A 140,649-nucleotide genomic window follows, 5' to 3' on the forward strand; every position below is an offset into this window, starting at 1 on the left:
CCTTAACACATATATAATAAAAGATCACCGAGGAGAAATTCTCAAAGGCAGGTTTTATGAAGAAGAGCTCAGCAAAACTAAACAGCCTGACACATATCTCATAGAAAAAATCATCCGCAGAAAAGGCAACAAGTTACTTGTCAAATGGCTAGGACTCCCAGAACACAGCTGGATCGAGGCAGACAAAGTGATACTATGAACACCTGGGATGTTATAAAGAGGCTGCCAGAGCCTGAACAGCAGATTAAGAGAAATGGCAAGCTGTTGCCTGATAATATTAGATGTCTTATTGTTGGGCCATCGGCTTGTGGTAAAACTACACTAATGGTTGATAATTTTTTATTGGCACCCAACTGGTTAGACTGGAAAAACAGGCACTTGTATGTCTTCTCTAAGAGCTAGGAACAATTAAAATATCAGCAGCTGATGAAGCTATATGATGGATTGGATATAGCCACTTTTGAACCAGATGTTAAGCCACTCCATGAATGTCTCGATAATTCTGTTGTTGTGTTTGATGACATTATACTGGATAATCAAAACAAGGTTAGAAATTTCTTTACACAGGGCCGGCACAAAAATATTGATTGCTTCTACCTGGCACAGACTTTTTCTAAAATTCCGAAGCAGCTGATCCGAGACAACAGCAATTTTATATGTGTGTTTCATCAAGATCATACCAACCTCAAACACATACATGATGAATATGTAGGTGGGGACTTGAGCTACAATGATTTTTCCAAGATTCGCAGTAGGTGCTGGAACCAGGACAGTTATGGGTTTGTCAATTGATATGACAAGAAAACCCAATAGTGGTAAATATAGAAATAAAATCAACAATTTTCTAGACATTGAAACATAAATAAATAACCATGAAAAGGCCAATCATTGATGATCTTAAATTAAGAGATTATCTTGTAAAAAGATTTAAGGGATGGAAATCAGAGAACCGAGGTTTTTATGAGCAGCACAAGCGCACAGAACAGCCTATTATTGATGCTATTGGTGAATTAGGTAAAAATATCAAAACTGTTACAGAGCAAAATCAAAATTTTGATCACAGAGCTTGTACCTGTAGCTGCAAGAAACATATTAGATTATCCATTCACCCCACTTTCTAGTATTCATACACCTAGTCCTGTTGGTCCTCGAAGAATTGAAGCTACTCAGGATCCTATTGAATTGGGTCTTCTTGCTCAAAAATATTTAACCACACCTAAAGACAACAAAGATGAGGTCTTTGGCTTATATGCTGACACAGAGCGTGATGGTAGCATCATACATAGAATTGGCAATTTCAGAGTAACATTTATGGGAGATGATCTGATTGTATATTCAGAATCTCATCTTGGAGAAAAAGGTGCTTTTGTTAAGTATCCTGGAACACCTGGATTGTGGGAACTGATGACTAGGAAGAGACCTGGCAGCTATACAGATCAAGATTATGAGTATTACAAAGAAATATTAATAAAATCAGATGCTCTATACCAGAACAATGATCCCACACAAAAAAGAGTCAAGTCTAGCAGTGGAGCAAAATACAACAACTTAATCAAGCCCATATGGTCTAAGATCAAGACAGGTAGTGGAATCAAACAATACAACACCCTGCCTAAAGAATTTGTCTGGGTTGATGATGTCAGGAAACTTGTAGATAGGTTGCTGGTCATAGCTGGGGAGGAAAATGCTGGCAACCACAATTTTTACAATGAAAAGGTTGGAATTATGGACATGATAAGCACAAAATTGTCTAATTTTATAGTGAATGACACTAAGGGGATTGGATATCTTATAAAAATAATTAATACTCTACCACCTAAATTTTGGAATATTTCTGAGGGTCGGGGGCTGGTTAATGACATTATAAACAAGCTGCCATTTGAACTACACATTCCAGGCTATCAGTATAGTGGCCCCGGTACAAAATTGGACCATAGATTAAACAGAGGGGACCCTGGTGTTAATCCCCTAGATGCTGCTTGTAGAGACCATGACATAGCATAGAACACACATTCTGATGTTGACAAGAGACATGTTGCAGACAAGAAATTAGAAGAGGCTGCATTTGGTAGATTTGTAAGCAAAGATGCTTCTTTAAGTGAAAAAATAACAGCATTGGGGACCACCATAGCTATGAATACCAAACAAAAACTGGGGTGGGGGTTGTGAATATATATATAATAAACCTAGGATGAAGGCCAAGGGTGTTATGTATCAAATACCTTATGCAGGTCTTAAATCTCTTGGGCCTATTAATAATCTTCTAACCAAAAAGCAGCGCAAGAAAAAAAATTCTTGTCTTGCCAAGGGCCATGGTATGAAATTGTTACTTAGCACCCCTCAATTAAAAAAAATTACAGCAATCTAGAAAAAAATCACATGTGGGGGGATTTATATTTACTATCCCTGCCATCTTAGCTGCTCTCGGGGCTGTGGGGAGCTTGGCTGGGGGATCAGCTGCCATAGCAAAAACAGTAATAGATGCCAAAAAAAATAAGGCAGAATTAGATGAGCAGAGGCGCCATAACCTGGCCATGGAGAAACAAGGCAAGGGTGTTAAGAGAGCCATGAATAAGTTTAAAAAAAACAAGAGCCGCTTACAAACCAAGATATTGAAGCTTTAATCAAGCCACTGGGCATCAAAAATTTTAGAGGTGTGTACATGTCTGATTCTTTACCAGAACAACCACTCAACAAAGAGTGTGGCATTGTTAATTTGGATAAGTACAAAAATCAGGGCACTCACTGGATCTGTTATCTTAAATATTTAAAAGATGAGGCATTTGTGTTTGATTCATTTGGAGGTGTTCCACCTGAAAATTTAGTAAAATATCTAAAATCAACTAATCTTTATTACAATAATGCTCGTGTTCAAAATTTCAAAGATGTTAATTGTGGACATTTGTGTTTATCTGTTCTTAGATATATGTCTCAAATAAATAAACCTTCAATTGAAAATTTTCAAAAAGCCCTGTGGTATTTAAAACATCATGGGGGTATTCCATCTCACCAGCCAAAATTCAATATTGAAACTCAAATTACATGATGATATAGTGTATCCCAAAACAATAGCTCTCAGAGCATTTTATGGCATGTACTTGATCCCTAATATTACACACCACAACAACACAATTGCAGTAGGGGATCAAAAAATTGTCATCACTCCAGGGCAATATAATCTATCTACTCTAAATGCTCAGTTACCCAGAGGTATAGTATTAAGTCAAAATTCTGTCACTCACAGAGTAGAGATTGCATCTGCTACAGAAACAGTGGATCTGGGGACTATAGGAGAGCTGTTAGGATTTGAGAACAACACAAAACTTGAACCAGCCATCAAACACACTGCTATGAATATACCTAAATTCTTAGCCATAGAATATTCACTGTAATGTGGCCGAGGGTATGATCACCAAATCAAATGGCATAGGCACTCACAAACAAACTGGCATCATTGCAACATTCAAACCTAACTCTGAATTTATGGAGCCGATCATCTACAATCCATCCCCAACATTATATTTTCCTGTGTGTCATAATAGAATAGATAACATTGAATTGATGGTCACTAATGAAAAAGAAGAATTAGTTGATTTTGCTGGAGCCACAACAACTGCTATCATAGAAATTAATATTTAAATAAAAATACATACAAAAAAATGGAAAATATTGAGAGTTATGAGCTACAATCATTCCCTCCAAACAGGAGGACCTTTGCAAATTTAAATCAACCCAACACAGAGATTGAGGTTGATCTTGATGTAGGGGATGGCTTTATACACCCCCACAGAGCAGATCTATACATCAAATTTGATGTTGTAAAACTCGATGGTACAGATTATCCGGCAAATTCAAATATAAGATTGGTAGATAATTTTGTGCCACATCTGTTCTCTGAAATTGATATCAGAAAACATGGTGTTGTTATAAACAGAATAGATTATCCGGGTATTACCTCCACAGCTTTGGCCACATTAAAATTATCCAAAACCGAGGCTTCTTACTACAAAATAGGTGGATTTGAGGCTGGTGATAAGATATTATCTAAAAGCCACACAGTGCTGTTCCCCATGCGCCTGTTGCCAGGATTCTTCTCAGATTACAAAGATATTATCTGGAAGGGTGGTTTAAGAATTACATTTAGAAGAGCTGCCAATGATAATAATGCTTTGATGAGGTACAGTACATTAAACTCTACCGGGGAAGCTCTGCCTAATACCCTACCTGATGAAGGCAAATGCATTATTCAGACTATGGAGCTAAGAATCCCGGTTGTTGAATATGAGGCCAGTTATGCTCTTAAATACAAAGCAGATATCCTAAAAAATCCACAGATTCCTTTACAATTTTATACATATCAATGTGTACAGAAGCCTGCATCTGGTACCTATTATGAGTTTGATGCCACAAATTCATTCTCCAGTATACAATATGACATGCCAGATTTTGTGGTGGTACTGTTTCAGACTGGAAGAAACAATAATCAGGAAAAAAATTCAAGTAAATTTGATAACTGCAACATCAAGAACATATATCTTAAAAATGGCAGAAATGAGGTATTTCCTAGAGAAAATTATAATTTAGACATGTCCAAGGATGATTTCCTTAAATTATATGAAGCATTTACAGCATACAAAAGGGTCACTACTGGCAATACTGACATGTATTACACACCAGATGAATTCAAAGCACAGAGACCCATGTTTGTCATCAACACTTCAAAAAGGAAACAAGTTGTGGTTAATGACAGGACAAACATTAAAATTATCTGTGAATTCCACGATACACTCCCCGATGACACCATATGTAGTGCTATTCTCATAGGTGAAAAATCATATGTTTATGATGTAAGAAATGAGAGAGTCACAGAGCAATTCTAGAAGTCCGACTCAAACCCAGAAGCCTCTTGATTACAAGGCAATAATACCAACACTTTGCCCTCAGGGAGGCCCACACACTCTACCAGGTTTCAAACCTGGGGGCCTCTTGATTGTAAAGCATATAAGCCATGGAACTATGTCCACATTCTATTGAGCATCAGAACCCAGGAGTTATGAGTTCTATATCAGCTAAATACAATTCAAAGTTGGACTTTGAACTGTGCAATAAATATTCTGTAAGTCCCACTCGGGTATATATTATCAGAAGAAGACAAAACCTGAATTGGGCTCGGGCATGCAAGAGTGAAGTTTTATGCTCTTCCAGTAAATTGTAGTTAATAGCATGATGGCATGGCAATTTTCCCTGGAAGAGCACAGTGTAGATTATATCTCATGCATGCCAGCATATAAAATCTCCCAGGCGTGCATAATTTATTGCTGGCCGGGACATGGAACTGATCAAAAGATTAGAAAGAACATGAAACAGCCTGCCCTTGTCCTATTGTATTGATCTGTAAGTTGTAGAGCAAGAATTGTAGAATTCAAGATTCTTGGGATTTTGACAGAAAAACACACTGTAAACAATAAAATCATATGGGAACTTGGCATAGTTTTAAGTGTAGGCAAATCTGTCTGTTGAGGGTTCTTCTTTTCTACGCTAGGATTCAAAATTCTTGGGATTGAAAGCATATCACACTTGAAGAATTGGGGTATAAGCCCCTCTTGGCATTGTTTTAAGTGTAGGCAAATCGGGCTGTTCAATCAAATAACCTCTTCATTTGTACGCTATAAGTGAGCCAATAATATCATCAATCCCACTTTAATCAGTTGCATATGCATAAATTAGTATAAACTGATTTATAGCATATTTCGCATACTACATAGAATTCATTATCACCACAGTCGGGGAAATTAGTTAAAGAGAAAATTGAAAATAGAGGAATATCTATCGCTCTTCTCGTTTTACTATTTCTTATAAAATAAGAAACATTTCACACCACTGTCACAATCTAGAGCCGCTATTGAATGCAGAAACAGCAATACTTGAAACTTTGAAATCGACACCGAGGGTGATACTTTTGTTATTCCACGTCACTGTTCTACCACTCTCGGATAATCGCAATGATGAAGGTTGAAGATGTGATAGATGGAAGTGGGATGCAGACGATGACACATCCTCATCTTACTTCGAAGCGCGAGCGCCTAACCAATTAGCCACGGGGTTGGCTTTTTTGTGTTTGTCAGTTCACCAAATTAATTTATTCGTCATTCAAGTTCAGAGCTATAAAAGCAACGTAAAATAAAAAAAACAGAAAAAATACCATTCACTTATCATCACCCAACAATTTCATGCTGACCAAATCCACACAGGAACCTCTTTTGGCATTCGTTTTGCAGAATGGCCTTGGGGATTAAACATCGCCCATTTACTGGTTCAGCTCGAGACAATCCAGGTGACCATCGAAGCTCATCTTCAATCCTTCACACAACTTCGCTATTTTCTTCTTACAGGTTTATCGTCTTAACAGAACTTCTATCGAACATCGCTCATGGAGTATATTTTACTATCAGCTCTTAATTAACCTTCTAATTTTCACATATATTTTTATTTTTATTTAGCGTCGTTTTTCTTCCACTTTTGGGCAATCACGACGACGAAGATGAGTGAAGATAAAATAAAACATTCAGAAACAATACCAATGACCAGACCGGTATTCGAAAATAGGATCCCTGACGTAAAATCGTCTAGTGCTACCATTTAGTCAATTTTCACATAGAAACTTGCACTTACACACCTGTTCCTTACATATGTGTTTTGTTTTGCCTGCTGCAACTCTCTTATGGTGAACACTAACCACTCATTTCTGGTTTATCTAATATTTATAGCTATCGCTTTGTAGTGGATGATAATCCTATTACGCCATGTGAATCTTACTAAAAAAAAAAACCTGTTAGAGGATGGAAACGTTACGTGGGTAGTGTTGTTACGGTAAAAGTCTGCTTTGGTTAGCCTTTTTAGTGTATTGAATGAAGATTGCATTTTCATTTCGTGTTGAGGCATATTTTCGTCACCTACATTTTGCATTTAAATTAAGTAGGTCCAGTATATATTAGTCATAGTGAATTCGAGTCAATTAAAACATTTTGCGTTGTTGAGAAGATTATCTATTAGGCATAATGACTAAGTAGAGAAAATGCAATATGTATATCAAAATTGCAATGTCCAACTGATCTCCGAAAGTATTGTTTAGCACATCACATTTCAAGTATAGTCCATGATTGTATCTAGTATATGAACGAGATGTGTTACTCCTCTCAAACAATAGGCTACGTGGCTTGTCTCCACCGAACGAAGTGTGTCACTTAAAGCAGGTATTAGTCATGAACAGAACCAAAAATACTCCTGAGCAATTACAAATTTCATAATCTAGTTCATGGCCGGGAGTTATTGACGGTCTTCCCCACCCTATCCGCTTTAGGTTCCGGGTTCGAGTCCTGGTATGGCAATCTCTTCATCAATTTAATCTCATTATCATCCATCTTCATTGTTTCGATTAGTTTTAAAAGTGACATAAAAGCAAAGGAAAATAAGAACAAATAAAAATAATTGTAAAATGAGTACAATGTCAGAACTACATTTGAAACATAAAATGCGAGCAGAAAGTTAATCTTCAAACAGGCATTTGGGGAGAATTGTGTATACAGACAGCATGCTCCCGAAAGTTGCCAATCCGCGTGTAGCATGACCTTCGATACTGGGGTTGTGCTTTTCAGGAAAGTTTGCTCGACGCTCCTCAAGCGTCTTATGATGAATGCCTCGGTGTTCGCAGCATTGCCAACTAATTTCTCGTCGAGAAAATAATTTTTCTTCTATTTAATTTGCTGTTGATTGTACAATAAAATGTGACTGCCTCAAAATATCTCTGAATTCTACAGTCTTCTTTCCCCACATCGCCCTACGATGCCAGGGGTCCCAGGTTCGAATCGTGGCCTGGGCATGGATGTTTGTGAATGTCCATTCATCGATTTCATCATATTATCATCATTCATCCCCATCTTCGCAAAGTAGCCATAAGTGGCACAAGAGGGGAAGTAAAATAAAGCGAATCAATCAAACCAAATGAGTTATTTCCATTATTTTTATCTAATTAATAATTATTAATTTAGTCAATCAAATCATATGTATTAGCTTACTTTCATTATCTATAATAATAAATCATACCGCTTTCAAACATCAAATAAATTTAATGAAGAAACCCCGGCTTCAAAACGTAATTTATCTCAATGTGTCATTCTTCTAGCAAGGTTTTTTTAGTAAACTATGAGAGAAAATTAATCCTTTGGTACGGAACCGTCTTACTGCTGGGGGATAAGATGTACATTTTGTATTTGATTTTTTTAATTTAGCGTTGCTTTTCTTCCACTTTTGGCTAATCCCGATGATGAGAATGAGTGATCGTCATATGAAGGGACACTCACAAATAACACCCATGCCGGGATTCGAGCCAGGGAACTTCGGTGATGAGTCTGAAAGTCGGCCACCAAAAAAGTCTTTTTATTTATTTATTTTTTTTTTTTTACATACATTCAATAACTTTTAACAGGTCATCAGTGATACACTGCTTATTCCGCATCTGTTGACAAATGGAATGTTTTTACACCTTGTAGGCTATGTGGATTATTTTTTTTCATAAGTTTGCAACACTGTTAGGGTACACGTGCTTTTGTTTACAGAAGGTCTTAAGTTCTATGATTCTCACTTTAGTGTGTTCAGCTTCCGTGCCGTGGGGATCGTTTACCTTCGCGCGTGGTCGGAAATACTCGGCGTCAGATAGTAAAGGGTGAGAACCATGATGCATTGGGGGTAGGTGACGTAAACAAACGTCCAGCCACGGTGAAAGATTTTTTCAGTGTTACTTTTGGAAACGTTGATTTCGGGAGAAAGAAGTGTTCCTTTATGTTAATATAAATAATTTAAATAGCTCCAAAGCATGGTAAGTTGGAGGGAACAGCCTGTTCCCTCTGTTCCATGGAGGGACCGCCACTGCTCTCTTCAGAAGCATCAATGTTGGGTACTTCTGAGGCATAGCATCATGGATCCGCTGCAGTTGTACAGTGTAAAGGTTCCCACTGAGTGCACAACCGTCTTGTACGAGTTCCCAGAACACTGGACCATCGTTGTTCCACCATATGCACAACATGACCTTCATTTCAAACAGTCCCCTTTGAACAAGTGGCATTGCTTCTTGTCATGGCCTTAACCATTGCTTACCACCGGTAGAATATTGTAGAAAGATCCATTTTTCATCACCTGTAACAATTCGACACCATGTCCTGTTGTCTTGTGAATTTTGAAGCAATTGTTGACAGATGGAGATTCGTCGTTCAGCCTATTGTGGTGTCAACTGGTGGGGAAGAAGTCGAGGCCATCGAGAGACAAAACCCATTTCGAGAGGAGAGCAAACCACCGTGCTTTAGGACGATCCAACCTTTGGTGCAGTTGCCATGTACTGTTACATGATGTAACAGGCCATCTGCATCTATAGCACCTGGTCTCTCACATCGGGGCTTGTCTGCCACACTCACGTTCCCAGACAGAGGGCTGCACAACGGCCAGAACCGCTTACTAGGCCCGCCTGGTTGGTCGGGCGGGCGAGTAAAACTATATACCTGGGTTTTGACCCGTCAAGCATCGAAAGCCCACGGGTAACTGGAAGGCCTTGCAAGACGAAGCTCGCTTATCTTCAGCGAACGCTGATTCCGGTTTTGCACCGTCTCCAGATACATGAGTCACGCAGTCACCGTTGCCAACTTTTAGATTCTAAACTGTTCTAGGAGCACTTAAAATGTTCATCACTTTTATCAATTTGAAATTGCAGACATTTATTCCTTGCTAGAAAACATTTGTATCGCTCACACCCAGTGGCGGCGATTGGGTTCCAAAACTAGAGGGCCAAAGTGCAAATGTACGGGGGGGGGGGGAGCAAGGATAATTAATTTCCCTTGGTACATGAGGTTAGCGTGGTGCAAAAGTAGCAAAAAGTGGGGGGGGGGCAACTGCACTCTCTCGGCCCCGCCCCTAATTGCTGCCACTGCTGACACCTGTACAGGAGTACGAACCAAGTTTCGCAAAAAGTGCCATCGTAAATACTTTGGAACTTTGTGTGACTGGTGGTTGTTCTACATTATACATTTTTGGGGGTGCTCCCCTATGGCGCAGTGGTAGTGTCGTCGCCTTGTAATCAAAGGGTACCAGGTTCGATACCCGGTGGAAGCACATGATGGTTCAGATCCCACTTTAAACTATAGGTCCAGTCCCGATTAGCCTTATTGTGCATAAATTGACCAAATAAATGAATCAATCAATCAAACAGATTTTCTCTCTGGTGTAATTTTGCCAATTCAATATCCGAATTAGTTGCTCAAGATCCCCCCCCCCTGAACACTAAGGCACGATGGTCCATAAAATGGAACATGAAATCAGAATTTGCATTATAAAAGGTTTTTGAATATTGTCATCTCTTTCAACAAATCGTCGTTCGCTAGTGTTTTTGCTAGTTATCTTGTTCTCAGACCGCATTGATAGTAATACGATACAAAATATAATTGTTAGCTTGTATTTTCACACGGGTGCAAATAACAGGCAATGCTATTTACACATTTCAACAAACAAACAACGTAAAAATGAAACCGACAGAAGATTTACGATTTCAAGACCAGAAAGGTGACATAAAATGAACAAGAGACACAAACCTATTTCAAGACCATCGAAACAAATTTAGAAAATATGTGGTAGTTGGTTTGACATAATAATGACACTAATTTGAGAAGTTACAAAATCTTAGGTGCAGTGGCTTAGCAACATATCGCGAGGTCCTGGGCGAGATTTGAATGCAAGGCCCCATCGTTCTTTAAGTTTGAAATATCAATGTAAATCGATACACAGTCATCAAGGAAACGTCAGCAAATTATCATATTTATATAATAGCCTACAATAATAATTAATTTCTGACGAAAATTATATTTAATAGTACGCGACAGAGAAATTTACACTTGGCAGAGCTACAGTAACACGCTGCTGGAATTTTCATTAACCAAAGTAGTAGTAATAGTACGTTTTTTAAGATGTTCTTTAGGCAGTAAGATAACTGAAATATCCTTAAGTGTGCTAAACTTTTTTTTAAAAAAAATCAGAAATACAAAGTAAGAATCTTGAAATATAACCTATATATTATTTAATGAGTCGTTCTTTGTTTCCTCATTTCGAAGTTTGTAGGATGTAAATGTCACAAACCATGGCTTAAGTAGAAAATATGGAAGGACGCACATAAAATGTCAGTGCTTGATAGAGCGGGGGGAAGGGAGTGCGCTAAATCACAATCCTGTCTAGGGGCCCAATGTATCTACCTACAAGCTCTTCTACACAATCGGTTTCAACATCAGCAAATCTTAAAACGATAGTCATTTGCACAATAAATGTGAAATGTTTGGTGTAATCAACTGATACAGCTAATTTGACTTTTTTTTAAATTAGCAATTTTGACTTTTTTTAATTAGCAATTTTGACTTTGTTGCACATAAATTGTACCAGTTAACTTTGAATTTTAGGACTTAGATGATAATAATAACTGTGAATCTCATTTTGTTGTTACGTCTTAATGTTCTTGTAATATTAAATATTTGACGCAGTGGCGTAATAAAATCGTAAAGTACGCGTCCGCAAGAAATAAACTTGGGTCCCTCAAGTACAGTCAGCTTCTTCCAGGAAATTTACGTAATTACTTAGAATGGCTGGTTGTGGCTGCACTTACATTAATAACTATACAAATCGATGCTCTAACTCTGAATTTTCACATATTACAACATATCTTTCTTTGACATTTATGTATTCAAAAGAAGAAAATACAAATACTTACTTATCCCTTCCCCCAAACAGAAGGCGGTACAGGATACAGAGAACACTGGAAGCTAGTGTAGAGCTATCAAGGAGAAGAAACTTTCCTAAAGCACTTGATTTCAGATTTAAGCACATTCCTGAAACATAGAACTTGATCAGGAAATTCGGAAGATAAATCATCTTCGCGCCCGTTACAGAGGGCAATAGCTGCGTCTGAAGTTGTAGGAACGAAGGAAGAACTGCTAATATTATCCATACCTTTCTCGAGTTTAAAATACCAGAAGCATTTAAATGCCCCATACTTTGCTCCGTGGCAGTTTGAGGTGCTTTACCATTAACATATTAAAATCGGGTAGGCTATGCAAGGTCACGACACAGAAGAAAAATGGATAAAATTGTCCAAGCAATTTTTGCGTTGATGTTTCACATGAGAAATTAGAATTATTTTGACTTTTTCGGGGCCCCTTAGGCTTAGAGCTCCCGCCCGCCTCTGATTTGACGTATTCATTCAAATTATAACGTTAAACTAGAATATAAAGCCAGTTAAAAATGTCTTAATTTTATTGCCCACAAAAATTAGCCTTTTCTATCTTTCTCACTTCCATTTATTACGTTTTTCGTATCAACCTCATAGGACGCGAGGCCCAGGGTGGTCGCCCACTTCGCTCACCCCTTGCTACGCCAATGATTCTACAACCTCAAGGCACCTGCGCCTAGCAGAAATTCAAATATTTCCATGCGTAGTGAAATATAATGGCCGTTGGCAACACTGACAGTAGTGCTCGCCGTCTACCTGCAAGAACTACATCGAGTCTCACGGGTCTTCTTAAGACCCGGGTAATAGAAAAACCTGGCAGGCATCGAAGCCTGTGCAACACTGTGACGTGAAGCTCGCTTGCGCGATGTCGAACACCTGGGCTTGATGTGCGTGTTGCATATTATTGTAGGCGCGCCTCCTCGCAGACGGGTTTTCTCCGGGTCTTGTGCAGGCCTCTGTTCCCAGACGAGAAAAGCTTGAACCATTTCTGTGCTGTCCCGATGTTCACTATGCCCTCACCTTCCACCACACAAATTTTCTTCGCAGCTTTCGCCCCTTTTTTCCAAAAATGTCGTAACAATATATGCGAGGTCGATTTGTCAACCTTCATTTTCGACTGCCATAATTGCACTGTACCTTGTCGAAATGCGTTGTACCTGTGTGAATGTATGTTTCAGGGTTATTCCATGTCAGATTGACCAGAGCCTCCAGGTCATGGTTATTTGATTTGGATTAAATTTGGCATGAAGGTTCGAGAATACGAGAATGAAATACATAGTAGGCAATACGACGCAGGAACTGTTTTGAACCCTCACGTCTTGGCGTTGCCTGCGTGGGACCCAACGAAATTGAAACTTTGTAAAGAAAAAATGAGATTATTAATTTTCATCTTCTTCTTCTTCTATTTGGCTACTGCAAATTGGATCTTTTCAACAAATGGGGTTATTCCTAAAAAATAATCGATCAGGCAATTCGATTATAGATGACGGGGAAAGAACTTCCGGTTTGGGCAATTTTCCAATGTAAACAAGTGGAATAGAGATCGTCACTGAGCTTATTTTCTTATAAAAGATAAGATACAAAATGGATCACTTGAAATTTAAGAGTGATATGGGTACTATTCACCGGATGTTTACATTTCTGTGCTTCCGTGCCGCTGTCGGGGACTGCACTTCCGGTTTTGAAAATAATAACATTGAATTCAATGGTGTAAAGGCAGTGTCTTCTGAAAAGGCGACAATGTTTGTGTGGATTTTGGTTTCAACATGAGATAGGAAAAAACAATTGTTCTCAGGTATCTACGCATCGTTTTCAAACAGACCCGGTATTGAAAGATCAATGGATTTAGGCAGTAAAGCGAAAATATTGGACACAAACACGAGGAAGTAGGCTCTGCAGTCGGCACTTCATCAAATCAAATGAAAATTATTATTGTCTAACGGACATGCGTTGACTACATTTAAAAGTTGGGACTATTTATAATCATATTATAACGCATTTGCCTTTTGGGTGTTGATAACCGCTCTCTCCATGAGCGTCGGTAGGTCAGTCGACCCCTCCTCTCCCTCCTCTGGAAATTGGTATATTTCATTTCAAGTTTCAAAAAAGCAGGAAATTCGTTATTTTTATTGTTAATGACAGAAATAAATTTAACTTGGTTAGTATTCGAACAGAGTAATCAAAGTGAAATATGCATTAGATCGAAAAATACAGGAGCCAGGATATTTTTTTTCATATTCTACCATTTAATTCAAAGAATAAATGGTTCCATAGTTGTCAGAATTCGAGAAATTATAATTTTAGACGAAGTCACATGATATAAACTTTGTGAGTATTTTTTCTAACTTCTAAAGTCCTTTCTTGAACGACACTTGCAAAAGTTAATAACAAAATACAATAACTGTGCATTTCAGTATTGTAACTATGAAATGTATAAGTATTAATGGGAAATAGTTGTGCTGGATATTCACTCGGCTTGTGCATCGAATTGTATGATAATAATAAACAACAATAATAATGAAATTCGAATAAATATATTATTATTATTTCTTTTACTGTTGTTATCGAAGTATTTCAATGTTTATAAATAATGTAAGCTTCATTTCAACCTGGAGAAGTCTTTTCAAAAACGAAGCTCACGGTAGATCAACATTGCCTTGGAAAATATTAGTATTGTCCCTTATATCTGCATCCAAACGATCCGGGAAATTGCCAATCTTTTCTAGGTACCTTTGTTTCCTTACATCACTCAAAATTTCAAATAATCCATTTTGTTTCCGATCTTTTATAAGACAATGAGCTCGGTGACGATCTGTATTCTACTTGTTCACATTGGAAAATTCGCCAAACCGGAAGTTCTTTCCCCGCCATCAATAATCGAATTGTCTGATCGATTATTTTTTTGTTTACTCAGGAATAACCCTTATTAAGAAACAAAGGTACCTAGAAAAGATTGGTAATTCCCCGGATCCTTCGAATGAGAATTTACGGAAAAATAGTAGTCCTTTCCAAGACAATGCTGATCTTCTACCAACAGTTTCATGCTAAGACTTCTGCAGGTTGAAGTAAAGCTTACATAAATTATAAACATTGAAGTACTTCAATTGTACAACCTGTTTCTTCTCTTTATTCGTAGATTAAGTTGAGTATTCTTGTAATTCAAACGTCCTCAATGCAATACTGGCACCCAGATGGCTGAGTTTTTTCATGAATACAATTCTGGTTTGAACATGTGTGCGTCAAAGGGGGTGTTGTTTTGAACGAGCCACTGAATCACAATGTTTTCGGGAGGAGGAAGAAGGCGCAGGATTTATTTGTACGTTATGGCATCAGGCGTTGTCAACAACAACCACACTGTTTCGTGTTGCGATCAACTTCTCCTCGGACCCTGTGGCTGAGTGGGTAGCACATCGCGCTGCGACGCCAAGGGTCCCGGGTTCGAATCCCGCTCGGTCATGGTTGTTTGTAAATGTCCATTCATCAATTTCATCACTCGTCCCCATCTTCGCAAATTAGCCAAGAGGCACAAAACGCGAAGTAAAATAAAATATATCAAATAAAAAAAAAAATCAAAAGTTTGGGCATTCATATCATGGTGGTAATCGCCAAAAGATTTTCCAGATTTGAACATTAACCGCCAGCATGTACAACAATTACACGTTGCCTTTTAGACGCCGGTGCTTTGACGGCAGCGGCGGTTCCATCCACCCAAGCTTCTTTCTTTGTTGTCGAGCTGTGAAAATAAGTCCGTCAACGTAAACAATGGGTCGTCTTTGTCGACGAAAGATTTTTATGGCTTTGAGGTACGATGAACGTAAACTTCTTATTTCGTCCTTTTCTATAAGCAATTGTCTATTATTTTCTGCTTTTTCCCCCACTTAAACTCTAGGTCACGTATTATCTTACGCACACACCAGACAATGCCTTGGAACTCTATTCTTTGTTTCAAAACCCTTCGGATACCTTCCTCGTCCGTAAGGTGAAATTCGTGCACAACACGCCTAACAACACACTTATCGAACTCGTCTATATGACTTTTGATTTTTCGGCGAGGTCGTGTTTTATGGGGCGTATGAAAGTTTTTCTTCAACGTAGTGCATGCTTTACTTTCTATTAGTACAATTCTTCTCACACTGTTGAATGAAACACCACATGCGCGAGCCACCCTCCTTTGCAACTGGTTTTCGTTCACACGAACTCCCACCTCGTCTTTCATAAATGCTAACTAAACTAACTAACTTTCTAGCCTTCTTAAACCCGAAGGTTCATGGGTGCAGCAACACAGGCCTTCCATCTGTCCGTATCTTGAGCAAGATCTGTATACTCTTTTCCATCTGGACACGAATACAAATTATATAGTTCTAAATTATGTAACCTTCTCCACTCACCTGTCTCCTCATCTCTTTTAGGTCCAAATATTTTCCTAAGGATCTTATTTTCAAATACTCTCAATTTATGTTCCTCTTTCAATGTAAGGGACCAAGTTTCACACCATATAATACTACAGGCAAAATTACTGTTTGTATATTTTAACTTTTAGTTTCTTAGATATTAAACGACAGGACAAAAGTTTATGAAGAGAGATGTAACATGCATTTCCTGTATTAAGTCTACTTTTTATTTCCTCTTTAATATAATTTTCATTTGTTAATATTACTCCTAAGTATTTGAATTTGGAAACTGGTTCAAACAAGTTGTTATCAATAATTAGTTTCGGCTTGTAAGCATATATTTAGTATTCTCTTTGTTAACTTCCAAACTTATCTCTTTAGCAGTTTTGAAAAATATTTTAGCATTATTCTTAATTGTATTTATATCATCCCCTAATAAGTCTACATCATCTGCATATGCTAACAACTGAGTCACACCATTTAATTTTAGTCCTTCTTTAGTTTCTTTTACCTTCCTAACAGCATATTCTAAGGCAAAATTAAAGAGCAATGGAGATAATGCATCTCCTTGTTTTAACCCATCATGAATTGTAAATTTGTCAGACACATTAATACCCACACGAATTTTACTTTCTGTTTCACTGGTGCATACTTTTATCATAATAACAAGCTTCTTAGGTATTCCAAAATCTACTAATATATTATATAATTTATCTCTTTTGACCGAATCATATGCTTTTTTGAAATTAATGAATAGCTGATGGACATTTTGATTATATTCCAACTTTTTTCAAGTGTCTGTCTGATGTGAAAAATTTGATCTGTTACGTTTAAATCCACATTGATAATCACCTATAATTTCATTAGCATATGGGGTTAGTCTTGTTAAAATAATGTTAGATAATATTTTATATGTTGTTGAGAGTAGAGAAATTCCACGGTAATTATTGCAGTTCATTTTATCACCTTTTTTAAAAACAGGAACAATTATGGATTCTTTCCACTGTTGAGGGATTTCTTCTTTATTCCATATTAAACAAATTAATTTATGAATTTGACGTATTGATGAATTTCCACCTTATTTAATTAACTCAGCTGGTATTAAATCAATGCCAGGTGCTTTGTTATTCTTTAGCCTTTTAATAGCATCTTTAACTTCAGTCAAGTTAAAAAAAAGAAAGGTTCTGCTGTGTGTACTTCATTTACTTCTGATTTATCTCCTACATGAACATTTAAAAGGTCATTAAAGTAGTTCTTCCATCTATTTAGAATATCGCTTGGGTCAGCTAGAAAATCACCATCTTTATCTTTTATCAAGTTTACTTTAGATTGCCACCCCTTTCTAAATTCATTTACATCTTTATATAAATCTCTGATATTTTTATTTTTGCTGTTTGTTTCAATTTCGTTAATTTTGCTTTTCAAGTAATCTTCTTTTTTACTTCTAAACGTGCGGTTAACTTCTCGCTTAATTCTATTATAATTACTTAGATTTGTATCATCAGAATTATTTAACCACCTAAGTCTAGCCTGATTTCTCATTTCTATTAGAGTATGACATTCATTATCAAACCATGGCTTACTTTTTCTTGGTTCATAAATGCATTGACATTATATACAATTTCTCGCGCTTGGCTGTGGATTACTTTCCGTCCACCGAGTTTACTTGCTTTCTCTGAACTGCAAGCTTCCATGCTAGCAAGTACACTGCACACAAAACAAACACACACTTTAAATAAAGCCAGGCAAGTCGATCGCGTTGTTTCTCGGTGCTCACACATCATTTATGGCGTTCGGCAACCCTGCCTGTGTGCACGATAAGGGCAGTTCGCGCATGCGCTTACCGCATTTCCGACCCAGCACATCGGTGGGAGAGTTTCTTGTCTCACATCTTGTACTGTACATACAAGTATCTCATGTACAAGCACGACGAACTCAAAACGTACAAAAGTTTAGATATATTCAATTATTTTGTAAATGGAAAAGTTAGGGAAAGATAATTCTATTAAACTAGTGATATTATTATACAGGTTGGAGCATTTTCGACTACACAGTTTGAGGTTGGCAACACTGCAAAACAGATGCATTGGGAGGGCGGTTTCCTCCTGCCTCGTGTACACTGTGACTTTGGATTTCAGTAGGAATGGAACGTTGGCCTCTACAGCAACGTATATTTTGTGTGGAGCAGTTCGTGTTGACGAAGTCAATTGTAGCGGTGCAGCTTGCATTCCGCAGGTAGTATGGTGATCAACAATGCCGTGGACGAATTCCTAACAGGAAAGCAATCAATGAATGGTGGAAACAATGGCGTGAAGGGAAGAGTTCAAAATAAACCACATGGGAGAAAAAGAACAGTCCGAACACCAGAGAACATGAGTCATGCGTAGCTTTCAAGACCGTCTTGCACAATGTGTTGCCTGCCAGGGACTTCATTTGAAAGATGTTATTTTCAAAAAATAATTGTGTGCACATTGTTCATGTATACATTTTCTGTAATCCAAAGGTGCGATGTTTGTTCTAGATATGAATAATGAGAGTAAATGTAATCAGCAAATCATCTGTCTTCATTATAAAATAGGTAGTCGAAAATGCTCCATCCTGTATTATAAAGTATGCTTAAGTGAATCTTTGCCAACAAATCTGCAGCGGTAATGAAATGACACATAACAAATGCTAGTAAATATATGTGCTTTCAAAGTCGCCTTTCCGCCTGAGGGATTTAGGGAAAACCTATGATATGGCATGCCACTTTCACTTGCACCAATTTAATTCAAACAACAAGGGAGTTTTCAGACTGAAGCGATAAGCGATATCGGGATTTCGCAGAGAAGCATTAGATCTAAAGCAAACCATTCACCAGTCACGCTTGCAAAAATAACAGGCCGGGGCAACACAATGCACGGTATTGATAAAACGGCCCATTCCGAGCGACACCTGCAATTTGTCGTGTCTCTTTAATTCGGAAGGTGTTGTTTATTTTTTAATGTTGGTTTCCAAGAGACACGTATCGCTGCAGTCTGAAAGCTTCCTTTCGAACCAATTCACCACGAGAATATGCAAGTGTCGCTTGGACTGGACTGTTGTTTTCTGAGTACCGTGCATCGTGTCACCTCGGTCTGTTGTACTCGTATGCAAGGTGAATTGCTTCCTTTAGAGTAAAGGGGCTCCGGCTCTTGCTTGTCGCTTCGGTGTGTAATCTCCGTGTCACTTAAAAGTGAATTCTCAGTGATCAATGAATTTTTCGAAGCAACATGACAAGCTCCACGTGTCGCTCAGATTTCCAATGGCGTGTATTGTCCCGCCTGAGACTTGGTTTCCCATGAGCGGTAAATGCTTATTTACAGCGTGTAACAAAAGTCCGGGAACACTTTAAAGAAATTATTGTAGCCAAACGAGTAGCATTACAAAGTAACAAAGTACACCATTTCAAAGAGTAAAGTTGTAAGTTTTTTCCAACAACTCTCACTTTACAAACACTCTATGTGGGAAAAATGTGTGACCCGACAAATGTCGACGCGATAATCAAACTCTTGCCACACACGGCCCAACATATCTTCCGAGACTGTGGCTGTTACTTGTTCAATTCTCCTTTTGAGTTCCACAACATCACGTGGAAGAGGAGGGACATATACATGGTCCTTTACATAACCTCATTAAAAAAAAAACACTCTTTTTTTCGTCAAATTCTAGCACGCACAAAGCCTTCTCAGCTCCAGAAAGCGCCATCTTCATTATGACACCACCTAGCGACGATATATGGAACTACACGTAACACCTGCAATGAGAAAAAAATCTTACAACTTTACCCTTTGAAATGATGTACTTTGTTATTTTGTAATGCTACTCGTTTGGCTACAATAATTTCTTTAAAGTGTTCCCGGACTTTTGTTACACGCTGTATAAACTAAATGGGCCTGTGTCGCTTGTCACTTCGGTACGAACCACTGCTGTCACGTGTCGCTTCGGTTTGAAACCTCACTAAGGAGCGTGCTTTTCACCACAACACAATACACAGATAAACGTGTTTGTAACAAAATGCAAGTCGCACAAATCCTATCCGGTACCAATCCTTTCTTCGTTCTGCTTGTATCAACAGGTTTCGTCTCTCTACGTCCTAAAGGAAACCTACGAAGTGATACTTGACTCAATAAATTTGTTCCCGATCGAACTGTACAACCATATGCTACACAGCTGACACCCTATTTCCTTGTAAAAGAATCTCCACTTTGCCCTTTCATATTAACGTCCATAGCATCGTAAGCGTAACCGGATGTTCGAGGGGGACCAGACGAGTACGCATGCTCCGCCTTTAACACCGTCTATAATTTTCGACATTGTGCAATCAAACACAGCCCCTTTAATTTTATCATATGGCTTAGAGAGAACGTCGTCAGAAATTTTTGTAGGGGGTAAAGGCCAGTAATAAAAGTAGAATAGTAGAAATAATAATAATTACAACTGTTATAAATGTTATACAAAAAAGAATTACTGAACTAATGAAATAACAAAGTTTATTCGAAATTTATTATTATTATTATTTATTTATTAATGCTATTCGAGTACATATCCAGCATAACAGTTACAATACTGAAATGCATAGTCATTGTATTTTATTATTTACTTTTGCAAGTGTCGTTCAAAAAATATTTTATTTTACTAATAAAGTTTACATTAATTACATTAAATTTAAAAATATATTTTTTGGAATTCTGGATGATTATAAACAATTTCAATTTTTAAATATAGTCAACACATGTGCGATAGAATATTATGATTTTCGAAACACGTAAAACATTTTCATTTGAATTAATCAGGTGATGTAGTGTCGACTATAGAGCCTATTCCTCGTGTTTGTGCCCAGTCTTTTCGCTTTACTGCCTGAATTCACTGATTTTTCCATATCGGATCTGCCTGAAAACTAAGCCAAGCGTCAAGTCAACTTTGCAGCAGGTTTTCGCATATGTAGATCCAAACGTGCGCGCAGAATATAGTACTGAGACGGGTTCTATTCAGACACAACTGCATACTAGCAAGAAAAGAGATATGTAATTTGTAATATACAGACAAAATAATACATCCATTCGCAGATATAGACTTGATCGGTTGCAATCACTGTGCAGGCGAACTAGGATCCGCAGATTCGCCAACTGGCGAAATACCATTCGGTATTTCCCGACTGTTCGGGATCCCGAAAATTCTGGAAGTAATTTCCCCAAGTCGGGATCGGGACTGGAAATTTTTTTCCGATCCCGGCTCCGACGTTTCATGATCCCGCAAACCCCTACAAAAGTTTACTGTACTTACAATGCATCAAACATTTAGAATTAACCAATTTTAAATATGACCATTTGGAATTTCCCAGGAAGTAATTTCCGAAGTCGGGTTCCTGTGTCGAATTTTACTAGGGGTGTACGGGATACCGAAAAGTAGGGACGGGTGATGTAGTGTCGACCATAGAGCCTATTCCTCGTGTTTGTGCCCAGTCTTTTCGCTTTACTGCCTGAATTCACTGATTTTTCCATATCGGATCTGCCTGAAAACTAAGCCAAGCGTCAAGTCAACTTTGCAGCAGGTTTTCGCATATGTAGATCCAAACGTGCGCGCAGAATATAGTACTGAGACGGGTTCTATTCAGACACAACTGCATACTAGCAAGAAAAGAGATATGTAATTTGTAATATACAGACAAAATAATACATCCATTCGCAGATATAGACTTGATCGGTTGCAATCACTGTGCAGGCGAACTAGGATCCGCAGATTCGCCAACTGGCGAAATACCATTCGGTATTTCCCGACTGTTCGGGATCCCGAAAATTCTGGAAGTAATTTCCCCAAGTCGGGATCGGGACTGGAAATTTTTTTCCGATCCCGGCTCCGACGTTTCATGATCCCGCAAACCCCTACAAAAGTTTACTGTACTTACAATGCATCAAACATTTAGAATTAACCAATTTTAAATATGACCATTTGGAATTTCCCAGGAAGTAATTTCCGAAGTCGGGTTCCTGTGTCGAATTTTACTAGGGGTGTACGGGATACCGAAAAGTAGGGACGGGTGAAAAAAATACCCGTCCCGATCCCAACTTCGGGAAATTACTTCCCGACTTTTCGGTATCCCGAGTAGTCGGGAAATACGGAATGGTCATTTTATAAAGCCGTTAATTCTCGACGTTTTCTGCATTACAAGTGTCTGGAACATACGTAAATTGTTAATTTTTATCGCAGAAATGCAAAAATAATCACTTTACGTGAAAATGATATGTAGAATTCGAGATTTTCTGATCTTCGGGAAATTTCGAACATTTAATGTCGGGAAATTGCGAATTTTTCCAGTCCCGAATGCCGGGATTTAAAAAATTTCCCGCTCACCCCTACAGCTAAAGGGATATCGAAAAGACACTTCGAGATAGAGTGGAAACAGCATGCATATTTACCAGAGTTGCCGCATTATGACTTATGAGTAAAGTAAATCTATGTGGCAACACTGTATCGGTATTTGGAATGTCGTGCTCCGTCGCAAAGCGGCACAATGGCTGAAATGTTGTGGAATTTTCTTACAATGTTTGTGTTTGGTGGCGAAAGTTTCTACATGTTTTTCAGTTTGAAGTAAAGCTATTGAGAGTATCCAAAAGTAATTGCATCTTTGTACTGTGAAAGCTGATGGTGCGAGAACACCGAATTTCTGTACTTTATTGGATAATGTAGGGTGAGTGAGTGTTACTTACATTTGTATACTTATACTTATTTTGACAACTTTATTTAGCCTCAGTTCAATATATTTTTTTATTTTTACTGGAGCTCATAATTTTGATATTTCTGTCATTTGTAAAATACATTAATGGCGACTTAATTTCTCTTAGTGCTAAGTGTATGCATTTAATTTTTGTTTCACCGATATATTTATACCATGATAGTTTTAAGAATGTTCGACATTCAACACCGATATTAGGTGTTCGATGGGAAGTATTGGTGATAAGTGAAGTAAGTTTAAAGTCAAAATTATAAGAGGCACATGATTTATTTAATTGAAAAACTAACATTTCGAAAATATTTTGAAGAAACCGGTATGCTAGGGGGATGGGCTGGAAGTTGTGAATGCATGCACGTCGGTGAATGAGTAGCTACTATACAGTATAGTACTAGTAGGGCCAATACACGTGAAATCACCCAATCGAAAGAGACAAAGTTCGGCCCAAGTTTCTTTTGTTTTATTGCGATTTCATCATGCTGTGAAAGCAATTTTAACATGGTTAGATTTCGATTTGCTTCCGTTAACACATACTGCAGAGTTTTAGCGATTACTTAAGATTTTGTTCATTGTATGCTTTTGTAGTTAGGTTAGGCCGGCCAGGTTTGGTTATGTTAGCATTAAAGTAAAGTGCCTAATTGCATGCTACTAAGGTTTCGATTTACATTTACATTAATTCCCACTAGTCTTCGATACTTACAGTCACTTGTCAAAGGAAATTACATTGTCCATGTGAAGCACGCATGCTTGCGTAAGGTGATATTTAAGTTGATCTTTTTTCTACGCAAGTAACTTTTTTTGTAATCCAAACAATGCTCATTTACTTTGAGGATGGTTCAAAAAACGTTGCCGGTGAATCGACAAACTCACCATAGAGACAAAATATGCCATATCTCGGAAACTATGTGGAGTACTGTGATGATTTAGCGGTAACGATTAGATAAACCGGAAACACATTTTATGAAATTTACAGGAGAAAAGACGAGAAAGTACATGGATCAATTTTCGCTTAAAAACCTTTTGTGAATAGTTTGTGCGGCATTTATCGGTTCATAAGTTTGGAAACACTGCACATCAGCTGACGATAGACAACGTGAGTCAAGATTTGCCCGCCGAATTAGCAACGACCAATAAATAATTATAATGTTAAAAATAACGCTTTTTTCATAGAAAAAAAGTGATCCAAAGTTGAAAAATGTTCCGCTATGCATATGAGGTAAGCAGAAATGATTTTTATTTGAAAATAAACAAGTTAGATGTGGCTCTGGCATATCTAACTGGTACTTAGCTTTGGTTGGAGAGAAAACTGATGGTCCTAACAGGAAATAACAGTGTTATCACTCTTACCTGCTCAGAAATCTTTTAAAAAAGTAATTAGATGTGATGAAAAAGACCCTCCACTTCAGGTAATTGTTTGATAGGGAAACCTACGTTTTACCAATATGAAAATTATTTCACAGCATAATGTTATAATATCAGAAAGGTATGCATCATACAAAATCACAGGTTTCAGTGTTCAATGTATGAACCATTGCTTCCACTGGTACAGTTATATTTTTGAGAAATGGTCCTAAAACACTGACAAATTACCACTAATACGAGTCCACTTGATATTGTTAGAAATGTTGAAGACATGGGATAAGCATTACTATGATGAAGAAGTTTTCTCAGGATTTCCGGATAGACTTCCAGAAATCACCTGGCTGATATCCTGGGAAATGTTCTTCATCATTCGCTGCCAGGAAAGCTTCAAGAATTACTCCATTACTATGATGTTTGTCTACTTTTAGCTCACAGAAATTGTATGAAGATCAGAGTTTTTGTCCAGGATGCATGTGGATCAGTCTATTCCGAATGGTGGAGCACTGATTGCTTAAACATTTTTTAAAATTTTCATATTTTTACTGTTCTAACTCGTATATAATGGGGTAGTTCAAAGCAGGCTTTATTTATCTAAAACTTGACTTTGTTTAAAAATAGTGGCCATTTTTTGTTTTACGACTTCTGGTATTTTTGACCTTTGCAGTAAGTTAATTACGATAACTCATCCAGTGTTGCAACCTTGTTTACCGAAGAATACCTACTTTCGTGCCTGGATTTTTTCACGAAAAAAGTTCAATGTTTGACATAAAGAGTAATTATTAAACCATTGACGTTAGCCCCACGAACCATCACGGGGACAAGGTATGCCTATGATGTTTGGTTCGGCCTGTTATTTTAGGTTCCATTAGCGCTCATTTCATTCAATGTAGCATATACGGACAACATCGTATACAGCATTACACTTCTTTATTCACGATTCCGTGTTGAATTAAAAATTCAACGGCATCATCTTCACCTGGCAACAACTTCATGGCGCATCAACACGTCATCTTCCAGCGATTAACACGGCGTGGTTTGAAACACTAACTACGAGGTTTACGTCATCTAACACACGGGTCATTCCTTGTCAAATCAACCAATTTTTTAAAAATAGAAAAATTTCATTTTTAGTACATGCGTTTGTACATGTTTCTAGATATCAAAACTAATGTTAAAAAAATATTGTCTTTAGTTCTTCTGGGGCAGCCGTATTTCCAACATGGCGCTTGGCTTTTTTTGCTTATGTAGCAGTATATAGAAACCTTAATTTCTCAAAAACCATTAAAGCTAGAGACCTGAAACAAAATTCATTTTGTAGCTAATGAAGTATACTTCCTATGATATTCAGGTATGTTTTGCTTGAAATTGCACCGTAAGTACGAAAAGTATGGTGGAAAATGGGGTAACGATAGTTAAAAAATTGTATTTTTAAGCCCGATTTTTTTTAATGAAGGGGTTTAGTCTAAGCCTTGATTTTTTTTTCATGCATAGACGTACCTGCAGGGTGTCCGTAAATAAAATATCAGTGCCTAGAAATTCACCCCTTTTTTACAGCATGGGCTGAAACATGGCCATTCATTGAATTTTGACAGTTTTTGGGCTTAAATATCTCAGATGGGTCCCCTTTAAAAATTCTGAAATTTGGCACATAGGAAGCCCTTCATGAACCTAACTCACAGTAAAAATCTCAACTTTTAGATTCAACTCATTTTGGTCAATATCAGGTAACTTACGACACCTAATTTCTGACGTTGCAAAGTAAGGTTAAACTACATTCCATACTTAGAATAATGAAGTCTTTTCTTTTTCATTTTTAAATTTGGGTAACATAAAGCCTCAGAAAATATAGTAACATAAGGTTTTAATACTTGACTTACCATAAATTGAAATTACAAGGTATGACAATTGAAAATCTGCGAAATTTCATTGCAAAAGGTTTGATTTATTAGGTACCCAGGACCAGTTGGTATTGTCAGCTCCAAAACCGAGCTTCCCCCATATTTTTATCAATGTAGCAGTACATGCAGCTTAAGATAGGCAGTGGCATGCCCAGGAATTTCAAAAGGGAGGGGGTTACATATACTGTTTTAGTATACAGCCCTGTTTTTGCCACATTATCCTGACTTTGACGTAATTGTTTATGGAATACTAGGCCAAAGGTATTGTGTTATGACCTCCACCAACCCCTCTTTGGGCACTCCATGGTAAGTAGGCTATTTTGGAGTGTCAAAGCTGGTAGAATATATTATCTTTTGTTTCCTTTATTTTCCACTTTTTTTTCTTCCAAGAAAAGACATTCGTTGAAATAGATGTGAGTCATGCACAGCAGAAGATTCAGAGACATGTTTTGATAGGATGTGAGACAAGTCTGGAATTGTTCTGTGCATGTACAATATCTGCTGTCATTCTTCCTTTGCCTAATGGGCCGAGAGTAGTGCCTTGTGTGTTCGTTATCTGTGACAGGAAATGGAGTGTTCTGTAATATTTTTAACTGGAGAGGACTGTCATAAATACCCTTTTGGTAAGGTTCCCAAAGACCTAACTAATCTTAACAAAGTCAGTGAAAATGATAACACTTCTTAGGTCAAGACTACAGGTGTATGGCTTAGAGACAATATGCAAATACCATTAAATATAGCTTTTTATATGGTAAAGTATGTTGTGATTTTCAGAAGTATCACTTAAAGAAAAGGTTAAGTAAGGTAAGGCAGAAAAAAGTGTCAGCCTTATACCAGTTAATCAATATGCCTGATATGTTGGAGTAAAAGTTTCATATGTGGAGAAAGTGACTCACTTAAATGCCAGAATTGAAATCATGTCTTTGTTCCAAACCAAAGAAAACTAAATGAAATTCATGAAGTCTGTTCTGTTTTTTATGCATATCCTGTTTCAAAACTGAGGAGGCTGATTGCAGAAAAACAATAAAGTGATTCTGCTCGAAAAACTATTCACATCCTACAAGGAGTGCAAAGGAAACTGGAAAGTTGCTTTTCACTAAGTATTAAAACTGAAGAAAAGAAAAGCAAGTGTGACAATCCTTTGCGTGCCCAGTACAATCATATAATTGAAATTATAAGAAGAAAAATGTAAATGAGCAAAAAACTAATGTTGAAAAGGTCAGAATCATCAGTTTGATTGATACGACTTGGTCAAGAAAAAATATGTGATGGACTGAATTTTTCTGATAATTTACTTAGGAACTTAGTGAAAGAACAAAGAATCCTGCCTGATTTAACAAAGGGAATGAATAGGAAACTGAAGCTTACAATACCAACTAGTCGTGGGTACTTAATAAATTAAACCTTTTGCAATGTAATTTCGCAGATTTTCAATTGTCATACCTTGTAATTTCAATTTATGGTAAGTCAAGTATTAAAACCTTATGTTACTATATTTTCTGAGGCTTTATTTAACCCAAATTTAAAAATGAAAAAGAAAAGACTTCATTATTCTAAGTATGGAATGTAGTTTAACCTTACTTTGCAACGTCAGAAATTAGGTGACATACGTTACCTCATATTGACCAAAACGAGTTGAATCTAAAAGTTGAGATTTTTACTGTGAGTTAGGTTCATGAAGGGCTTCCTATGTGCCAAATTTCAGAATTTTTAAAGGGGACCCATCTGAGATATTTAAGCCCGAAAACTGTCAAAATTCAATGAATGGCCATGTTTGAGCCCATGCTGTAAAAAACGGGTGCATTTCTAGGCACTGATATTTTATTTACAGACACCCCTTCATTAAAAAAATCGGGCTTAAAAATACAATTTTTTAACTAAACCCCATTTTCCACCATAATTTTCGTGCTTACGATGCAATTTCAAGCAAAACATACCTGAATATCATAGGAACTTTACTTCATTAGCTTCAAAATGAATTTTGTTTCAGGTCTCTAGCTTTAATGGTTTTTGAGAAATTAAGGTTTCTGTATACTGCTACATGAGCAAAAAAAGCCATGCGCCGTGTTTGAAAAATGGCTGCCCCAGAAGAACTAAAGACAATAATTTTTTTTGAACATTGGTTTTGATATCGTATGTACTAAAAATGAAATTTTTCTAAAATGGTCATGCAACCACAATTGGATGGTTTGGCATGGAATGACCCACACGGAACATTGTGCTCTCATGAAGAAAGCAAATGGCGGCAACAGCAACTGCGTGTCGGACATAGATTTTCGCAGAAAACCACATGCATTCGCATTAAAATGGATCAAAACTACATTCACGAACTTCCACAACGCTACAGAAAATGATTCGCGTTAGTACTTTCTCCTGTAAAAAGTAAGAAATCCGTCTCGCCTACATGAAAGTGTTACCAAATACTGCATACCCACAGATGATAGAAAACGCTAGTCAAGATTTGCCCGCCATATTGCGTGTAACAGAAGCGAAATAGCAACGAACAATAAATACTCGTAATGTGAAAAATTACAATTATTTCACTGAAGAAAGCAAAATCCCACCTGAAATAATGTTTCACAATGCATAATAGGTAAGTACGAATATAAAAAAAGACTAAATGGACGAGTGAAATGTGTTTTCCCTATAACAGATTGGTACCTGGAAAAGTAGCTATTAATGTTGAAAAGGAAACCTTTAATAATGTCTAATGCAAGCATGTGCGATAGACATGTGATTTTCCATTTATAAAAGTAACAGTAAGTATCTGAAAGTAGTAGGAATGAATGTGAATGTAATTTCAGGCCACACAAGCCTGCATTTGATTTGTCGCTTTGTTGTGAATTTTCCCTTAATGGTATAAATATGTTGTGATGGTTGCTTTACATATCTTACTGGTATCAAATCATTGTTTCTGATTTTCTTATCCTGTTCTTGAATTTTCAGCTCTACATTGTTGAGTTGATGAGTACACCAACCTGCTGCCATTTTCTGTGAGGAATACTGCCAACACTTGATGTCCAGTGCCCCAGGAAGGGGGAGAGGTAACAACATTAATATATTAACTAACTATATGCAATGGTTAAATAGGTGGTACCTATTTTTGTAAATAGTTCCACTTATTGTAAAGACTGAGTAGGATGGTAAATCGATGTTACATAATAATTTATTCTTCATGTACATATTCACTATTTCGTTATAAGAAAAATATAATTTTCTATTTGGAAATAGTTTTTGTAAAGATTGTCCTATTTCTGTGCAAAATCATGATTTCCACTGATGTTTTTCCTGCCAGGTAACATAAAAGCAAGAGTGAAGTTGCTGTTCTGGCTTCAAACTATTCTTTTATTTACTTTTAAGTAGTAAAGGGAGGTTCCTGACATTTTGTTTGTTCAGCATTTGTAATTTAACAGGTACATATTTTGATATTAGTAAAAAAAAAAAAAAAAGAATTCATATTCACATAAGTTATGTGAGGTTTGATTTGTTGATAGGTAAACACAACAGTCTTTCATGGTATACTTTCACCTTTAGCAGACCGAGCCTCAAATGCTGTATTCTCATTGAAACCAGTGGGTTTTCAAGCATGCGGTTTTCAAAATTGCCGCGAAGTAGAAAAAACTCATAGCTCGACAACTAATTGTTGTAGAGAGATGAAATTTGTTTTTTTTTTTCTTTCTTTAAAACAGTACTTTAAGTGAAGGTAAAATTTATAGATTGCGCCTCCTAATAATTAGTGTTAAAGGAAGAAGATGGAAGTTGATTTTCTTTTAAATTGCCATATGGCCACTGTGTACATTCGCTCAACCGTGCAAAATTTCATTGAAATCAGACTGAGTAGTACTTCTTGAGTAAAAAAATAATAACATTATATGAAATGCTTCGGACAATGTCGGGAGTGTTGCTTCTACCATCAGTCCACGGGTGCTGGACAGGATTGGCCCGGGTGGGCACAGCACAGTTTTCCCCACATTTTTTTTTTTTCCAGAAATTGGTGTAAATTATCGCCTCAAATGCTTGTGAGGTTCTACGGCTGTCAAATTTTTTTGGAAGACTTGAAAGAAGAGGCTTAGCAGAGCTTGTAATATTAAAAATAAAAAAATAATGGATGTAGAACAAGTCATAGTGGTTTTTTTTCAGGCTATTTTCCTCAAATCAAGCTAGAAATGGAATTTTAACAGAAACAAGTTTGCATTCATTGATGCAGCACTTTGGTTATCAGGGGAAATCATATTGGCACATCATAGTGTCAACTGTGATGATCAGTTGATACAATAATTTTTTGCATGATTAAGCATTACAGGGGAGAATTGAATACATGTTATTGAAATGTCGTTAATTGTGGCATAATTAAATGGAAACACACTTTAAATAATTTTTGTCATCATAATGGGTTGCTGGCCTATGCAATGTTATTGATGTCTGGTTAGGAGCTCGATACCCATGTAAGTAATGCACCTTCATGATCTACCAGAATTATTTTTTTTTGTATTTTTTCTTCCTTCTTTTCAGGGTGTAGAGTACTCAAGTAAATACAGTGCAAATGAATACTTTCATATTTTGATCATTTTTGACATTTTCAAACCTTTGAATAGACTATAGTTCTGACCTTTGTTCATGAAACTTACAAGAGGATTATGTCCTTGCACTATAATTTGACAGTAAAATTATCAAAATATGATGCATGATTTAGGAGGAGCATGGGTGGATGGGCAGAGAGCGATAAGTCATCTATTTAGTGGCCATGATAACTGTTGTAATTTAGAATCATTTATGTAAAATTATTTCTGCAGCTAGAAAACTTGTGAGCAAAATAGGACAATGTGTTTCGAGATGATGGATGAAAAACTGATTTTCCCAGTGTTGCAGACTCTATGCTAGCCCTAAATTTTCGGAGGAAAAGGAATTAAACTGAGTCATTGTAGAGATTTCATTGGTCCGCAATTTTGCAATAAAACTTTTAAAATAATATTTCATATCTTAGGAGAAGAATGCAGTAAAATCACAAACCGTGTATTTATGATAAAATTTTTGAGAATTTTTATAGTTGCAAGATAACATGAAGGATTGGTCACATTGTATTTGAGAAAAATTAGTCATCATGCTTAAAGATAGTAGATAATGCACATATTTGACTAGGTTATATTTTCGTAGCCTCAGCAATGTTATGGCATCACTTGAGCTTTAAGTTTTTAATAAAAACTAATATAGTGTGTGTTTTAGGAAGGGTGGTATAAGTTGCTAATTTTGGGACCATGGTAACTGCGGCAAATTTAGATGTTTTTAGCTAAAATTTATCACAACTAGATACACCTCGGGAATGATTTTGTTTTGCATTTGCATTTGTTCAAATCATTTCAAGATTGTAGATGAAAACTGGATTTTTCACATGCTGCGGTAGATTCCAAATTCTGCTGACACTTTCAAATGCCTAAACTACATTTTTGAGAAACAGTTTCAAGAATTTTAGGGCATCACTTAAGCTATAGTTTGACAATAAATGTTTTGAAATATAGTTGCATGTTTGGGGAGCGTTGAGGACCTAATTTGGGGTCGGTCATTAATGTTTTGACCATGGGAACTGCCATTTTCACAACAGCCAGATATTTTAGAGGATATATAAGGTATTCCTTTTGGACAAAATCAGACAGACAATTAAATATGGCAAATTTATAATTTGTGTTCATCATAACAACTACTCAAAATTGTGTTATGTTCACAAACGATGATGCATTGAAATATATTTTTGACTGGGGTATTTCCGTACCAGGGTTCCCTATCTCATTTTGTTGCGTTTGTTCCCTTCCATCATCCCTGCAAGTCTGTAACACTGTCACAGAAACACCCTGCATATATACACACACATGTGCATTTCTCTTGTTTGATTGATTCATTTGGTGTATTTTACTTCCCTTTTCTGCCACATTTGGCTAATCACGAAGATGAGTATCAGTGATGATATGATGAAATTGATCAAGGGACATAACAAAGAATACCCATGCTTAGGCCGGTATTCGAATCCGGGGCCTCCCTCTGGCATCGTAGGCATTTCTCTTGTTAAAATAGAATATTATTAGTCCTCACCTATAATAAGGTTCCAGTATAGAGCACCGTTGTTGACTGCCAGAAAAAAAAAGCACTGGTTATAACTATTTTGTAACCCCCCCACCTGGTAGTATGAGTGTTGGAGACACCAAAGTATGTCTCTCCTCATGGAATGCAACCCTGAAAACTGATCACAAAGCAACAACATTAACTATTTCGCCCTCCTGGATTAGTAGGATCAAACTATTGGACAAATATTTTACAAGAGAATATGTTAACAGAAATATTAAATAGTTTTAGTTTTTGAGTTAGTCAACTATACCCTGACCCAGTTATCTCTGGAGCAAGTCTGCGCATAATATTAGAGAAGGGGAGGAAATTGAGTGAGCAGAATGAAGCAGTACACACTCCTGCAAAGGCTGTAGCTGTAGTTGCTTATCCCCCCCCCCTTTCCATGCAATCCAGTTTTCTCTCACATGCTCACTGGTGGGGCTGTTTCGCATCACTTCTCGTGCAGACTTAATTCTCGTTCGCCTGCTCCAGATATAGATGGGACAGGGTATAAAGCAATACAGATTGAATGTTAACAATACATTACTACCAGGGGAAAATGTATTTAATTTTTAAAATACATATTTTTAAAAATAACCTGAAATAAACAGTTTTGCCTGGAAATAAAACTGAAATTACTGCGTTCGGAAATTTTGCATAATTACAGAAAATATCGAACTTTGGGCTTTTGCCCCACTGGACCCTTAATTGTCGGATGTTGCTTTTTAATCATTCGTATGTTTAGAATTTAAATTTTTCCAATGGATCCAACAGTTTAGAAGTTTTATAAATCTTTCCTATAATAATATGGGGCATGGAAGAGAAAATGACTTTTTCAAACTTTGCTTGTCAATGAGAGTAACAATGTTGTGTAATTCAAGTATGTCATACCTTCATATGTATACAGGACTGAAGAATGTTAATTTTCAAAGATTGGCATGTTAATTGCTGACGTGTGCTGATGGTCGAACATAGTTCCAAAATCTACCCTCACATTAAAGGTTAGTGCATTTTTGGTTCTTCACACATGCTCTACATACAGTCCTAACAAACAGTTATTTTGTAACATGCAAAAAACATGGAAGCACTTCATTCATTTATAATTGCATAGATGGACAATAGAAAGCTATGGATGACCTCAGAAGGCAACCTGGTAACTACAAACTATGCAAATGGCAGGTTATTAAGACAATTACATGATCTGTTCATATGAACAAATGCAAATTCTGCTCCGCACCATAATTGTCATATATTTAACCCTACACTGGTCTCCAATTCTATATTAACTGATGATGAGAGGAATGTATGCGCTCGAAACGTTCAAAGCCAACATAGACTTAACCTGGCTGGTAACCCGAGAACACTCGTTAGAATCACGTTGCCAGGAAAGGTACAATTTCCAACCTGTGTGTTGTTCGTATGAACAGATCATATAATTGTGTTAATGACCTGCCAACTTTCTTCCACTTGTTTTATTTTCGCATCAAACTACAGTGGAACCTTGATTTTACGTTTCTCAGGAGACCAACCTGTAAAACTTAAAATGCAGGAAAATGTAAAATCGAGGAACATTTCTTAACATTTTGCTGTGTTGGGACCAAGAAGATTGTGCAAAAATGTAAAATCTGGGTTTCAGTGTGTTTTGGGAATTTTGTGGCAAGTTTTTATGTTATTTCATGTTAGAATGACATGGTAAAGGACAACAATATCATGAAACCTTGCTCTTCATCATCTGATTATGACATCCACTTCATCATTCAAACTTATCTTCATAATTAACCCAAAAAATAGAAATGCAACATAAAATATCAAAAGTGGAAATATAGGACCTTTTTGTAATGCGTGTGCATTGAAAATTGAGTCTTCAAAAGTGCAGCCAGTGCATTGTTTTGAGAATGCATGGATGTTATGTTGATACCCTCATGACTTTATGGTACGGGGATTGGCTTTACCCTTGTCTCATTTACTTTTTTATTCTTCTTTTTTGTGTAAAGATAGATAGAAGTAGTTGCTATCTACAAATATTTTGTTTAATAATTTTTTATTTTATCTTGAAACCATTTTTGTCCCCCGTTTCCATTCCTTTCATGGATGATCCTGCCACTAATGAAACAGATCATGTTATACCACTATTTGTTTGCAGGATGTATATCTTCCAAAGTTATTCATTCTCCTCCTGTTTGGCTTTTGTTTTCTATTTCTGATCTGATGTAAGACAATTTCCCAATTTCATAACAAGCATTCATTATATTTTCGTACAAATATAGAGTTGATAGTTGCAAAAATTTGCACTCACTTTGTCTCCTAGTTTATGCATCTTTTTTAACTTGACTTGAATCTGTGTTTAACTTTTTGGATATACAAATGTACAGCCTAAAATCTTATCTACTGTAGGTGTTCCAACAGGGTGGCCAGAAAGTCCCCTTACACTAAATTTGAATTATGTGTAGATGTACACAGTTTGCCTCCTATGGATACAAAATGTCCGTGTTGGATCCTCCATGTTTGTAGCATAGCCTTATGTGTCTCCATGTTCGATTGTTCATCCACAGCAGCATATCATGGGAAACTGCACCTTTCACATGCTCATTGTCGGAGTATCGGCATTTCTGAATCTCTTCTTTCACAAGATCCCAGAGTGCATTGTCAGGTGTTCTGACATCAGGGCTTCTTGCAGGTCAAGGCAATGGAGCCGGAGATTCTGCTGACCCACGTCCGATCCAGCAATTTAGGAACATTTCGTCCAGGCATCTGCGGATAATCAAAGCGAAATGCACTCATGTGTTGCTGTTTTGAAACCAAACTGTGTCAATGATTCCTTTTCCCATCACCACCACCACTCATTGGTTATTCTCAGATAACAGAGCCAGCAAGGTAAGAAGGACCAAGCAGGTATTCCGCTGTCATCTCTGCCCAAACCATAACATGAGGTGGATTGTGCTCAATTTCCTTAAAACATAATGATGTTCCTTCACAGAGAAAACGACAATCTGGTTGTGTGAGCTGCGATAAATCACACACTCCTCGTTCATGATTTCTCCATTGTTTTTCCGGTGATTCGACGTTATTGGACCTACACGCTCGTCGACAGTGAAAGCACTTGTCTGCCATCATGACACCTGGAATGTTCCCGGTTTTTTTATGCCACGGGAAGCATGGTAGTCAGTGGTGCCAGTCTCTCGTTGAAGAGGATCTTTTATATTCGTGGCAAACATATTTGTACAATCGGGTAAAGTAGAGTGTGACGGGACTTTCCGGCCACACTAGAATGTGCCATCAATCTTAAATAATACAAGGTATCGTGCCCAGTCTGCTATCCTCCTATTAACTTTATCCTTCTCTTCCTAAAGGTCCAGGACGACCTCCCAAAAATAGATCATCATGTACGTGGTGTGCAGAGAATAAGCAGTTGTTGAAGTATGTTCTACCCACTCAACACGGGAAGAAGGAATTTTGTTCGGAGACTTGTCTATCAGAATTTCGCAAAGCATACATGAAGGTAAGTGTAAGCTGTTTTATGATATTGTACCTGTGTAAAATTTATGCTAAGTAAAAAGACAAGAACATGAACCAACAAAGAACATGTTCTACATGAAGGATTACACCTGATTCCATTGAAAATCCAGCAATAATATTAGATTGGTAAATCCTTTAAGTAATTTTTAAATGTCTTTCTGTGAATATTTTGCCACCTGTCGTGTAACTTTGTTGGACGAAGGTACCAAACAGGTGGCAAAATTGATTGCAAATAAAAACTGTACAGAGAAAAAATTATTATCTTTAGATACAATGTAAATCACCGACATGTTCTTCATCCCTGCTGTCATCTTCCTCATTACTAGGGCTCGGAAGTTGATGACCTAAAAATTATTTTTATCTTCAAATGAAAGTGACTTTGTCATACGTTACAAGAGAGTAGGTGAATAATTTGATAAAACCCATTGTTTGGTGGTTTAAACTACCTATGTATTTTTGCTTCAAGGTTACATAAAATACACCACAAGGTTTTTCCATATGTCATTCACCTCCTTTCAGAGTGGGCCCTGCACGATACAGTAGCACAGCATCTGGAAATACAGTTGTGTTTTTATATTTTTTTTATGTTGTGACTAATTGTACTTAACCCTTTCGAGGCGGATGACAAAATATTCGTCATGCATGGAAATTCCCCAAGGACGGGCCTAATTTAAAGCAAAATGTAACATTTTGGAAAATGTTTTTTTAAAATAGTTGTAATAACACAATAAATGCTAATGAGGGCTCGTTTTATTCAGAATTTCCAAGGCTTTCATTCGGTAAGGTCAACATGTCGATGTGTACCCATTTTTGGAAGCAACAGACAGAGAACTACTTCTTCTTCTTCTTCTTTTTTTTTTTTTTTTCAAAGTTTGGCTAGCTCCCATCCGGTAGCACTCATCGATCTGGGCAAACCACCACTTGTCGCTGATTGCCCCAAGTTATGTAATGGCGAATACATAGTATCAAAACGATAATACAAATAGTATTTTTTTTAAAAAAAGAAGAAAACTCAAGGTCAAGGAGAAGTTTATCACAACTGACCAGAAACTCCATCAGAAATTTGCCCATCGATCTGGACAAACGCCCACTGATACCAGATTGTCCCAAGTTATATAAAGGCGAATACGTAGTATCAAAACGATAATACAAATAGTATATTTTAAAAAAAAGAAAGAACTCAAAATCAAGGAGAATTTTCATCACAACTGGCCGCAGTGACGTCATCAGATATGCACTCATCGATCAAGTCAAAAAAACTGCCACTATACGGTGATTGGCCCAAGTTATATAAAGGCGAATACATAGTATCAAAACGATAATACAAATAGTATATTTAAGAAATAGAAAAAGAAAGAACTCAAAATCAAGGAGAATTTTCATCACAACTGGTTGCAGTGAAATGCGCCCATCGATCAAGGCAATCCACCACTATACGGTGATTGCCCCAAGTTATATAAAGGCGAATGCGATAGAACAAATAGTAAATTTTATAAAAGAAAGAAAGAACTCAAAATCGAAACACTCACCAGATGCAGAAAAAACTTCAAATTTTCGTGACGATATGTCACTACTTCAAGAGTAGAGAGAGATGTATGTATGTGTGCGTGTAATTATTATTTACATTTTATACGTATGCATTTCTGACGTCGGGGTGATGAATAAATGAACCCACCAACGATGCATCTCAACTTCACAGTCTTTTTTTAGATAAGTGAAAATCGATCAGATGTTTCAAATATGAGAGAAATATTAAGTGCAGCTAAGAGTGAGGCAATCGTGGCGTCATCCTTCCCCAACCTCCTCTTAAGGGATACTATTCCAAAACTAACACTTAAATCATCCGTGAACACAAGAATAATTGGCGATTTATCAGCCCCGGACACAACGTCTAAAACTAACAGTAAAGCTGTAATGTGAAACCAATCTCATCTCTCTTTTGTCCTTTATCAAAAAGAATAAAAATTAGTAAACGAAATTTAAGGAGAGAATGAACTTACCAGTCTCTTGATTCTATATCAGGCGATCGATTTAAGGCGAAGAGGGACAATTACGCACTAGGCATGCATTTATTCCAATATCGTCGGAATGAGCAATGCTACTAAAAAGATCTCCGCCAGAAATGAAGAGTATGAATTTCTCCCCATGTGGTAAGTGGAAGCGGTTTCCTAAGTTGATTATTAAGCCTTATACGATTTTTGAAAAATATGATGAATTAGTATTTATCGAATCCCATGTATTCCTTATGGGACATCAACTTCAAGTTACGGCTCATCAAATGGGAGTTTCGACTTTTCCTACTACTATGACATAGTTCAACGTGTCCTTTTTCCGTCCATGTACTCTTCTACGTCATCGGATGTTTGATATTCCCGAGAGAACGAATAAAATAATGGTCCCATAAGCCTAGTGCATTTCTCCTTGCCTCCTACGGCCATCCTGGCAGTGTTGCCAAACCTGATGTACATAATAGAGCTAAATTTCACCATTAATATAGCTAAAGAGGACTTTCAAGGAGCTAGATTAACGAAGGCTGCATAAAGTGCCTACTAGGGTAATTTTAGTTGTCAGAGGGGTGGGGGTGCTGCTATTACCGTTAGCTTTAAAGTGATGGCAATTTATTCTTAGTTTTTCACTGTCTAGATTTGGCGGCATCACCCATCTCAATAATCCAATGAAGTTAATATAAAATCGAAAATAAAGGGTTCCCGGATAACAAAATTGTCATCTTCATCTTAGCCACAGCGCTATATATAAAAATACATGGGGAGGAAAGAAGAGGTGGGAGATGCAGCCTATAGCTATACAAATATCACATCACGTGCAAAATGTACACTCATGGCAAAAGTTTGGGCGGGAGCCAGTGGTGGCATCATAGTGGGGCAGAGGGCGGGTGCCACAGTTCACAGTCAAACGAGCGCACGAAAGAGCCAGATCTGGCTCCAAAAAAGCGAAGTTGGCAACAGTGATCAGCAGCTGCCCCAGCGAGAAAGACCTATGGGAAATTGTCCCTCCTCGCCTTAAGTACAGTGATATTCCGACGTGACTTGGCTTTTGATATAAATATACTATCGGTAAATGATTTCTAAAAAAGGTATTAAATGCTCAGTACTATCCCTTGGCGTGGAAGGAAATCCAATCCCATCTCTACGCTTTCCAGAAAGTAAGTGCCATCAACATGCCTGTTGAAACCCAGTTATGCAGGTCGGGACAACAAAAGTCTAAAGTTGGAAAGGAAAAGGGGTATTAGCACAGGTATTTGAATTTCCAGGAATATGCTACGTACTATGTCTGAGACACGTGCATCACTCACATGGCCGATTACTGTTTTGACTGCGGGGGATCTTAAAGAGAGAGATGTCTACAATACACCAGATGCCTCGTTGCCTGCAACGACCTCATTGCAATTATTGTTGCACGAGATGGCATCTGTGGGAACAAAACCTGGTAGACTTTGAAGGAACTCCTATGGAAATAATTTCACGTTACCCTTGATTTGCAAGATACTTGACCGCAAGTCTTATCTCCGTATGGATATTTGTGTCACATACTTGCTGTTCATGGAAACTTGAGTACAGGTTCATTTAACATATGCACAATATATATATTTTTTTCAAAACCAAAGGTAAGTTGGAAAAGCTGAACAAACCTTTGAAAGGGAACAAGTTTTGGTTTTGGCCACGCTTCTAGCGACTCAAAAGCAATGGTATCGGTGCAAGAATATCAACTGATACTTACCGATATCCATGGTATCGGTATCAGCTCAGCCCTAATTTTTTATTATGTCTTATATAAGAATAAAATACACTCATAGTGCATATCTTCATCATCTGACCATGATTCCCTTACTTTCTACTGTCTTCTGATTTTGTACTCAAATAACAGTCCAGGCCTAAAAATATTTTCTGTTACAAAAAACGAAAGCTCTGTTTGAGCATGGCAAATTTTCATTTCAGCAAATTTCCATTTAAGCTGTGAAAACTACTCTAAATACCTGAAATGCATTACATGTTTAGAGCATACTTGACAATAAATAATTTTGCCAGCAGTGCTACATAGTTACCTTCTACCAACCGGTGGAGCAATATGCTGTTACTTCTTCTTTTATTGTCACTTTTGCAGAACATGCACACACTCACAGATTTATCAAGATGTCACATTAACAGATAATCCTCAAATAATGGAACCCAGTGTTGTTGGCGGAATTTAAAAATGTATTGGTTGATCAAAGGGAGGGTTTTCTCTTTCTTCTCAACCAGAGAACCTGCAACACTATGAGACTAGTTTTGTAATGTCCTTGACCCAACTAGCTCATGACCAGACAGAAGTAGGTTATTTTTTTAATGTTGCCACAAAGAATGGGGAAAACAAAGCAGGCAAATTTGAAATGAACAATTACATGAAAAATACTCCCTATATATGCAAATTATATACACATTAAGCTAAAATATGCACTACCTCCCAAATATGCATTTATGTGCACTATAAAACTTTACCAGAGTAAGCCATGTCAAGTGAAATGGATAAATTCATTGAGAGCATATGAATTTTCCTTGAAGAAAAAAACATGCAGGTGCGATGTGCAACCGAACAACACTCCATGTTTACTGAAATGGTGTTTCTCGCTGAACACTTCGGCACACATCGCACCATCCCTACTCTGGGGCCACATGAGTACTATTTGGGGAGACCGAAATGAAACTGACATTTTGCAATAAGAAATTGTGTATTTATTTTTAGGTGTTACAAATTTAATCTCTTTCAAAGTACTGTTCATTTGATGCAATGCACCCATCTAAACGTGTTTTCCACTTTTCGAAGCAATCCTGAAACTCTTGCAAAGAGATGCATCCGTCGTTTTTTCTTTACCTCTTCCACATCAGCAAGACATTTTTCTTTGAGGACTTCCTTCATTTGGGGGAATAAAAAGAAGTCGCATGGAGTGAGATTGGGTGAATGTGGTGGGTTGATAAGCTGGGTCATGTTGTTTGTGTGTGTCACACTTTCTATGCTGGCATGTTGTCATGATGATGCCACCCCTCCAGTTTGGTGACACAACTCGGGGCATTTTCATCTCATCGCGTCAAGCAAACGTTTTAGAACTTGTAGGTAAAATGCCTGGTTGGTTAACAGTTTGACCATTAGGAACGAATTCTGCATCAACAATGCGTTTGCATCAGAAAAGAGAATCAGCATTGTCTTGACATGTCACCCTGAGCGAGGTTGGTCTGCAAGTGACAATTCACCATTCCTGAAGCAGGAAACTACTCGTAACCAGAGCAGCTTCTTTGTGAGCTGTTTCAAGCATTACAACTATTTCCCCTGCCATTTTCCCCAACAGAAAAAACAGACTTTCACAGCCACAAGTTTTCAAACTTTTCAGCCATCACAAAAATTGATGAAGAAGCATCAGGCTCTTAACAAAATAATTTACTACATGGTACCACGACTTCACTCGATGATGCTTGTCGGCAGTCTGATGCCGGAAGGGTCTAGTTGCCGATGTATGTACTACAATGGGCCTGCCCACCAGAGAAGGATTCCAGTTTCTTTTGGGTCCCCCCAGGTATGTGAATCAAAATGGTAGATGAACTCTGGGTCACCCTATATAAAGTTGCATGATATTTGCTTCCAGTGGAAGATTATAGTGTAATAATTCTTAAGGCTCTGTTTTAGTAACATGATTTATGTAAAGTACAACAGAACAAACCTTTCGTCTTGAAATTAAAGTTTATTTTTCTGCAGGGTGCTTGTGTGCAGTGTGACAATGTGATAAGAGGCTCTCCTGTCCGTTTGGAGGAACATGGGTCAACAAAAGATTTTTGTAGCACAGAGTGTTTACACAAACACCAGAAGAAAGATTCTACGCTTCAAGCAAATGAGAGACGTAGTAAGTGAATTCCTCATTTTAGGTTTCTGGATTTCATTTTTTTTTTAATTCTGTGTTCTCAATAATGCAATATGCGAATAAACTTTTGTCAAAGATTTGTAGACATAGAATCAAGGATTGGTAAAAGAAGACTGAATCTGCTTTTAATTTCTTCATCTGTAATTTCCTTACTGTGATAATATAAACTATCCATTCCGCTAAAGGTATGAACAATACATTGTAAAATCACCAATTATATGCAAAACAATTATGAAATTATACAGAAATTTGTCTTTTTACGAGAAAATATTGAAGAAATATGTTGTAAAAACAAAAAATATGTAATGAGACGTTACATCGCTGATGAGCTCGTTCAACTGACCAACAGTGTAGCAAAATACCCCCAAACTTTTACCCAATGTGCCTCCCTAACTATACAATAATATTCAGACTGCCTTACAATGGTGTTTGTTGGTTTCACCTGTAGCTAGGAGCTAACGTTGGAGGTCTGCCAAAGAGAATTCAAAATTAGGATATGTAAAAGAGAAAGAAAATAAATGTTTCATGAAGTAAATAAAATTACAAGTGAAATTTTCTTACTCGATTTTTTATAACACTAGTTCTCAATGTTGTGTGCACCCCTGGACAAACAAATTTAGGCAAGCAATGGTGTCATATTCATTGTAATTGAATAAAGCAACTTTGAATGCTTTATTCAATGGTATGCAATTAGAATGACTCAGTATGAGACCCCAATTTTTAGAATGTTCCTCGCATATGTAATTAAATCAGCTTGACCTTGACATGATTACTTTCCAATGAGAGATGCATGATCACATACATTGTCACTTAGAAACATGAGCAAGTGAAACCTCATGCTGTCACTTTCCCTTATTCCCTGTTTCTGCTGTGCAGTTACAATGATGGAATTCTAATACTTCTGCATGACCACTACATGCTCAGAACTCTCCCCCTTGCTGGAAATAAACTTCATGATTAGAGTACATAAATACACAGAACCAAGTAATTATGGAGGATTGAAATACAGGTAAAACCCTAATTCTTCAGTGAACAATTACAAGTCTGTTTATTTGTAAACTATCAACACAAAAATCTTACAAAAATTTGAAATTATTTTTATATATTTTGTTAGCTTATTATTTGTAACAGTCACATCAAACTGCAGGATATCCTGCTCAAAACTTTCTTTCTACTATGACCAATCAGCATTGGGCATACATGCCCACACACAAATAACCACAGGCCAACCTAAGTACAAGGGCCATTAGGTTGGCATCAGGGAAAGCTTGTGAGAGCTATTTTCCCAGAAACTTATACCCCCACCCCCAATTAGGATCATGGGTCATGTTTACCAACCAGTTGTCACTCATGGGAGGGGTAGAAATGCTTTATTTATAAAGAACCAACCATTGTTAGGCTAACAGTAGCCATTTTGGAGAACAAAAACCATGTGCTCCAAATCACATGTTTACTAAATCTTTTATTCTTTACTGAAAATCAGAGATGACACTCACCCATAGGTAAAATAATGGCTAATTTATTAAAAGTAAACTCATTTGCAATTATCTGGCATAACTAAGCCAGAAAAGCTGAAAAAACACTTTTGTTTATGCTTTTTAAGCAATTGATAACTCTGCCATCTGGTGGGAGAAAGTGGCAATTCTCCCAAAGACAAGGAAAGATCTCAAAGGACTCCAGCTGGCCAATGAGAAGCCATCAAGGCTGTGACGTTACAGAGGAGACTTTCAGATGGCCTATTGTGTTCTGAGCTTGCTAGTCAAGCTCACTTGTATTACAGACCCACCTGAGAGCAGGTCAGCTTGAAAGTTGCTGGTAAAATCCAGTGTGTGAATGGCCACCTGTGCCAGCAACAAAGGATACATAAAGGGAAAAGGGATCTAAGGTCCTGTTACAGTAAACACAGGCCTAAGTGTGTGTGACCAAGTGAGATATTGTGTCCACAAGTGCATTTAAGGATCCCAGTGAAAATTCAGCAAAATAGCGAGTTTTGTGTCCCTCATCCCATGTGGAAATCCAGACCACATGGTCGGCAGAACTGACGCCATAGAAGCATCCATAGGATATCAGAGAATATCCAAGTTGTTCTTAGCCATCCATCCAAGAAAATCCAGGAAAACTCATCTATCACCCCCCAAAGCCTTTGTTACACCAAGGAAGCACATAATATTAATTTTTTAGTGTGGTGTACCAACAAATTTGTCCATGTGTCGGGATGTGGCGATAAAGAGTGAAATAACGTGTGTAAGGCCCCAGGTAGGATTGATATAGTGTGAAAACGGCTGATATGTAAGTACAAAATCTTTTGTATATCTTTTTTGTGTCTTGTACAGTGAAGTGCTCATGTTTGGTGGCAGCTATGCCACAAGCGATGTTCTTTTCAATGAATAAATATGTCGTTTAAAGGTGTCTGACCTTCTATCATTTTAGTGAATCATAAGCCTATTAAGCCCTCCTCTAGTTACCGATTATTAAAGTTAGGCTAAAGTTCGTCTGTTGCTTAACAGATATCTCAGGGGATATCTGTTACTATACGGAACACCACACGTGGAATAGGGTCTGCGTGTGGCTGCGTAAAGCGTGGTTCTCTTTTGTTTTTGCTGTCTTTGATATATTATATATTTAAAGTTAACCTTTTGTAAAACCAACTTTAAAGCAACATAGTATAAACAAAGCACCCCCAATCAATAAAAAACAATCCCCCTTATACTACAAATACAAGTCTTTAAGAAACAAATTTGACCGTTATACCAGTTAGTTAAACGTCGACGTGCAAGGATACTCAATATGTTGAATAACACGCTCTCGTGACATTAACAAAAATACATCTGACAAGATTCAATCGAGTCAGATACTGAGAGTGTTAGACCCACATGAATATAACTCTTTAGGACAGCATGCATCATCCAGATCGGAAAATTCCACACACTATATCATGGTGTATACTTTGAACATATGTGACGTCACATAACACTCAATAGAAAACCACCCCTTTCTGTTCGAAACTTTGCCCGAATACTTGTACAGACTTTAGAATTCCATTCATAAACATTCACGCCGGTTCAGTACTTTCAGCAAAAGATTACTGTACGATTGCAATTTATTTTGCAAATGGCGTCGTTGGCCATTATCTTTCGACCACAATGCCATGCCGATATTCTTGACGTTTATCACCTTTACAACGAAGCACTATAATGCTAGCATTCTTTGTATACAACACAACAGTAGATCTACCTTGCACTTGCTAAGTTACGGGTAATCGGGAGTCACTTAATAGAAAGGTCGTTTCTACTTACCGGGCCCGACCCTGTGGCCGAGTGGTTAGCACATCGCGCTGCGACGCCAAGGGTCCCGGGTTCGAATCCCGGTCGGGCTTGGTTGTTTGTGAATGTCCATCATCAATTTCATCATTTCATCACTCATCCCCATCTTCGCAAATTAGCCAAGAGGCACAAAACGCGAAGTAAAATAAACTAAATCAATCAATCAATCAATGTTTCTACTTACCGGCTCCTCGAGCGGTGAAGGAAAGACACCATGCTGGTCCATCCATTTTCACTCATAACCTCCTTTAGCTGATGATAATTCCAGGTAATTTTACCACTAACTGCCCCGCGTAGCATATCGATCAATTCGTCCTATAGTATATCAATGTACTTGGGTGCTAACTGCATTATTTCCTTCTCCTTGTATATCACGAATCATCTTTCGTGCAAAGTCCTCCCTTTTTTTTTTTTTCCCCCGAACCACAGTCCTGTGCATGCCTCCATCCTGATTGTTACGATTCCATTACTCTGTCCAACCCATTCCAAACTTCTGCAGATTGTCCACTTGCAAACACACAAGAAAATAAACCGAAATCTTTAACAATAGGTGGTGTCCTAAGGTACCATTATTTATACTTCAGTTTCACTTGATTTAAACTGATTTCAAGCAGCAATTAATGATAATGACTAATGTCATAGTCAAAATACACCTTAGCAAGTTTCTCTATATTAGCAGATTTTCAAGAGATATGTAAGGATCTCACCCCAGTATTTGATCCGATGCAAAATAAAAAAAAAAAAAAATGTTATAAGGTCCCTGGTCCTACATATCGCTGAATGAACTGACACTAACTTAAAAGTTAACAAATTGTTCACCACCTGTATTAGAAACACACATATTTTCATTTCTTGTATGTGGACCAACAGGAAATACACACACAAAGAGATTTATGCTGATCTTTCATGGTCACTTCATATAGAAATTTCATTACATTATTACCAATAGTTTGATTTTTATGATCAAGAATCAAGGCCAAGCACGAGTGAAACACCCTGTACAATTGAACATAGAATATTATGTGTATGTGTCTGTTTTCTTTGTGAATTTTAGAATGTTAGGTTTACAAATGTTCATGTACAGTTTTTTTTTATTTTACTGTTGTTCAAGAATTCAAGATCGTTAACGAATTCAAGATTGTATTCTAATTTCTAGTAATCTCAATTAGTAATTTTCGTACACAATTTTTTGGTCATTTACAGGGTGCATCACAGGAAATGGAGGGTTTTCAAATGGAGAATTCAAAGCAGGGAGTGGGGAGTAGAGATGGAAGTAGAGTGGCATTGAACTCGCTCAGCCTTGCTATTTTCAGCTGGACTTGGTGTTGCAGCAGTACATGCAATGTCAGTTACAGTCATGGCACTATGGACATTTGAGCATCGTTTGTTCGCATATGACAGTTGTGTGAAAAGTGGCGAATGGATCCATGATGCCCGATATTTAAGTGGCGTGGAAAGAGCCACTGTGTTTCAATAATTGACGTGCTACTTTTCACAAAACTCTTGTATGCGAACATACGATGCGTAAATGTTCAGGATGCCATTACTGCAACTGACATTCCATGTACTGCTGCATCACCGAGCCGAGCAGAAAATGGCAAGGCCAAGTGAGTTCAATGCCTCCCTACTTCCATCTCTCCCCCTCTCCCTGCTTCAAATCCTCCATTTAAAAGCACTCCATTTCCTGTGATGCACCTTCATCAATAATAAAAATATCTTGACAAACATTGTACTCAAGAAATGGTACACAAGGTTTTATCGTATTGCAGTTCTAATAGGAAATATTGAAATTAATAGAAGCAGACTAAAAAATGTACTATTGTTTTTTTTACAGATTCAACAGCAGCCTCCTTTCAATATGAGACTTACACTCAATTTGATTGGGAAGATTATCTTCGAGAAACCAATAGTACAGCTGCACCAGCAGAGTGGTTTAAGCAGGTAATTATTTTGCATTTTTCATAGCTAGTGTCATTTAAATTTTTGAGCAGGGTCATACCACACTAACTCAACATGTCATTTAAGATTGTATTGAAGTTCAATGCACTGAATGACATCATGGATACAATTAAAACATCCAAACCTTACATTGATATGGCAATTGGATTTGAATTTACAGTAGTTGCAAAATTTTGCAAAAAGAAAAATAATGCAAACTGCTACCTCCGTTCGTGTATGCCACACTTTAGGAGTACAACTTCTATATACCACGGCTAATCTCTAGGGTTATGGGTTCTTTTCTTTGGAATGTAAATCAGACAGCAGAGATATATGCCAATGGATATAAAGATGAGAATATATACAGGGTTCCCACACACCTGGAAATCTCAGGGAATTTGAAGAAAATACAAATCTCAGGGAAAATCTTGTAATTGATTAATGGTTCCCAATGAAGCAAAACAGAGGGATTATAATATGCTCCTGTCTGTGGATAATCCAGGCTGTTGTAGCATTTCTCTTTCAGCAAGGAACTCGTATCTATTTGTTTGTCTATTTCTTGTTTTTAAATGTGATTCCAGGGCTGGTGACGAAGTGTATACCCTCATAAATTTTGCACTTTTTAAAATTTAATTAGCCGATTTTGATCTTTTACATGACGTAAAATATATTTCAAGATGTGGAAAACGCATAATAAAGATAACCTGATGTCCAAAGTTAACCAGTGTTCATCTGATTTCCCTTATTAGGGAGTAGTTTTAAGTTTTTTCTTCCTTCTTTTTTTACAAAATAGTAAAAAAATGGAGTGTCCTGTTTAGGGAAATATTTATTTTCTGCCATCTTTTGTGTGCAATATTGTTGATTGTGTATTTACTGCATTTAGAACAGAATTTTAAATATTTACTTACTAGTGCCATAAATGAATTATGTACTGTTCATAAATACTTGTTCATATTTTAAGTTTTTGAGTTTTTGATCATGTTCAACTATTGTTATAGTCATGACATGACATGTGAATTTTTATCATGTAGTGAAAATATGATGTAGTGAAATAGTTTTCTCAACAGATATGCCAGAAATTGAATATCATGAGGTTAAGGCCAGTCGAATAATGTATACTTAACCCCCCATCACACTTGCACTTGCAACTGTCACTAACTTACCATTACCTACTAGCATTCCTCATTTCTTCATCTTAGATTAGGCTTGTTTTGGATCACTGTTAAGTTGGTTTTGATTTTATCACATCGCAATGCATATGTGGAAAGTGGGTTTTCTGTAAATAAGCAGGTTTTAATAGAAAACTTGAAAGAAGAGAGTGTTGTGGCTATTCAGCAAGTTTATAATGCAGTGAAAGTGGTAGGAGGAATGTCAAATGTAGAAATAAGCAAAGATATGATCCAGAGTGTTAAAGGTGCACATATTAGATACGAAGAAGCATTGCAGAAGATGAGAAAGAAATGTGATCACAAAGAATACAAAAGGAAAGAAATTAAACGTAAAGCAAGTGAGATCTGTGCTTTACAAGCCAAACAACAAAAGATGCAAGAAGAAGCAAAGGCTATTGCAGAACAATTAAAAAGACTTGAAGCTTCTGAGAAGTAAAGTTTCTTAATTTTGCTGTATCAGACATTAATTACATTTCATGTATATTTCAGTCTCAGTAACTTATTATTCCTTTTTAAATCGGCACTAATAATTGTCACTTCATTTTTATATGTTTTAAAAATTCCAATAATTTGTTTGTCTGAACTTTTATTGTACGCATTACAGATTGATATTGTATCCATTTATAAACACGTATGAAAAGTGTGAAAATATTTCAATGTTCTATATCAGATATTGTTTCAGAGTTGTTTAAAGTTCTAGAAAACTGGTCATCTTTGTTCTTAATTACATGCAAAGAAGTGTAATTTTATTTTATTATTGAACTAGTTTTGTTATTTGCATCAGAAAACAACAGTAATAAAGAAGGTGAGGATGGTATGGCTATGAGGGGAAATGGAGGACGCCATTGTAAAATTATAGTAGTCATTTACTGTGCATTCAGTACTCTGGAAAAAAAATATGAGGATTCTGGAAAACTCAGGGAAAATGTAGATCTTATCCTTAGTCCAGGGACCTCCCAAAGTAGTCCCCACCCGGAGATCCGAACAGGGGAGTATTTTACCTCCGGAATATTTTACCTTGGGAACATCCATGGCCTTATATTGCTGTTTCTTGACATGTCTTTTTACAGTGCAGAGTTGTCAGCTCTACGCCTAACCCCCAATATGAATGGAGGAACTACTACACAAGACAAACACAAACACATTAGACAGCACAATTACTACACAAGACGAACACAAACACATTAGACAGCACAACTACTACACAAGACACACACAAACAAATCACAAATATAACACAATATAAACACAAACACACCACAACTACTACACAATATAAACATAAACAAACTACACACCACAACCACTACACAAGACAAACACAAACAAACAAATTAGACAGCACAACTACTATGCAAGAGAAAACAAACATACTAGACAGCACAACTACTACACAAACATACTAAACAGCACAATTACAACACAAAACACATACATACACACCACCAATACTACACAAGACAAACAGAAACACATTAGACAGCATAACTACTACACAAGATAAACACAAACACACTAGACAGCACAACTACTACACAAGACAATCCCAACCACACTAGACAGCACACCAACTACACAAGACAACCCCACATACAAGCACACCACAACTACTACACAAGTTTAAATGTATCTTCTTTGCCAATGCACAAGTGAAACAGAAAGTAAAATTCGTGTGGGTATTAATATGTCTGACAAATTTACAATTCATGATGGGTTAAAACAAGGAGATGCATTATCTCCATTGCTCTTTAATTTTGCCTTAGAATATGCTGTTAGGAAGGTAAAAGAAACTAAAGAAGGACTGAAATTAAATGGTGTGACGCAGTTGTTAGCATATGCAGATGATGTAGACTTATTGGGGGATGATGTGAATACAATTAAGAGTAATGCTAAAATATTTTTCAAAACTGCTAAAGAGATAGGTTTGGAAGTTAGCAAAGAGAAAACTAAATATATGCTTACAGGCCAAAACCAAGTGGTAGGTAATAATCAAAATCTAATTATTGATAACAACTCGTTTGAACCAGTTTCCAAATTCAAATGCTTAGGAGTAATATTAACAAATGAAAATTATATTAAAGATGAAATAAAAAGTAGGCTTAATTCAGGAAATGCATGTTACTTCTCTCTTCATAAACTTTTGTGTTCTCGTTTAATATCTAAGAAAGTAAAAGTTAAAATACACAAAACCGTAATATTGCCTGTAGTATTATATGGATGTGAAACTTGGTCCATTACATTGAAAGAGGAACATAAATTGAGAGTATTTGAAAATAAGATCCTTAGGAAAATCTTTGGACCTAAAAGGGATGAGGAGACAGGTGAGTGGAGAAGGTTACATAATTTAGAACTACATAATTTTTATTCATGTCCAGATATTATTAGAATAATTAAATCAAGAAGACTTAGGTGGGCAGACCATGTGGCACGAATGGGAGAGGAAGAGGAGTTTACAGGATTCTTGTTGGGAAACCTGATGGTAAGAGACCTGTAGGAAGGCCAAGACGAAGATGGAGGGACAACGTTGAGATGGACCTGAGGGAAATCGGTAGGGATGGAAAAGAGTATATAGATCTTGCTCAAGATAGGGAAAGATGTTCTGCAGCCATGAACCTTCGGGTTCAAGAAGGCTAGAGAGTTAGTTAGTTTAAGAATGGCTAAAGAGCAACATTTTAAGTAGCATCGGACAATTAAGGGTCTAGGGTGAAGGAGGGGCAAAGACCCAAAATTCAAAATTTTCCATAATTACGCAAAATTTTTAAACCCCGTAATTTCAGTTTCCCCTTCCCCCCAAAGTTGAAGCACATCCATTACATATCCTCAAAGAGTGGTCTTTGTCATGCTTTCCTTCAAATTTGGTCCATCCAGCGTCCATAGGGCCGATTCTAGAAGCAAAATTCCAGACATTGTCCTGAAGCTGGCAACACTGCCGCTTTGTCATATTTTTACTCAAGAAGTATCATCAGTCTGATTTCAACGAAACTTTGCACGGTTGTAGGAATTCGCCACCACTACATACTACATGTATGCAAAACCAATTTCATATCTCTACGACAGTTAGTTCTCGAGTTACATTTTTTTTTTTTGTACTTTGCAGCAAGTTTGAAAAGTGCGTGCTTGTAAAGGCAGTGGTTTGGATGGGAATACTGGTGTGAGGCTCTGTCTGCTAAATGTTAATCATGCCAGTTCTTTTGGCACTTTGAAAGAACTTCCCAATAAATGGCAATGAGAAACCACTGAACACATTCGGTACACTTGAACACAGCATAACACGTATTTTAAAAAATATTGAACCCCAAGAGCAGCATTCTTTCGAGCAAGAACAGTTAAAAATGTATAACTGAAGTCTTTTCCTTGTTGCGACTGAACTCGTTGAACGTATAACTGAAAAATAGCATATCTGAAATTCGTATAACTGAAATATAATAGTGCACAGTCTTATGGGAATTGGCAGGGACCGCCAGAAATAAACTATTACCGAGAAAAACGTCCTATCGCGAAACGTATAACTGCAATTTCACTGTACTAGGGCTGAACCGATACTGATGCCAATACTCTCATTGATTCCCACTTATACCAATTCTGATGCTTGGAAATTGTACTAATTAAAAAGTTGTTAAAAATAGAGATCATATTAGTGTTTAAGCGTTGCACTCTAATTTTATGCATCAATTTACCAGGATTTTTGCTATAAACATTTCAGAATTACATCATATTAACTTACATGTTACCTTAATACATAACTACAGATAGTCCTACAGATAGACTACTGAAAAGTCACAAGAACTGTGATGACTAATTAGTGCTACTTCTACAACTCGCTGCTATTTTAAACTTGTTAATTGCGTGCCTAAGGGGAGAGGAAGTTCAAGTAGATGAATGAATGAACAGAAACATTTTCAATAACCATCTGAGCACATTTTAACTGGATAAATACGGAGTTCTCTAAAGAAACCTAGAATAAGGGATGGGGATGTTTCCAGCTTTTGGGCTGTAGCAGAAGATTTGAACGCTGGATTCTTTGGAACCAACCAGAAGTGCTATAAATATTTACTTACTTTAAAAGTTACTTTTACAGTTACTTTCTCTGGAAAGTTATCAGTTGTAATAAAATAAATAAATGTTGACTTACATTTGTGTGTCTTGTACACAGTGTGAAAATTAATGGGCGGATGCACACACAATTTTTTTTATCGCTAACAGGAGAAAAATATTTTCATCCCTGCCAGGGATGTTTTATCCCCACAAAAAAATGAAATTGAAAGAATATACGTAGTATATTGTGGCCGCGGTGGCTCAGTCGGTATCGTGTCTGACTACCATGCTAAAGGTCCCGGGTTCGATCCCCGGCCGGTTCAAATCCGGGAACTTTTCTAGCGATGGAAGTGGCCCCGGTGCCCACCCAGCGTCGAATAACATGGGTACCTGGGGGAAACCCTGGGGGGTAAAGGCGGTCAGGGGCGTGATGCTGATCACATCACCCCCACTCACGACCGGATCAAGAAAGTGTGGGGCGTTACCCCCACACCCCCTATACGCCTTCATGGCGTGGTGCTATGCACAGGGGAGCACTTTACCTTTTTTACCTTTATACCATTTCTTAACTACGGAACAAACACCACTGAAAATCATTCGGGAAAACAGTTCATTAACCTTTAAAACAATTGTATCCTGCTTCGCGTCTGAAGTTTTGTTTTCCCTTCATTGCCAAATAAATTACATAGAGTGGATTTTACGTTCCCAGATTTGACATTTTTCCGCATGTTACGTTTTTACAGCTTGGTCTCTTAAAAATGTGGAAAAACATAAAATCGAGGTTTGATTGTATATGCATGTACCTTAAGTACTTCCCCTTATTAAACAATGACTTCTTCACCACATTTCCAAATGAATGCAGCAATCCATCCAAAAAGTCTTCCAAGTGCAATTAGCAATAATAAATTCCAATAAAGATATACATATATTCTAAATTAGAGCCTAGCCGTAAGTACCTTGTACACGATCAAATGAATCACGAACAAGTCATTGAATTGAATACTTAAAATCGACAATTGAAAGTCGCTGAACAGCAAATCGTGAATGGTATGAAATTGCACATGTACACGATGAAAGAGAAATTGGACAAGTTCACATGTTAGAAAAATCGTGGCAGTGTGTACGGCACGAAAAGGAATAAATAGACTTGCGATTAGCTGTAACAAGATAATAAATAATCTTTCCAAAGGAAGATGTAGGGCATATTATAAGCTCGTGATGTTGATGTATTTTCTTGGGATTTATAGTCTAAATGTAATCCGAGACACAAGAAAAATAATGTGAACAAAATAATTTTACAAAAATCTTATTTCAACAGATATACAGATAGTTATTTTCCATTGTGTGTATCGAAATTTTAATTTAAGATCAACACAAAATATTATGCATTACCATTGGTTGTCGAATATATTTTATCACATTACTCACTGCTGTAAAAATGCACATCATTCTTTGTTGTATAATTATGATTAAATAAATACAGACGAGAATGTTCCACCGCTCTACCTTTCCTTTCTCACAAGTCACAAACACGTGTTGCACTTTCCTCGTCATTTTCTCGGCACCACAGAATAGAAATAAATACTATTCTGTACCTTGATGCTTCTTTTCGATAATCAATTTCAACAGCAAGTGCTCTGATTGGTGAAAAGTCAAGCTTAGATGGTGTTATTTAGAACTGTTCCTAATTAGAAATTCTTTGATCTAACCTTAGAGAACTCCTTTTAAGTGTTCAATTCAATGACTTGTTTGTGATTTATTTGATCGTGTACAATGCACTTTAGGTGATTCCTAAAAATCTTTCACCTTAGTGCCCAAAATGTTTCAAGTTCTAAATATAAGATTTGTCTTTCTGGTTTTCCTGTTTTTACGCTCTGCAGGGTTCTCAGATTTCAATTCAAAGGAGCCAATAAGATCTTCCAGCTTTTCCCACCAGACAAGGAAGGAAGCAAAGGGGGGGGGGGGGGAGAGAAAGAGTGTGTGTGTGTGTGTGTACGTTTGTGTTTGTTTGTTCACGTCTGAGGGCAGGATATAGAGAGTAGAATATTGAGAGTGTATTCTAAGGGATTCAGCAGGCTCCAGTGTTCAGAACAGCTTGAGGTGGTCTCATCGATGGCTATGTGGTTTCTGTCATCATCCAGAAGGGGAGAGAATGTTTAAACTGAGCTGTAAAATAGAGAACTGTGCTGAAAGCATCCAAAACCTGTGAACTCTTAATTTGAACTTGGATAATTTGAATTACTCGGTAATTCGAACAGTCATATATTCCCCATGAAATCATCTTTAATGATGTGTGTTTTAGTTAATTTGAATTTTGGATAATTTTTTTTGTTTCCCCTTGGAGTTCAAATTAAATAAAGTCCACTGCATATAAAGGTCATTTCTGTAACCTTTCAGCAATAACCTGCAACATACATTTTTTTGGGTTGAGGTTCACTGTGGTGAGAAATGCCATGGGGAATTCAGAGATTAAACTAGTTGTGTAAATATTGACTTTTTTGCTAGAATATATTATAGTTTATATTTTGTAACTTGCAGTAAATACCTTAATAAATATTGTATTTTTTTTAGCATGAAAACCCACCCACTAATGAATTCAAGATAGGCATGAAGTTGGAGGCCCTGGACCCCAGAAACCTGACTTCTACCTGCATAGCGACGGTTGTTGGAATTCTTGGGCCCAGATTGAGGTTACGGCTTGATGGAAGTGATAACAAGAACGATTTCTGGCGTCTTGTGGATTCCAATGAAATTCATCCCATTGGCCATTGTGAGAAGCATGGTGGCATGCTACAGCCTCCTTTAGGTATGAACCAGTTATTAATTCCAATTGTGTTTTTAATGCATATCAAACTGTTGCTAATAATTATAATTATTATAATACAGGGTGATTCAAAAGTCGCGCGACATAGGACAACTCCGTTATTTGTGCAGATACCGAAAAAACGATAGAGGGCATAAGTGTAGGAAATACATTGTTGGAAATCGTGAGCTTAATTGTTGCGACAGCAGATGGGTCATTTATTAGTCTGCTTGAAATCACAAACAAAACAAAACAAAATGACTGTCAAAATGGCAAACGGAAAGAAACACCAACAAATCAATGTCATAGCCGTACTCCATTTACGACCGATCAACAAAATTGACAATCGCAATAGCAATAGCAACCGCACGGAGTGGCAAACTGATACAAAGGAACGACCTGAACTGACATGTCCAGCAGCTGCACCGCTGGGACACTACCGGAGAAATTGTTCAAATTGATTGCCATCCTGTTTACGGCACATCCGAATACGGTTCACAGAACTCTTGCGCACATTACGTAATACCATAGGTGTTATTGCTGAACAGGTTCCTATGATGTTTTCCTGAAATTCCTACAGTGTTCGGGGGCTGTTTCTGTACACGACAGATTTGAGATGGCCCCAGAAGAAAAATTCAAGTGGTGTCAAATCTGGCGACCTAGGCGGCCATTCCACGGGACCCCTGCGACCTATCCAACGCCCAGGTAAAACTTCATTCAGCAATTCGCGAGTTCTTAGTCCGAAATGCGGCGGTGCTCCATCTATCTGAAAGAAACCCCCCGTCGTTTTGCTAGGGGTAGATTATCCAAATAGGGCAGGAGTGTCATCTCGAGATGCTCTCTGTACAGTTCAGCAGTGAGTTTGTTGTTAAGAAATACGGGACCGATGAGAACATCTCCGTGTATGCCACACCACACATTTAACCTTAGGTCAGTCTGATGATGAGCATCTACAGCAATGTATATGGGTTCTCTGTTGCCCAATACACAGCGTTATGTCTATTTACTGTTCCGTTCAGATAGAAACAGGCCTCATCGCTGAAAAGAATATCAGCTTCAAGGTGTTCGTCTTTCAGTAAACCACTCACAGAACTGCTCCCGTCTATCTGTGTCATCTCCATGCATGTGTTGACCGTGTTGGACTGACTGTCAGCTTAACTAGTACGCTAGCTGAGGTTGCATGATCTGTTGCTGTACGTGGCCATCCAGACCGTCGTTTGTCATGGATACTGCCTGTTGCCTTGAACCGCTCCAGTAAACGACCAATGGTTGAATGATGTGGCGGTGGTTGATCTGGATGCCGTCTGTGATATTCCTCCGCAGCTTCCCGTAGACTCATCCCTGCAACATGGATAAGAACCATTTCCACCCTTTCCTGAATTGTGTACTGGGATATTGTTGTTGATTACTGAAAAAAAAAATCAACATTACGGTCATGATTTAAAACGTATTTTCCAACAATTTTGTTCTTGTTTCCTGCACACAATGAAATTAATACAAATGCAACATCAAACAACATTTCAAACATGTCCAACAATTTTGCCCTCTATCGTTTTTTCGGTATCTGCAGAAATAACTGAGTTGTCCTATGTCGCGCGACTTTTGAATCACCCTGTATATATAATTATATTATATATTATTTTTGGGCAGAATGACAACTTTCAACAGTAGTGAAATTTAAATACTTAACAAAAGAATAAGTAAAAATTTGAAATTTCACTAAAAAATCTTTTTCAGAATTTTGCTATGGTCAAAAAATTTTCTGGGGAAATTTTGTTCCTGCATTGTCCTTTGGATGCCAGTCACTTGAGATGTGCAGCGAATGAGAACAGAAAAACCTGCCTAAAAAAAATGTGGGAAATTAATTGCATCTATTCTCCAGGTCCCTAACAGGCACACATGAAAAAAAAATAACAAAAACAGTTTGTTCTCATGGTATGAACATGTACTTACAATCTACCCACCAAAGGAATCTATTTTTTGAAAAAAAATAATTTTGGGAAATTTTATCTCTTTTATTCTATCCCAATCAGGCCCCTAATAGGCTTACATGAAAAACAACACATTACCACATTTTTGTTATGTAAATATTTTTTTGTAAGTAAAAGAAATAAACATTGTAGTAAAAGTTACTGAAAACATATTTTCAATATATAATAATGAAATGATTTACAAAAAGTAACACCAAAAAACTTCTTGGGATTGAAATCGCCACTAACTGCGAAATCTGAAGCGGAATCCTTGTAAAAAAATTCCGCAATATACATTTTTCAGTATGATGATCAAGAGTATAAACAGAAGTGCAACTTGATTCGACGTGAGTCGAAGAAAATGAGACATCAAGCATTTGGAATTTGAAAGAGGTTATTACAACACACTTGTACAAGAGATATGGTGCAATTATAGCCCGTCGTTCATTCACAATAGAATTTTATAGTGAATGACATGCTATGCCCATCACCCATCTTATTGGACAGAAATTGCACAATGCACTATGGTCGTCACTTGTCTGGAAAGGGCTAAAAGTGACTTGAGCACTGCAGGGTAGATCGAAAGTCATGTTGCAACTCTTGGAAGTACAATGTAACTGACAACTGAGGCTAAGATTGAAAGGTGTGGGGTAGGAGGTAGGAAATGATATGTATGTATCTTATGCCACAAATCTGCAACACAAACACAAAGCTTTGACTACCATGTTTCTGATCTATTTTGATAATGTTTTGGAAAGAAGACAACACACGCTTCACTTGTCGAGAAACCAGTATCTCACATTACTTCGCAAATTAAGTTTGTGCATATTTCATTACTTGCAGGATCCTAAAAAATAATTAGGTTTTTCATTGGGTGTGTTCATGCATTACGAAAATTCCATGTCTCTAAGAGAATATGAATTACATAGCAATGATGTTTAGAACTTAGTGACTGAATAAAAGCAATAGAAGAATTATTTATGCAATGTTATAGAGACATCTATTTTTTTGGAAACATTTGCACTAAACCTGATGTTTTACACTTTCAGTTTCTATTAAATAAGAATTCGATGTCCAGAGTAATTACACTGAACAGTATTGTCTCACCTCTCAATATCCTGAGTTTGAGTCCCAGCTTGGAAGTGCGTGTTCTTTTTGAATGTTTCTTTTTCGATTAGTGTATGAAGAGTGATGTAAAATTTAAATAACATACCTAATAGCTTTTATTGTGAAATCATAGGACATTGCTCTCATTTCCTTCGAACTTCCCTTTTTCTTCAAGACACCAATGCTTCGAAATTTACTGATGAAAAATGGGTGAATTAGCATTGGAATCAATATTATAATGGAGCTGCTATACTAACCGGTGGGCAATTACAGCACAGACAAAACCCTCTTTCCGTAATGGCTACCCAAAGCGGTGGATGTAATTGGCTGTTTGAACACGAGTTCCTTTGCAGGTAAACGCGGCAAGAGAGTGTCACTTCCATAAAGGCAATCTCCACATGCTGGTTCCTAGCCCGGCACACTTATAGCATCTTTTTCCAATACAGTTACACAAAAATTGCCTCAAGGATTGAGAAGTTAGTATTTTTGTAATTTATAGTCATACTGTAAAACTTACTTTTCCATGGATTGATCCCCATGTACATGCTATAACTTTGCTCCGCTCCAAGTATGCTCTTATGTTCATGAATATCTCAAGATAAAGCATAAAGAATATGAACTTTCAGGGGCATCCCACAGAATATTTTTCCATTTTTCACCAATCTCTATCTATGTGTTTTTTGTTGTGCCCCTAACTACTATAACAAAGTTATTCCAGGCACTTTTTTCCTTCTACACTCGAGGATCAGTTTTTTGTCGGACAAGAACACCATGGCTTTGCCATCTGCACCATACAACTTAGGAAAGAAGTCTTTAAGGTTCTAAAAGGCTAAACATTTATTGTAAAAAGCTATTACAAAATGTTTTATAAGTCGAAATTGTGTGTGCAGTGGCGACATCATTAGTGACATCAGACTCTTTTTGGAGTCTGCCACGGGCTTTCACTTAGCAATCCTTCCTACTTGATCCAGTGCAATTTGTCTCAAGTGCAAAGAGTACATGGAAAAATTGTCAAAATCACATGAAAACACAAGATGCTATCATTTTATAGTTGTGTGATAACCTCCTCATCATTCTCATGTACAAGGTATCCTTTTTTTTTTTTTTTTTTGAAGTGAAGTGAAGTGAATCAAATGAGCTAGTTACACTCCGAAACAGCCCAGCCCATATTTCAGGCTATTAATTAACTGGCAATCGAGAAGTGCAACATGTGCACTACACCAGCTTAGAACCACTCACAAGATAGAGATAACCTGAACTAATATCCCAAACCCAAATTGGAAGAGCCCCGCCCAACTTCAAGAGATACTACCTACCCAAACTCGCATCCCCTGGTGTCTACAAGGGCACATGCCAATGCCATTACAGCAACATCGACAGAATCATCCGCACTGTCCAAGAACAGATCGATGAACACTTAAAAGATGCCAAGAAAGACACACAAAAATCATGCCTTTCATACCACCTCCACACCACAAACCACTCCATCTCCTCCACATCCATACTTCACCCAACCGGTTCCCTCATAGAAAATACTATCCTAGAAACCCATGCCAGCATCCGGGGTTCCGGATTCGATACCCAGTGGAGGCACATAGTGGTTTGGATCCCACTTTGAACTGTAGGTCCAGTCCCGATTAGCCTTACTGTGCATAAAGTGAACTTAAAACACCTAATCAATCCAACAGAAACCAGCGCTGAACCTGGACAGTGGACAGGCGCACCCAATTTAGCATCCCATCCTTCAAAAAATCCTGGACCACAAGAAGAGAAAAGTCCCTCTGCGCCACCTCTCTTTACCCACTCAATGAGCAGGAACTGCACCACTCTGAGTAACACAATGCAGCAGGTGGCCCAACTCCCTAACCACCACCTGGCAATGCCACCTGACAGAAAACAGAAAGTACAGCAGACGACACAAGCTAAGAAACACACACCATGACTTTTAGTACATGCCTTGTATGTATCTGCATTTTTGTGTGTATGCGCCTGCATTTGTGCACACATTGCATATAATACTTTTCATTCCAGGTTTCCGAATGAATGCATCTTCATGGCCAATGTTTCTCCTGAAAACCCTAAATGGAGCTGAAATGGCTCCATCCAAAATATTTAAGAAGGAGCCCACTACACCACCCCGCAATATGTTTGAAGTTGGAGTGAAGCTTGAAGCAGTAGACAAGAAGAATCCTCAGTTAATTTGTGCAGCCACAGTAGGTGGGTGGAAATATATTTTTATTGTTCTTACAAGTTGTTTGTGTTTCCACCAGGGCGTTCCTAGTGAAACACAATGTTTAATAATATGTGCATTCTATCAGATTAGACACGAGTAGAATCTTGCCTAGACTTGTCAGAACTTGCTTCTAGATTTTGTTGAGAAAGAGAGTTTTACACAGGAAGTGGCTGGGGCTCACCTTAGGGAAGGTGAATGAAGGTTGGGGCAACAGGAACAAAACCAGGCAATCTAGGGAACAAGTGATTGTCATCACTGAGAGGAGTAACACTGCTGGGGAGAGTCTAGTCGTACCGAACGGGTAAGTTATCGCTTTTCCTGCAATCTGCCATTCTCAGTCAGAAGGTTGGGACTAGAACATCTGTTATGTCATTTACTTGCGTATTAGTTTAGTTACCTCACATCTACCCTTTTAGGGCCACCACAGCCAGCAAGTGTTGTAATCTAAGGATGAGCTACAACAACTTCATTGGTTCGATCCTCAGTTCTACAGGGTAGAACGTTACGAGTGTATGAGTTTGTTGATAAAATTGTCAATACAGTAGAACCTCGATTTTACGTTTCTCAGGGGACCAAGCTGAAAAAACTTAAAATGCAGGAAAATGTATAATCGAGGAACATTTCTTAACATTTTGCTATGCTGGGACCACGAGGATTGAATGTTTAATGCTGGAAAATGTAAAATCGAGGAATGTAAAATTTGTGTTCCACTGTAATTTGAAGACATAAAGTTAATAAATTTCAATGTAAGTTAAACTAAGGAGTAATGAACACTGCATTTTTGTGTGATTTTCAACTATGTTAACCACACATCATGAATGCGTGACCTTAATTGGTCACTTATGGGAGTCTATGCAAAAGAGCAACAGCAAATTACAACAAAAAATAAAGATTATAATGGAACTAACCCAGTGATGTTCAGTGTTTTCACTCATGGTTTACTTGTTATGCTTTGTAATATTTATAATTTGTTATAAATTTAATTTCTTTTTACAACATATTGAGTCAAATTAGCTTAATACCTTATTATGCTCAGCTTACTGTTATGATATTATGGCATATGAAATAATAATGAGAAATTAAGAAAGAAAAAAATGACTGGTTAAGCAAGTCTTAAATAGCACCATTTTTTTTTTTACTTTTCACTCAAGTTTATCACATATGAGTAGTTAATTCTTGCGTAGATTATCAAAAATTTAATTATGATGATTCATGATGCTAAGTAAAGTAATTTATAATGTGTTTTGTGGCACTATTGTATGTTTGGGTGTATTTGCATCTAATTACTAAATTTGTTGAAAACATATTTATTGTATTCTTCATAGGTGCTGTAAACGGTGAAATGATACACGTGACCTTTGATGGCTGGAGAGGTGCCTTTGACTATTGGTGTCGCTTTGACTCTCGAGATATTTTTCCTGTCGGATGGTGTGCACAGAGCGGACATCCTCTTCAACCTCCTGGCCAAAAATGTAAGTAAAATTCTACTTAGAATCAAATGCATGTTAGCTGTTTGAAATTTGTACCATCCTCTTCTGTGGGTAGAGAATGACCATTATATAGATACTTGTTCAACCCAAATAACTTTCAAATTAGTGCTTTACAAAGTATGCAGTGGGTCTTAAGGAGTAACCTTTTGGAAAACCTTTGCTAACTGCTCTTCCATATAGTAAACCATGGACTTGCATGCATGAAGGATAATGAGGCTCTGGCACCAGCAGCCATACGAGAGTTGTTCGGAAAGTTCTAACAATTGGTCAGAGATGCCATCGTTGCAATCGGAGCATGTGCATGTGCATTAGTGCATTAGTGCATTAGAAGGCCACATCTGTTCTGAACGTGCAGGGAAAATTTCGTCGCCACGCTTCCAATAGTCTCGTTTCCATAGGCACGTGAAGGAGCAAAAGTGCAAGTGACGTGACAACATGGAGCAAAAGGAAGTTTGTGTGGTCGTCAATTTTCTGGTGAAGATGGATTAAATGCAACAGCCATCAAAGCCGAATTGGACACAGTGTTGGTAAACTCTGCCCCATCATTTGCCACTGTTAGCAAGTGGATGATGTTGTTCAAGCTTGGACGGGACAGCGTTGAAGATGACTCCCTCAGTGGACGTCCGCCAACTGCCATCACGCCAGAAACAATCTATTAAGTCCATGATATGGTGCTGGCTGATTAAAGATTGAAAGTGCGGGAGATAGCTCATGAAGTGGGCATCTCAGTGGACCGAGTACACCACATTCTCACTGAAGAGTTGGGCATGAGGAAGCTTTTGCCGCACCTGCTCTCACCAGAGCAAAAACATGTTCGCGCAGTGACTTCCACTGAATGTTTGGCACTTTTCCAGAAGAATTCTCAATAATTTCTGCAGCGTTACGTCACTATGTACGAAACTTGGGTTCATCACTACGCACCTGAGACGAATAAGCAGTCCAAGCAGTGGAAAAGCATGCAGATTCCCTGCCACCAAAGAAGGCAAAAGCAGTTGTGACAGGCTATTTTGCAGACCTGGACGAATCTACATATTCTGCTGGTGTCGAGGCATTGGAAGGCCGTTGGCAGAAGTGTATTACCCTTCAAGGAGATTATGTTGAAAAATAAAACCTCAATCACTCTGATATTGTGTTTCTTTCTATCCAATTCTTAGAACTTTCCAAACAGCCTTCATAGTTACTATAACAGGGTGATTACTTACCGGGAATTCCAAAAAAATTGTAACTTCATTAATCAAAATCCAGTTGAATTTATTCATATTTGTAAGTGCCCTGAGGCATGTTTTTCACAGTTTAGGTTTTTATTTTTATCAAGGAAGGAAAACAAAGCTGTGGAAAATAAGACACAATTCTCTCAGTTCATTTACTTTGTTAGTGTCCTTTGCAGAACAATCTATCTGACAGGCGGAAGATTACTGCAAGATAAGTTACTGTATTTATGCATGTATAATGTGTGTACGTGTATAATGCGCACCCTGTTTTTTTGTGGGGAAATTCAACAAACAATTATATCTCATGTACAATTCAGGTTCAAGAATGGCTTTCTTAGTTGCAGGTCGTAAAGCTGTTGCTATACTGATCAAGTGTGAGTGACATCATACGTATTCAATATCTGTTGCTATGTGAACCAAGAGGAGAATATCGTTTTGTGTATGAAATGAGTCGCCAACCCATGTCACCTCCCCCACTCTCCCTCCACTGTGGTTATCGTCCCAAAGCTTGCACTTCTTTTATTCTTTACTAGAAGAAAGTGATATCAAGGGTTTACAGTGCTCAGGAAGTTATTTTCTATTCTTTCTTGCCCAAGAAATACCACTAATAAACATCCTGTGTGGCAGGAGGTGCAGTACATGATCGAATTCTGTGCTGCTTTTCTCAGTATTGCAAACATTTTCGTTATGAAGTGAAAAATCATGAAAAATGACCATTTCACTTTTACAGTTTACATACTCACCACCTCCCCCACCCTCCTGATCCCCACAGTGGGAGGTGAATTCACCCTTCACCCTAAGGGCACCTGCCACTAATCCAACCTAATTTACACCCTCATCTGCCAAATCTGCGGAAACTTCTGCTTAGGTGAAATCTCCACCCCCTTGAATCTAAGGATCAATAATCACCGTTCCTCCATCCAAAACTCCGATTTCACAGTTGCCATCCACACCAACATCCATAACACCACCTTCAGTTGCCATCATCCAGTCATGAAGGTCAAACGTAGACTACGAGAGCCAGACTTGCCTGCGCAGCGCTTCTAAAACTGGTCTCTTTTACGTCACAGTGATCGCGTGCGAACACTCTTTGTATTGCTCCCCACCCCCTTTGTGTGGTGAAAGTGACATCTTCAGGTGGTGTTCAGTAACACGCACTGTCTGTGCGTAAGACATTGTAGCATTTGTTGTTTGTTGTTTGGGGATATTACGTAGTTGTCGCGTGTAAAAATACACGTTGTCGCAATCATCTGATATTGTGTTTTTCTTTCCCTCCTCCTGGTGGAGTAATGTGTCTCTCGTATGCCACATGACATGATTCGTTCATTCCTCGCGTGTAACTGGGGTATGCAGCCGTGCTCAACTTTTCGGATTTTGTGTTCCGTGCTCATGTTTTGATATTTGAGGTCGGGATGTGTTGGCTTTAATGCATTTCTCTATGTCACGGTCCTTCTTGCTGCATTACATACCCTTTCCATGCATTGTTCTTGCTGGAAATCCCCAATTCCTTTGAGGACTCCATTGCGCATGCGTGCAGTGAACTTTTCATAGTGACTTCCGGACTGAGCACATACGATTCCTTGATGATTCCCTTGGAACCGCCTCTCTATCTGTGATAGTATTTGTCCCAGTTAGGTGTGACGTTCACTTTGTCACCTTTTGCGAGGCTCCTATCTCGGAAACGAAACCTCAGTCGTAAAAATGGAACTCACACTTTTTGCTTGTTTTTGTGTGAGGAATCACCTCCCAAGCATTGTAAACGACCTTTAGAAACACCCTGTGTATGTATGTGTGTGTGTGTGTGTGTGTGTGTGTGTGTGTATATATATATATATATACAGTTCAAATTAAATGAATTAGAATTTTTTAGGAAATGTTGGAATCACACAGAGCCTTTATATTGTTAATATATTTGTGTATATATGTGCGTAAGTGGTGAGAGGCCTTGTACCCTTGAATTTTTTGAAAGTTCTCCTTGAAAACCGGGAATTATACTTGAATATTTTCATGGTCCTAGAGTGGACACCCTGTATAATTATCTATGTGCTTGTCTGTTCTTCCCTGCCCATGTGAGTGATTGTTCCTTTATCCACCTACTCCTTTATGCACCAATAATTTCTGTCTTTCATCTGAGTATCTTGGAAACTAAGCAAGCTATAAAGACAAATTTTAGGTGGACTTATACTAACTCTCTAGCCTTCTTAAACCCAAAGTTTTTTGGCTTCAGCAACACAAGCCTTCAGTTTGAATTTGTTATACGAATACGTCCATGAAGCAAAAAAGAAAATACTGCTATACCTTTTGAAAATCTAGTATCAAATCTATTTACATTAAATTTTGTGTTCAGTAAAATATATTTGTATTCTGGCTTTCCAGTACATCATGTATAATCTGGTTAAATGGTCGCTAAACCTGGGCACGGAGCAACTTGTGATGTATTTTGTCTGTTTGACGAAGTGGTTCTCAACCTTTGTGAGACTACAGCCCAGTAAATTTATTTCTTACAACTCAATGCCCTGATCCCAACAATTTCACTCATAAATACATTTCTGATCTTTAAAGTTTATATGGAAATTAATATGCACCCTTAATTGAGCATGTAAAAAAAAGGGCCGATAATTTTTTACGCGGGGTTGGGAACACTGATGAAGTTGAGCATGAGCAGGAGCATGCCCTAGTATTCTGTGCTTGCAACAGAGATAGAATCGTCAAGAGTAGGGTTGCGTACGTGCGAGTAGCAGTAAGGTGAAATGGCTGCCGTAATACAAAATCCCGCCAAATGTGAAGTGAGATCTGTCACGATTTCTGAACGCCAAAGGACAGATTGCAGCTGACATCCATTGGGAATTGTGTGCCATTTATGGACCGACAGTGATGAGTGAAGGGAAGGTCAGGCAATGGTGCAGAGTTTCGGGAAGGGTGTTCAAATGTCCATGACAATGAGCGTAGCGGAATGCCTAGTGTTCAGGTGGACGTTCTGGTGGAACACGTTAACCAGAAAGTGCGTTCCAATCGCCGGTTCACAATATCTGAACTCGTCAAAGAGTTTCCAGAAGTGTGTGCAAAAACAGTGCATCGAATTGTGACTGACAACCTGGGGTATCACAAACTCTGTGTGAGGTGGGTACCAAAAATGCTGACAGACGCTCACAAAGAGCAAAGAAGGACAGCTGCACATGATTTTTTGGCCAGCTGGGGGAGGATGGGGATGACCTTTTTTCACACATAGTGACGGGGGATGAAATGTGGATATCGTACGCCACTGGTGAGTTGAAGCAGCAGTCAATGCAACACTCTGGTTCTCCTAAAGCGAAGAAATTCAAACAAACATCATCAGTTCACAAAATCATGGCAACCATGTTTTGGGACCAAAAGGGTGTGATTTTTGTTGAATTCTTGGAACCAGGACGAACAATTACAGCAGAGGTGTATTGCGAAACACTGAATAATCGGCGACATGCCATCCAAAATCGACAGAGAGGAATGCTACGCTCTGGAATTTTTCTGATCCATGACAACGCCCACCCACACACCGCTGCTCGTAATGTTGAGAGAATTGAAAGATTTTGATGGGAACTATTCAATCATCCCCTTACAGTGCCAACCTTGCCCCCAGCGATTTCTTTCTTTTTCTTCACCTGAAAAAGTGGCTTGCATTGAAGAGTTTCAATGACAGTGATGTGCTCAAGACATCAGTTCTGGACTGGCTGCACTCTCAGGCGGCAGATTTTTACGCAGAGGATATACGGAAGCTTGTGCCACGCTATCAGAAATGTCTGGACTACGTCGAAAAATAGCCAAGGTATGTATTTGTTTATCAATCACAATAAATTTCTTCTATCATTTTCTTGTTTTTTAAAAAAATATTGGCCCTTTTTTTTTTACCATTCCATACCTTATAAACTATGGTATAATCATAGTTCAATTATGTATAGACTTGCTGTCAAATATAAAATTAATTTAAATAAGTTGTCAGCCCCTGGGTGCAACGGATCTTTTGCAGACCAGCGGTTGAAAAACACTGGCACAAAAACTGAAGCAGAAGGAAATAAGACTGGTCGCAAATGGCAAAAAAATACGTATATTTAAGAAATCTGGACTGGACCTACAGTTTGAAATGAAATCTGAAGCATTCTGCCTCCACTGAGGATTGAACCTCAGACCCCTATTTATTACAAGGCAACAGCATTACTTTATGCCACTCCAGAGGCCCATTCATGATTATGAAAGGAACATTCTATCAAAATGCCAGAATTTTTTTCAACTCTACTTGCAATTTGTTTTCTGGAATTTACAGGCTAAATTAAATCTTAATCTCTGATGAAGTAACTAACAATCTTGTTAAGTGTAGAGAACATTCATACCAAAGCAACACATTACAGGGGGTGGGGTGTAACATTGAAGTGACAAGCGACATGGGACCCTTCAGTCTATAAGCAAGCATTTACCACACTTGCACAAACTAAACTGAGGCGATGCAATGTGTGCCACTGAAGGAGCTTTCAGGCCAAAGTCACAGATGACAAACGACACAGCTTCCTTCAGTATAAAGCAAAGCATTCACCATACATGGAAGAATAACAGACTCACAGGCCCACACTTTTTTTATCACTAAAATTCAAGAAACCATTTTATTATTGAATCACTGCTTCCTTTGCTGATTAGTGATTACATAAGCAGTTATTTCTTAATTATAATAACTACAAAAATTACTATCATTAATAAAAAAAACAATAACCAATTATTGCATGTGTCTCACATAAGCTATATTTTATCATTCACTAAATTCACAAACTCCATAATAATTTTTATTAAAGCTTTTTAGTTTGCAGAAGTGTATTTGTTTATTAAATATAATAATTACCATCATTACCAACCAATTACACTGATAAACAATGAAATACTCCTTTAAATAAAACTAAGTGATCTTTATGTATTCAGATGTGCTGATAACGAATATCGCATCCGTTTTCCTGTATCACCTAAGTTTTTTGCAGAACACCCAAATTTTATAGTTTTATGGTTTCAGGTCTCCGCACCCTGCTCCGCTTCCGGCTTAACGTTTGGTTCCTTGCAAATGGATAAGAACTTTTCAGTGACCTTGTGTTTATGACTGGCACTTAATATATAGTGGAGGAAACATCTGGCAGTAGAGAAATTTCCTGTTTCTCTGTTAAAATTTGTTCTTTTGTGGGTTAGTCGAGTCTTAACTTCCTTTCCGATAACTTCGCGAGTAGCCTTCGCAAGTAGCAGTATTTCATGTTTATGTATGTTCGTGAAATTGTGAATGTAATATTGTATAGTGAAGTGAAGTGTAAGTTGTATTTTAACAAAACGATAAGAGCATTCACAATTGTTTTTTTAAAGAAATATATTATAAGTCAATTAATAAGTTCGCCATGTCACGCAAATGTGTGAATAACCCGAACTTGTTTTGTTATGTTTGTGGGGAATTTACTCCAAAGTTACAGAGAAATACTATCACTCCTATAGTGAAAAAAGCATATGAGTTGTATTTTGGAGTAAAGTAGACGAGGGAAAAAGCTAGGCACCAGGTAAAATTTGTTGTAATTGTTCGAGAACTTTACGTGGTTGGCTTAATGGCACTCACAAATCAATGCCCTTCGGAAACCCTTTAATATGGACAGAACAGAAAGATAATACTACGGATTGTTACTTCTGTTTAACAAACATAGTAGATATAGTTCTAAATCAAAACATTCTATATTTTATCCTGATGTTCCTTCAGCCAAGAAACCTACGAGTCATGATTTTATACCTATTCCTAAGCCTCCTAAAGAATGGACAGTGGATGAAACAGAACCAAGCAGTGCTTCTCCAGATGATGAACCCAGACCCTCATATTCAAACACCGATCCAAATTTTCCTGATCCAAATTTTCCTGATCCAAATATACCTCACTTTATTTCCCAATCCGAACTAAATGATCTAGTCAGAGACCTCAACCTTTCTAAAATTCAAGCGGAATTATTAGGTTCTCGTCTCAGAGGGTGGAATTTATTACAAGATGGTATTAAGGTGTCATATCGGAAACGCCAACAATCACAGACACATTTTTTTTCTGTTAGTAATGAGTTAACTTACTGCAATGATGAGAAGGCCTTCCGCAAGAACTTGGAAGGAGTCACAACCCAAACGAGTGGAGACTATTTTTAGATTCATCTAAGAATAGTTTAAAAGTAGTATTGTTGCATAATGGGAATATATACCCATCAGTACCCCTTGCCTATTCTTCCACCATGAAGGAAACATATGAAAGTATGGATACGATATTAAAAGTGATAAATTATGAAAAATATGGTTGGCAGATATGCGGAGACCTCAAAATGATTGGTATACTGTTAGGCATGCAATCTGGGTTTACAAAATTTTGTTGCTTTCTTTGCGAATGGGACAGCCAGGCAGAAGATAAACATTACAACATTGTGGATTGGCCCATACGAAAAAAAATTAAGTCCTAGAGAGAAGAGTGTTAGGAATCACCCTCTACTTGAGAAAGACCAGATTTTGTTACCACCGTTGCATATAAAGTTAGGGCTGATGAAAAATTTTGTTAAGGCTTTGGATAAACATGGTGAGGGTTTTTGGTACTTGAGAAAAACATTTCCTAAACTCAGTGACTGTAAGTTAAAAGAAGGCATATTTATTGGGCCACAAATCCGTGAGATCATTCATGATGACAACTTTGTGGAATTGCTAACAGAAAAAGAGAAATGCGCATGGTTAGCTTTCAGACAAGTATGCTGTAATTTTCTTGGAAATGTGAAAGCTGACAACTACAAGGAACTTGCTAAGAACTTGTTGAAGTGTTATCAGCGCATGGGGTACAATATGTCCTTGAAAATTCAACTTTTTACATTCGCATTTGGACTTTTCCCCCCTTAACTTGGGCGTGGTTAGTGACGAATGCGGCGAGAGATTTCACCAGGATATTTCTGTCATGGAGAAACGATATGCAGGAAAATCGGTACAGACCATATTAGCAGACTATAGTTGGAACCTCAAGGAAGAGGTTTCTGGTTGCAGTTACAAACGGCAGAGTTCAAGAAAGAAATTTTGAAAATGCGAGTAAAAATGTGTTTTTTCCTTTTTTTTGCATTAAATTTCTTAATTGAACAGTCAAAATCGGTCCTATATATATATTTTAATTTTTTTATATTTCATAGTTATTCACTTCAATATTTAAATCTTATTTCATGAGCAAACAAACAAAAATAATTTCAAATTTCGATGCTTTATTACAAAGGGAATTAAATTTTTATTAAAATAAAAAATGAAAATCCAGGGAAAACGATAGGTGATACAGCATTTCTACTTTCAGATTTGGATTCACCGGGGTCGAATTATAAATAATCACCTATTTTCGTTCAAAGGAGCAAAAAAAAGTTTGAATTTGTTCATCAGTGTTATACGTGAGTGTGTCTAATGAGACACATTCAAAGATAGCACCTGATATGTCCACCAAGTGCATTTTGCCTCCTAATTACATTACATTTATGTTTTTATGAACAAAAGTAATAAAGAAATATTGGGAACATCCCAGGAAACAATGTAATTTATTATTTTCAAACAGTTGGAAAATCTAAAAAATAGAGGTGGTGGGCCTGCAAAGCCCCTCCTCTCCCCAGTTAGCTAGTTTTAAAATTGTATTGTAACCAGTATGCAATATGTGTACACTGGGATTGGCCAATATCTGTCTTTTGGCTGCTACATGATGTAAATTGTTTTAGCTAGTTGTAAAATATGTAACTACAAACTTGTAAACTCATAACAGTAACTTCAAGTGAAATAGGTTAGCTGTAATTGGTAAAAAGCCAAATTTTCCAGTTTTTATCCGAAAAAGCTGGATTTTTATTGAAAAAAAAAGTCCATTCAAAAAAGCCGGCTTTTTTGCAACTCTACTTGTTAGTAACCCTTTCAATAACGTTCCACACATAATAGTCCATAGGATTTAAATCTGGACTATTTGGAGGCCAGAATTGCTTGGATCAAGTTGCTGGAGAGCCAGTTTTGCACTGAATGGTTCATGTGAGCTAGTGCATCATCTTGCCAGACGATGTACTGCATCCCGAATGCTACAGTTTCCACCTATTGCTTCACTACTCTCCTCAGAATCCATAGATGGTGGTGACCTTCTAGTGTGAGGAATGTGAGTAATTGCCGGTCTCTGATTGTTTTCCGCACTCGACCTCACTAACTTGGCCCGTTTCGACGTTCTACATATCTGACACACACGTCTGGTATCTCGACATGTGAAAAACCAACTAAACCAACGGAAATTTCACCTTGAGCTTTGTCTGGAATTTCTTGATGCAATCTGTGTGTGTGTTTTACTCATGTAAGTACATGGCTGAAAGAGCCCAGACCAGAATATGCCACATGATTTCTTAAAATATTCTTGCATTACATTATAATTTGAAGGTCTAAATACTATCTATAGCCATCTGCTAATATTTTCCACAATATTTAAGACAAGATATTTAACTGAACCTTGGGGGTATGTTTCTATGCTTTTGGTGTAGTAGGTGTATCCAAGAAGGTGAGATGTAGCTGTTGTGAAGAATTGGGAGCACTAAAAGTCCACGTTACTCACAAAATAGTACACCTAAACAAACATCTGTCACAAAATGGATGTAGGTTATTTTGTTTTAAGGTAGAGATCATAAAGACTGAGTTTGCATACAAGAAGTGAGGATAATCTTTCACGTGTACAGGGATGCAAGTCATGTAGATTATACATAATTTTTATTTTATTTCTGTGGATACTGATTTTGTGTTGTGCATTTATTTATGTGTATATTATTTCTTCTGTAGCTGCACCTGCTGCCAGTAGGTATAAAACCCGGGTTTGCAACATTCCTCCAAGCTTAGCACCACCAGCAAGTGGTGGGCCATCGTCTCCTGTTCAGAGCACAACTGGAAACAGTCAACAAGATGGGGAATCTTCAACAATGCAGAGTTCACCCACTATAACTGTAACAGAACCTGATACATCTAGTGTACCAAAGCAGAATCCAACAGGTAAAGAATTGTAGCATGTAATCTTGTTTGGACTCTCTCTAATCGTTGAGTATGTTCTCTGTGTACAACATGTTTGAAACAACACCTCTTCTTCCATCTTCATGTTAACTGGTTTTATCTTTCCTTTCCTCTGTTAGCACTGTTGAGAATTTGTGAACTCATGAGTGAAAGTGTAAATTGATTAGGGTCTTATGTTGTATCTAAATATATCATTTTTCAGCACAGATTTTGTTCGCAATCGATTTCAACACCTGTCTGACCGCTTCATCGGGCATGTACTGTCTTGCTGTGGGTGCAATTGCTTCTTTTTCTCCTGCTAGCATTTGTGGCGGCGCGAGTTGACGCTGGCCTTTCACTTTCTGCTCCTCTGGTGTGGACATGGAATTACCTTCTTTTGCCACACATCGGGATTTTGGCACTGCCGGTTCCTGGTCTCGTTGTCTGCATCCGTGCCAAGGCACTCATTTTCACTTGCATGTGCAGTCTGGCTTTTTCACAGGCGCTTATGATTCGTGCTGGTTTTTTTTTGCGGTTGGCATGGGTACATGCATTTCTGATGGCAGGAAGCCAGGTTTTATTGAGAGCTCCGGGGTTGGTGTTGAGGTTGGCAGAAGTGGTCACTATTGTGTAAGTTTCTTTTGAGAGCCTTTCTAACATGGATCTTGCTTGCATAATTACTTTGGCACTGCATTTTACATCAACTAGCACCACCACGAATGCGAGTGGGATAATATGGAATCACACCATCTGCAGAAAAACAGTACATGCCTGATGAAGCTACCAGACGTGTGCCGAAATCGATCGCAAACAAAAACTGCACAGAAAAATGAAACTTGAACTTTAATTAGAGTGAAGGGTCTTATGGTTTTTGTCAACAAAAGAGCAGACTGGTGCAGCCAAATGCCAATTTTGAAAGTAACTATGAGGCATGCCCGGAAAGTAATACAAAGGTCAATTTGCATTCACATTACTTTTGTTTTGTAAAACTTCCACTACAAATGAATTAACCTATACATACTTTACTTTTCAACATAATTGCTGCCACTTACTAAATCTGTGAAAAAGATTCTGTATCCCACAGTCACAGAAGTCTGCTGTTCACCTGTTGAATCAGGCCATGACTTCTTTAACTCTCTCATCATCATTCCCATTGAAATGTTTGTTTGGGTGAAGATACAAGTGAAAGTTGCTGGGTGCGAGGTCCAGACTATATGGTGGGTAGTCCTAAATATCCCAGTTCAAGCTTTCCAGAAGTACAATTGCGACACTCACAGTGTGAACCTGAGCGTTGCATTGTGAATCGGGCAGATGTCACATGTCCATATTCCTTCTATTGTTTTGAATGGCCCATCAAAGCCATTATGTGCTTGGATCCCACATCTTCGATTACAATAGAGTCCAGAAACTGATCTTTCTCTGCATAGCATTTGGGAAATTTGATACCCGTCTGTTTTGTTCTTCTTCCATTATGGTAACACACACTTTCGGAATGAAGTCCTTCAATTCTCTTCTTATCAAACGCAGATTGTGCAAATTTCTTGATCAGTTTTGTGAAGGTCATCCGAGAGCAAAGATGGCCGACAGCCCATTTCTTCAGTCCTGCTACCCAAGAATTTACTGCACCACTTTGTAACATTGTCAATTCATAATGTCCCTTAAACAGGTACAATTTGTCTGAATTTCTGCTAGATGCTCACCTTTTGCTTTGAGAAATTGTATGAAATTGTATGAAATGCACCTCAAGTTTCGCAGAATTCTGGATCAGCACTGCCATGCACCTCAAGTTTTGCAGAATTCTGGATCAGCACTGCCATGCACCTCAAGTTTTGCAGAATTCTGGATCAGCACTGCCATTTCAAACACGTTACTTGAACAAGTTCAGTGTAGCACTGTCGAACAAACTTGAGGAAGCGTAAGTATCATTGTCCAAGCCAACATAGCCACATATGCATAACAAAATTTTCCTTCGGCCTTCAAGTGATGTATCTTTACTTTCTGGATATAACTCATATCTTGTCACCGAGTTTTGATTGTGAAATGAATCTTAGGGTGTCTAATTTGGTGAGAGGGGTTCTGTATTTCAAAGCCAGTCAAGAAATATGGTTTACAATGTGTTGTCCTTCAGGGGAGAATCAGACCTTGTTTTGAATAGTACCCTTGAAGCAAACCCAGAAGAGAGATTTTACTGCTCCAGGTGAAAGAAGGGGAGGTTCAACTCATATGAAAAAATGACATGCTGCCTGTAAGAAATATTTTCTTGTAGTTTACGGTTATTACAAGCATAAGAAAACAGTTTTTCTTTGTGACGTTTCAGGAGAACACACGCTCCTTTCATCAGACATTTATTTTCATTTTGACTGAAGATACAGTTATAACAATGGTTACTAATTTTTTAAACAAAAAGAATCCCTTATATAATGGATGTTGTCAATGTTACATTGTTGTACTATAACAACTTAACTGTGAAAAAAGCAGTCTGTTTTATTTTTATTTGATATTTTTTAAAATTATGAATGCCAAATATCATCAGGTAATTCAAATTCATCATTGTTTTCACAAAGTCTCTTGATGTTTTCTGTTACATTAAATTTTAAAGTTGGTGGCTTACTCCATTTGTGAAAAAGAAAACTCCATACTTGATCTATGTTACCATTTTCATTATTTAATTTAATAATAAATAAAATAAAATAATAATTAAATAATGAAAATGGTAACATAGATCATGGAGTTTTCTTTTTCACAAATGGAGTAAGCCACCATCTTTAAAATTTAATGTAACAGAAAACATCAAGAGACTTTGTGAAAACAATGATGAATTTGAATTATCTGATGATATTTGGGATTCATAATTTTAAAAAATCTCAAATAAAAATAAAACGGACTGCTTTTTTCACAGTTAAGTTGCTATATTACAACAATGTAACATTGACAACATCCATTATATAAGGGATTCTTTTTGTTTAAAAAATTAGTAACCATTGTTATAACTGTATCTTTAATCAAAATGAAAATAAATGTCTGATGAAAGGAGTGTGTGTTCTCCTGAAACGTCACAAAGAAAAACTGTTTTCTTATGCTTGTAATAACCGTAAACTACAAGAAAATAATTCTATAATGCAAGCAATGCGTACATACAAGAAAAAGCCTGTAAGAAATTCTGACCTTGTGAATTTTTTTTCTAGCACTTTAGAAAAATCAATATTTGCTCTGGGGCCACATGTTTAAAGAAGTGTTTGTGTGAATTAGGTTTTCAATATTTAAATACTAAATCAAATGGGAAGTAACCCTTAACATTATATCATATAAAATGGCTTATGTATGATGTAACATCTTGGGAACAATTTATGTTTATGCATAATTTCTCTCTGGCTGATGACACTTCTTTTTTAACCTGCGCACCCACTGTGCATATTAAAATTTGTTACTAGTTTAAGTGTCTTAGGAGGTCGAAATTTTAATTTAGTGTTGTTAGGTGGAAAAGTTAATGACAGTTCCTTTGTTTTTATTACATGTATGTCATCCAAATATCTAATTTCAGGTCATTAGCTATAAATTATTTGGTCTAGGAATTAATTTGTGCGTCTGGACAAGAGATGGCGTAACGAGCGTATCGTCCCACAGTTCCGTGTATCCACACATGCGTTGAAAACTCCTGTCAGCGCGCATCGTTCGTAGTATAGGGCAGTTGATTGACGTGTCAACAAAAGCATTTTGTAGTCAACTGAACATGGCGCAGTTCGTGCCAGATAAAGTGTTTTTGCGGGGTGTTCTGCTTCATTACTTTAACATGCAGAAAAGTGCTACCAAAAGTCATCGTATTTTGGTGGAAGTGTATGGTGACCATGCGCTAGCTGAGCGAACATGTCAGAAGTGGTTTGCACGGTTTAGAAGTGGTGATTTCGGCCTGGAAGACCAAGAGCGACCTGGACAGCCAAAAAAATTTGAAGACAAAGAATTGAGATCATTGCTCGATCAGGATTCGTGTCTAACGCAGGAAGAACTTGCAGAAGCATTAGGCGTTGATCAAACAACAGTTTCCAAACGCCTCAAAGCCATGGGAATGATTCAAGAGATGTCACATTGGGTTCCACATGAATTGAAAGACAGAGACGTTGAAAGACGAAAAACCATTTGCGAATTGCTGCTTCAAAGACAGAAAAGAAAGGGGTTTTTGCATCCCATTATTACTGGCGATGAGAAGTGGATCCATTACGAGAACCCGAAACGAAAAAAGGCCTGGGTGAAGCCAGGTGAACCAGGTTCATCACAACCGAAACAAGATATTCACTGTGCAAAGGTTATACTGTGCATATGGTGGGATATGAAAGGTGTGGTGTACTATGAGCTGCTGCAACCGGGCGAAACTATTAATGGAGAACGCTATGGACGACAATTAATGCATTTGAAGCAAGCTCTGGCCAGGAAACGACCAGAATGGGAGAACAGACATGATAAACTTATTTTTCAACATGATAACGCTCGCCCACATGTCGCAAAACCGGTCAAAACCTATTTAGAAAATGTCGCATGGGAAGTTTTACCTCACCCGCCGTATTCACCAGATGTTGCTCCTTCGTACTACTACTTGTTCGATTGCATGAATAACGATTTGATTGGACAGCGGTTCACTTCTTCAGAAGATATCAAAAAATGGGTCTTTGACTGGATCGCTTCAAAGGATGAGGACTTCTTTCGCCATGGAATCCGTAACTTGCCTGACAGATGGGCGAAAGTGGTGGCTCGCGATGGACAATATTTTTCTTAAGGTATTTATGTATTTTGTGTTTGAACTACAGCTTCAATGTGTGCGTAACAACCGCACGAATTAATTCCTAGACCAAATAACTGACTAATAAGATATACTTTTTTGTTAATGAGAACTATGGTACAGCTCGTAAGAAATGACCTTAGTTATCAGAATATGTGTGTGGTTGCAGACACTGCTCAAGATCAAGATCAAAGAACCTAATTATGAAGGTTGTCACTGTTGCTGCGGTCAACTTTGAATACTTTCTCCCAGAGTTTAGGTGCATGCTGCCTACAGGACTTAACGAATCCAGTGTGCCAACCACTACTCGGATCCCCATAATTCTGTATCTTATTCCTCCGTTTCAGATGTTATTTTTATTTCATGACGGTGGGATTGTATTTGAACAAGTGCTCCGTGTTCTACAGGGAGGTTATTTCAGTCGTTTACTGCGAGACCATCGGCCGCTCAACGGCGCCTTCATGCAACAGGTCTCGGCAAATTGCATTACAGGAAGTCCGTAACAGAAACAGCTTGTTTTGTAATGTTTCCACTTTTCACAATTACAGTTACAATTACAATTGAAATAAGTACGTACCTTTTAGCAAGGATGCTGGAAAAGGTGTCCTCCCCAAAACAAATATTTCTGGCACCTTATTTCTGACATCTAATCTTAGATTAGACATTGCTACTTTATCCTCAGTTGACAGAAAGGGAAGGCAGCATCCCGGCACATAAAGCAAACCGAAAGCGTAAAATGATATTTAAAAGTAATAATAATGATGATCACTAACCTCCTGTGTTATAAGAGATGTTGAAAATGACCTCCTTCAACAGCAATACAACACGTTTCTTAGGTTCAAGAGATCCTGTATCTCGTAATTGCCTGACCACTTTTTTGCAAGAGTTCGTTTTCACGTAATTATCGTACATAAAAACTGTTTGTTCAAGACTATATTTGTTTAGCCGAATAACTAATGAATGAATAACAACTAACACACAATAAAGCACCAGCACACCAACTCAATAACAGTATAACACAACATGCGTACTCATACTGTTAAAAGCAAACAGAAGTGAACATGCTCGTAGACTCAGTACGTCTGGTAGCCGACAGTGTTGCTAACCATTTTCCGGCAATGTCCATACATACATACAATGTCCCTACAACTGACCAAATGTCCATACGCCAAGTAAAGTGACTAAAAAAAACACCGCCTCATGAGCATGCAAAACAGAAGATAAAATATACACATTTATTTACCAAATCTTTCTGCTCGGTGCTACCACAATTAATGAAGGAGCGAATTTACAATACAGGACCCCTCCCCGATTTTTGTAATATTTCGCATACTCACTAAATGAGGCCTCCTAATCACGAATTTGAAGTTAAAATTTGGGGGGTCACGTGTAGAAATTGCAAAATAAGTGAAATTGGAGTGGTCCGCGATTGGCACGATTGCTCATTATTTACCGGAATATTTTGTGTTTCCAATACTTAAAAAATGAAATATACATTCCTGATATTACTACGACCCCAAATTTTAACTATGTTTGCCTATCCTAACCTAACCTTACCTGAATGGTTCGTGGGGCTATCCGGCAATGGTTTGTGGGGCTACCCGTGCATGGTTTTTTCGACCCCAAATTTTAATTATGTTTGCCTTGCCTAACCTAACCTTACCGAGAATGGTCAGTGGGGCTATCCGTGAATGGTTTTGCGCTAATTGTGATTACGAACCGATAAAAAAATCTTGTTTTCGTAGCACTTTAACGGCAAACGTTCATCATCAAAGATGCCATTTTCGTATCCTGCAATTTACGATCGATGCACTGTTGCCAAACTTACCTGTAATCAAATCAGTCCACATTCCACATGTTCTTCTACATCGTGATTGTCACTGTCACATGTAAGCACCTTCTTTGGGCAATATACCGAAATCCATAAGTTTATTAATTAGCCCACGGCAATCCTCCTGCACACTTCACCTAAAAATCTGTACAACATTAACACATTAACAACTTTTTTACTGTTCTCTTCCTCCATTCTTGCACTATCCATGCTCTCCAAGTATGATATCAACAGTGTATCAACCCTGTAGACAGTGTAACTAATTGCGAACGTCAGTTGTTCATATCAACAAATATGACTACCATACTTGTATACGGAGAATCATTGTGAGAATTGAAAAGCTTATTTTACAACTTCTACACGTTAATGAACAATTTTTTCACCTCACCCCAACATGTTAACTTGAGATAAATCATCACGACTAATTATTTCGTGTGTATAAGATGTACCATAGAAATTACAGAACGGTCCCGTATTGTAAATTCTTGCCTTAATGAATAATAGGGGTGTGCAGGACAGAATTTTTTGGGTCAGGACGGGATTTTTTTTTAAATCCCGACATTCGAGACAGGAAAAATTTGCAATTTTCGAACCAAGTCGGGAAATTTTCGGTATGGGAGATGTTCGAAATTTCCAGAAGCTCTGGAAATCTCGAATTGTACATATCATTTTCACTTTAAGTGATTATTTTTGCATTTCTAGAATAAAAACTTACAATTTCCGATAAGTTCCAGAAACTTACAATGCAGAAAACGTCGAGAATTGAAGTGACCATTCGGTATTTCCCGACTGCTTGGGATCCCGAAAAGTCGGGCAGTCATTTCCCGAAGTCACGATCGGGACGGAATTTTTTTTTCCTATGCGTAGGGACATGTCCCTATGGTTGGCATCACTGCCGACAGGAAGCGCCCTCTCGCGGCTGACAACTCCCCCGACCCCCGATAAGCTGCCGGCGCTTTCGCGACAACTGAGGATAAAGTAGCGATGTCTAATCTAAGATTAGATGTCAGAAATAAGGTGCCAGAAATATTTGTATTTGGGAGGACACCTTTTCCAGCATCTTTGCGACAAGGTACGTGCTTATTTCAATTGTAATTGTAACTGTAATTGTGAAAAGTGGAAACATTACAAAACAAGCTGTTTCTGTTAAGGACTTCCTGTAATGCAATTTGCCGAGACTTGTTGCATGAAGGCGCCGTTGAGCGGCCGATGGTCTCGCGGTAAACGACTGAAATAACTTCCCTGTAGGTATTGTTAGTGTTTTTCAAAGTCGAGTCGTCCGTGAAGTGGCAGGTAGCATGCTGGGCAGTGAGTACACATCTGATGCCAAACTGGGTGCATCATCTGCTTAAGTGGAACCGCCAGCAATGTAATGAAATAAGCTTGTACAATTACATTGACAGTTACAAGTAAAATGGGCACGTACTTGTTTCAAATGGTGTTGGAAATACGTCCTCCTGCATCCACACATTTATGGGGGGATTTTTGAGGAGTGTGTTGCAATTGTGCTCCAACGACATCTAGTTTCTCCACAGTAAGCACACGCCTTTTTACCCTTCGTTTCTTATCAAGAACAAACACTTGTTTACCTAAGTTTGTTCACAAGTTTTTGAACACTGTCTTTATGTGTAACAGGAACATCTGGGAATTCTGCTGCCAAATACCTTCTAACTTCCCTACAAGAATTCCTAATAATGTAAGAATCGTATATAAAAATTGGTTGTTTTAAATTGTACGCATTGCATTATTAGACTGCAGAAAAGCACCAGTAATACGTAAACTAAAACAAAACAAATAATATGGGGAGTGTGATAATTAATAGGTGGGAAATTTTCATGATATTGTTTCTAATTATAATTTAATTTAATATAATTCAACTTGTATAATAAATTGTACCTCTCTTTTTAATTTAAATGAAAGTTTTATTCCGCCTTAAACTTCTTTAGCTAAACTTTGAATATGTATTTAATAAAGACAGGTAAAATGTTCCGCTATTACTGCTGGGTTAGAGTTGAGTTGATTGATGGTTCGCAGTGTATAGATTTGTTTTGTATAGCGCAATTTAGGTGACAGGGTTTTGACATTTGATGTGTAATGTCCAGCTGCCACAGTTAGACGAGGGGGCATGAGTGGAAGATTAATTGGTTTAATTTGTAGTAATAATTAATTTTTAGTTGTTTATATTTTATTTATAAGGTGAAATTTTAAATTTATATTTGTTGACACCATTACACTTCAGAAACACATGCAAATTAGACACCAACTATCTGGATACTGAAGCACTGACGTGTGGGTTTGAATGCTGGCAGACAAACTCTCACTGCCCGTCCCGCTTGCCGCTACTCCATGGATAACTCGACCATGAAAAGCACTGCATATGGGAATAAAGTACATTGGTTGTGAACAAAACAGAATACCACCTTGATAGTCAAGCCTGTTGAGTGGTTGACTTACTATTTTGCTACCAGTGGTTCTGTGTTCATTTTCTGGTCTGGGTTTGGATTCTCCATTCATCAATTTTATCCACCCATCATCGTGGTGGCCCTATAGAGGCTGAAAGATCAAGACAATTAGGTACAAATTGAAGAAACTCAAGCTTCAGAATCATATTTTTTTGGTTTTACTTAACAGAAAAACAATACGGCTCTATGCTGATATACATGAATGACGTCTTCATATATGAAACTTTTCGATGTAAGAAAAATGAGGGTTGGAGTCAATTGAAATATACGTATTACTTTTACTGTTTTATCTAATTTGTTCTGATATGACAATTTGGCTGATTACTGGTATTTATATGTCAGAAATCACTTTTGTCACATCCCTATCTGCAAACATTATTGTTGTTAGTGTTGGTACAGCACCTCAACAGAAAACAGCAACTTCTGCCTCTCCAGTGGTTCCACTCTGGTGAAATCCACTGGTTCCACTCTGGTGAAATCCACTAGAGGCACTGGTGTCAGTGGTAGTAAGTGTAGTTTGTATGCTTATATTGGAGTTTTTTGTTGCAAGATTTTATTATTTTCCTTGCAACATTTCTATAAATGTGAAAGTTTTCTATGTAATTTGGCACAGTTGTTACAAAGCTATTACAGGAGATTGATCAGTCGATCAATCACATTCTGTTATTGTGTTTTTATTCATAATAATGGAGAAAATATAGGTTCCTCAACTCTTTACATGGCAAAATTGTCCAGATTTTCAGGACTTGCCCTGGAATTTTTTTTGTCTCTCTCCCGAAGTTTGAAGAATATAATCATAATAATACCACACAAAAATTGCAAATAATATAAAAAAAATATATGAAACAATACGCTGTTTACACAAGGATAATTTTTCAAGTGTTTTTGTTTTGAAGATGAGATTATGACCTTGTCATCATGTGATATTTGACATGTTGCTGTAGTTCTGGTGTGTATTCATTTTGTAACTATATTCTTTTAACAGTGTGTGCCTTTGTCAACCATACCTGTACTTGTGGGCCATACCTTGATCCCAGGAAAGTTGGTGAGCTCCCTATGCAGTTTGGTCCTGGCAGTTTAAACAGAGTGCTGAGGGAATGCGTTCAGTCCATTGTGGATTCTTCTCTCGATCAGAGACAAATATTTGGATTGCTGAGGCAAGGAGAGGGGAAAGTCATCATAACAGGTAACTAGAATTTTCTCTAGTTCTTACCTCAAATTGTTTATGAACACTGGTGAAAAAAGGTCACTGATTGTAAAAAGTACACAACTTGAAAATTGAACTAAGAATTTTTTAATAGATACGTAATTTCTAGTTGCAGACCTATGGAGAAAAAATGAGTTAACACCTAGGTTAGGTGTAATTCAATACAAGATGTAATGTATGTTACCTGTTTTGTTTTTTCCTCCATGGATCAAAATTCATATAAATTACAAACAAGTTGTTTGTAAAACATCACCTGTGTCTGTGTATTTTTTTCATCAATAAATTTAAAATGTAATTCCTAAAACAATCCCGCACCGTGCCCATACAGTCTAAGGCATTATGGGGTTCGTCACTCCTGGGGGGTGGGGGGGGGGATGGAGCATAACAACTTTTCTCCTGAGATTTTGGCCAGTGTATGCGACCGGCAGCCACCCACCATCGTGATAAAGATAGGGAGCTACTAATGAGTAGTAAAATCAACAACGATGACTCGAGGTTCATCGTGCCGTCCACACGTCACCCCATAAGTGGTTGAATGATAGCCCATCTTTGCTGAGGCAGGTGGGAGTGAGGTTGCTAGTCGTTAGGTAGCTCACAAGCTGTTGCACCATGAATTTATTACACTGAAAGAATTTCCATGCCCAGGCCAGGTCCTCAAGCATCATAGCATGCTGCGCTAAATAATTGTTATCTTGTGGCGAGCACTTCAGGAAGGAAATGCATTAGGCTAAGCAAAGAAACACAGAGATGCAAGACAGCAACTTAAAAGTTTTGACACAATGTTCAGTGTAGGTAGGTACACTTCGACTGATTTGAAAAAATAAGTTGCTATTTACGAGTGAACTATGTGCAGGGAGAGTGATTCTTCCCCAACACTCCCATATCATTTATTAACAAAAGAGAAATAACAGTTCCCCTAATTTGACATAAAAATGTTTGTTTTCAGTCCCACTTTATGTTTACATGCTAATTGGGACCAGAGAGACAGTTTAAAATTAGATCCAAATCATTCTAAAGTGGCTACACCGTATTGAATCTTGCATATCTTAATTGCAATGTAACAATGTTTGCCTGCCCCCTTTGTATTTAACAGTAAGAAATCACCCCTTTTTCAAAACTACATATGTAGGCAACCAGTAGTGAGTGTCCCAGTGAAAAATAAAAGAAAAATGCACATTACATGTTCCTGAAATTGGCCCACTGTCTCCTGCATTTGTGGATTAGAAACAGACTTCCCGTGGGCTGGAGAGAAAACAGTGTACAGTAATGTTGTTCCAAAGTATGTACTACAGGCAACGACAGAATTAACAATCACCAAACTTTCACCCAGAATACCATTTTCACTGTTGCCATTTTGACTTTGGTGTAAAAGGGGCAGAATTGAAACATGTTCTATCTCTGCTGATTGTCTGTCATGATTGATTGATTTAGTTTCTTTTACTTCGCGTTTTGTGCCTCTTGGCTAATTTGCGAAGATGGGGATGAGTGATGAAATGATGAAATTGATGAATGGACATTCACAAACAACCAAGCCCGACCGGGATTCGAACCTGGGACCCTTGGCGTCGCAGCGCGATGTGCTAACTACTCGGCCACAGGGTCGGGCTGTCTGTCATGAGACAGAAGCAGGATCTACTACACCAATAGTGGATACATGCTATGCACAGAGACCATTATTGCAGGGAATTATTATTAGATTCAAAATCAGGAAAATTCACTTCTTTCATTTTTATTTTAACAAGTATTGTATTGCAGTATATAACAATCAACTGGGCTGTCAATCAAATTTACAACCAACAATTAATCACTTTTGCAGCTCCCAGTTTCATGCAAGACATTTTCTCATAAACAATTAATTTGGCTAAATAGTCCTCTTTGTGTTTAATTTAAATATGTTGGTTTAGAGGCAGGATAGTGGATAGTAAATGAGGCTATACAATCGAGAATATTCAGAAATGCTTTCTCTAAACCTAAACAAATGTAAAATTTAATATAAATTAGAATAATCAAAGGGATATAACATAATAACTAGGGCTGAGCTGATACTCTCACAGATCCCCACTGATACTTGAAAATAGTGATAATTAAAAGTTGTTGAAAATATTGATTAATGTTAGTGTGCAAGTATTCCACTCATATTACATGCATTAATTGAAGAAGATTTTTGCAAGATATTCAAGCATTACATCAGAATATTAAATTACATGTTACTTTCTCACAAAACTCCGTATTTTCACACAAAACTGGCGCAAAATAAAAAGAAACTTTGAATTTTGCATAATTTCCAGGATAATTAGACTCCACAAAAGTTTTCCGCGGCATTTTTGTGAATCCCATGAAAGACCAAAATGCCAGAAAAGCATCGATCAGTATCGGTAAATAAATTCCAACCGATACTTTCCGATACCAGTGATGTCGGCTGATACTGATACATGGCATCCGTATCGACTCAGTTCTAATAATAACAATTAATTACTAAATAAACTAATAGAACTTAAAGAATCCTGTACCAACGTGTCTACCAATCAAGGATGTCATGAAAGTAAAAAAAAAAAAAGTTAAGAAATCAACAAGCAGGTCAAGAAGTCAATAAAATGTCAAGAAATTGTACTTGTGGCCAAGAATTTTTGTCATCACAATGACTGATTTATTTATGTTATTTAACTTCACTTATCTGCCCCTTTGCCTAATTGCGAAGATGAGGATAAAAGGTGGTAAGATGGATGAAGGGGCAATCAGAAACACGTATATAGGGACAACAACACGAACCCCACATAAGATTATAATTGCTGAGAGTCCAGATGCCATAGTATCGCTAGTCTGCCAAATGCAGTCCAGGATGCATTAATAAATAAAGCAAGTCTAATTCTCTTGTTAAATACAGGTTCAGTTTACATCTTAACTGGTCTCGGATAGGGATTTTTCATTAAATAAATATTTATTTTCTTAATTTCTAATTTCCAACCTTACCTAATAGGGGTCGTATAAATAAAGGTTAAGAAAAAAAAAGGTCAAGATAAAGTCAATAATTTTGAATTTGTTATTTTGGTAGACACCCTGTATATTCATACTCACTATACACGTAGTGAATCTGAGCAAACACTTATTGTGACCCTTTCCCCATGAGGGTAACTCAAGACAAACCATATTTGTTTCCTCTTCGAGGCTCCGAGCATGCCAGCCAATCAAATTGAGGTATCAGGGTTGCTACATTTCTGGAAAACCGGGAAATGTCGGGAAAATTTTGCAGATTGTTGGAATTTACGTGTATTTTGGAGTCTGCAAGAGAAAAGGTTGCAAAATGAACAAGCAGTTAACTTCCACTTCTGGATTCGGTTCTTGTGATTTCGCTCCAAACAGAGATTCAGTTTAGAAACTAGTTTCTTTCATTCTCATGATTCTCAGTCTTGTGCAGAATTATGGTTCCCTCGAATTTCTGTAATAAATTTTCGCTTTTATAATACTAGATATTAGAAAGAATATCAAAGTAAAACGTACAGTCCAGGTATCTGATTGATAACTAAAGTACACTGACAATATGATCATCATTATCGGAAAGGTTGGTGAAGATGAGGTTATCGTCTATTATTTAATAGATCTTAGTCTTGTTGGCATTTCCTATAGAATGCCTGTATGCAACAGAAGTTTCTCCAGATGCTGTGTACTTATAAATGTAAGCAAAAATACAGCATTTTCTACAACATTATAAATCCGCCAGAAAATGAAATATTTTGTATGGTTTAGGAACTTTTTTAAATTTTTTTTTTATTATTATTGTGAAGATCTGTTCTGGTGAAATAATGTGCCTCTGTTACCTTAGCCTGAAGGATAGATGCACGTCATTGTAGCACCCAATACATTTGATGCGGATTGTAATTTTACATTTTACTCTTCAATTTTCACGTATTTTTGTGTGTGTAGAATGATTTTTTTTTAAAAAAAGGCTGTGAAAGTGAATATTCATAATAATTAACAGATTGTATATTTAATTGAAAAACATAAGGTTGAAAAGCAAACATCATGATGATAAACATATCTCTTAAAAAAATCATTTTTGGGTTGGAAAACCTGGAAATGTCGGAGTTTCATTATCAAAAAATTGTATCAACTCTGGTTATGACGTCACCCAATGGTACCAGTTTATTTGTGGGCAGAGGGCACAAACCATGACCACTGTGGCACTGTCCGATAGTTGTTGGACGTTGTATCAGAGCATTTTTTCGTACATTCTGAAGGAACATGGAAACAAAAAGGGTGCTATGCAACCCTGTAATTTGTTGAATGTCGTGAACATTTAGGCTCCATTGATGCATACGACTTTTGTCGGATATAGTCGTCCGACTAATGTTGAACTTCAACAAAATGTTCATTGTAACATGCAACAAAAATCACATGCATGGCATTCTTATGGAATCGATTTTTGTTGGATGTCTTCGGACTCCAACATCTGAAAAAAATTCCATGCATAAACAGAGCCTTGTACATCCGAGTTTGTCTGGTGTGGTACAACATTTCATTGAACAAACTTTTTTGTTCCTTATATGCATGCGATTTTTGTCGAACATAGCAGTTCGATAGTTGTCATTCTGCGACATCCGACAAAAATCACATGCGTTGTTCTCTCACGAATCCAATGTTTCTTTGATGTTCCAGTATGACATCTTTTGTCGTTTACGACGTTTGTCGGATGCAACATCCAACAAAAATTGAGCCTTAGTTTGCTGCAGCACTGCAAATATGCTCCTGGAATTTTATTACTCTTCTGGCTCACTTAATCTTGTTCAATGAAGAAAAGTGTACGAAGGTTTTCTTTCATCATCCAGGTGATTCATTTACATTGACATGGAACTGTAATTCCATGTCAAGAAGAATCCAACAAGTCGGAATATATATGTTGAATAATGTCACGAAAAAGTAAAACAGAAATCTGCATTGGTAAACGTCATATAAATTTGACAAGTGCATGATGCTGCCAACCTCAAGTTTTCTGCAACACTTGTATTGCAATTCACATCACCCCTTCGGTCCTATCTGTTTAAAATCGTGGAATGTCCAATGTTATGAAGTAAAATTATAATAATAAATACGTAAAAATTGAATATCATAATTACTCGAATCATTCATCCTAAAAGCATATCACTTTCTTCAGTAATTGATGTTATGACCTTACCATACCATAGAGACCAAGCTCTTGTCTATGCATTACTTCCTCCTCCAGAATAGCTTGAATGAAGTCCTTCGGATCCAGAACTTGCTGTAGAAAAGGAGTTACCACTATCCTGAAAAATGTCGCATCCATTAATAATACTGCCACTATTCCACACAATAGGTACACTATTTTTTGAATGTTTCAAAGTCGCTAAACCATTTTCCAAATTTATCTTCATGCCTGTTTTTATTTGAAAATTTAATCCTAATACACAGTCTGTAGGTAAGTTCTTCGCAACATAGAATTCCACAAACCATGACACTTCATTTATCACTAAGGGTAGCACTACTTTCTTATGCATTTGCAACACACTTGAATTACCAACTGTAACTTGAAAGTTTACATCCTGTTCATTACATTTCCTGTTCTTTTTAATATTGTCCCACAAGGATTCTTTCAAAATATTGTGAGTGCTTCCTGTATCCACACAAGCAAATAATTCTTGTTGTGCAACCATACAGTTAACGAAAATAGCATAACACTTAATATTAGGAGAATTAGTTCCTATTTTTTGTTGCATTGAAAACATATTTCTCTTTACAGGGAAATTATTTTCTCTATGGTTAAATCCCTGGTACTTACGGTACTGATTCACTGTTCTGTCTTTATTCTAGGGTGGTTGGGGGAAAATGAAAGTTCCCTTTTTCCCTTTTAGTATTCCCATAAAAATCCTGTCCAAGCTTATGATGTTTCTGAATTTTAGTCAAGGCCACTTGAAATTCAGCAAACAAATTAAGAAAAAAAAACCACCAAAAAGAACCGTTCCGAATATTTAGGCAACAAACATTCCAAAAATAATTTGCATTTTTCTCCTTCTGTCCACGAAACACTAAGTACGTATAAGTGCTGCATGCATTCTACTTTCTAAAAATTCCAAAGGATCTTCAGTTTCCCCTTGTTTCTTCAAGAGCCATTTAGCTATTAAATGTTCATGGCCCAAGGTACTTACGAATTTATCCATTAGGGTATCCATTATAAATTGCCAGGAATATCCCTGTTCCACACTTTCCAACCATATTTTCATGATTTCCTCGTGCACCTTGGGAATTAATGCTAACACTAATTCTCTTAGAAGGAATAAATTTTGCCCAACAATACAGTCTACCTGGTACAAGAAGGCAAAAAGTTCATCAGATCTATCACTTAAACATGGGACTTTATTAAGTATCCCTGTCAAGGTTGTTTGGGCCACATGACTTGAAAATTTTCCCAAAGTATGCCCAGAAAATATAGGGTAAGAATTTTTTTTTGCATTTGGAGCTGAACTTTCGTCTTCCGAATCGGAAAATTCAATCAAATGTTTCCTAAGTTTACGATCAATCCATGAACTATTAAAGGGAATTCTTGGTAACCCTTTCACTCTAGTCTGATTAATAGGGGGTACTTGAGTAGGATTACTTTCTTGCTGAATGTCTAATCTACCAAACTCACTAAGACCTACATTACGTGTCGAACTCATGGCAGGAAGTACTTGGTATCCAGTTACATCAAGAATTCCTGTCTGGTCGACTGCCATATAACTCATCCTATGTACTGTAATAATGTAACATATAAAAATTAACAGACGCCACCAGAACAATTTCTCGCACAAGCTTTTTAAGGTCAATTTTATGCAATATAGCTACAGCTCTCTGGCTCCAAATCAACCATGCTCTTGTATGACCTCCCCACGTAATTTACCTCTATATACGAAACAACTTATGAGCGAATGTCTTACCACGCAGTTGATAGTTATACTGGGCCCCCATTTTCTTTGAGCCATATAACTAGTAGTGAGAGCAACAGACCTTATCAATAAAGCATAAATTATAACCAAAGCTATCTTTTCATTCTTTAGGTTTATTACAATCAACGTATTAACAGTAAATAGAAAAACTAATAACAACACTTCTAACAACAGTCATGTATATATACATATCCAGTAAATAACCTTGAACAATTTGCACCTAGATTTAGTGTTCCCCCCCTGTGTATGTCAAAATAGATCGATATTAATGTTTGCATTAATACCCGTACTGTTATCGGCCATACAAATCTATGAAAGTTTAGTTTTCCAAAAAACAAAAATAATAAACCCCCCAAATTAATTATGTTATTTTCAGCCCTAATGGCCGATAAGCTGACTAAAGTGGTTTACGTTATTAATTAGTTCATGGTTTATTTGAAATACTTAACTGCAGTGGAGCTTTCCCCCAGTGTATGTGTTTAGCTTTGCTACCCGAGACCAAGTGGGCAAGCGATACTCTTGGCTCGGACACGAGGCCTTGAATTTAAGTAGCGTAATGTCATACCATGTGATGTAGTGTTGCCATATCGCACAGTTATGAAATGGGGTGGTGATAACGTTTCTCTGCCAGACCTGCTAAATTTTCACTTTTCAGCTACTGATTTATACAAGGGGCATTCAGAAAGTAAGTTCCAATTAGTACTGACCTTGATTTATCGCGAACACGCTTATAGTGAAAAATGTGTGAAGTAATGTTTATGAATGAATGTGCAGTGATGTGTGGACGCATTTTTCACCTGTTCGAAATAGTGAAATGACAAGAATTTGGCATAAAATGTGAATTGTGGCCATTTTTCGTGAATTTTAAAAATGTGCCTAAACAACGAAAAATACCTCGAAATGCAACATTCTTGTCTTTTTTAGGCTTAAAGAAACAAAATGCGCCATATTTGTATCTAGAATACACAAGTTTTCCAACATTTTATCCAAGAGAAAACTATAAAACATGTTGTACGTGGAATAATTCTGACAGCCACATTCAATCAAATATTTTCCAGGATTTTCTCAACTTCTATCAGATCAATTTGCACTACATACCAAAGTGGCGGGGTTCACACAGAAGCCGCATTATCAGTATTTGTCGCGCGAGAAGTGTTTTTAATCACCGAGCTAAGTGTTGCGATATTGGTGGAGATCGAGTGCTCACCTACCGCCACAGGGGAGTCTTAACATCGGCATTTGTCGAGCGAGAAATAATGGAAAATAACTTCCTCAAAACTTGCTTCCAACATATCAAACTGTCACAATAATTTGTACACCACATGACCTACAATTTGAAACAGTAGTTTAAAAATGCCATGAAGGTATAATTTTAGGTATATTTGCCACAAGATGCGCTAAAATGAAAATGTGATTTTTGGGAAAAATAACACTGAATAGTAAAAATAAATAAATAAAAAGGAATAACACCAATTTGAAAGAAAAAATAACAAAAGATCATGGTCCATACCAATTAGGCATAAATAAACGAGGACATCAGTAGTAATTAAAAGCATTAGTTACAGTGACTCCTAATCTAATTTTCGGCATAATCACCACTGTTGTTCCGGCATTGGTCGTAGCATGACACTAAATTTTGTGTGCCCATGGCATATGTTATAACCGGATACAGGCACAAACACATGTGATATTCAGTCAAACCTTACTGGATATGTTTTACCTCGGAACAGCGTGTAGGAGGTAAATGGCGAAAAGTACAACTCACACGTGGACAGGCAAAATACTAGTCAAGTCACAAGAAACAACAGTTAGTTTTATAGAACAATGATGTATTAATGTACTAAACACACACAAAAACAACAGCCAACTTACACCGAAGATTCCACATTAGAAATAACTATTTATCATGAAAGTCTGCTACACTAAAATTTTCACGCAACTGTTTCTGATCCGTCCTCCATTGGCACTCCCCAATGTTGCCAGATCCTAATCCAAGTTCTTTTCTCTCTTTACAACTACGACATTACTAAGACAAGAAGTAGTATAACCTATCTAATTATATAACCCTCCTTTTTAAAGAAAGAATTTGTTTTATCCACAAAAAAAAAATCTTCCATAATACACTTGAACGAGAATAAATTTTCACAAATATTTCCCATATAATACCATTGATGTTGATACATTGATAAACAAAACTTTACGTTAAATGCACCTTCACACACAATAGATTTGATACACACATTATACCTTCTTAATACATCACGAGGAATAGATGCTAAATATTCTCTCTTTCTGGAATCATCACAATTCCATTGTTTAATATTTGATACATGCTGATTTGCATAGGTTTGCATGTTTCTCAAATCAAGTCAGCCTATTACAAACATAGTTTTAAATCCAATAAGTAAATAAGGACACTCAAAACAATTGAAGTATTTGTGAATTTTTGATTCAGATGCCTTGCTCAAGAAATGAGTTTTGAGAAACGCAAGATCAAAAAGCCTAATTTGTGGTCTAGTGTTTTGCTTTTCGTTTAACTTAGCACCCTTTTGCTGACGGCACTTAGTTGATTTGATTTGAGGAGACACTATTTTACTCTTCCAGTCTTGGGTTTGATCAATGGATATACCCAATTTGTTCAAACAATCTGCATCAGGGTGTAAGTTGAGCCTGAGTTCAACAGGACAAAATCCAGTCGAAACACACACTGAGTAATTTAAGAAATTCACTATTTCTGGTACATGTAGAGCCCATTGATTGTGTTTATCTGCGCAATAGATTCTCATGAAGCGGTTAATTTCACGATGAGAACGTTCAACCAAATTTTCTGTGCATGACTTGTATGTTATACCATTGCATTGAATCTAAGAAAACCTTTGTGAACTGAATGCCATTGTCAGTCACTACTCGAATGGGGGAGCCTAGGTGCACTATATAAGTCCCAACAAACTTATTAGCAAATGCTCAAGCAGTCTCTTTTCTAATGGGGTAAGCAATCAGAAACTTCGATTCTGCATCTAATACAGTCAATAGGTAACGATTTCCACAACTGTGCATGACTTGTATGGTATACCGTTGCATTGAATCTAAGAAAACCTTTGAAGTGAACTGAATGCCATTGTCAGTCACTACTCGAATGGGGGGGCCTAGGTGCACTATATAAGTCTCAACAAACTTATTAACAAATGCTCGAGCAGTCGCTTTTGTAATGGGGTAAGCAGTCAGAAACCTCGATTCTGCATCTAATACAGTCAGTAGGTAATGATTTCCACAACTGCTTACAGGAAGTGGCCCTTGGAAATCAAGGAAAATCGTGTGGCGTGGGAAAACATCTTTATATGGTTCCAGCAATGCTTGAGGGGGATGCGTATCACATTTCGTTTTAACACACATCTCACAGTTCCTAATCCATTCTTTAATGTGTCTTCGCATGAAAGGCCAAAATAAAATCTTGTATAAAAGACTATAAACTCCAAAGTGACCTTGAGAATTGTGGTGATGAATTAACACTTGGTTCTTAGGAATGTATATTCTTTTCCTGTTTGGGAAATGAAAGTCTTTTACTAATAAAAGCTCATTTTCAAGAACATAGTATTTGTTCCAGTTTCTATTTCGCGAGTTGCTGGAAGTGACGGGGTCTCTCAGAAAGTCAACTATTTTGGAGCATTCAGGGTCCCTTGACTGCTCTTCAATTAGTAGTTCCCGAGTTAGGGGATCATGCCCAACCACAGCAGAATTCGTTTTAAACTCTAATAACCAGTGAGCTGGTTATTAGAGCCTTTACAGTACTGTATATCAAAACAAAAAGACTGCAGGTACATCAGCCATCTCGTTAATCTTGCATTCCACCCGTACGATGAGTGTAGCCATATAAGACTACAGTGGTCTGTTATGATATGAAATATCCTGCCCAGAAGAAAAACATGAAACTTTTCCAGAGTCCAAATTATGGCAAGTACCTCGAGTTCGGTGGCTGTGTATGAAGCCTCGTAACTCCTCAATGCTCTACTTACATAGCCCATAATTATTTTTTCATCATTAACAATGAGGGCAAGTTGTTCCCGTACTTGAGGACGATATGCATATGTGATTGGATACTGTGGTGCAACGATTGGCTTAGTGGTGTCCAGTTCGATTTCATGCTCGTACAAATTGCATAAGCCAGGAGTATCATTGAACACACCGTGAAAAGACTTCAGGAGCTGAAACAATTGTTGCCTTTTTGAATTGTCCAGTTCAGTACAACCGTTTACCTTTTCAAGAAAATGATCTCAAGTTAATTTTACTTCAGAGTTAGAAACCAATGTGTTAGGGTCCCTCTGAGGCCACTGGCCTGTGTATATACTACTGGTTCTAGTTTCGTGCTTCTGTTCCTCGTCAAAATCAAAAGGCAAAGGTAGGAACTTAGATATGGCACGACCAGATGGATTGTTTACAACCAAGTGTCTATTCTTGAAATCCAAGGTAGCTTCCAGCGCCAACAAAAAGTCTAGTCCTAAAATTACAGGAATATTGAGATCCTGCGCAAGAATGAAAATAATTGAAGTAACTAAATTTTCAATCTCTACGCATGTGTGCATCACTCCCAATATTCCATACTTCGTGGCTCATAATACAAGTCTCTGATCCACTGTCCAAGAGACTCTTTACAGGGGTTTGAGCTATATGCACTATGATTATGGCCTGATTATTTTTCTTCAAATTTAGGTTAACTGGGACCAGTTGTTCTGGAATAGTCATGTTCCAGTGGAGCCCCAATTCATCATAACAAGTCAAGTCAATGTGGTATATACAGTGGGACTACCCTGACATACCTTAATATCCACTAATGAGGAGGGTTCTACTGGTTTTCCGGGAGTGAATAGGTACATGAGTTTTCAACTGTGGATTTTCTTACCGGCACTGGATGGCTGAACGAGGTTTTCAGGCAGTTTCCCTGTATGTATCCGAGAGTTTGTAAATGCTCCAGGAAAATAATCATGCCTCGATCGTGCCAATGAACTTTGTCGGACCTTTTGAAACGACCATAACCCATTTCCTCCTCATAGAGAGATATATTTATTTTTCTGGGACTCACTAAGAAGAGCTTATCAATGTGAACAACTTGAATGGAATCACCATTATCTAATGAAGATATGAATGAATTAAATTGTTCCCATTTTCCCCATAGTGAATAATTTCAATTTTCCAATAGCCTTGGGATAGGTGGAAGTGTACACAACAATATGTGTTCAAAATGACTTTTAAGAAAGTCTACTATTTTTTTATAACCATCTATCATGTGAGATAAGTCTTTTCCTTGCAACATATCATTGACCCCAATGAATAGTAATATATGAGATGATAACTGTATTTCCATTTATTTTTTGGAGTAAGTGATTTATTTGCTGACCCCCTTGACATAAACCAATGGATGTAAAACGCGAAGATGTGTTATCACGTGAATATCCCATTCTCTTTTGTGCCAACCTCACGAAATATGAATCTCCAAGCAATTGATATTTTTCAAGCATCGGACGCCCCTGTTGCAAATCATTGTTCTTCGATGTGGGAAAACCACGGTCGTTCCCTGCTCCCCACTTGCTGAGGACCACCATCTAGTTTTCCTGCCTTCTTCCGAGCGAAAGAAACTTACGCCTAGGAAACTCAACAGGTGACTTTGATTTATTCCCATTATTCTGGATGTTTGAACCTGAATCAGAACTATCGCTTTTATCACTACGCACATGATCTTTACCAGCAGTAACATTGGAAACATTTATAATTCTGCCAGACCGCAACTTCATGCCTGAACTAAAGTTTGGTTGATAATTACGTGAATCATTACGTATTCCAATATAACCTGCCTCATATCTAGCTATGGACTCAGCCGTAGCAGCCAAAGATAGAAAAGACTGAAGTAGCAAGTGATCCCTCAATTTAGGAGGCAACTGATTTACTATTTGAATGTGTTTCTGGAAGTCCCCAATATTAGGCTGCACAATACTGATAAGCTGTTGTGACCAAAAGAACTTCACATCTCCGTGAGTGTCCCTACTGTACTTGCTATTAATCACACGAGCCATACAACTTCCCACCCATGATTCATTCTGGAAAAATGACAAAAATATTTTCCCTGAAATCAGCATAAGATGTAAAATTCAGTTTATGTTGTCTGAACCAATCCTTGCTGACACCAGTAAGCATGTAGGGAATACATAACAAGTAATCTTCACTAGGAACCACATTATTGTCAGTTGAATCAAACCTTTGAAATGCTTCAAGATCACTTAATCTAATCTTACTTCTACAAAAACATTGTTTACTAATGCTACTTTTGAGGCTGCCATCTGAATCACAACTATCACAATTTGCACCACACCTATGAAAACTATGATAATTTCCACCGGAATTTACTATTTGACTATTAACAGTATCAAGCAATTTTGAAGTTTCATGTTTATCTTTGTTACAAGTTGTTGATACTAATTGGCAACCATGACATTGTTCACGTGTCCTTTCCTGTTTCGTGTGTTTTTGTTCCATAGTGTGTAACAAATGATAATTTGTTCTATGAACCGACAAAGCATTTGCTGCAGAAAAACATCCACATTCAACATTTTTAGCATGTGATCTCAATACTGATCTATTACTACAACTATCAGCATGCACATGGCTGAGCTTGCTTTGTATGTTATCAGGCTCATGCTCAATCACTGGCGATTCACTGCTTGGATCCATTTTCACATGCTGGCTATGAAACTTTACAGCGTGGATACTAGCAACATTGCTTGAAACAAAATTCGGATTAGAATAACTATTTGGCACAAAAGGTGTCAATTTATTAACATGTGAATCGCCACTGTGAGCAAGACCACTGAAAAACATGTCATTTGCATTGTTTATGTTGGAATGACATTGACAATCAAGAATGGAGAGATTAGGATTAACCACACATGGTGTACTCATGCCGGTATGGTTACTCTTGTGCAATGCATGACAAGTACCATATGCCTCAGTTATTCTTGCATCATTAAAACACCCATTCAAATATTGAGGCAAAGTATTTCTACCAGAGTTACAACACGTTGCACTCGTTCTAAAACTGTTGGCATGCAAGGCGGATAACTGAGTGTTACATCGCAGGTTATTACCTGATTTTGTTTGTGAATAAATTAACTGACTGGTTGTGTTAATGTGCACAAGCTCGTTGCATAAAAAACAAAAGGCTCTTCTCCTGACGCTGAAACTTGTGGTAGTAATAAGGATAAGGTACCACTTTCATCACCTCTTGCATTTACACTCACTTCACTAACACTGGAAATATTGTTGTCGGCTTGCATACTACAATCGACCATCGTGGGAAAGTTTGCTGCAAATCCATTGTTTAAATTTCCTCCGGGACAAATGAAACTGCAGGATGATTCTTCGCTGCACGCTCCATTGTCGCTCGTTCTTTCGTTCATGCTGAGGGGCTGCAACTTCAAGGTCAACATACGGAACTGCTGCAACATCGATTCCTCCAGCTTCGTCACGTGACAAGCAACTTGATGAAATAATTGCATCTTCACTTCGGACAAAAACTGTGAACATTCATTTTGCATAGTATCCATTTGTTGTTTCATGTCGCTGCTTAGAAGTGATAATTCCACTTTACATTCACTAATCCTATCTTCCTGAATGTTGACTTTGTCTTCTATCTCTTCAATCTGCGAGGCGAGAACAACAGTCATGGATGCCTTGTCGTCCACTGCCATCTGTTGGCTGTTAAGTGCACTATCATTTTCGTGTGACATTTTGCCTCCAATTTTGCCTTTATTTCACCACTCACTTAGCACTGCTAACGCCTCATGTACACAAACAAATGTGTAAATGAGTCCTCGTAATCTTGTAACCAGATACAGGCACAAACACATGTGATATTCAATCAAACCTTACCGGATTTGTTTTACCTCGGAACAGCGAGTAGGAGGTAAATGGCAAGAAGTACAACTCACACGTGGACATGCAAATTACTAGTCAAGACACAAGAAACAACAGTTAGTTTGATAGAACAATGATGTATTAACGTACTAAACACATATAAAAACAACAGCCAACTTACACCGAAGATTCCACATTAGATATAACTATTTATCATGAAAGTCCGCGACACTAAAAATTTCACCCAACCGTTTGTGATCCGTCCTCCATTGGCACTCCCCAATGTTGCCAGATCCTAATCCAAGTTCTTTTCTCTTTTTACAACTATGATATTACTAAGACAAGAAGTAGTATAACCTATCTGGTTATAATGTGTCTGACAGCAAAGACTGGAACTATCTGTACTGCAATGTAGCTGTCAAAACCTTGTCCTGCCAGAAATCTCTTCAGCTGAACAAAGAGATGAAAGTGGGTACATGCAAGACCATGACTGTACAGGGAGTGGTTCAAGATCTCTCACTTGAAATTATATAAAGGAGCCTGCCTATACTCAGCTGTATGGGGTCGTGCACATTGGATTGGCCTTCGTCTGATCATAGTATCGCTCATGCAAATGTCTGGTGTGTACACCTCACACGATTGCTGGTGGCGCCATGCCGGATTCTGAGCAGTCAAGGTGGGACACAGTATGAGAGCTGCCATCTTTAACCTAGAACTGTCCTAAAACGGCTGTGTTTTAGTGCACCAGATTACAGTCACATGACACTTCTTCCTGCCTGCATTTGCATGTTGCGCTCTGACCACTTGCGTACAGGTGACATTGAAACTTTTTTTCTGAATGCCCCTCGTACATAAACTTTCGGAAGCTGTTATCAACAGCGTGTTCCTGTTTTAATATTTGATTAGCTAAATCAGGCACCTTTACAATGTAGTTGATTCCCCTTCCATAAATTGCTTGTGTTTTAATTTTTAATACATATATACCCTTTCCGCCAGTAATAATGGTATAACTGCATGTTGGCAGTTTCACAGTACTTCACTTGGATATACTGTGAATGTTTGTACTGAAAGAGAAGTCCCATTCACAAAGTAAGGAAATATGACACTTTGTTTTGTATGATTCAATTGTTTCACTTGTGTGCAAGGGTTGTTTGCTGTACATAGAGAAGAGAAGTAGGTTTGTGCATTGAAAAATGAGTCTGCATTAATGGTTCTTGCAAGCAGAGGGTCCCAAACCTAAGTGGAAGTATCAACATATAACAAGAAAGGCTAGAGAGATTGAAAATTACAAAATTCCTTTTTGCATCAATTACTTTCACTTTAATCTCATTTAGTCGTAACTTTAGAAATACTCAAATATTTTATTCAAAAACTGGCTGCATATGAAAAAATCCCATAATTCTTCTCTAGCTTATTAATATATGTTTTCAAATTCACTATTTTGCAGTTTGGATGCAAATCCTAGAGAAATAATGTCAATTTCGTGGAGCTAACATAGGTATTTAATATACCTGGATCTGTATGACATTCTTATTTCCATTTGCAAAAAACATGAATTTAGTTTATAATTGTCAGGGTAAAATCTAAATTTTGTCTTGGAAAACCTGGAAAAGTCATGGATTTCATTTCTGCTTGTATGTAGCCACCCTGGAAATGTCACACCCCATGTTTGAAGAGGAAATAATGAAATTGAACGATGGACAGTGTGTCGTGCAGCCTGCAACAGAGAGTGTGAATGCAATTATCCTTGCCAACTGCCACGTGAAAATTAAAAGAGATTACAAGGGAACTGAACATATCATACGATTGTGTGTCTATGCTGATTCATGACCAGTTGGATGTATCGTAAACTGTGCTCCCACTGGGTGCCGCAATTGTTAACCGTTAAGCACAAAAGTCAATTCAATTGAAATTGGATGGAATTTTTACACACAAGAAATCGAAAAACTGGTCACACGATTCGAACAGTTGGAATACCTTGGTGACTATGTTGAAAAATTCATACATGTTCATACATTTTTGTCCAATAATTATTTTCTTTCTAATGTGTAAGGGGTGTAACTTACTCTTTGACTTGCCCTTGTATTTTGTTAAGTGCAGCCAACTTTGCAAGTACAGATGCCTGTTTCAATGGATTTTCTTTCCTTGTTTTTGCAGCCTCATTTGACAACAAATCACACACAGTAAGATTACCAATTATAGAGAAGGTTTCTGAATTTTGGAGTTTCTTGGAAATCCTGTTTGAAGAGCTCATGTGCTGTGAAAACTTCTACACAACACAACCTCTTGATCTCGGCTGTAGCAAGTGTTCTAAACAGGGTGCTTCTCCTGTGATAAAAAGAGGTAAGTCACCAGATGGTATCTTACTCTGTAAGATAGACTAAACTACATTTTAATATGGAGATGATGACCATGTTTACTTATTTTTAAATTTCACTGTGTCTTTCACTTCACGATCCATATTTGAGGGCCCACTACCACAGACAAGTTTACGTGTTCTACTGGGCTTCAAGTGTATACTGCTTGTTTTGCCTGTTCGAGCATTATTCGTTGGAGCAAAACAGCTCTCAATGGACTATATTAGTGTAACAGTATTTGATCTGTAATAATGACACTAAAGTGATCACTAGGGCACAGATAGTTATGCATTGGCATATGTTTTTGACATATGCATATTGCTAGACACACATTTTTGGTAAAAAAAATAATTCAAAAAGAGTTAATTTTGGGTTCAAAAGCAGTAAATAAAATAAAATCTTGTTGTTATAGCGGTGAACGAATTTGAGTTTTTAACAGTAAGAGAAGAAAAAAACTGCATTTATCAAAATTAAATGTTACATTTATTTGTCCAAAAAAGCATTCTTGATATTTAAAAAAATAGGACATTTATTACTAGGGCCACATATTTATGGTGAATAAAAGATCAAGATTTCAGTTCAAAAACTGTGCACATTTCAATTTTGCTTCTCAAATATTTACAGCAGAATTATTCAATTTTTCGTGAATTGCATAACTCACAGGATAATTCAAACTTCAGAAAGTGTAAATAATAATTATTTCACATTTTGCAATTCATTTCACATGATTTCATGACAGAACAGTGTAGGAAAATGCACCTCACATCTTTCAGCAACATTAGAAATGAACATTACAGCATGTTATTCGACATTTTGTATTTTTATCAAAAAATGAAATATGCATGCCTCGACATATTGCATATGCAATATGCAATGTCATGTATATAAACTTATATATGTAAGAGTATGTATATAAACATATATTTTAGAGGCAGCAACCACTACTGGAATTGTATTTTAAGTATGTGTTTATGGCATATTGTCTTCTTAATAAAATAACTTCATATCCTTCCATCACTACTGTTTATTCTCCACTTTCTTTTACAAAACCAGGAGAAAGGAAATACATCTTTCGTCATGGGAACACTCATTAACTACTCTTTTTGAGAGAGAGAAATGAGAACAGTCTGATACTGTTGCCTTAAAATGTTGTCCAATTGTATCTTGTGAAGTAGATAAATATATCCTTGTCAGAAACAAAAAGTTTGAAGATTGATATATCATGTTGTATGATCTATAAGGAATGTAATTTTTCTTCCATTCGTAAAACGACGGTGTAAAGTATACAAGATTGTGTGGAAGAATTCAGAACTGCAAATTTTACATTCAATACATGCTAAATCGTAGGAGCTGAAAAAGAGCAAATATCTGTTTACATGTAGGATTTTTGCGGTAACTGAAACAAAAGATTTACATTACATTTAAAGTGCATATTCATTTGCATATTTTGCTACTCTTGAGTGCATATTTGAATGCATATTTTAGTTATTTTATGTGCATAACCTTTGATGCTGCCCATCCATTTCTGTATGTATGTTTAATTACCACATGTTTTCTGAAATAAATGTAAAATGAATAATTATTTACTTGTTTCTTTACATCTATAAACTCTTCGTTATTTCAGAAGACTTTGATGGGGCAGTGAGTACAAATGGCAGCACAGCACCAAAGCGAAGGTGGTCTTCTGAAAGCTCAGATTCCAACTCTCGTATTGGTACAAGTTCAACCACATTATCAACCACATTATCAATTAATGCTTTTCCTTCATCAACCTGTCCCAAGCAACCACGGAAATCAGTACCAGGTAAAAGCAAAATTATTATTCTTAGTTTTTACACATATTTTTTTTGTTATATTTAGCAATTATTTTCTAGAAGTATTATATAGTATTATACTAGTAATTAACCCCTTCTCTGTGTAATTTTCTGGCAAAATGCTTTCTGTTCTGTGTATTTTTTTCTGAGTTTGCGAAGTAATATTTTTAAGTAGCTACTGCTTTAGCACAAATCAATCCGAGTATCATGGTTCATACGTCTTTCTCTAGAATAGAACAGGCTTTCAAATGGTACCATGCACATGTGTACATCAAGTGTGATGAAAGGGAAATCAGGGATAATTTGGGAAATTTCCCCCTGAAAAATCCCTTTTGGTAACTTTGGCCCCTCTGGACCAGCCCTGGATATAGGTGCTCTAATATAATCTACCTTGACAAATACTATGGTCTATACGTAATGCATCCGCAAGTTTCATTGCAATATCTTCAATAGGGATGAGGGAAAAAATATTTCGCAATCCTGTTTGACAATACTATTAGATACTAATCTGGGAGGATAATTTGGGAAATTTCCCTCTGAAAAATATTTTTTAGTAACTTGGGACCCTCTGGACTGGCCCTGGATATAGGTACCCGATTATAATCTACCTTTAAAAATACTATGGTCTATAGGTAATGTGTCCGCCAAGTTTCATTGCAATATCTTCAATAGGTATGAGGAAAAAAATATTTCGCAATCCTGTTTGACAATACTATTAGATACTATTAGAAACTTACAAACTCAAAGATCAACAATAAATCACCAACAGTGCAAATAACGCAACACCAAAAAAAAGTACATATAGCAACTGACTAAACGCGGCACAGAAACGAACTCACGTTTGCAGTTCGTCAGCATAACACAAAAACAGTTTACTTTCCTCTGAACTACTTCTTCTTTGTTGGCACTGAAAATCGTGATTATATAAAAGGTCGTTGTTTCTTCAATAGCAAAACATATGTTTCACCAACAAAAAAACATATTATTCCGTTCAACACAGGTTACTTGAGACAGAGATGTTTGCCCAACACAGAATAAGCTATAGTGACCAAGGTGTAATATTACGTCGAACACAGGGAAGGGGTTAATAATAGTCGCAAAACAAATACAGCTGAATAAATATAGAAAAATACCACTTCAGAACTTCTTTGTACTTTACTGCAAGTGAGGTTTTGGACTGGGTTCAAGTTTGAACTGGAAGATTACAAATTTTGGAAACAATTGCATGTAGTGATCGTAAAGGAATGCGTGGAAAAGCCTGGTGGTTTGCAAATGACAATTTTAGCACCATAGGCTGGCAACACTGTCCCATATGATAGCCATCACGCTGGAGTTTAGTTTGTAGTGTTTGATTTGTTTAGTGCGTGTGTCAGTTGTGGATCTTCATATTCATATGTAGTCTCTACTGTAATGGCTACTGAGTGAGTGTCATATACAGTTTAATCAGTGCACCATCATGCACCATGTTTCATATGTGAGTAATGAAGAACTTATGGTTTCATATGTGAATATTGAAGAACTTATGGTTCTGGCAAGATGGGTATATGACCCCAAAGCATGTGTGAGCATTGCCATACATAACTTGATTCTTCGGCATGTTACATCATGATTTCGAGACATGATGTGGCCATTCTATTCTCTGGACATTTCCCTCCATACTCCTTTTGCATGGAGATATTTGAAGGATGTTCTGCACAGAACAAAACCAGCTAAACTGAGTGATCTCAAACACATCCCACTGAAATGCTGCAGGTAAATGTAAAGCTTCAGGAAGCGAACTAAGCCCTGTAACAGGTTAAGTATACAACTGTTCGCAGATCGAGACCCAAATGTATGCGCAGAATATAGTTCTGCTGACATGGGTTCTATTCCTACGTAACTGTACACTTGCAACGAAACTGTTATTTACAATTTGTAATATATAAACAAAATTGTCCTCCTCCATGGCCATGTGGTCTAATGCGCTGTGCTTTGGACTCCCGACTGTGGGACGGCATGGGTTCGAGTCCATGTGGGTTCAGTCTCTGGGTTTTCAGCCTTGTATAGGACCGGCGGCAACCCACCATCGTGAGGAAATTGAGAAGCTATGAGTGAGTAGCGTAACCCGGTCTCGGAAATATTTTACAATGGCTGAGAGTTCGACATGCTGACTCCACATCACCCCATTACTGGTTGAAGATCTCCACACCTCTAGGTAGGATTGTGGGAGGGGGACTGGCATTCGGGAGATAGGCCAAGGTCCTTCCAAGGCTGTCGAGCCACGGGTTATTATTATTACATAACAAAATTATATATACATTAGCAGGTATGGACTTGATCGGTTGCAATCATTGAGCAGACGAACTTGGAACTGCAGATTGCCAACTGGGCAGTCGGTTGCATGGAAGGAACACTGGAGCTCAAGAGAGAGTCGAGGGGCACTTCAAGACGGTTGCAGAACGCATTGAATCATCAATGCATCTGACTCCAGTGTTGCACACCATACTATTTTAACCCTACATTTAATGTGATTCATTGATAACACTGGGGAACAAAAAAAAGATTTTATTTTGCGGCATAAAGTTTAATAACAGTTTCAGCACACAAAACAGCTGTGATTGCCAATTGTATGATTGGTTCAGTTGAATTGACTCCAGTTATAAAAATAAACACACCATGGATAATGTAGGAGGTAAAATACTCTATGCTTTTCTCTGTAATATCAAAATTTGATAATGGGCTGAAATTCCCATTAAGAAACTTATTTATTTATTTGTACATTGTTGCTAGGCAACTTATGAAGCATTGCTTGGCAATATATCGGACACTCAACATAGCTTAAGGAAGAATACCAAAACATAAAAATGGTTTCAGAAAAAAATTGACTATGCTGAACATAAGTGGCTCGTGTGTGTGTGGATTTCAAAATGGTGAATTTTTTACTAGGACAGCAAAGTGGGTACACAAAGTATCCCTGTTTCCTATGTTTGTGGGATAGTCGTGCTAGAGAAAGGCATTGGACGATAAAAGTTTGGCCCCCAAGGAAAAATATTAGTGGGGAATGCTAATATCATTCATGAAACACTGATAGATAGGGACAAAATCATCCTTCCGCCACTGCATATTAAACTTGGGTTGATAAAACAGTTTGTCAAGACCTTAGATACAAGTGGTGATTGTTTCAAATATGTATGACACACTTTTCCAGGACTAAGTATTGAAAAATTGAAGGCAGGAATATTTGATGGACCACCACAATTTCGTACACTTATAAATGATGCCAATTTTACAACTTACATGTCTTACATCGAATCTGAGGCCTGTTTGAGCTTTGTGTCCGTCGTCAAAAACTTTTTGGGGAATCACAGAGCAGAAAAGTACCCCGATATAGTTGGAAATATGCTGAAAAAAGTTTGAGAAATTGGGAGCTAATATGAGTGTGAAGATACATTTTCTACATAGCCACATTGACAGATTCCCTGAGAACCTTGGTGATTTTAGTGAAGAACGGGGAGAAAGGTTCCATCAGGATATAAGGATAATGGAAGAAAGGTACCAGGGACGGTGGGATCGCCGCATGATGGCCGACTACTGTTGGAGCTTGCGGAGGGATTGTCCTAAAAAGCAATACAGCACAGGAAATCGTATAGAAAACGTTTCACATAGTTTGTTACTTCATTGTGTACATATTTTCTTAATTATTATGAGCATAGGGCTATATAAATTTATTTTTATAATAATGATTGTAATCACAAAAAGAAATATTAAATTGTTGTTAGAAGTTCATTTATATGTATGTCTTATGTTTCCGCCATTTTGGTTTAGTTGCATTTATTTCATAAATTAGAGCCAATTCAGGAAATATATTATTATATCATTATTCAGCAGCATGAAATTGCCCTAAATTAGCTCTCAAACTCTGTGCCGCAATTTCACTGTTCCCCAGTGTAATCGTGCTGCATAGTCTGGTGTTGAGAATGATTTGGGGTTTGAGTTTAGAAGGAAACAATTGTTTGTTGTTTGGTGACACAAGAATCTCCGAGATATGAGAAGAAACATGTTTATTTTTTGGACAAGACATGCACATTGAATAAATTGTGGGAGGATACCACTGTGCAAGATGGCCAACCTTACATTGAAGGGTGTTTGAAACAGCCAACTGGGAGGGAAGGCTTACGGTTTCTGCCACTGACAGCAATGAAGGCTTTGTTGAAAATGCATGTTTATTGTTCCGTGCAAAGAAAGGGGAGGGTGATTATTTCCAATAAATTGGGAGAACAAGATTTGATTCCTGTTTTAATGAAGTGATTCATAAATTGAAACCAAAAAAGATTAGCAGACAATACACTACTTTGTATGTATCACCAATAACATGTATTTTTTTTGTGTGTGTGTGTTTGGTGTGCCTTATAGGAAGGGATGTATTGCGAACGAAGCAGCCAAGTTTTTCATAATTGTAAACAAAAAACAATAACTCTCCACTAAATTCAAGAGGGGTGTGTCACTTTCTTTTACATTTTTTTCTTTTCTGCTCGCTTGACATATACACACACAAAGATATTATGCAATTTATATCAAGCAATGACACATTTATTATATAATTTAAGAACAGAAATTGCATGGTTCAGGATACAAAAAGAAGCAAAATTGCATGCTTGACAACGCATGCACAGGTTTTGATGTGCTGGCAGTTTTGCAATACTGCAGATTTTCTCCTTGTCTGAGATACGAAGAGTTCGGTGATTGAAGCAAGATTGGCACGAAAGGTTCTGAACGCGGTTCTCGTGTGAATTAGTACATAAAATCTGTTGCAAACTTAACTTGTCGTGGGGCTTAACAATGGGGCAGTGTGATGGAGACCATTTGAAAGAAATTATTTTCAAGTGTTGCATATTGAAAACCATCAGCTGTTTTTGCCGTTTGTATTTACATTTTTGTTATCTAATGTTACTTTCATGCCACTTTTGACTATAAATGCCCATGGCCAGGCTGGGACTCTACCCCAGGAACTTTGGTGGCCAGTTCAAAAGTCAACCATTGATTGTGCTCAGTCTCAACCATCTGTGTACTTTAATTTTGTTACCTTTATCAAATTTAATTTCATTTAAATAACTAAAATTGAGAAATTATGTAAAAACTTCAGAAAGAAGAAATTAAGAAAATAGGCAAAATATATTCTACAATACCTTGCATAATACTGTGCCATTTGCAAAAATTAATATTTTTCACAATCTGCAGCAGTCTGCTAGCTAGCTAGGGCATCTTGACTGCCACATGGTTCGATACCTAGGGTGGGTGATCTAAGGTTGTAATTCTTCCGTCCTTGTCACCGCATAAAGTGGATCTGTGGCTCACACAGCCTGAAAGCAATGGGAACCTTGGGGGGTTTAAAGAAAACCAGAGCATGGTGTTTATCACATGACCTCCAAAATAGCCGAGAATATATCCCCTAAATGTACCTTCATTCTACGGTGCTACATGCACAAGGAACTTTACGTTGCCTTTTTACAATATGCAGTGAAAATGTGTTCAGAACATGAGCAAGTGGTTGATTGCACAATAATCAATATATTTTGGAAAACTTATGTGCCATGATGTTATAGAACAGTTGGTGGAGTGCTTGACTGCCCTTTCTTTGGAGAAATGAGATGTCATGGGTTCATATCCCAACCTTTCCAGTTTTTTTTTTCTTTTTGTAAAACATGTAGAATTGAAATTTTATTACATTTAGATGGCAACAGGAACCCATGAATCTGGTTGAAAATATTATTTGTGCTCTTTGCTGCACACTTAAAGTACTTGTCAGAATTCAACAGAACATGATCACCATTTTAATGCAATGGCCTTTTGCATAAAATATGGATTTTTGTACATCGTAATGTTGCCTGCAATAAATGCCAAAATCCACCTCAAAATCTTGCAGCTCTCTCTCCCTTCCCTCCTTTCAGCCTTTCTCACTTTTTAAAATGTCATTTGCAAAATATAGATTAGAGATTTTGTTCAACTATTTAGTGTGTGCAGTACAATATGTTATATTGAATTGTATATTAACCTTAAGTGACATTGTTAACGTAGCAGTAACATGAGCTTGTAAGTTAGTGGTAGGCTTGATTTTCCATCATAACTAGGGCCCGGATTTTTTTTTATGTAATTGCATTTTTCCCCTTGTATGTAGGCAAGCAGAAATTGCAGGTATTGGTGAATTACGATGTATATGAATTTCATGTCACAATTTTTTTGTTTTACAATTTCCCATTTATCTTACATATTTTAATGTAAAATGCAGTATTTGGACCATTTTTCTGTTTTTGATTTATTGATTGGTTTATTTTACTTCACTTTTCTGCCACTTTTGGCTAATTGCGAAGATGAGTGATGATACAATGAAGGGACACTCGCAAAGTGTCTAACCACTCTGTCACAGATATCGGCTTTTCTGGTTTTTCATTGAGTAAGAAGCTATAATTGTGGGACAACATTAAAACCGGTGAACCAAAAATATGGTAATTTTTATTCGCTTCATGTTATTTAAGCTGTGAAATTCATATTAAAGATCACTTCGTTTTTCGCTGCTAATGATTCTTGAAATAGTGACTCTTGTCATACATGTTGTCAATTTATCAGATTATGAATTTTCCAATGTAATTTAATATAATTACATTTTTTAGTGCCAGAGAACTAAAAGAAGCACAGAAATCAGAAATATAACACACATTAGATATTTTAATACACATACATATTTTTTACATATTTCAGTAATTTTTATACATATTTATGTACACATTTTGCTACATAAAGGTTCAGGCTCTAGTTGTAATTTTTTTTTTTCAGAAGGCAAACAGCACTAATGAAAATATTTATCCACATGCATGGGAAATGTTATCTGATTCCATACATATTTTTTTTTTAGAGCTGGATTGGAAAATTCAGGTGCCAGGTAAAAATTTTCAGGCACCATTGTGACTCGGCACCCTATATTTTTCTACCCCTTGTTCCAGCTGTCCACAAGAGGTTTATATTGTTGTTTAAAAATATAATAGAATTGCCTTGTGTGTATAATACAGTGGAACCTTGGTTTTATGTTCCTCATGGGGAAGAGAAAAAAAACCACCTTAGAATGTGGGAAAATGTAAATCGAGGAAAATTGTATATTTTGCTGTGTTGGGACCATCAAGATTGAATGAAATAGAAAGTATTGTTACATATAACATTACATGCTTGACTTTCTGTGCAGGGTTTTGAATTCACAATGTTTTTTTTTTTTTGTTTTTTTGCCCCTTTTATTGTTTTGTGTGTAATTATATATATTTATGTTTTTCTTTTAAAAAGCTGAATTGGAAGCTGCTACATCCACGACTCCTCATTCAGAAGGTCCTCCTAAAACTTCGAGTGATCCTGCTGAGTGGAGCATAGAAGATGTCATTCAACACATCTCTTACGCTGATCCAGTTCTTGGGATGCATGCAGAACTATTCAGAAGACATGTAAGTATCTAACCTTGACAATAATTGAGCGGTTTCGAAGTAAAACTTGATAACACACACTCCATTCAAAATTGAGTAAAGGGCATGAGCAATGGTTTCCGTAAGATTCTTCCCTCTCTGCAGCTGAGGAGTGGAAAAGAACATCCAGAAAACTTAACTATTGAGCAATTTTGTTTGCTGGCTAATAATGTAAAAGTCATACATCCTTTGGTCGTATTGCCAAAAAGATGGGTTGTTGAATGCTCTCTTGCTTGGTTAGAAAAGTGCAGACAATCAAATTAAAACTTTAGGAGAGAGATGATTACATTTATCGATCAAAATCAAGAGCTTAAAAGAAAATACATATCAATAACTAGTATCTTTCTTGCGAACTTAGCTCTTTTGGAGCCAAATCCGGCTCTTTCGTGTGCTTGTTTGGCTGTGAATCCCCTTGCCCTACTATGATGCCATCACTGGCTCCGGCCCACATAGACCAATGTTGCCATGAGTATACATTTTGCACGTGACGTGATATTGTTATGTTGGCTGCATTGCCTCACCCCTTCTTACCTCCCCAGCCACATTTTTGTAGCACCGTGGCTGACGTGAAGATGACATAATATTGTTATCTGGGAGTACTTTATTTTGGATTTCATACGACCATCGGTGGACTAATGAGATGGATGATGCCACCTGATCCAGATGGTGAAAATTAAGAATAAATTGTCACCACTTTAAAGTTAACAGTAATAACAGCACCCCTACCCCTTTCAGATCTATAATTGCCCTAGAAGGCACTTTATGCAGCCTTCAGAAACCTAGCTCCTTGAAAGTCCATGTACTCGATTTAAGATGAAAATTAACTGTTTTGCACATCAGGTTTGGCAATGCAGTCAGGATTGCATTGCCGTAGTAGGCAAGGAGAAATGCATTACGCTTATGGGAGCATTATTTTATTTATTCTCTTGGGAATATCAAACATTCAGTGATGTAGAAATATACATGGACTGAAAAAGAACATGTTGAACAATTTGTTGGTCGTCGGATAAGTCGAAACTCCCATTTGATTAGCTGTAACTTGAGGTTGAAGTTGATTGATTCCCCATAAAGAATACATAGAATACATGGGATTCTGTAAAAAAAATATTCATCATATTTTTCAAACATCGTCTTCAGCTTACTTATCAACTTAAAAAACTGCTACCACTTGCAACATGGAGAGAAATTCATAGAATCTTGTCCAGTCAGGGTTTTCCTTAGTAGCAGTGCCCATTCTGACAATATTAAAATAAAGGGACAGCTGCTACTAAACTGTCACTCTTCCCCTTAACATTAGATGCAGTTGCTGCACAATAGTGAATGAAGTTCCAGTGATGGTCAGAAGTACACGGGAACATCTGGGTAACCTATAAGCCACAAACTTTCACGTGTGTTTTTTCTTGGTTTTATACTTTTGTGGGTTGTACTCCACTGCCACGCAAATAAATTTTTTAAGAACAAGACTAGAAGTTGTAGTTAGTCGATTGGTGGCCAAAACCTGTGTTAGAACTTTCATAAAGCATTCCAAGCAAGGTTAAAGAAATAATTTATAGAATAATGTTTGTAATGATTTTGTAGATATCACTTTTGGTGAAAGTACAGGGTGTACCAAAAGTCCCTTTAGCCCTCTTTGAATTGTAGACAAACCTGCAAAATGTTATTTTAACGGCATGCGTATGATGAGAGGGTGACCACCATTTACTCCAAAGGATCTGTGTGCACACCGCCATTTTCATGGCACAGTATTATTCGCCTCCAGGTGCGATATGAAATCCTCCATAACATGGCTGGTGTGATGGAAGCAAACGCACTGCGAACAGCTTCTTGAAGTTCCTCAGTTGTCTGATAACGATTATGGGCGACTTCTGTTTGATGTGCTCCCATTACGCATTATCACAAGATGTCAGACCTGGACTTGGGGTTGACCATTTTAAGAGAATGATGTGTTCAGAAACAAATGGATTGGAGGTTGAGAACATGTGGGACCCTACCCCCTACAAAACAAAGAAAGATGAAAGACTGGACTACAAAGTAGTTATATTTTATGCATGTTATTACATACTTTTTCTTTCTGTTTTAGGAAATAGATGGAAAAGCCCTTCTTCTCCTTAATTCAGACATGATGATGAAGTACATGGGATTGAAACTGGGTCCAGCTTTGAAGATCTGCAATTTGATCAACAAAGTGAGGAGCAAGAAACATTTATTGTTATGACAGTGAAGAAGATAAAAGATGTATATTTATATTTTGTGATACCAGAGATTTTGATTTGCAGAATATTTCTGCAAATGTTAAAGTAGCAAAACATGCTATCCTTCCTTCAACTTTTACATTGCACGCTTTAGTTGCAACAATATTCTTTTCGAAATAAATGAGTTTATTTGCTAGTTAGGAATAAAATATTGAAGAGAAAGTGTATATTCTTTAAAAAAATTGTTTATGTATTTATGTAATTCTTGTAGTTGAAGTTTGGTAGAAATCATGGTACATTAAAATTTACTCTTCTGTGTGAATTTGTCTTGTCTTTGTAAGTTTTTCCTGTGAAAGTAGTGGTTTAGAGAGAAACCGAAATAATTGTTTCACTTTATTTTTCTTAGTTATGTTGGAAATGTCACATTTCGAAGATGCATTTATCATAGCATTGTTTGTGGAAGATGATGTTGATTTGATAAAATGTACATTGATTGTACATTTGATAAAACACAAATGTATAATCTGAAGATGCAGTATTTCTCGCAAGATATCAGCATTATTTTTTGTTTCTTCTTTGGTCTATACTATTAGTTTCATTTAACTCTTTATTTGGCAAATTTGGTGCAAGGTTATGTTTATGTAAAAATATTTCTCGGAAAATATCTATGAATAAAAATATAGTAAAAAGATTTATTTGCAACTTCAGAAGCATTGTTTGTTTGTTTGTTGAATGTCATGTTATTTTCTCGCACATGCCTTATAAAATTTCTTTGTAAAAAAATAATAAATATACCAGTAATGTAAGAATAAAAAATGTATCAAAGAAGAACAGTGATATATTTTCATTTATCTTTAAAAATACATGTATTATAAATACTACCAATATAAATTTGTTGTAAATACACCACTAATGTGATACTCCATCAAACATAACGTCGTTATTTATTTGCAAGGGTAGAATATAATTATCAACTTGCCTGTCAGTGAATATAAATTTATAATGATGCTCAACAACTATCAATTTAATGGATTAAGTACTATGCTATTGAATTCGTAGTATGGCCCTAGCTTAGGTTGCAGGATAATTATCTCTTTATTATACACACAAATATTACATGTCCGTGTACAGTTAAAGTAAATTGTAGTTTTTAGGGATTGATGGAACACACTGAAATTTGTTCCTATAGAACAAGTTGGATTATGTATTAAAAAAAGTAAAAAGTAAAGTGCTCCCCATGTGCTTAGCACCACGCCATGAAGGCGTATAGGGGGGGGGGGGTGACGCCCCACACTGTCTTGATCCAGTCGTGAGTGGGGGTGATGTGATCAGCATCACGCCCCTGACTGCCTTTACCCCCCAGGGTTTCCCCCAGGTACCCATGTCATTCGATGCTGGGTGGGCACGGGGGCCGCTTCCAACGTTAGAAAAGTTCCTGGATTTGAATCGGCCGGGGATCGAACCCGGGACCTTTAGCATGGTAGTCAGACGTGTTACCGACTGAGCCACCGTGGTCAGTTGATTGTATTTATGCATTCTTTGCATAAATGTATTGCTTTTTTATTTTTATCATTACCTGGCCTGTCTACCTAAAAGGAATGGCAATTATGGGGATTTTAGAACAAAAAATACTAACCAATAACAGTGACAAAGTTCTAATAAGAGGCCTACTGTGTTATTTTGCCTTTTATTTTGGATTTCTTAATTAAAGCAAGCTGCTTTCAATAATATCTTCAACAAGTTTCATTTTCTGTGTGACCAAAAATCCCTTCGAATAGGCTTTAATTAGTGGGTTAGGTAATTTAATTTTGATGTTCTTAGCACATGGGAGTTTCAAGTAAGTTAGGCTAGTTATACAAAGGCTGTTGCAGAGAAGGTGAGACAGATTTTTTCCTGGCTTGGCGACACTGCCTATGGTTTCGGCACTAGTCGTGTCGTGTAGGATGACTCATTCTGTTTCCGTAGCAAGTTGTCACATGTTGCGAAACTACGTTAGTGAGCAACTGTGTTGATTTGCGTGGAACATGTTTCGTTTACCCCTCCAGGTTTTTGTGTACAACATTGCTTTTCGCGATGAGTATTCAAGATGAACAGCAACATGCCATAACATTTTGTTGGCCTTTTGGGAAAAGTGCTGCACAAACATATGCAATGTTTCAACAGGCAAATGCTGATCAAGACAGACTGAGTAGAGCCACAGTATTACCAAGGAGTCATTGAGACTCTGCGTCAGCACGTAGCAAAAAAGAGGTCACATTTGAAGAACTCTTCATATTGCACCACGATATCGCACGCCCGCATACCATGCGGGCTTCACAGGATTACGTGACGAAGAGAAAAATAGAAATTTTCCCGCATACAGCCTGGACCTTGCACCCTGCAACTTTTGGCTATTTCCACTTTTATTCGATATGGCCGATTCTGAATAAAAATTTTGTGGTTTGTAATATTTTTGTTTCATTTTAATGATTCTTGGAGGGGTCCATGTACATGCTTGTCTTTTAACTGCTACTCAGTCACGACTTTTTAAACTATTGTGCTCATTTTGGTCTCGATCGGCAGCTAATGAACCAAATTTTCACCCTAGTACATTTGCTAGCCAATGGAGGTCGCAGTTTTCCTATACAGGAATTAGTCTCGCCTTCTCTGCGACAGCCTTTGTATTTATAACATTAGTATTTGACCTATATTTACAAGTGTATTTCCCTGTATGCGTGTGAAATATTTTTATAATTCGAAAAACGATTTTAGGGAACTGTAACCTACGACCAGCATAAATTGTGCAGCCAAATATTTACCAGATTTCTCGACAATTAAAAATTATTTTATATTATGCACGGGAATTGTGTTTCGAAAGTTTGAAAGCTTATTTGATTCGAAATTGCAATCTTACAAACACTTTCCTCATCCTCATGTACATAAAATTTCACAAATTATCTTGCATATGGTACTCGGATTCGTAAGTTGTTACTACAGAACACTTACATTTCAATTTCATACGAATGCTGTAATTTTTTTGCGAATTCATATAACTTTTAAATGTAGGGTAAGCATGTTTATGTATATCACCTTTTTTGCCATAGTAATTTAAAAAATAAATCTTCATTATGCATAACGGTTTTACTTGTAGCTAATAATATTATTTATGTACTTTCTAATGTTACATAACATTTCAAATGTTCTAGGAGATGAAGGCAACATTCTGAATGAATAAGATAGAATGATTCAGTCCAAAACTAAATATTTAGCTTTTATAGTGCATTGTGTTAAATATTGTAAGATATGAATAATACAGGACAGATGTTTCATATTATATTCTAATCGAAGTAGGTTTGCATATATGCTTACATGAAACATTTTTACTTACAAAACTGTGTCTGTGTGTGATTTAAAAAAAAAAAATTGCTTGCACATAACAAATTCGGGTTCTACATGTATATTAACGTGTTGCAAAAGTTAACATAAAACTCATTTTATCAACTATAACGTGATTGCTCTTCATGTTATTTCACAAAACAACTCCAATGCTATAATGATAATACTTTGAATAATATTCTGTTACACCTGACCTTTTTCTTTTGTTTTTTTACTAATGTATAACAAATTCTATACGTACATAAGATTGCATATAACGGGAAATACTGACACACACACACACTAATGCAATAGTATTGAAATATAAAATTCTATCAAATTAATCATCTATAGAAATATTGCTTACCTTGCACAACAAATGCCACAATTTTCGTATCCATTTGTCACAATGTAGGTTCGATTCCCCAAAAGTTGCTCGCACGGGATCTGCTGGAAAACGCTTCAGTTTGCATCAGTTCTTTTTCGTTGTACGTTTACAATTAACTGCACAACAACTAACAGGGATTTTGCCACTAAAGCAATACAATATTAGCCAATATCAACACCTACTGCCAGAATCAGCTGTTTGTAGACATTGCCATATTGTAGGTAAATTTCAGCTCTCCATAAGGAGAATGGATCGCGAGTACTCTAATAGATACACTGTAACTGATTGAAAAAAATATTTATTTACGAGGCAGGAGAGAGTGATTGCCCCCACAGGACTTTTACATCATATATTAAGAGAAGAGAAATAAAAATTCCCCATTTTGACATTGGCAGCTAAAAGCAGTCATCTGCCATCTCGACCCACTACTTTCATAGCATGTCTCATCATTGCTTTCCTGTTGCTAAATTCTTTTTAATGCATTATATGTTCAAAAAGTCTATTGTGGAGTCGTTTCTTACCTACATGAGAGTTTCACCCTTGTTTTCCTGCATTTTACATTTTTCATTTATTGGACCCCTAAACAAATTAAAATTTGGTGCTCGACTGTACATACAGTCTATTTAATACGGAGTATCTGTAAAAAACTGTAATGTATTGTATTTTAAAAATTGAAGTATGATCTCATTGAATCCAACTTTGATATTTTAATTTTATTAAGTACTGAAGTCCAGTTTTGGCATGTAGTTACTATTTTCCTCTAGCTCTTACCACATCACGTGCCTTCATCAGGAGATAGGACAAGAATAGTCAAAGTGTAAAGCATGGGGAGGTAAGTTAGTTAGTTGCAAGCCAGAGATTGAGTGGAAAGGAGTGACAGGGCAATGCAATGTCTTTTAACATTTTAATGTTTTTTAACCCAACTTGCTTGCTTAAACTTTAAAATGATATTAACCCTCTGTGGGTCGCGTGAGAAAAATTATGTTGATGGTCACGCATGGTGCCAGAGACTGGGTTTTTAAAATATAAATATACTAAATTAATGGTCTAAAATGCCAAATCCTCAATTTTTATGATTAGATCTTTTCTTCGAACAATTCAGATTCTATAAAAATTGATATATCTATAAAATTATAAAAAGGTACTCCGTTATTCGGGCACGGAATGGCAGACCGGATTTTCAGTAAAAACTAGAACTAATGTTTATGTTCATAAGGAAGTTCATAAACAGAATATTCGATGATTTTTATCTGATAACTAACTTTGGACAAAAACTGGTTCATAACGTTCCCATAAGTGTTCTGGTGTTCTTCCCTATTGAAAAAACTCTGTAAAAAGTACCTTCTTCCATAAGCAAGGATGAAAAAAACTGTTTATTTAACAAATCCAAGTAGCCCTAAGCATTTAAGGTTCCGTTGATGGAAAATTGACTAACCAATCATGTTCCACACAGCACGCCACACCATTAACTTACCAACACTAACCATTCAGCTTTGATCTGTCGAAAATGGGTTATCAGATAAAAATCATCGAATATTCTGTTTATGAACTTCCATATGAACATAAACATTAGCCTTGTCACTGTGAAGGACTTTTAATTCAATGGAAGCGTCACACTGTAAATTGTTCGCGACAACCATTCATAATGCACAGCTCTTTATGGATGTATCCGATTAAAATAATGTGCAATGGCATGCGAACGTCTCTCCATAGACGTCACTTTGATCTCGATGCATTACCAATGCGCTAAACAAATTTTATGGCATTTTTCTAACACCTCGAAAAGGAGCTAATTGGTACAAGAATTCAGTCATAACTTTTTACTGGTTAAAGATATATGTCGAAAAAACCTTCACCATTGCATTTCTCGTGAAATTCTAGCCCATTTTGATATGTCGCACGACCCCCTCCCCATTTAAAATTCTGAAGTTGAATTCAAGATTGCGGACATCAAGATGGCCGCCAACCGTGTGGGTGGCGTCAATGTGGTTCCCCCTTGTCCAGATAACGATTGGTCATCGCCAATTTCAAATTCCATGCCGCAGTGGCCTTGTACTGAGGGTGTTAAGTGACTTATTGAGCCACCCTCTACATTAGATCAGGCATGTCCAACTTCAATCAAGTTGTGATCTACTTTTTATTGTCACAGCAGGCAGTGAGCTACTATTAATTGTTAAGCACCGCAAGGAAAATATACAAATAACACAATAAATAATACAATAAAAGTAATATGTGTTGAAATGAAATGGCTTACCTTTTGGTTAGTGAGACGTCTGAGCCTGCATGTCGTTCACCAGTCTTTGGAAGTCAATTCAGTGAGGGCCAGTTTTAGGGAATCCTCGAGATGCTCATCTGTCATGTTAGAACGTCGTTTACTCTTCGTCATTTTTAGGTAAGAGAATGCCGATTCACAGAAATATGTTGAACCAAAATATGAGTGCACAATTTCACTGCATCTTCTCAAATTGGGGAATTTTTCTCTGGACATGAACTTCCAAAACGATTCTTATTCAGAGCGACTCTTGAGAAAGATGTCATTTTTTAGTGTTGATATCTCATCCTCAAGGGGTGGCTGACTCATTATGTAGTTTTCACTGATAACAGCTGCAATTTCTTTAATTTTTAAATCTGATTTGAATGGGAAGTATTCAACAACTACGCTAATTTTGTTGAAGTCATGGAATCTGTTTTCGAACTCTTGGATAACTGAACCGATTTCACTCACATATTTATCTATACGATCAACAAAGTCTGGATATTTTTCCAGATGGTCCTGCATGTTAGGAAAGTGATCAAAAATATTATTTGTTAAATCAGTCAGCATTAGCTCGAATTTGGTTTTGTATGATGAAACTGTACTCATCATTTCAGCAATGCATTTCTTTTTGCCTTGTAGTGCAAGGTTCATTTCACTTAATTTACCTGTAAATTCGGCTAGAAATGCAAGATCAAATAACCACTCAAAATTTTTCTAATTCTGGTTTCTCGTCTCCCCTCTCCTTCAAAAAAAACTTAATTTCACTCAGCAAACTACGAAATCTTTGCAAAAATTTGTACCTACTCAGCCACCTGACATCAACGTGAAAAATGATATCAGGTTGCCCTTCCTCAAGATTGAGATTAAATAGCTGCCTTTGAAGTGATTTACCACAAATAGAATTTGCTATTTTAAAAGCTACGTCCATGACTGTTTTTGTGTTAAGTCTTTTGCTTGCCAAAACTTGTTGATGGATAATACAGTGGTATGCAAGGAAATCAGGAAAGTCTTCATGCTGTCGGCAGAGGGCAATAAAGCCATTAACACGCCCAGTCATTGATTTTGCCCCATCAGTAGTAATGGAAACAAGTTTGTGCAATGGAACATTAAGCTTTGTAACAAAAGAGTGAAATGAATTAAATATGTCCTGACCTGTAGTTCTCCCTTTTAAAGATATCATTCCTAACAGATCTTTAACTTTAAAATCTACCAAAACCATTCTGATAAAAACTAGTAACTGAGCTGTGTCTCTGATGTCCGTAGATTCGTCCAATTAGAGTGAGAAAGCAACACAATTAGAAAGTTCTTTCAACAATTGTTAATTTATGTTTTGACTCATTTTCTCGATTCGCGACATGACAGTGTTTCTTGATAATTAAACATCTTTAACAGCAGCTGGTTCTTATTTCCCTCAAAAAATTATCGGCTATTTCCAGAAAACATTCTTTTACGAATTCCCCTTCGGTAAACGATCTGCAATTTTGAACTATCAGGTGGCTAATTCCGAAGGAACACAGGGTAGCTTTGAGAGATTGTGAGGTTGATTTCATCATACATTGTTGTTGAGCAAACATTGTTAATGTCAATGTTTTGAAAGTAGACTGCCCAACACTGTATTCAAGGCATGTCGCCATTTAAATATATCAAATGTAAATGTATCCCATTTTGATAAAATGAAAGTTGTGATTGCAACAAAAGTTTTTTTCTGAAAAAAATGCTGTTGCATTGGATGTTGCCATCCAAGCAGGTGTTTTGCCTGAAGTTGCTTGCACAACAGCCTGGTTCATCTGACAAGTATCATTATGGTTTCGATTAATGACAACTAGGGTGAAATTGACACAATAACCAGGAGGAATTTTGAAATTAAAAGAAGTGAGTTACATGAATTTGTTGACATTGTCAGATCACTACTGATGGTAGATGGAAATCATATCAGAGTGGGATAATTTTATCTACGAAGTGCATGATTGAGCTTGCAGAGAGGCTTTTCCAGGATTCCTCATTTGTATATTTAGGGTGACACAGGATGCCTTGGAAAATTTGTTCGCTGTTGTAAGATCAAAAGGCAGTATATTGCCCTCACCTCTTGAAGCACTTCGTGCAGTTCGATTAATTACTGTAGCTCAGTATTCTTCAGATGTCAGGAGAATGAATTATTCTAGAGCTGATGATGCTGAGCACCTTGATTTTTTAAAGGCTCCCATAAAGAGACAGAAGAAGAGAAAGATGGTTCAGCCTCTCACTAGTGAAATAACGATGTTTCATATTTACAGCCTCTTGAGAAGGATGCGCTGAATCATTTTATTGGTTCACTGTAGTGTGGGAAATATGCGTGTGTGAAATGTACAGTGCAACCGTTCAGCAATGATAAAACTGACTCAGCCATGAATTTAAGGGATAAAGGTGGTCTCTGCTATCCTTCTGCATCCATCTTACATGCAGGCCATATATTAGAAGATATATGCAGTGAGAAGATCTACCCAAGTGTCTCGCAGGAGAATCTTGTTGAAAATAGTATGTGCCATAGGTGTGCAGGCTGTTGCAGGTATGTTCATACCTATATGTGATTGTAGATTCTTAGAAGAGTTCTGTGAAACATTTGTAAGGTCCATGGTATATTTTACCATGCGAGCTTTCAACGAAGGCCCAAAAAAAAGAAAAATGAAGGCTCTCTTTGCTTCCAAGTCTGCAAATCAAGTGCTGAGTTGAACTAATGTCATAATTTGGTTTCACAGAAAAGCATAACCCAAAAACGTATTTATAAGATGACATATTTATATATCTTTTTGTTTACCGTCTTAATAATTTTGTTATTTATATTTATGCATTTTTGCCAGGCTATTATATTGTCGCATTACAACTGTATTATTGTGGGTGGATTTACACTGATATTGTGTAATTTATGGAATAGGTCTTGTAGTAAAACACATATTTGGCAAATTGAGAATATTTGACGGTGTGTTTCATGTTGTGTCATCTTATTGTGAAGATAAAAAAGATATCCATTACATTTTGCTGAAGTAAAGATTATCATACTTGTATCATTAATATAGTGTGTGCATACATTGTATCTCTCAGAATAATTTGTTTTTGTGTTTTATATCACATTGCAGAATATTTGTGCATTTGTGTATTAATCTTTCTCATTCCAATACATATAAAAATTGAGTAACGAAAATGTAAGTTATGTGTAAAACATTATAAAACAAATGTAATAATGTCAGAAATCGTATTATTTGATTTAAACAGCTCTCAGTTGTTAAAAGAATGTGTGTCTACATGACAAGAGCCTTATAACTTGTGAGTTGCCTTTCATGTTAAATTATAAACAAATTACTTATTGCAAACTAAAGAATATAAACTTTGTGTTTCTATTGGAAAGAGTTGTCATTCATTTTCCCCAACATGATTCCTACATTGTGAAATATTTTTTGCTAGTTTTTAAATCTTGATAATTTGAATAGAAAAGTCAAGTGTTGGTTTGGTTGGCTGTAAATGTTAATATAGTTACACATACCACGGTAAATTATCTTTTGTTCCTCTGGTGTTCTATTAAAAATCAGATGTCTAAACTACAGATTTTATCCTATGACTGGGCACACAGGAGTTGTACCACTTTGAAATTTCTGTGAAAATTGTAGCAATTGTCTCATGTAGACACACATTCTTTTAACAAGATTTTTGACCAGGACTGGAACCTGGGTCTCAGGCATGCCATGCCATTATTCTACCAGCTATATTCAGCGATAGTTTCATGCGATTTTTCACTGTAGCTGTTTTGTCTGTGGGATTTTCCCTGTTTAGTTCGCTTCACTTTTTGACTGTTACCAACTAGGTGCGTGAGTGCAAAGTGCAACATTCAGTCATCAACTTTACATTCTTTGTTTGGTGTCACATATAATCTGTCCATGATATTTCTGAAGCAAAGCCATGCCTAGCAGCAGAGAACAGGGTGGGGTTGGGGGATTGAGTGGGCAGAGTGAAGCAGTATCCTTTGCTGCAAAGGCTGGTAACTGCAGTAGCTTTTCCCCTCCATGGAATCCCCGTTCCCTCTCACATGTTCATTGGTGGAGCCACCTCGTATCACTAATTTTGTAGAGACTTGTTTTCGTCCGCTTGCTCCAGAGGTAGCTGGAGTATATATATAGTGTATTTGGTGTCTGCACACAGTTCGCAATACATTCTGCAGCAGTGTACATTGTGGTGCGAACCAGTCAAATGAACGTTGAAAGCAGCATGCAGACATTTCTTGAATCTTATGAACTTGAACACTGCTATTCTTGCATACAGCGTCTACTTGGATGAACAAAATTTCCTGAAACCAGCATGACACTGGGATGTGCCCTGCTACACATAGTGTCAAAATGTGGACCAGACTGGGTTAGGCTACTGTCAGTGGTATTGTAACAGGATCTGTTGCTCTTAAAACAGGGTTGTTGAAGGTCAAGGAACACATAAACTCTAACGGATTCTGTAACAGGACCAGAACTTATTTTCTGGCACAATTTAAATTTGATACAAAATTCGTATTCAATAAGGGGGGAGGGAGGGAGGGAGAGAGAGAGAGAGAGAGAGAGAGAGAGAGACAGACACACACACTTAGACCCTATTTAAACTGATCCGGAAAAAAATGTTCCTGGACCGTGTTTAAATTCATCTGGAAAATAAGTTTCTGGACCAAATTTAAATTCATCCGGAAGAAAGATTCCTGGACTGAATTTAAATTCATCCTGAAAAAAGGTTCCTGGACCGTATTGAAATTTATCCGGAAAAAGTTAATGGACCGTAAATAAATTGATGCGGAAAAAAGGTTCCTGGACCGTATTTAAATTCATTTGAATAAAAAAAAGGTTCCTGGATCGTGTTTAAATTGATCCTGGAATAAAGGTTCATATGGACTGTATTTAAATTGAGCCGGGAAAAAGGTTCTTGGACTGAATTTAAATTAATGCAGGGGAAAAAGGTTCCTCGACCAAATTTTAATTGATCCAGTAGAAAGATTCCTGGACCGTATTGAAATTCATCTGGAAAAAGTTAATGGAACATATTTAAATTCATCCGGAAAAAAGGTCCCTCGACCTTATTTAAATTGATCCGGGAAAAAGATTTCTGGACCGAATTGAAAAACTTTACAGATAAAAAGTTCTTTACAGTCCCAAATCCATTTACGCTTGCTGATTTTCTCTACTGGATCAGAATTGAATTTATTTAATATTCCTGGACTCTTAACAACCCTGAGATAAGGTTTAGCATAGTGCTGGTGCAGAGGTGGCAAAAAGTGGGGGTCAACTGTCCACCCCCCCCCACCCCCCACCCCCGATCACCGCCACTGATTACGCCTATGCCTTATTATTATTCTGTGTGTGAAACATCGAAATTCCAGGTTTCCGTACATGTAATTACGTGTAATGTGTATCGGAGAGCGAGTAGCTCTTGTGTTACTTTACACATTTTTAACAAGAAAATTTGTAGCCATCATTTTTTAAATCTTTAGATATTTATTAAGTTTGTCTCTTCGTCTTTGAAGTAATACCTGAAATTCGGCCATTACATTTAAGACAATTTTAAAAATTAAAGTTTCGTGATGTCCTGAGTTCCTTCCATAAGAACCAATGTTATTTGAAGCGCCAACCAAGGATTTTTACCTACAAAATGTTGGTCGCGAGTACTCGTATATGATGTCAAAGTCATAGATCCAGGGGCAGGGAAAGTGTCTACCTACACTGAAATTGTATGAGTACTTTTAAGAGCCATGTGAAGTTGCCACCTTGCATTTGGTGTTTCTTTCCTTAGCAAACTTTTCCTTTTCAAATTTTTTTCCACCGTGCCCAAGTCAGAATGTCGGCCTATCTAACACTTGCAATCCTCAGTTACTGTGGTTAGGTTGCTTGCCTAAGTTAATAAATAAATACACATTTCAAATTCAGAAACATTTTATGTGTAAAAAGTACTAAAACCATGTGCAGACTAACAAGTAAGTGTCATTTCAGGGAAAATATTTCCAATATGAAATATTTCACGGTGCAGCAGGGTGCACACTTTGGGAATCACTGGCCTAATGCATTTCCTTCCTGAAGTGTTAGCCATAAGATAATATTTAGCACAGCATGCTATGATGTTTGAGGACCTGGCCTGGGCATGGAAATTCTCTCAGAGTGTAATAAATTCATGGTGCAACAGCCCATGAGGCCAGCTACTGACTACCGGCCTCACTCCCATATACGTCAGCAGGGGTGGGCGATCATCCAACCAGTTATGGGGTGACGTGTGGTCAGCAGGACGAACACCCAGTTGTCAACGTTGGTTTCCGTGTTACACTACTCATTCGTAGCTCCCCATATCTATCATGATGGTGGGTAGCCACCAGTCACATACACTGGCGGAAGTCTCAGGAGAAAAGTTGTTATGCTTCCACCTAGGAGACTCGAACCTGCGTACGTCTAGTAGCCTGCACAGTCATGGCACAGTACGCTTATCATCATCACTCCTATTCATAGTTGTGATTAGCTAAAAGTGGCAGAAGAGCAACTTTAAATAACAATAATAAAATCAAATGAACAAGATTACAATCCTTGCCTTGTTTATCATAAACTTTCCTTTGAACTCCTGATTTTGTGTCCTGTGCTTGTATTTAACAATTGACAAAGCAAAGCAACCTTGTGACACTGAAGATTCAAAATAATATTGTTTTTCTCCTCATGTCAAGTGTGTTGTTTGCCGAATACTTATATACCTGATGCAGGGAGAATGGATGGCCTGCTTAACAGTAGAATGGTGAAGGATCTGATACCACCTAGAACAGCGGAAGGGGTCATTTTGACCTTTCATAAGAAATGCATTTCAAAATTCTAATTATTTTAGAATGGGAACATATTTTTAATTTATATTATTTTCTGTACTTTATGTATTATAATCAAAGTGTTTAGGTGGTTTGTGATACATTTTGATTACAAAAATAAATTATAATATTCAACAACTGAACACTCCAGAATGCGCAATATTTCACCACAAGAAACTGCTACTTGATGCGACATGATTGGAGACGTCCATCCTGGTCCAAGAAGACTACCTACATGACGACATGTACACTGTGACAAGTGGGAACATGCTAAAGACAGGATGACACAGGATCTGCAGCCTAACGCTGATATTGCAGCATGCATAAATGAAACTTTGCAGGGATCAAATTGACCCCTCCTGCTGTTCTAGGGGGATAACATGAAATTTCACAGAAAAAAATTATAATTTGTAGATTTCAATATACCATCTTAAAAAGGACAAAGATTTATGAAAAGTCACAAAATTTCGAGGAAAAAATAAGAAAAACGGGATAGTTATTAAAGAAATGGTGAAGGTAGGGGTAATTTTAACCCCTCCCACCATTCTAGTGTTAAGCTTTGTGAAGGATATGGGTGAAGAAAATTTAAAATCAGAATAAATCTTTTTTCAACAGTTTACTTCCCTTCATATTTGATTATATCGTTCATTATTAATTTTTCATTAATGTTTGCATAACTTTTTTTAGGGTCTCACTCGCACTAGGTCCATGTTTTTGATTTCAAATGGGACAGAGGGGAGTGTATGGACTGTAGTACGCACAGAGCCGTCATTTTGTTACATCTTGTTTTCATTTGTGGCAGTTTCATGGAACCATCATTATGATTGCCACCAGAGGTCAATAAAATCAGTTACGCAATGACGTAAGAACGAAGCCTCTGTGCAACCTCGCAGCTCTTCAAGAAGCACATTTTGGATTCTGACACAGAGAGAGGAAGTAGTTTTCCTCAAAGTAGAAACTTTGTGAAAGTGTCCGAGCAACCACAATATGGAGGAGAAGGCTACATACATTCTATACTGTTTAAAATTCCCAACTTGCACTCACCATTCACATAATTATATTTAGTTCATGAACTTTCTCTTCCATACTATGTGGAGAAGTCATTTAATAGTGAATCGTTGTTCTTTTAGTTATCTTTAATAGGCGAGAGACTCATTTAGTCCATTATTAGTTCGGTTGAATGAATATTCATCAAACTGCCAATTGATAAGAGACCGTGTTTTTCTTTCAGCGAGTTTATCTAAAAAACACATATTTATGTAGTCTTATGGTGTTTGCACATTATGTAAATAAACAGTTGTATCTGTACATTCGTATAGCATAGCTGACGCTGATATATCCCAAGCATCCTCTTTTATATAGACTGCCCCAAGGGGCTCTGTACAATACTTATTTTTAAAATATTCAAGCCAACATCCGTGACAGAGCGGATAGCACAGCATGCCACGATGTCAGAGGGTAGGGGTTTGAATCCCAGCCTGGGCATCGTCAATTTCACATCATCAGTCATCCTCATCTTTGCAAATTAGCCAGAAGTTGCAGAAAAGCAAAACCAAATAAACTAAATCAATTAATCAATTATATCTTGTAAATGCCAATTACAATGTTATTCATTGGGGCCATCACATGCAACAGGAGAATATTTCGTCCAAATAAAATTTGTAAAAGTCTTCATGTCTGACAAATTTACAATTCATGATGGGATAAAACAAGGAGATACATTGTGTCCATTGTTCTTTAATTTTGTTTTAGAATATGCTGTTAGGAAGGTAAAAGAAACTAATGAAGGACTAAAATTAAACGGTGTGACCAGTTGTTAACATGCAGATGATGTAGACTTACGAGGGGATGATGTAAATTCAATTAAGAATAATGAGTCATTCCATGCGAAATCAACACAGCCTTTGACCTGACCATCTCCGATTTTCATTAAATTTGGGGAATTGAAACTATGCATGGAACTTAGTAAGTATGAAAATTTTTAGTTTCGTGCGTCTTGTAATTGTTAAATTATTCAAGGTCAAAGTTTGCAGAAATTGCCCTTTTTGAGCCCGCTTAGCTATACTAAATCTGCTGTAACTCCGCCCCTATTTCACCTAGGAAGCTCAAATAAAGCTTATTGTACAGAAAATTGAACAAGCTTTCCAGTGATATATAACAAGCCTACCTTTGGATAAAAATATAATTTTGTCACGTGACCCTGGCTTTTGACCTTGAATATCTCAAAACATGTCATCACCAAAAATCGTGAAAAAAATATATTTGGTCCCTCATTCCATACTATAAAACATATCAAAAAATCATTCTGGGACTGCAATGGGATCAGAAGATACAAAATAATATGTGTAACTATGTGACTGATAAAAGCCCTATTACATGAACTATGAAGAGTCAAATGTCCCTTAACACTCCCTACAAAATGTGAAGGAGTTATTCTGGGTATAATTGGTCATGAAAGAAATAGGTTAGGCACAGGGAGATCCCTAGCCGTGTGTGTCAAGCACAGGTGCGGCATATTGTTGACCACCATATTGAATTCAACGCAAAAATTTCAAAGGAAAGGGGGTGATGTGATATATCAAATGAGGCTAGAATTTCACGAGAAATGAAGCGACGAAGGTTTATCCAACATATATTTAACCAGCAAAACGTTATACACATATCTTTCACTTACGATATATGCACATTATAATGTTGTCAATGGTCTTGTGAGCACACTCGTTGACGTCTCTCACACTCGCATAGAACATTTGGTAATGTAGCATGTGCAACAACATCGCAAGCAGCAACTATGCGTTTTTTTACAGATGGTCAATATCAGGGACTTTTAGTGCATGCACCATTCTCTTCAAATGTTTCTGAAGGTAAAAGTCCTCCTAAGATGTTAGATCTGGGGAATGTGCAGGCCTTTTAATAGATCCCCGTGTGCCCATCAATCTACCTAGAAAATTACCATGAAGATATTGCGAAAATGTCTACATAGTGTGGTCATGCGCGCCGACTACGTGGGTGCTCCGGGGCTCGAGCACCCACATAAATAATCTTGTGGGTGCGCCGCACCCACAAGATTTTTAGTTTGATAAAAAACAAAATAAAATAAATATTTCTCACTTGCCATTATCAAAAAATAATAAGCAATTAAAACATTGAGATGGGACAGACTTTGATAAAGACAAGCTAACATTGGACAGGGACATGTTTCTAGATGTGTGCAGAACGAACAAAGAAAAAGTGGCCAACTTGTCAGACATTACAAATATTTCAAGTAGAGAAAACAGTGGTCCCATGCGTGAAATGCTCACAGAATTTGTGAAGTTTGTACGTGTGATTTTAACTATACCTGTTACTTCTTGTACCTCTGAGCGGTCATTTTCAGCACTTAGACGATTGAAAACGTTTTTGCGATCAACATTGACCCAAAAAAGATTGAATGATTTGGCAATTTTGCATGTTCATAAAGAAATGACTAAAAATATTGACATTACCAAAATTGCAAACAAATTCATAAGTGCAAATGACGTAAGAAGGAATGTGTTTTATATTGAAAGTTAACATGTCATGATTATTATTATTATTATTATTTGGTACATAAAGTTAGTCATTTTGTAGTTTCTGTTTACAACAAAATCCTTGCATAGTTCTTTCTGCAATACAATTAAAATTATTTGCAAAAGTGTAGATTATGCAGATTTTTTCATTTTAATTTGTATGAATGTGATATTTTCTTTTAGTAACATGTTGATAATATCATTGCCTCTTGCAATCATTGTGCATGTAAGTTGTTTAAAATACAATACTTGATAATTACAGATCTATCCGCCATTGATATGCACCCACAGAAATTTTCGAAAGTCGGCGCCCTTGAGTGTGGTCACACTCTGTCCTGTTTCAAAACTCTCGAAAAGTGTCATATCCCGTAAGCAAGGGTGAACAAACCTGTTCACTTAACAAATCCAAGAAGCCCTCACCATTTAAGGTTCAGTTGTTGAATATGGACCAACCATTTCCGTTCGCCATACATTATACCACATAAGTAGCTTACCAGCAACAACCATTCGACTGAGCAAATCACAGGTATTGCATATTATTTTTATTAACTTCACCGTGAACATAAAAATTTGCCTCGTCACTGAAGAATTTTTCATTCCAAAGGAAGTGTCACGTAATTGTTTGAGATACTTTTCCCAATATTCTTCACTATTCAACTATTTGGTGAATGTAGCTGATTAAAATAATATGCAATGGTGCTTATACTTCTTTCTCTCCCAAGATGTCAGCGTGATCTCGATGAGTTCCTAACACGTTAGGAGAATTCCAATGCTTTGTTTTTAACACCTCGAAAAGGAGAAAATGGTTACAAGCATGCAGTAATAAATTTTTGCTGGTTAAATATATGTTGGATAAACCTTCGTCACTTCATTTCTCGTGAAATTCTAGCCTGATTTGATATATCACATAACCCCCTTTCCTTTGAAATTTTTTCGTTGAATTCAATATGGCGGTCAACAATATGCGGATCTGCGCTTGACACACACGGCTAGGGATCTCCCTGTGCCTAACCTATTTCTTTTATGACCAATTATACCCAGGATAACTCCTTCACATTTTGTAGGGAGTGTTAAGGGACATTTGACTCTTCATAGTTCATGTAATAGGGCTTTTATCAGTCACATAGTTACACATATTATTTTGTATCTTCTGATCCCATTGCAGTCCCAGAATGATTTTTTGATATGTTTTATAGTATGGAATGAGGGACCAAATATATTTTTTTCACGATTTTTGGTGATGACATGTTTTGAGATATTCAAGGTCAAAAGCCAAGGTCACGTGACAAAATTATATTTTTATCCAAAGATAGGCTTGTTACTTATCACTGGAAAGCTTGTTCAATTCCCTGTACAATAAGCTTTATTTGAGCTTCCTAGGCGAAATAGGGGCGGAGTTACAGCACATTTAGTGTAGCTAAGCGGGCTAAAAAAAGGCAATTTCTGCAAACTTTGACCTTGAATAATTTAACAATTACAAGACGCACGAGACTAAAAATGTTCATAATTACTAAGTTCCATTCATAGTTTCAACTCCCCAAATTTCATGAAAATTGGAGATGGTCAGGTTAAAAATTGCACATATCTGTGTTGATTTGGCATGGAATGACTCTAATGCTAAAGTATTTTTAAAAGTAGCTAAAGATATAGGTTTGGAAGTTAGCAAAGAGAAAACTAAATATACGCTTACAGGCTGAAGCCAAGTGTTAGGTAACACTGTACAACACGAAATTTGTCCTTTGCTTAAAAATATGTTTTTCTAATGTATTTTTGCATGCTAAACATGAATCTGCAATTAATTTCTTTATATCACGTACAGTTTCTTGAAAAACGCCATCTTTATACATTATGTGTATTAATTACGTTTAAACAATTATAAATTCCTTTAACTGTTTTTAACTGGTTTTTTTTTCAGTGCTTGATAAAAATGATATCGCTATCAGTTCGCATTGTTACATAAAGAAACATTTTGCTGGATCTTCTAGTGATAAATTTGTTACATAACAATAACCGTGCTGGCACCACTGACGAACAAGGACTGCTATCTGTTTTGTCCTATCCAACGTGAAGGTTGTGCTTTGCAATTGCAGGTGTTTGTGTAAAGTTTTAACGTTTGTGGCGGGTTTCTGTTAGTGAGGTGTGTATGAAAAGGAGGCTTCGTTCAGTGGATCATAATATCCCATCAGTGTAAGAATAACCTTGATTCATTTTGTTATATATCTGGTGAACTGACGTTGTTGTCAAAAAAGCATATGAACTGAATTTTGGATGCCGAGTAGGCGATCAAGATAAGCGATGGGCACCACATATCTTCTGCAATTATTGTTCCAGGAACTTGCGAAACTGTATGCAAGGAAAGCGAAGTGGGCTAAAATTTGCCGTACCAATGGTTTGGAGAGAGCTCAAAAACCACGTAAGTGACTGTTACTTTTGTTTGACAGATGTAATGGTCTTCTCTTCAAAATCAAAACATCACATCCGATATCCTAATTTGGAATCAGCAAGGCGCCCAGTGGCTCATAGTGAAGAGCTACATGTGCCGAAAGCTCCCGAAAATTGTACATTTGATACATCAATTGAAGAAGAAAGTTCAGGCAACGAGGACGTCGACTTTGCGCCACCAACCCTCTCAAGTCCACCACATCTCATCACACAAGAGTTAAACGATCTGGTACGGGACTTAAATCTATCGAAAACAAAAGCAGAGATCTTGGGCTCTCGACTTCAAGAATGGAATCTATTGGATAAAAATATCAAAATCAGCACGTTCCGAACGCGACAGAGTAACTTTTCATCTTGCTTTTCGGAGACTGGAGGAATTGCGTTTTCTAACAATATTAATGCTTTATTTCAGGAGTTGGGCCATGAACACAATCCAGCAGAATGGCGATTGTTCATTGATTCGTGTAAGATAAGTCTGAAGGCAGTATTGCTCCATATTTGTAATGCTTATCCATTAGTGCCAGTGGTGTATACTGTTCACAAAAAGGAAACATATGAGGTAATGAGTGACATGTCGCAGTACATTGAATATAATACATTCAAGTGGCGAATCTGTGGAGACCTGAAAGTAATTGGAATTTTTACTGGCATGCAAGAAGAGTATACCAAATTTTTTTGCTTTCTGTGTGAATGGGACAGCCGGGACCGAGTTAACCATTACATGCGGAAAATATGGCCACCACGACAGGAATATGTACCAGGAATCAAGAACGTATCACATCAACAACTCGTGAACCCTAAAGATGTTTTTCTTCCCCCATTACACATCAAACTAGGTGCACTGCTTCCAAATCATGGGATGCCACATGTCCCTGAAATTACATTTTTTTGGATTCTCGTTTTGACTTCTTTCCACAAAATCTAGGGGCTGTTAGTGATGAACATGGGGAACGGTTCCACCAAGACATTGCAACATTTGAGAAGCGGTTCAGTGGACGATGGAACAGCAGTATGCTTGCTGAATATTGCTGGTCTATCATCAGAGAGACTCCTTCAGATAGATACAAGAGAAGAAGATCACAATTATAATTTCCGTAGAAGTTTGTACTGTCTTTGGTTTGTATACGTAAAATGCCTGTCTAATGTCTGTGCAACGTGCCATGTCATGTCATGTGGCTGTACAATACAAATGGTATGTCTTGGGAGAAAACTGACTTCACATATCGATTTAGTACCTTTAACTCATTTAAACTCACATGTTTTCAACTAAAGGACATTTTCGTAGACATTTTTTTAGTCTTTTGTTTGTATACGTTGATTTACCTGTCTAATGTCTGTGTAACAAAATGTCATGTGACTGTACAATAAAAATGGTACGTGTTAGGAGAAAACGGATTTTACATATTGATTCAGCATCTCCAATTTAGTCAAAATCACCTGTTTTCATCTAAAGGACAGAACATGACCTCAAATTTGTTGTACAGTGTAATAATCAAAATCTAATTATTGATAATAACTTGTTTGAACCAGTTTCCAAATTCAAGTACTTAGGAGTAATACTATCAAATGAAAATGTTATTAAAGAGGAAATAAAAAGCAGGCTTAATTCAGGAAATGCATGTTACTTTTCTCTTCATAAACTTTTATGTTCTCACATAATATCTAACAAACTAAAAGTTAAAATATACAAAACAGTCATTTTGCCTGTAATATTATATGAATACGAAACTTGGTTCTTTACATTGAAAGAGGAACATAAATTAAGTGTTTGAAAATAAAATCCTTACAAAAATATTTGTACCTAAAAGGGATGAGGAGACAGGTGAGTGGAGAGGGTTACATAATTTAGAATTACATAATTTGTATTCATGTCCAGATATTATTAGAATGATTAAATCAAGAAGAATTAGGTGGTCAGGCCATGTGGCACAAATGGGAGAGGAAAGAGGAGTTTACAGGATTCTTGTTGGGAAACCTGATGGTAAGAGACCTGTAGGAAGGCCAAGACGAAGATGGAGGGATAACGTTGAGATGGACCTACAGGAAATCGGTAGGGATGGAAAAAGAGTATACAGATCTTGCTCAGGATAGGGACAGATGGAAGGCCTGTGTTGCTGCAGCCATGAACCTTTGGGTTTAAGAAGGCTACAGAGTTAGTTAAGTCATTATGACTAGGTCAGATAATAAGAAATAGTTTCAATAATGAACAATAACAGCATTACAATTTAGCAATATTCATTTTAGGCTTGGTGTCCAATGCCTTCAAAATTCAGATTAAATACAGTACATACTTCTATTAATTGGTAGTCGTTAGGGCATCTGACTACCATGCGAGAGACCCGGTGGGGGAGAACCGGGATTTTCCCCACCTGTTCAAGCAGCTCCGGCACCCACCCAGCATCATAAAAAGTGGGTAAAGGCAGCCAGGGGCATGGTGCTGATCACATCACCCCCACCTTTGGACATGATCAAGAAAGTGTGGGGCTCTAACTCCACACCCCCTATATGCCTTCTTGGCATGGTGCAAAGCACAGGGGAGCACTTTACCTTTACATTATTACTTCTATTAATTTTATTTCTCTTTAGATTTCTATCTTTGTATTCCAAATTACTTTCCTCTTCTTCACATCTATAAAGTATTCAGTATTTAGGCCTAAGACATCCATTTCCACCTAACACACTTTTGCATGAACAGTTCCATGTGAGTGGACTAAAGTAATCCAATAGAGCAGTAGGCAACAGTAATGTGTAAATCAGTCAATGGAAAAAATGCTGTTTTGTATAAATTGACCCATTAGTTGAAAATGTCTTGCCATTTTTGCAGCTAGCATTTTCTAGGACAAATGTAGCAGTAAGCAAAATATGCAGTAGTGCATAAAATTTATTTGCATTTTTTTACTCAACATGACCATTTTTGCCATTGACCACTGAAAATTCCTGCACAAAAGGAATAGTAGTAGGTCCACATTTTCCTAGGAGGTGGATAGGCTGTGAGGGACCAATTGCCTGGCATCTGTGCTCTTCTGATATCACCCTATTTATTGCCTTGATATCCTGAGAGCACCAGAGGGGCACACGTTGAGGTGCACTTACGTACAAAACAAAGACTTTTTGAGCTATTGAACATTTAGCAAAAAACCACCCTGGTCTATGTCATGTGGTTTCGGAGTTGTGTTTGATTGTAATTGTAACGAGACTTTAGACACACCCTGTATATACAGTTTAATGGGCAGCATGATAGTTGTGTTCTTGGGCCTCAGACAGACAAATGCTCTCCCAGTAATTTGATAGTGGACATGTTTTTAACCTGAGAAATTATGTCCAAACATGACAGGTGAATAATCATTGCTGTAAAACTAGATTTTCGAAAAAGATTATCGTTGACAGCAGAAAAGGTATAAAAACTCAAAAAATCTTAACATTTGCAGAGTATGTTGTACAACACTTGCAACAGCCACAATATATGTGTTTGTTATGAACTGATCTGTTAAAGAATAGTACATAATTCAATACGACTGCACTTTATTTTCATAACTGACTTATGTGATATCATATTTTTAGTTAGTAAAAAGGATACTCTGTGTTACATTTACATTTATCAAGAAAAATGATGATTAAAAGAATATATTTTTTCTGTTTTATGCCTCACAACTTCTAGGGTATTCTTAGTATTATATTTTGAAAGTATTGAAAAAAAAAAATGAAAATACAAGGGGGAATGTCTACTTAATAGAGAGGGCATAGTGAATAATAATAACTAACATTTGTATACAATATTTCATGCATTCTTCTGGAATATTTGGAGAGTTTCTCGATTCAGACACCCACTGCTGAATTAGAGAGAATTAACACCAAAGCAACATTCGACAACTGCTGCTAGGGAACAAGATAATCAGCAGTAATGTTTCACGCCATAGTGGAATGATAGTCTGCATCCGGACAACTCTGCTTTTCTAAAGATCAGATTGGTCTTTACTGTTTATTTGTGTTGTATTAATTAACAGTTACTAGGTGAAAGGGATAACTAATATGTTTTTACTATGTAATTGCATGTATGTGCATGTACATTTTATTGGATTGTGCATTGCAGCATATTAGATTCCCCCATGCTTAGCTACCAGTTTGTAGTTTGTAAAGGACCATTGCAGTAGAAATTCCAGACCTGCAAGGGAGGAATTCAATTGCCGACCAGCCAGTACAAAAATGCTGGTTTGGGATAACCGAGAAAACAGTCTTTATCCAGATTTACAATAGGTAAGGGCAACCGGCTATCGATTGGATAGCCCTTGTCCCTCAAATCTTCGATGTTTAAATCCTCTTATGGCAGACTAAACAGATTGATGTGGAAATATAGTAGCATTTGGTGCAAGCCAACCCCTGTTTTAGAAATATATGGGATATTTCCGAGTCACATCATAATGCCTAGTTAGCTGAAGTAACACAAACAAATAAGGAAACAAATAAAACCCACCTTACTAGTTTTGGTAGAAGGTTGCATTACTGGTCGGAATATAATTAAGTTGACGGTAGGCTGCACAGATAAGTTAGGCCAACTATGTGTTTAAGGGGAAGAGTGACAATTATGCTCCAATTGTGCATTTATTTCAACATCATCAGAATGGGGGACTACTACTAAAAAAAACCCTTCTTAGCCTATAGCTTGGGTTTTAAACTAAACAAAGAAGGTTTTTTGTGTTAAACTTTTATTGATACTTGCAAGTTTTATGTCCTCAATTTTTAAAGATAACATCCAACAAATGACCGCCATTCGAATGGATGCAAATTTGGGCTCCTTTTATTGCGTTGGTGGTGTTGGAAAGAATCTGCGGGGAAATGTTTTCAATTTCATGCTGAATGTTGTCCTTTAGTTGCTGTAACGTCTCTGGCTTATTCACATAAACCAATGACTTCAAATATCCCCAAAGGAAAAAATCTGGAGCGGTCAAATCGGGGGACCTGACCAGCCATGGCAAATCACCGAAACAGGATATTGCTCTGCCCGGAAAAGTGTCACGTAAAAGAGCTAATATTTCTCGGGCTGTATGTGGGGTATACTTATTCATTTTCACACCCAATACATTTCGTGATAAAACACTACTGATATAAACAAAAAGATGTCAAAATAAAGGTCAGTTCAAATAGGATGATGCCTTTTCCACCACCTATTACAAGAGAGTATGAATTTCTCTCCATGTTGGATGTGGAAGCGGTTTGTAAGGTGATTATTAAACTAGACATGATATTTGAAAAATATGATCAATAAGTATTTACAGGATTCTATGTATACGACAGTATCATACGAGGAAAATTGTATGAGGCAATGAAGGAGCTAGGGATCCCAAGCAAGCTAATAAGATTAACCAGAATGACGCTTAGGGGTACTAAATGCAAGGTGAAGATTGAAGGAGAGCTCACAAGGGAATTTGCAGTGAACCAAGGTTTGAGACAAGGAGATGTGCTATCTACGATATTATTCAATATAGCTTTAGAAAAGATCATGAGAAGAGTGGGTCAAGGGTGTAACCCAGGAGGAACTCTCTTCAACAGAGTGAACCAAAATCTAGCATATGCTGATGACATTGATATGATGGCACGAAGATTGCAAGAAGTGAAGGAAGGACTGGAAAGATTGGAGAACACAGCTAGTGAGATGGGACTCCAAATAAACCAACCCAAGACTAAATACATGTTCTCAGCGCGAAATATGGATTTCAGGGAAGGCCAACATATACAACTTAATGGAGGCACCTATGAAAAATGCAAAAGTTTCAAATATCTTGGAACATTAGTTACCATGGATAATAATATTAAGGAGGAAATAAAAGCAAGAATTGCAGCTGGTAATCGAAGCTATGTCTCACTGTTAAGAGTTTTCAAATCTCGCAGCCTGAGTAGAAATTTGAAAATCAAAGTATATCAGCTAGTCGTAAAGCCAGTGGTGACATATGGAGCAGAGACATGGACTTTGGTGCAAGCAGATGAAGAACTTTTGCGAAGATGGGAAAGAAGGATACTGAGGAAAATATACGGGCCAGTAAATGAGAATGGACAATGGCGAATAAGGAGAAACGATGAAATTAGAGCACTCTACAAAAAACCAGATATAGTTTCCTATATAAGAAGCATGAGACTGAGGTGGCTAGGACATGTGGAAAGAATGCCTGAAGACAGAGCGGTTAAATAGGTCTATAAAGGGACACCAGGAGGGAGAAGATTAAGAGGAAGGCCAAGGAAAAGATGGTTGGAGGATGTTGAGGAGGACCTTAGGAGAATGGGAGTAAGACGGTGGAGACGTCGAGCAGAAGACAGAAGAGAATGGGCTATCATTGTGAGAGAGGCCAAGGCCCTTTAGGGGCTGTAGCAGCCAAGGAGTAAGTAAGTAAGTAAGTAAGTAAGTAAGGATTCTATGTAGTCCTTATGGGAAATCAACTTCAAGTTACGGCTAATCAAATGGGAGTTTAAACTCTTCCTATGAATAAGATTCAATGTGTCCTTTTTCCATTCAGGTACTATTCTACGTCACTGGATTTTTGACATTCCTGAGAGAAGGAATAAAATAATGCTCCCATAAGCATTTCTCCTGGCCACCTAAGGCCATCCTGCCAGTGTTGCCAAACCTGATGTGCATAAAAGAGCTAAATTTCACCTCAAATAGAGCTAAAGTTGACTTTCAAGGAGCTAGATTAACGAAGGCTGCATAAAGTGCCTCCTATGGAATTTTAGGTGTCAGAGGGGTGGGGGCACTGCTATTACCTTTATCTTTAAAGTGAAGACAATTGATCCTTAGTTTTCACCATCTAGATCTGGTGGCATCACCCATCTCAATAATCCACCAAATGTTGCATGAAATTGGAAATAAAGGAATCCTGGATAACAATATTATGTCGTCTTCGCATCAGCTAGGGTGCTATAAAAAAGCACCAAAGGAGGTAAGAGGCGGTAGGGCGACGTAGGGCCAAAATGATGCTCGGGATGTCTGGAAACCCCCTCAGTGGTTCCTTCATCTTGGGAAGCAAGTCAAAGTCGCAGAGACTCATGTCAGAAGAATGAGGTGGGTGCTCCAATGCCGATCATTCTCTAGCAATCTGCAAAGTGCATCAAGGTGGTGTGGATTTGTTGCCGTTGTAAGGATGTCCGCCACCATGTTCTTTCGCGGCTGATTCACAACCACTTTCAAATCTGGGAAGCTACGATTTTTTGATTATTAAATTCCCTGACATTTCCAGGTTTTCCTGGAAATTTTTCCAAACATGTTTATCAAGATTTTTGCTTTTGAACCTTGTTTTTCAATTAAAAATATGGATCCGTTAAATATTATGAATATTCACTTTCACAACTTTTTTAAGCAAATTTCAATCTACACACACAAGAACACATGAAATGTAAAATTACAATCGGCATCAAATGTATTGTGTGTTACAATCATGTGCATCTAGCCTTCAGGGTAAGGTAACAAGAGGTACATTATTTCACCATAACAGATCTTTACAATATATAAAAAAACCAACAGAAAAAGTTCATAAACCATACACATTTTTTTATTTTCTGGTGAATTTATAGTGTCGTACAAAATGCTGGTTTTTTGCTTACAGTTATAAGTACACAGCATCCGGAGAAATTTTTGTGCATATAGGAATTCTCTATAGGAAATGCCAACAAGACTAAGATCTATAAAATAATAGACGATAATCTCATCTTCAGCAACCTTTCCAACAATTACGATCGTATTTTCAATGTACTACTAAAGTACATCAATCAGATATCTGGCTGGACTTCAAGTTTTACCTTGATATTCTTTCTAAAATTAATGAGTTATGAAAGTGAAAATTTATTATAGACATTCGAAGGTACCATAATTTTGCACAAGAGTGAGAATCATAAGAATGAAAGAAACAAGTTTCTGAACTGAATATTTTTTGGGAGTGGAATCACAAGAACCGAATCAAGAAATGGAAGTGAACCATGTGTTCATTTTGCAACTTTTTCTCTTGCAGACTTTCCTGCCAAGTCAAATTCCCTGACATTTCCCTGTTTTCCAGACACTTAGCAAAACTGCAAATGCCTTGGCCCATCTGGCAATGGTACAATACGGTAAAGCATGGTCCCCACATGCCACACACACGTAAGCCCTTGTGAATTTACCGTGCAGTCCTTCCATGTGCAACATGAAATTTTATGAATATTTGCCGTTCTTCAAGCGTGAACATTGTTCAGGACAGTATTATACACTCACTTCACATTACTATCTTCTAACTACCACATAACAGTACTATTCAGCATCAAACACCTACACACGATCTGTAGTACAAGAATAAACAATATCCAATTGTATACCAGAGGTAATGATTTGATGAATTAACTCCCTGAGCAAAAGGTACTGTCAATTACCAGTCGTCTATTCACTTTCTGTACTTGCGTATTGCAATGTGAATGAACCTAGGGGCAGATGTAAATGTTGTATGTATGGCCCCCTTTCAGAAATTCGGGCATTACTGTTAATCTGCTCTCAAGGCACTAAGGGAGAGAGGTGTAAAAGGAGAGAGATTGCATGAATGAAAGGAAGTAATCCATGGCCGGAATATAGAAGGAAACAGGTATTCATTACACATTTGATTGGTGAATTCTCCCTTACACATACATACAACACGAAAAAACATAAAGCTTAGTGCATATTTAATATTGTGTATTGTGGCAGCTGGCAACAACCTAAATGACACCAAGTTTTGTGCTGTTTGTGCTAATTAGTATTTTGAGCCATCATGCTTTACTGTATTAATTCTTAGCTTCACAAGAATGGGATTTTCAGAAACTTTGTAAATTTAGACGAGAAACTATTCACTTTTGTAAAAACTAACATTTCAATACTCACTCTATCATGCTCCAATGTAAACTTAAGGCAATCAAATGCTGAATGATTTTTTCTACGGACAGAACTGTGATGATGATGTCACTAGAAAAGTTTGGCAGTGACTATTTTTAAAGAATACCGTATTTATTCATGTATAATGCACACTTTTTTCCAAAATTTTTGCTCCCAAAAACTGTGATGCGTATTATGCACGGAATAATTCAGACAGCCAACATGAAACTGTACAGGGTCATTCCATGATTTTGGGACACTTGCATTAATTTTTCATGTTTACGGAACCCTATCATGTTATATATCGTTGTAAAGCTTAAATCCTGCAGTTTCAGAATATGGCAACAGCTTTCCATTCAACATAATGACGCTAACGTGAAATGCAGTTGAAATAAGTTCATCACCAAATGAATGAACGTTCTGATTTCTATGGTGCTTTGGATGAAATAAAACATAAGGAAATATAAAACTATAATTAAAATGTATTACTGGCCAAATAATTATATATGGAGTGTGTAAATTCCTTAATGGAAGACATCTACTGCTGCTAACTGCTAGTTTGAAGGTCCTGAATGTGCTTTGTATAAATGTTACATTAGTCACGGAAAAAGTATAGTATATTTTGAAGTTCTTTTAGAAAAAGTAAAGAAGGAATGAGAAAAACCATGTATAAAAGTTTGTAATGTTCTGTGACACCAAGAAAAGCAGTGCAACTCTGGTGGAATTCGAGCATGGACCTTCCGTCACATGGGATGCATATCAGCAGTATTTGTTGGGCAATAAATATAGAAAATAACTTCCTGAGCACTGCAAATCCATAACATAATTTTCATCTTGCTTTCTACTATTACAGAATAAATAAGGTGGTTAAAGAGTGAAAGCTTTGGGATGCTAAACACAGTGGAGGGAGAAGGGGGAGGTGGCATGAGTTGGAGACTTATTGTTTGCACAAGAGGATATTCTCCTCTTGGTCCACATAGCAAAAGGTGACTCATTGAATAGGTATGATGTTTTTCACTCTTGATCAGCATAGCAACAGCTTTACGACCTACAACTAAGAAAACCTTTTCTTGAAACTGGATTAAAAAGGTAAAGCGCTCCCCTGTGCTTAGCACCATGCCATGAAGGCATATAGGCAGTGTGGGGGAAACTGGATTGTACTGTGCATTATATACGAGATATAATTTTTTGAAACTTTTACCTATCAAAAACCAGGGTGCGCATTATACACGCATAAATACAGTACTTGTGAACATTAAATTATTCGATTGAATTTAGGTGAAAATGCTTTTTTATTTTCCTTCCCACTACATATGCCATCCATAAGAGCCGTGGCAGCTCAGTCAGGTTAACTGACTACCATGCGAGAGGCCCGGGTTCAATCCCTGGCTGGGGAGAACCGGGATTTTTTCCACCTGTTCAAGCAGCTGCGGCATCCACCCAGCATTGTATAAAGTGGGTACCTGGAGGAAACTCCGGGAGGTAAAGGCAGCCAGGCATATGGTGCTGATCACATCACCTTCAGCTTCAGCCCTAACTCCACACCTCCTTCATGGTTTAGTGTAATGCACAGGGGAGCACTTTACCTTTTACTTTGCTACATATGCCATCCTGTGTATGATAGGTTGTATAACTACACAGGATAAGTGGTGTTAACATTTGTTGTGTACTTCTGTATCCACATATGCTGTGCACCCTTATTTTCTGTCATATTTTTAGTCCAAAAAATTTCTTTATACTCAGATTAATACGTATAAAGCTAATTTTGTGAGCTATTTTCAAGTTTAAAACATCCATTATGGGTGCAATTTATTTCCAACTAAAAAACAGGCAACATCTTGAAAGTTTGGATAATAAGTCGAAGTAGTTTAATTCAAACTTGACATTTTTTTGATTTTTGATACTGATAAAGTTGTGATTTTCAATTTAGATACCGAACCGATCGGATATAAAAT

The 140,649-nt window shown here is 37.2% G+C and overlaps 1 protein-coding gene across 1 annotated transcript; it reads left to right on the forward strand.

Annotated features, from left to right (window-relative positions):
- The first annotated feature begins 22,685 nt into the window (after positions 1 to 22,685).
- Positions 22,686 to 111,709, forward strand: Scm (Polycomb protein Scm). The gene is made up of 14 exons (XM_083138267.1): positions 22,686 to 22,915; positions 29,164 to 29,261; positions 35,664 to 35,812; positions 41,575 to 41,719; positions 46,895 to 47,001; positions 54,774 to 55,008; positions 60,114 to 60,299; positions 61,641 to 61,787; positions 71,852 to 72,058; positions 82,105 to 82,305; positions 99,321 to 99,506; positions 101,145 to 101,324; positions 108,643 to 108,797; positions 110,896 to 111,709. Exons 2-14 carry the CDS (start codon positions 29,234 to 29,236, stop codon positions 111,028 to 111,030), a joined length of 2,061 nt encoding a protein of 686 aa, XP_082994393.1. The 5' UTR covers positions 22,686 to 22,915; positions 29,164 to 29,233; the 3' UTR covers positions 111,031 to 111,709.
- The last annotated feature ends 28,940 nt before the right edge of the window (positions 111,710 to 140,649 follow it).

The sequence above is a fragment of the Lepisma saccharinum genome, chromosome 16, assembly GCF_977018435.1.
Source record: "Lepisma saccharinum chromosome 16, izLepSacc3.1, whole genome shotgun sequence".
Lineage (NCBI taxonomy): Eukaryota > Metazoa > Arthropoda > Insecta > Zygentoma > Lepismatidae > Lepisma > Lepisma saccharinum.

Coding starts and splice junctions, on each gene's coding strand:
- Scm (XM_083138267.1), top strand. CDS start 29,234: ATGTCCAGTGCCCCAGGAAGGGGGAGAG. Junction 29,262..35,663: donor TGCCCCAGGAAGGGGGAGAG/GTAACAACATTA, acceptor CTCTTCCTAAAG/GTCCAGGACGACCTCCCAAA. Junction 55,009..60,113: donor CATGCTACAGCCTCCTTTAG/GTATGAACCAGT, acceptor TTTTCATTCCAG/GTTTCCGAATGAATGCATCT.